The 144,179-nt window shown below is 41.7% G+C and overlaps 4 protein-coding genes across 10 annotated transcripts in view; 1 reads left to right on the top strand and 3 right to left on the bottom strand.

Moving 5' to 3' along the window:
• Positions 1 to 11,676, bottom strand: part of pdcd6 (programmed cell death 6) — a 23,817-nt gene extending 12,141 nt beyond the window's left edge. For both annotated transcript variants that reach the window (XM_077624381.1, XM_077624382.1), the window contains exon 1: positions 11,423 to 11,676. In XM_077624381.1, the coding sequence (XP_077480507.1) occupies positions 11,423 to 11,646 (224 nt within the window). In that variant the 5' untranslated portion in view covers positions 11,647 to 11,676. The remainder of the gene's footprint in view (positions 1 to 11,422) is intronic.
• A 20,846-nt stretch (positions 11,677 to 32,522) lies between these two features.
• Positions 32,523 to 113,821, bottom strand: ipo4 (importin 4). Of its 2 annotated transcripts, XM_077624185.1 has the most exons (31): positions 113,457 to 113,821; positions 113,201 to 113,287; positions 112,942 to 113,028; positions 105,137 to 105,216; positions 105,010 to 105,051; positions 100,657 to 100,786; positions 100,392 to 100,571; positions 99,283 to 99,348; positions 99,084 to 99,185; positions 98,904 to 98,987; positions 98,659 to 98,814; positions 98,521 to 98,574; positions 94,349 to 94,458; positions 94,160 to 94,268; positions 93,915 to 94,044; positions 82,611 to 82,724; positions 75,690 to 75,803; positions 75,485 to 75,608; positions 75,280 to 75,391; positions 75,057 to 75,202; positions 74,909 to 74,986; positions 69,655 to 69,712; positions 69,470 to 69,575; positions 67,410 to 67,603; positions 67,276 to 67,320; positions 55,440 to 55,565; positions 44,406 to 44,632; positions 44,192 to 44,324; positions 44,011 to 44,115; positions 33,355 to 33,424; positions 32,523 to 33,271 (listed from the first exon to the last, which is right to left on the bottom strand). In XM_077624185.1, exons 2-31 carry the CDS (start codon positions 113,264 to 113,266, stop codon positions 33,141 to 33,143), a joined length of 3,279 nt encoding a protein of 1,092 aa, XP_077480311.1. In that variant the 5' UTR covers positions 113,267 to 113,287; positions 113,457 to 113,821; the 3' UTR covers positions 32,523 to 33,140. The 2 variants fall into 2 exon arrangements, with proteins under 2 accessions (XP_077480311.1, XP_077480312.1); XM_077624186.1 differs by lacking the exons at positions 105,010 to 105,051; positions 105,137 to 105,216; positions 112,942 to 113,028; positions 113,201 to 113,287; positions 113,457 to 113,821 and having other exon boundaries at positions 100,643 to 100,790.
• Positions 113,822 to 120,983: 7,162 nt separating this feature from the next.
• nanog (nanog homeobox) lies at positions 120,984 to 125,531 on the top strand. Of its 2 annotated transcripts, none has more exons than XM_077624934.1 (4): positions 120,984 to 121,566; positions 122,549 to 122,925; positions 123,013 to 123,138; positions 124,944 to 125,531. In XM_077624934.1, the coding sequence occupies exons 1-4, from the start codon at positions 121,158 to 121,160 to the stop codon at positions 125,304 to 125,306; spliced, it is 1,275 nt and encodes a 424-aa protein (XP_077481060.1). In that variant the 5' UTR covers positions 120,984 to 121,157; the 3' UTR covers positions 125,307 to 125,531. The 2 variants fall into 2 exon arrangements, with proteins under 2 accessions (XP_077481060.1, XP_077481061.1); XM_077624935.1 differs by lacking the exon at positions 124,944 to 125,531 and adding an exon at positions 123,220 to 124,295 and having other exon boundaries at positions 120,985 to 121,566.
• Positions 125,532 to 128,588: 3,057 nt separating this feature from the next.
• Positions 128,589 to 144,179, bottom strand: part of fen1 (flap structure-specific endonuclease 1) — a 39,850-nt gene continuing 24,259 nt past the window's right edge. For 3 of the 4 annotated variants that reach the window (XM_077624153.1, XM_077624151.1, XM_077624152.1), the window contains 2 exons: positions 134,747 to 134,861; positions 128,761 to 131,368 (listed from right to left, as the gene is read on the bottom strand). In XM_077624153.1, coding sequence (XP_077480279.1) covers positions 131,225 to 131,368; positions 134,747 to 134,861 — 259 coding nt within the window. In that variant the 3' untranslated portion in view covers positions 128,761 to 131,224. The other variant, XM_077624154.1, reaches the window with a different exon arrangement.

Below are 144,179 nucleotides of genomic sequence, written 5' to 3'. Positions count from 1 at the left end.
GTGGCCGGGGTCCGAACCACTCGGCTGCCTGGTCGCCCACAAATCAAATAAACCCCCCAAATTATTCCAAAATCACATTTTTCACACCGACCTAATGTCACTAAAAGTTGATGTCTGCGGAACCTAAACAATGTCTGGTTTGAGTGATGTAAAAATAAATAATGAAACATTTATAATCTCAAAATGTTATTACTTTTTCTCCCAATATTACTTACATCTCCTAATATTACGCAGAAAAACAATTTTGTCCTCACATGGACTTTACGTCGCCAAAAGTTGATGCCCTTGAAACAAAACAACTTCCGGTTCATGTAATTTAAAAACAAGAAAATGACTGAAATCTGGGAAATTACGACTTTTTTTTTACGAAATTACGAAAATCCCCCAAAATGTAAATGCAGTTCCTGTACCCATTATTTTATTTTCAAATTGTGGCGGTAATATTGTGGCCTGCTTTACTTCAACTTGGAGCCTCCCACAATAACAACAACTCTTTTTTGACCGCCATTTGTCGTCACGTAATTCATCATTTAGAATTATTGGTGCGAATGAAATGAATAAGCGGGCCTTGTTATTGGTCAAAAAACAGAAGATGAGAAAGTTGCGTGCAGTTGACTGATATTGCAAGGCAATATGGTCGGTCGTAACTCAACTACTAGCATTGCTACGCTAATGACGCAGAAGGAAGCATTAAAAGTGACGACTCCTTGGCATGGCCTCTCTGTACTGAATGACGAAATGGATTGTTAGTCCGTTGGAGTTCTATTTAATGCTATCTTGTTTTGAATTCATAATTTGAAGTGTTCAATGTTGTATTAATGTTTCCTTCCTCCTTACTGTACTGTACTACTGCATGAATAGAACATCTTTTTGCATGCTTAATCTTCATTTTAATACATTAATAAATAATTTTCTTACCATGTTCTTTCATTTTTGTCTATTTCTCACATCTTGCAGACAAAAGTGGGACACTGATATGGTTTTAAAGGGTGTAGTTGGTAGGTTTTTTTTTAGGAATGTCAGAGGAATTACAGAATTTACATAAAAAGCACTGCTCTGGCTTATGAAAAATCCAAGTTGCAAAAACAGTTTTGGAACCAATGAATTTTGTAAATCGAGGTACGACCGTAGTTCGATTTTAATCTTGTAATATTAAGATTAAGTTTGATTTATTTATTAAAGGGACAGTACAAATTCATGAACATATATTAGATGTTTCCATTTATTTATTATAATTTATGACTTCTTGTATTTGTATATGTATATAATGTAAATGCATATGTATATGTATTTTTTTTTATTTTTTATTTTAGCATGTTTCAACGTGAAAATCAGATTTTTGTTTCTGTTAACATTAGGATATAAACCTGTTGCAAGATATATATATATATATATATATATATATATATATATAATCAGTGGTGGGCCGTGCATTTCACACTTAGGCCTTCAGTAGTCCTGTGTGTGAATCAATCCAACCCTCAAGTATTTTATGGCTATAAAACTTTTAATGAAGCTACAGCTGCGACACATATAAAAAAAATCAATAATAACCTAAAAAATTTAAATATTATTTAGGAAAATAGACATTTTACTCACCAAAAATTATTTTTATTTATACACAAAATGCATCCTCCTTTCTTTTCTCAAGAAGATTTCAATTACAGATTACACGTGCCTTTCACGTCCATCAAGAAGTTCTTTTCTATCGCCATCAAAGCTAATGCTGACAGTCGAGGATGTCCTGTTGTATTTCTGGCATAAGTTTTGATTCTGTTTTGGGCTGAAAATGTCCGTTGGACAGAAGCAGTGGACACGGGGATGGTCACTGTCAAACCCACTACTGTGTACAGCCGCCCCATGCTCTCACTCAGATTTTTCTGCTGAAGGAAGTCAAGGAGATCAGTGGGAGATTTTCCTGTAAAATCATCCGTGGCATACATTACAATCAGTTCTGTTCTTAGCCGACCGATGCAGATGGAAAAGTGTACAGTGGCTCTGCATTAAGATGGAGAAGGCTGCATGTGGGAAAGTTTTCTGGTATTCCCAAAACTTCTGCGGGTCGAGGAGGGAGAGAAACATCAGTCTTCCGTGTTCTTGAAATCTTGTCCGCTTCTGGCAAGTAATATTGTCCAGAATCCTGTCTTGGAGTTGGTGGTGGTGCACGCGAGAATCTTGCGCTTGACCTCTTCGTGCGTTTGGAGCACCCGCACTGCATTCAGTGGCCTCGTAGATTTCCTCATATCAGCTCCTCTAGCGCTCAACTGTGTCACAAAACTCCTTTACTCTTCCAGGACAAAACTGTACATCCAGTTTGTTGTTCTGTAGCATTGAAAAAAGCATGTCTGAATGCTCAAAAATGCCATTAAATGTGTGAAGCAAAAAAACAAAATTCAAAATCATCCATGTGCTTTAAATCCACCAGCACACCGCACAGAATCATTCACCATTACAGAGACAAACAGTTCTTTTATTTCCCTTCTCATCTCTTCCTCCATCACTTCAGCAATAGCAGTGATCAGGTTGTTTTGTATTTTGCCCGACGTGCCACTAAACACTTCATTAGTGGACAGGTGGTAATGTAAATCCGTGTTTCTCTCAGCAATGAGAGAAAGAAGTTCCACATAATTTCCTTTGTTTGGGGATGCAGCGCTTTCATCGTGTCCCCGAAATAAAAGTTTACAGTCTATCAAACTTTTTAAGATTTCCCTATTTTTCTTTACCTTTTCGTTGTGGCGCTCCGTTTCCCTGCGCCCTTGCTCGCTGAACTGTAACTTCACACGGGTTTCCCAAAAAAGTTTTGGAGAGCACCGTTGCTTGTAAGTGTCCGGCAGTGTGTTGGTGTCTCGTTGCTGCTTTGGCTAAACAAGTCAAATTTGCAAATCCAGTGTTGCTCCAAACACCATGTCGATCGGTGGCAAATAACAAGCACTCCCAGCAATAAAATTTGCAGTGTTCCTTGGAGCCCGTGAGCCAGGAGTAGCGCTCGTAGTTAGCGAACTGAAAGTGGCGGACCCATCCTTTTCCCAGCTGTAACAGGCTTGCTAGTTTCGGAGTTGACCGCCCTTTCTTAATGATGTCCATTTTTTTCTGGAAAAGTCCATCTGGAAAATGGCTTTGTGAGCAAATCGCCAACCAAATCCATTAGTTTTCCTCCGTCGGCCATTGCGGGTTGCGTTTCCAATCTCTGGCTGGCTCACTGGCTTTGGTCCGCCTACTCTATCACTAGCCAATCATATATGGTGAAAGCGATTACGTTTCCCTACGCCTGCGAGAAGGCAATGACTTATCCCTACGGCTGCGAGAAGGCCTTGGTGTCACCAAATCGAATTCTGATAGGTTAAAGCAACAGTCTTATCGACGCTTGTTTAATGCAGCAGAGCCTGCATAACTGATTGTGAAGGCCTTGAGGCAGATTTCTGACCCTGGCAGCAAATAATTGCTGAAATGTGATTGGTTAAATGCTTCAATATGAAAGAAAACATCTGGAAGCAGTGCAACCAGGGGGAAAGCAATGAAAGGAAGCTAACAGACAATTTGGAATTATTTAAGTATTGATGGACAAAATATAATATATGATTCAGATATTTCTTAGGCCAACAGAGAAGGCCTTGAAGGCCCTGACGGCACACCACTGTTATATATACACATGCACGCGCACGCACACATACACATACACATACCGTATTTTCACGACTATAAGGCGCACATTAAAGTCTTAAATTTTCTCTAAAATAGACAGGGCGCCTTATAATCAATCCAGTGCGCTTTATATATGGACCAATACTAAAATTGTTATCATGATAAAATAAAATAAATCAGTCGATAGGACAACTACGGCAAGCAGCCCGTGACTCTACTATTTTCCCGTAGATAAAGTACTGCGCAGTGACTGCTGGGATATAGAGTTCTTAATACGCCCAGTTCTTCAATACACCCAGTATGACGGCGAGCACACTAATTTGGTGCTCGCCGTTATTTCGGCTGTATTTACAAAATAAATGTTGGCGTCAACAGAGCATTCAAAGCTAGACTGCGAACTATATTATATATATATATATATATATATATATATATAATAATATATATATATATATATAATAATATATATATATATATATATATATATATATATATATAATATATATATATATATATATATATATATATATATATATATATATATATATGTATATGTATATGTATATGTATATGTATATGTATATATGTATATTATATATTGCTGAATGTCGAACACCAATAGCGCTGAAAACTACGCCAAGCAGCCCCAGACTCTATTTCCGGTGCGCAGTGACTGATGGGATATAGAGTTCTTAATGCACCCAGTATGACGGCGAGCACACTAATTTGGTGCTCGCCGTCATTCCAGCTGTATTTGCAAAATAAATGTTGGCGTCAACACTGCGAACTGTGTATATATATATATTATATATTAACTCGGAGCTTGCCGTCATTCCCAGAGGCTTGAGAACTACAACCGCTGGACATCGGCATCAACCGGGCTTTCAAAGCAAAGTTGCGAGCAGCATGGGAGCAGTGGAGAGGGGACCCGGCGTTTTGGAAGACTCCTTTGGGCAATTGTTTAATTCAGACACAGAAAATGAGGACTTTGATGGTTTTGTGGGTAATGATGACGTGAGTACATTTTAAAATGGCTAAATAAAGTACAACCAAACTCAGTTTTGCTTCCGTTGCCTTTTTAAAAACGTGTTTTTAGCGTGCGGGTTTAGCGTGCATTTGGTGCATGTAGCACCAAATTACTGTGTTCGCCGTTGTAGTATATTGATACTATTAGTGCAAAGTTATCACAGCCGTCAACCTGGGTGTATTGACAAAAGGACTATATATCCCAGCAGTCACTGCGCACCGGAAATAGTCTGGGGTCGCTTCCATAGCCAGCGCTATTACGGTTTGAAATTCATCCATAAATAATATATATATGCCATGCCGGGCTGCGTCTAAAAGAACGGTGTGTCCTTTGTGTGTGTAAAATACAGAAATAGCACTCGTTATTGACACTGCGGCTAAAAATACGATGCGCCGAATAGTCGTGAAAATACGATACATATACATATACCGTATTTTCACGCCTATAAGGCGCGCATAAAAGTCAAAAAAAGTCAAATTTTTTCTCCAAAATACACAGGGCGCCTTATAATGCAGAGCACCCTTTGTGAGCGCCGTGCGCCGCCAAGCGGCGCCGAGCGGGAGCGCTCGTGGGGGCGCCGAGCGGCTGGCGATAGCGCTGGCTACTGGAAGCAGCTTATTTCCGGGTTCCGGTGCACAGTGACTGCTGGGAAATATAGTTCTTCCTCACTACACCCACATGCTAAAAACATGTTTCAAAAGGCAACGGAAGCAAAACTGAGTTCGGTTGTACTTTATTTAGACATTTTACAATTTACCCAAGTCATCACCTTCAAATCCCTCAAACTCCTCATCTTCTGTGTCAGAATTAAACAATTACCCAAACGAGCCTTCCAAATAGCCCCCCCCCCCCTCTCTTCGTTATCAGAGTCACCGTAATTTCCATGTGGCTCCTTAGAAATTATGCCGGCTTTGGCAAAAGCTCGAACAACCGTGCAAGCAGACACGTTCGCCCAGGCGGCAACGATCCATTGACAAATCGTAGCGTAAGAAGCCCGGCGCTGCCTGCCACTTTTCGTGAAGCTGTGTTCGCCAGCGATCATCCACTGCTCCCACGCCGCTCGTAACTTTGATTTGAAAGCCCGGTTGATGCCGATGTCCAGCGGCTGTAATTCTTTGGTAAAGCCTCCGGGAATGACAGCAAGCTCTGAGTATACGTCACGTAACCAGTCTCGGGGGCGCTCGTGACGTATATGACGGCTCGCTGTCTGTTTTGATTTGCGACTCCATGCCCGGCTGGCGAACACAGCTTCAAAGCCTGCATAATTTCTAAGGAGCCACATGGAAATTACGGTGACTCTGAAAATGAAGAGAGGGGGGGACCCGGCTATTTGGAAGGCTCGTTCGGGCAATTGTTTAATTCTGACACAGAAGATGAGGAGTTTGAGGGATTTGAAGGTGATGATGACTTGAGTAAATTGTAAAATGTCCAAATAAAGCACTACCGAACTCAGTTTTGCTTCCGTTGCCTTTTTAAAGCGTGTTTTTAGCATGTGGGTGTAGCGAGGAAGAACTATATTTCCCAGCAGTCACTGTGCACCGGAACCCGGAAATAAGCTGCTTCCGGTAGCCAGCGCTATTGCGTTTCAATCTTAATCCATATGAAATATATATGCGTCTAATGAAATGGTGCGTGCTTTGTGTGTCTAAAATACAGAAATAGCACTCGTTACTGACACTGCGGCGTAAGAAACGATGCGCCAAATAGGCGTGAAAATACGGTACATGTACATATACACACATATATATATATAGATAGATATATACACACCATAGTTATTCGAGTATAACGCACACCCATAATTTGTGACTAAAAATTGGTAGAATTTTTTATGGGATATATAAATATGTATATATATAGATATGCATATATAAATATACACGTGTTTTGTGTAACACGCTTGCTTCAATTATATTATTTAATTATTATCTATTTTATTTAAGTCTACAATTTCTTTTCCTGTGTCTGTGTTTTCACCTTCTTGCTCCTGCAACAAAGTGAATTTCCTGAGTACAGGATGAATCAAGTTTAATCTAATCTATTCTTATATCGCAACAAGTTTACATCCTAATGTTAAGAGAAAAAAATCTGATTTTCACATTGCAACATGCTAAAATAAATTAAAAATAAAAATAGAAATGAGTGGAAATGTTAATTTTTACTCTCCAAGTCAATTTTATATCCTGTGCCCTAAAAAAATTTAGACAGTGGCCCTGACTCGACGGCTTTTCAAACATCCACTTTGCTGTGCGATTAAATGGAGATGTTAATTTTTGCGATCATTTATTTAATTTAAAATGCAAATAGGTGTATATGCTGTACTATAGAGATACGATTTATCTCCTGCCCAGAAAACTGAGACAACTGAGTCATATCATCAGCTGACATAATTGACACGTTACTTGCCTCAAAGTTATGAAAGAATGCCTGTCCAAAATGTGACTCAGTTGTCCCTTAGCAACATGAAATGTAGCACTTAGTCAACAAACATTTTGATTTGCAGCAGTGGAGGTAAGGGAGGAGTTAGGGAAACGTCTATTTAAAAAAATAAAATGAAAAAACAGAAACATTTCACTTGTAGATGTGTCACTTCACTATGTGTGTAAAAACAGTGGATTTCTTTTTAATATGATCTGCTCTACTCATGTGCAAGAAGTTTGGGCGCAACCTCCACCCAACCAAATGAAGCAAACATTGTTCTCCCCGAAAAGGAAAAACAAACTCAGACCAATTTCATAAAGGAGTGCTTTGTGAAGGTGAGACCACTTCTGCGTTGGTGGTTACCAACCTTGACTAAACAGTGAAAGGCGAAGTCAAAGATGTTACTGTCCCATCCAATGCTCACCAAAAGGACGTGATTTCAGGGTCGGCAGAAGCTTACGATTTTTGGCAAGGGAAGTGATTACTTGAGTCGATAAGACTGAATATGACAAAAGTGAGACAGACCATTCACTGACTGTCGATCCTACTGAGAAGAGCAGCCTCACCACGAACTCCACCCAACACACACACACACACACATATACACTAATGAAAACACACATCTCCCCCAAGCCAAGTCAAGCTTAATTAAACCTCTCTTTCGGCAGTACCCTGAAAACTCCGACCCGGGTAAAAATTAGACGTCCCGATTCTTGTGCAATGAGTGAGTTACTCATTACCTAAGTACTCCAAGTCGCGTGCTGATCAGGTTAGTTTGGTTGTTGTTATCGCTACTTTGGCTCTAATGTCTTGTCACTCTTCAGTATTCTACACAAAAAGAGAACAAACACGCGTTTGCCAAGAATCAACGTAGTCCTATCTCTATTTGAAGCTGTCTTCGTCTTGTCCTCTTTCGGGCCTTAGGAAACAAGCGTGATACTAACGACAGCCAGCCAACTACTTCATTGCTCACTTAGCATCAAATCTATGGAAACGCATGTAAAAAGGATTCTTGATTGCAAAAAGATTATAAATATGTTTTTTTTAAGTCCAGTACTTATAGTGACTCATTTGTCTGTGTGTGCGTGGTGGCGGGCCTCTCACCTCAACTACGTTGTATTGACTCTGATGACGTGACTGAAGGAAATTCCAGGGATCCTCCCTCAGCTCGACAGCAGCCATAAACTGTGCCCCAATTGAGGTTCTGCAGACTGTGAAGCCTTTATTTGAAGCCCAATTACGTCACAACACTTAACCATACCCTGTCCCTATTCGTTTGACTTCCATGGCTGTTCCAAATATACTCACCGTATCAGATATTTTTGGCAGATTCAACTGTCTTTGCAAGAAGTAAACTCGACCTGGCATTTCCAATTATATTTGAATGCGATAGCATTGCCAGGTTGGGAGTAAAATTCAATTACTAAATTATTAAAATAGTAATGGGTGACTTTTTTCTGTCAACGTTTTAAATGTAGAAGTGTGTCCAAGGTCTTGGTCATCGCCTATCGTGCGTCGTCGCTTTCACTTTTGGAAAACTGTCTTTGATTCTCACCCTGTCACTCAGAATGCCTTGCGGTGATCCGGTGTAATAAAAAACTGAAATTTGTTTATATACATATGGTAAGAACATAATAATGTTTTTTTAACTCCCTTGGATGGCCTAAAATAGAAAATTATACGACAATCCACCTTGACCACTAAATTTATTATCTGCCTTCTATCCTCAGCCTCTACTAATAAATATATCTTAATTGTTATTATTAGTAACTACTTATTTACCAATGGAGTAGTAGTTGCGAGTGAGCTCTCCTAATTATCATCATCAGGATGTATTTAACACAATAAGGGATAAAAGCATGGTGAGTAATGTTGGAATAATCATTATTATAAATGTGTTTGCAATGCTTACTTAGGAATAGAAAGCCTTATTATAAACATGCTTACTATATTAATCAATATATCTGCTTATTAGGAATAGTAATGCTCATCCTGAATGTGTAACAATATTAAACAATATATATATATATGTGTTGAACGCTGTGCTTTTATGTTAGAGTTATTGGCATTAATAAAAGCCATTTTAATGCATGCCTTGCTAAAGTAAGGACTGGTTCACATCAAGAGGACAGGGAATGGCCATGGGCATGGAGAGGTCTCACAACAATTGCTCTTGGGAACTGCGAACTGTTTTCGGCTTCGGAGGACTCACGACAGGTGCTCTTGGGAACTGAGGACTGTTTACGGCTTCGGAAGATGGTCTCACAACAAGCGCTCTTGGGAACAAAGGACTGTTTCGGGAAGATTCGACAGGACCTACAAATGTTTTGAAAACTGTGCAAAATTGTTGTGAGACTCTATGAATGTTTAGACTTCTGTGGGGCATGGCGTTAAAACCTTATGAATAAATTAGCGAAACGGACTTCGAGTTGTTAGAATAATCTTGACCGGACGAGGGGGAGGATGTATTCTCTTCTTGCAAGAATTAAATGGTGATGTGACTACAGATGCCTTTTTTATTGAAAGCTGAATTTGGAAATACCTAAGGAACATTGGATAAACCTAACAAGTAATCACATACCTTATTTCATCCAATATACTGTACAAGGATGATGCCGCACTATAAAATAAATATTCTGCATGTCATATGTAGACAATAAGGCTGAAACAACTCATCGATAAAATTGATGAAAAATCGATTATGAACTTTGTTGCCAACAAATGTTATTGATTATTCTCATTAATTATTTGGAGGTGTACTCAATGTAGTCAAGCCCATTGTACTCCAATTATTTATTCTAGAACTTGTTTCATAACTTTAAAAAAAATCAATGGAATAACCCATATGAAAACAGGGGACGTCATTAATGCTAATATCAAATAAAAAAAGTGTACATGTCATAACGTCTATGGGGTATACAGCAGTCTTTTAGAGAACTGGCAACTATGTACTCAATAAATTGGGGTCTTGAGATGAAAATAGTGACCCGGCGGATGAGTGGTTAGCGCGTCGCCTCAGTGGGAGACTTGGGTTCAAATCCAGGTGGAGTTTGCATGTTCTCCCCGAGCGTGGGGTTTCTCCGGGTGCTCCGGTTTCCTCCACGTTCCAAAGACATCCATGGTAGGCTAATTAGACAATCTAAATTGCCCCTAGATATGAGTGTGGGTGTGAATGGTTGTTTGTATCCTTGTGCCCTGCGATTGGCTGGCCACCAATTCAGGGTGTCCCACGCCTCTGGCCCAAAGTCAGCTGGGATAGGGTCCAGCACCACCCACGACCCGTGAGAAACAAGGGGTTCAGAAAATTAGATGAGATGAGAATAGATCATAATTAAATAGATCTGAGATGAGATGAGAATAGATCATAATTGAATAGATCCGAGATGAGAATAGATCATAATTGAATAGATCCGAGATGAGAATAGATCATAATTAAATAGATCTGAGATGAGATGAGAATAGATCATAATTAAATAGATCTGCGATGAGATGATAATAGATCATAATTAAATAGATCTGAGATGAGAATAGATCATGATTAAATAAATCTGTAGTACCGCCAACAAGACCATGATGCAGCCGCACAGTGTTCCCAGTTTATGAAGTGCAGTGGCTGTGGGCACAGCTGTTACATTTTAAAATTCCAATGAATTCACCAAGTTTCGAGATGGTGTCGCATAACACATCTACACCCCCCATACACACACACGCACACACACACACACACACACACACGCACACACACACACACACACAAGTAACAATAGATAAGGGTGAGAAATTAAGAGAAATTGTTCTAAACTGGACAGTTTTCTGAGGGGGGTGGGGGACTAACACCACATATAACCCCTTGCATTCCAATGAAACAAAGCAGCACCACTGCGGTATGACATAAAAATCATCTGTACATAATTTGTGGTACAGCAACATCTGCCTGTAACTTGAACGCACCAAGATGTGTAAGGATGTGTTAACCAATATAGATTTACCCTATTTTAAACACTATATTGGCTGTATGTTGAAAACAATTAACGATGTGTATAGGGATAAGACAGTGGAAAAGAGTCGTCATAATATAACCCAATTCGATGACGTTATTAGACTGATGTAAAGTGAAATGACCTTAAGAAGTGACGTGTGTGTCACGCACTATGCAGTGGCCTACTTCAAGGAAACCCCTCGTTTTTATCCGACGGAATCACTTAGGTTGAATTTTGTAGGTCAATATAAAAAAGACAAAGATAATCCAGTAAAAACGAACAAAAAAGATCAAGGAGGAGTAAAGACTGATCAATCGCAATCTGGTCTCTCGCGTAACAAACAGCAGCTCACCTCTGGAAGATATTCCACAGAAAGCTTTGATCCGGAGGGTTGTTTATATGCGGAGGAGCTCTATAAGGACTGTGATAAGCCATTTTGAATATGACTAAACTGGAGAGAATGCGTCCAACTCGCACATATGACAGGCGCACTCCTTTTCCTCGACTCTTGCCTCCCTCCCGACGGTTACTGTGTTGCTTCCTTGTTCGCGCCCACAGGCGTGGCAAATCGTTCATTTCTCATAAATAGAGTAATCTCTCTCTCTCTCTCTCCCTCTATCGCCCCCTGTTTCAGATCGTGGAACACCCCCCTCTACGCCCCTGTCTCCCTCTCTCACTCTCTCCCCCTATCTCTACCCCATCTCTCTCCCCCATATCTCTCTACTTGGCCTTCCTCAGGTTGCCTCCAATCCACCCCTGCGTCCCTCAGGAGGCGTGTTGTTGACAGCCCAACCTCAACTGGGTAAATGGTGTAGTTCCAGCCAATTTCCTGGCACTCGCCTGCCAGCCCAAAGTATTTGGCCTTGTATCGGAGTTTGAACAAAATGCACTCTGATGTGCTTTGGTTCAGACAGGAGGAAAACCCACTTTAATGAGAACTCCGTAACCATTTATACTGCAGGGGTGTCAAACCGGTCCTCAAAGGGCCGCAGTGGGTGCAGGTTTTCATTCCAACTCAACAAGAGGAATCCTTTTGCAAGTGTAATCAGTGAATTAAAGTCAGGTGCTACTTATTTTAGAAGACACCTGATTGGTTAAAATCCCGGCACTGGATCGGTTGGAACAAAGACCAGGACCCACTGCGGCCCTCGGCGGAATCGGTTTGACACCCCTGATTTATAGGCTGAGCAAAACCGGACACAGGCACTCTTTCGACATCGTTTTGGCAAAACCACATCGTCTGAGATCTTTCTTGGCAGGTCAGCCTGAGTTTTGCTTGTATAAACACAGGATGCTTGTTCAAGACTTGCTGGCGCTTACACAACTCGGTTCAAACGGCGGCCGTGCAAATCTTTATATAATGTATAATGGCATATATTAGATCTAATTCCACAATATTCCCTCCTTTTGTAGTTTTTAACTACACACACAATAGTGCAATTCCAATATTCGAACAGAACATACAGTTCAGTTCTTTGGACTTCCGGTTCAAATCGGTCCTGACAAATGTCCAGGAGTCAAGTTCATGGGGCATGAGTCTTGATAGTCGTTATAATGGGCAAGAAGTGATCAGGGCAAAGATCCGTCGTCCTTGTTCAAATGCAGCCATAAGCAATGTTTTATTACCGCCGAGAGGGTTATTATTGGATTGGATAACTTTATTCATCCCGTATTCGGGAAATTTCGTTGTCACAGTAGCAAGGGGGTATTATGCCTCTGTAAGAACGGTATCTGGGGTCCCACGGTCCCTTTTCTGCACTCTGCTCTCACAGTGTCCCTTCGTGAATGGCTCATCCCACAGGAAGTCTTTTCTCGGTTGACTCACCCCACAGAGCTTGCCCCAGGATGGCTCGTCCCGCAGGAAGACTCTTCCAGGAAGGCTTTGAGCACTCTTTCATCTACCTATTCTGCATGACTACCATTATCTTGTAATATCTGCTAGCTGATCCCACTCAGCAACCTTAGTGGTATAGTCACAGGTGCAAATTGTTAGGTGTCAGTCCCGTCATAACTCATCACCTTTCTAAACTATAAATCGCTATCCCCGCCCTCCAAGTCATCTGAATTTGGGAACAGATCAGGCTGTTCGTATACTTGTTGTGCCAGTTCTGCCTCTGTCACTTTGGTAACAGCAACTGTAGTCGTCTGCTTTGCAACAGTTTTCATTAGTAGTTTATTCAGAATGGGTACAACACAACAAAGCAAAAGTCATACAACTGTTATCCTTCACTTCGCGGCTTCACATTTCGTGGCTTCACTACATCATGGATTTTTATTTCTGAAAAAAAAGTTCATAAAAATGTAAAAAAACACGCTGAAACTTGCAAAGAACTAGGAAAATGGAGGAATGATAGGTTTATTACTAATACACTTTAATCAAAACAGGGAGACATCATTAACCTACTCTGGCTACAACTTGCATGGAAAATCACTCCCGACTCGCCTTCGTCCAAGATGATTCTAAAGAAACGGCATCTTCCTCTGGCAATTTAGTCAGCGCATAATCAAAACATTTAAGGTAATCTGATTCAAACAATTGCATAAGCTAACCGAATAACACCATAAGGTCAAAAAACAACTGCCACAACAATCTCATATTAGATCAGAACCAAAAACACCTGCGTAAGAATTTGCACAAGTAAGCATACAAAGTGACTTATAATTTCTTTATAAGGTAAACAGAGCGACCATATTTTTAAACAATAATGCGAGTATTTTCGGAAGTTGATTCGATTATCGCCATCTGCCGGAATCCAAGTCAAAGCAATTTAAGAGTCCCTCGTAGATCTTCATTGCCAACTCAGATGAACAGTCTCGGCCTGGAACATGGTGTCCTGTTCGGTCAATAGTCCTGAAAACAATTAACTGGCCTCGAAAGCAGCTGTGGGGGGAAAGTGTCCTCGAGCTTACTCGGTCCCAACATAAAGTATAGAACAAATTAAATTATAACTTCATTACCTATTAAATGCTTAATGAACATATAGTAACATCCCAGAATAAACCCAACACGGAAGAAAGAAGGTCAAAGTCGCTCAACTATGGAAAAAAATGGCGGGCAGTGGAGAGTGGCTGTCATTTTTATCCGGAAATAAAGCGCTCTGAGTGGTGTGAGGTTGGATTTTTATCAGAAATGCAAGTCCCATGCGACCGGATGCCATGACGCTGATTTGAAAATAAAACTTGATCGGGCAGTGGGCTGACGTCGTTGCACTTATCCGAAAATAGAGCTCCCTGGATGGCTAATTGACGGTTGGATGGCGGGGAGGAGCAAAGTGGAAGTTCAATTTCTCGGCAGCAACACGTTTTTTTGGAAGCGGATGCCTTCACGGACATTTTTATTCAAAGATTAACTGAATGTGCGGATCACTGTCATCATGGGTGTAGTAAAGCCAGCTTTCATCAACAAGTTCGACCGTCCTCATGCTTTAAAAAAACAAGAACAAGGCCTATGTTTTGACAAATTCATTCAGAACAGACAATGGTGTATTTGAGGTCGTTTTGTTACCTGACATGTTTCCATCCCACGCTTAGTCTAACCTTTGTTTTATTCACAATTGTTGCATAATTTCTTTGCCTACTATGTGCACAAATACCGGACCATTGTCAGAACTTATTTCAGCTTGTATACCAAAACGCGGAATTACTTCACTTACCAATTTTTGACAACGGTTTCCGAGCTTTGATCTTTAGACACTGCTGCTTCGACCCAACAACTAAATCGGTCGACCTCACATTGTCCTAAAACTTAATCCACCATTGCCTGTAAGTATGGTGACCAATATCCCTGTTGCTTTATTTTTCTCACGACTTCCCCCCCCCTTGCGCAATGATCTAAATAGGGCACATCTGAAATTAGTATTGTCAGCAACAAGACTGGTGCGACAAGCAACCCTTCATGCAATCTCCACAAACCTTTCTCGTCCTTTGACGCACCTCTCTTCTTACTCAAACTATGTTCACGTAGCCCTGCATTCTGATGAATTAACCCAATATCATTCAGTGTCGCAACTAGTTCTATTGACACCATAGGAGCCAAAACAGTGACCTGGCTTTTCGCCACCAATTTTGCTGCTTCGTCAGCCGCATTATTTCTTCGTACAATCTCATCGTTACCTTTCTTATGTGGTTGACTTAATGGCAAGTCTGTTGACTATCTGCTTGCGGTGATGTATCGGCGAGCCATCGCTCTTCCTGAATCCACGTTGCTTCCACACCGTTGCAAACAAATGACATAACACCAGGCGCATATGCCGAATCTGCATACACATTTGCTACCGTCCCTTTGGCCATCAGACACGCTTCAGTCAATGCCTTCAACTCAGCTAGCTGCGCGGACCATGGCTGATCACAACTCTCTGTCTTTACTGTCGTGAAATTACTTCCCTCCAGCTGATTAACTGCAAACCCAGCATGACTGCCAAGCTAGTCTCTATAACAGGATCCATCCAATAAGTACGTTACCTCTGCATTGTGCGAGTAGATTCCAAATCTGGTCGCAACTTTGTATATTTCATTGCCTCTGATATGCACTCATGGGCCTCGAACTCAAATCGCAGTGTCCGAGGGATTTACCGTCAGACACCTCTTGATATCCGTGTATGACAAAAACGGCAAGTATTGTAAGCATCGCAAATGGGCTGATTGAACAATTCTCAAATTTTATGATGCGTACCGGACACCCCATTGTAATTGATCTAAAAAAGGCATTTGACACCATCAACCACCAGATACTTTCTGACTAAACTGTCTAATTTTAATTTCTCACAAAACACGCTAAATTGGATTGAATCATAATTATTTGTAAGATCACAGTGCGTCAAGATACAAAAGACAAAATCTACTTCGCGGAATAAGTCTTGGGGTACCGTAGGGGTCAGTGCTAGGCCCACTGCTCTTCAGTCTTCACATAAATGATCTGGCAAGCTGTTGTCCTTCAACTGTCACCTGTCAAATGTATGCCGATGATGCCGTCCTATCTGTCCACCCAAAAGAGAAAAAACATGCTGCACAGGAACTCACGGAGGCAATGAAGAGCGTGAATAACTCTCTTGAAAAATCTCAACTACACTTAAACATATCTAAGACTGTCTGTATGTACTTCTCAAAAACAGCGACAAATAACAGCGACGCCATTGTTTTTGTTCAAGGAAAAACAATCAATGTAGTCCGAGAATTTAAATACCTTGGAATCACGCTTGACTCTCAACTAGACTTTAACCCACAGATAAAAAAACATGGTAAATAAAATAAAATTCAATTTGTCAAATTTTAGGTTCATTAGAAACAATCTAACACCTGAAAAAGCAAAATTATATTTTGACACAATGATCGTATCACACATGACTTACTGCCTAACAAGTTGGTCATCCGCCTGCAAAACAACACTAAAAACAATTGAAACCATTTAAAAGCAAGCTTTGAAAGTATTGGACAGAAAGCCAAAAACACACCACCACTGTCATATATTAAAAAAAACACAAACGCCTGAACTGGAACTAAATATGCAGATGCTACATTAGTTTACAAAATCGTCCAATACAAAGCTCCTCCCCCAAAAAATCCAACACATCAACAAGGTCTGGCTCTAGAGGTGACTGTGTAGTTCCCTTCAAAAGGAGTGCTTTCACCCAAAGCACCTTCACTGTCTGTGGCGCACATACTGTTACAGATTATAGTACTGTATAGTGAGCAGTTAGCGACATCTAGTGGGTCATCATTTTAACACGTTCTCAGTTCTACCCATAATGCTACGCGCTGTTGTTTGTATTCAAGTCAATAAAGACTCGATCCGAAACATGGTGTCAGAAGTGGCTGGCTAAAACTAGAAGCAATGACAAACAATGTGATTCCGGCGCCGTAGGGCATGCAGATGTCCGAGGATTTGGCGAAGAACTGGGACGTTTTTCGTGCTGAATTTGAGGACTTTGTGTTAGACACAGGGCTAAGCGAGAAACCTGAGGAGGTGCAAGCTGCTGCCCTGAGATGGCCAATGGGTAACGAGTGCCGCCACGTCTATATGCATAACGTGGTATTGACGCAGGATCAAAGGAAATACCCAACTGCCATCTTAAATGCGTTGGGGGAGTATTTTAAACCTGCAAGAAACGTGATTTATGAGAGATATATGTTTGGTTGCTGCAAACAAGAGACTGATGAGCCAATAAGCAGTTTTTTTAACAAGGCTAAGGGAAAGAGCTACATCGTGCGAGTACCGTGGGTTAAAGGATGAGATGATTCGTGACAGACTCGTGCTTGGGGTTGCAAGTGAGGACACTCGAAGGCGCTTGCTGCGTGAGTGAAACCTCATGTTGCCAGCGGCAGTCGAAATATGTCAGCTTGCTGAGCTGACTGAGAAACGCATTAAATCCATGGAGAGCCCGCAAGTACAAGTGGACAGTGTGAATGCAGCAGAGAGACAGACTGAGAGGTATAGAATGCTGGACAAGAGAAGAGAGCAGTTGGCTTGCAAATACTGCGGAAACAGCCACAAGCGTGGCAGGGAACAATGCCCAGCCTACGGTAAGGCATGTCGGTCATGTGGCGTCGCAAATCATTTTGCCAAGGTATGCCAGGCTAGTAACGCGACCAAGAAAGTAAATGTGCTGGAAGCTGTAGAGCGAGAAGACGGAGATGTGGATAATATGTTCATGGACACAGAATGCATCAGCACAGTGAATTCAAAAGGTAGGAAATGGTTTGTGCACCTGCGATTGAACAAGAAAAGACAAGAATACCAGCTAGACACTGGTGCCACTTGTAACGTCATGAGCAGTAGGACCAAAGTGAAGTTGTCACCGGGTACAGCCCTACACCCAAGCTTAACTAGGCTGAGACTTTACTCAGGTGAAACTATGCTATCACAAGGGAGATTCCACACAGAATGCGTCATTAAAGGAGAAAAGCATGAGCTGGTCTTTGAGGTGATGGAAACGCACCAAGAGCCCCTCCTCTCTGGGGCCACATGTGGGCGCCTGGGCCTATTGACATTCACAATACCCGAGGAGCTGAACAAAGTAGAGGGAGGAGAAGGCATGCCCCTCACTAAAGAGCAGCTGCTATTCAATTATGCTGACGTCTTCAATGACCCTGTCGAGTCAGTCCCAGGTGAAATACACTTGAGCTCGATCCAAATGTACACCCAGTACAGTGCACACCTCGGAATGTTCCTGTAGCATTAAGGGAGAGGGTCAAGGACGAACTAGACAGACACATCAGAGCAGGCAGTGTCGCACCAGTGAGTGAACCTACAGCATGGATAAGTAATATGGTAACAGTCGCAAAACCGGAAAAAATAAGACTGTGTATCGACCCTAAACCCTTAAACCGAGCACTGCCTAGGTCTCACTATCACATGCCAACAATTGAAGATGTACTGTACAAGCTACCCAAGGCTCAAATATTTACATTGGTCGATGCCCGCGACGCTTTCCTACAGTGCAGACTTGATGAGGAAAGCAGTCGCTTGACGACGTTTTGGACGCATGAGGTGGCTCAAGCTGCCATTCGGTGTTTCAGTAGCACCGGATATCTACCAACCCAAACAGCACAAACTTCTAGCAGGCTTAGCTGGCATCGAACCAATAGCAGATGACATCCTGGTTGTTGGGTGTGGCGACACAGAGGCGGACGCTGTTCGGGACCACGACAACAACCTGCGCGCTCTCATGGAGCGGTACAGAGCCGTGAAGTTGAGACTGAGTGAGCGAAAGCTGCAATTCAAACTTCAATCGGTTCACTTCCACGGGCACATACTGTCGTCAGACGGACTGAAGATAGACAAGCTGTGGTGAAGATGCTGACTCCCACAGATGCAAAGGCTGTGCAACGCTTCATTGGGTTTGTGACCTATCTCGCCAAATTCCTCCCAAAGCTCTCTGAGGTGTGTGAACCACTCCGCAGACTCTTGGATAAAGATACGGAATGGCACTGGAATGGCCAAACATGATGACGCAGTAAATGAGATAAAGTGGCTGGTCTCCAACACACCTGTTCTCCGATACTATGACGTCACAAAACCTGTGACCATCCAGAGTGATGCCAGCATGAGTGGGCTTGGATGCTGCTTGCTGCAAGGCGGACAGCCGGTGGCTTTCGCCTCGAGAGCCCTAACACAAACTGAACAAAATTATGCACAAATTGAGAAAGAGTGTCTGAGCATAGTTTTTGCGTGGCAAAGATTTCACCAGGACTAATATGGCCGGGAAATGGTCACAGCAGAAACGGACCACAAACCGCTGATCACCATATTCAAGAAGCCCCTCCTGAGTGCGCCAAAACGTCTCCAAGGAATGTTAATGCAACTGCAGTGCTACAACCTGGATGTGGTGTATAAGCCTGGGCCTGAAATGTATGTTAGTGACACGCTAAGCCGCGCTGCGCTGCCACGCATAGCAACAGACACTCCACTTGTGCGCCATACTGTGTTTTCAGCCCAGGCAGAGTATGCGCAGCTGGACCAAGCACAGCACCTGAATGTCACTACCTTCCGATTCCAGCAGATAGCACAGCATATGGAAACAGATGAGATACTCCAGGATCTGAAGATGGTAATCCTGCACGGGTGGCCTGACTTCAAGGAGGACACACTGCTGGCGGTGCGAGACTACTGGCCATTCCGAGATTAATTGAACGTGCAGAATGGAGTGGTATACAGAGGGCAGTGCATCATTATCCCAAAGGCCCTTATGGCAGAGCTGCTCAAGAGGATACACTCGAGCCATATTGGTGGCGAGGCCTGTTATAGACGGGCCGGGGATACCCTCTTCTGGCCAAGCATGAGAGCTGAAATCAAAGATTTTGTAGCTAACTGTTCTGCATGCAATGAGTACGCAAGGGTTCAGCAAAAGGAATCAATGATGTCACATGAGATACCCATGCGTCCGTGGCAGACAGTGAGCATGGACACATACGCATATGCGGGCAAAGACTTTCTCATTCTTGTAGACCACTACTCGGATTTCTGGGAAATTGACCAGCTGCCTGACCTATCCGCCAACACGCTGATCACGTGCTGCAGAGCCCAATTTGCGCGTCATGGGCAACCGGACAAGGTGATTACTGACAATGGCCTCCAATTCGCCTGTGAACAATTCAGAAAGTTTGTTTCAAGCTGGGGTTTTACCCATGTCACGTCGTCGCCCCGCCATCTGAAGTCAAACGGCAAAGCCGAGGCGGCTGTAAAGATAGTCAAATCACTCTGTAAGCGGGCGAAAGCAGATCGGACAGACGTATGGATGACCATCCTCCACTGGCGCAACACGCCCACAGAGGGGATAGGCAGTAGCCCCGCCCAGCGCTTAATGTCAAGGAGGCTCAAATCCTGTCTACCAGTTGCAGACAGCCTACTGCAACCACATGTGGTGGTCGGAGTGACTGACAAGTTGGTGTGGAAACGGCGGACGGCGAAATTGAGCTACGACAGATCCGCCAAAGACCTCCCAGAACTAAATGTGGGAGATCAAATCAGAATGAAGCCGCTCCCGGGTGACCGCACGGGGAGATGGCCATTGGGCCAATGCATTCAGAAAGTTGCTCCTCGCTCATTCGTGGTTGATGTTCACGGCACTCGCTACAGGCGCAACCGCGTGGATCTATGAGTGGCAGAGCGCTCAGTGGAAATAAAGCGTCTGGAACAGCGAAGTCTGGAACAGCGACATGTGACTGGGACATCAGCCCGGGCAGAGACTGCCCATGGGTCAGGCCATGGGTAATCGCACCGTGCGGAAAGCCCAAGCGCCCCAAGCAGTGTGGCTCCTCGCAGTCCGTCTACACCGCGCCTCTCACGGCCACCGCCTAAAATGAATTGGTGATTGTAGAAGAGCATACATGAAAACATGGGTTCGACTAGGGTGTAGGCTACACGTTGTCCTTAGTAAGCCCAGACCCACACATACATAGACAATGACAACACATACACAAAGAAATTGTACTAGAGACTTTGGTTTATTGTTGGATTGCTGTTGTTTTGTTGTTAAAAAAATAGAAAAAAATTCATTTTGTTAGTACAAGGGTTATGTCAAGAATAAGCATAAGGAAGGAAGATTTTACAGATTATAGTACTGTATAGTGAGCAGTTAGCGACATCTAGTGGGTCATCATCTTAACACGTTCTCAGTTCTACCCATAATGCTACGCGCTCTTGTTTGTATTCAAGTCAATAAAGACTCGATCCGAAACACATACCTGGAACTCAATACCAATTAACAAACATGAACTCCCGTCTCTCAACCTCTTTGCCAATCATCTTAAACCCTGGCTGTTAGACGAACAAAATTGCGATCACAACGTCGTCCAAAACTGTGCTGCGTGTGTGTATGTGTGTCTAGCTAGTATATGTCATCGTCTATCTTCAACCTCAACAAGGGACTAAAGATGGAAATTAGCCCTCGGCTACAATCTTACATACTTACATATATATGTTCATTAATATGTGCTGTCCCTCATTAAATAAATCAAAAAAATAAACAAAAAAATTGTTGACGCCTTCTCGTATGCATAATGAACAGCTGCCAAGCCTTGATACTATGGAGGCCAGCCCTGAATCACATTGTCTAACTTCGTGCTATAGTAAGCTACAGGCTATTCTCTCCAACCACTGCACATCTCTTGCATTAGCACTGCAGACGCATAGATTGTCGGTTTCACATGTACAGGAAGAATGTTTTGCTGTATACAGGTACAGCTAATGCCGAATGTTCGTTAGTAGGGTATGTGGTTTTGGCACCTCTAAAGGCCCTTCCTGAACGATATCATTCACTGCCGTTAAGTCATGCACAAGTTGATATTTTGACTTGTCTGCTTTTTTTACCAGGAATTTTGGGGTGTTACAGTAACTGTTAGTTTCAATCAACACACCTGCTTTCAAAAGCTCTTTGATTGTTGGTCTAATGCCACTTTCTGCCTCCGGTCGCAACGGGTACTGCGAGCGTCTCGGAAGATTCACATTAGGTTTAAGATTTACTCTAACGGGCTTTGCTGATTTAACCAGCCCTACGTCTGTTTCATGTTTTGACTACAATTTTTCTGGAACCAGTGTTAGCATATCTTATTTAAATTCATTTTCACTTTCGCTGATTTGTGACGTCTGCTGCATGTTATGTGGAACAATGATCACTTGGTTTTGAGATATAATTTCCACACAAATTCTTAATCTTTGTCCCATCTGGGGTAACAAAAATTAACGGATTCTCCGTCGCTTTCCAAGTTACTTGTGACAGTTTTCGTCATTGGTCCCAAATCTTTGGACACAAAACCCTCATTCACCACCAAGGTTATGCGTGGCGAGGAGTTGGGTACATTATACCATCGCGCAAGAAATGGATTTGATTCAACATTTATAGCAGCACACTCCTGCCCATTGATGATATATTCAGTGGTCAGGGTGCTCGGACGATTCGCCGAAAGATGTTTGGCCGACGGACAGTTCGCGGAACGGACGTTTCGCCGAAGCGCTCGCCCCGCCCCCGGATCGTGCGTGTACATGTTTTTCAACCTCGGCCCACAAGCCATATATGGCCCGTTACATACAACATTCATTTAGGAATAACAAGGGCATGTACTGCCCCCGCTGGACATATTTCTAAATACAAGTACGTACTACAATGTGCTGCCAATTTTTTATATTTTTTATCTTATCCTTGCTTTTAAAGTAGTAGCCATTTGGAGATCACGTAGAACAGTACGTGACAGAAGAAATAAAGAAAATAAAGTAGTAGTAACAGTAAGTACTACTGTAATAAAATTATAAATCCAGAAATCCTACTCCAGAACATTTACACCAGCATAGAAAACGTTGAGATTAATCTTTGAATTAAGGTTCTCAGCAAATCATTTTGAATATATATTTTCTAAAATAATGGGAAATTATTTAAAATTAAACTAGAAGTAAAAGTGTGTTCCATGGCATTTCCAGGTATTGTTCTCCAAGCCCTCTAGTCTGTCCAAGGCACTTAGAATTTCACATAAGTCTTCTAGTGTTGTTTTTTCTCAGTGTCAGACATCAATCCCCAGCTTTGATAAATTACATTGCGTGTCCAAATGGCTACTACTTTAAACGCAAGGATAAAATAAAAAAAATAAAACAATTGCAGCACATTGTAGTACGTACTTGTATTTAGAAATATGTCCAGCGGGGGGCAGTACATGCCCTTGTTATTCCTAAATAAATGTTATCTGTAACGGGCCGTATATGGCCCGCGGGCCGAGGTTGAAAAACATGTACAGACGCTCCCCTACTTACGAACGAGTTACGTTCCGAGCGATTGTTCATAAGTTGAATTTGTTCGTAAGTTGATTCAGTACTATATTTTGTATTATAATTTATGTTTAAGGCCTATATAAGTATATTGAAGGTTTATATAAGTGCATTTGTATGTTTAAGGCTTGTATAAGTAACCAGCATTGGTTTATACTGAAAAAAAACATTTATTAAAATGGAGAGAATACATACAGTACTGTATACATACATTAGAGAGAGAGAGAGAGAGATTTACTAGAAACTGGCTATCTAATAACGATTGCAGTTTTCTTCTTTTTTTTCATCATTGTTAGAATTATTATGAATATTCTATATGTGTTGTAAGCATTTTTCAATAAGTAGTAATGCTATAAATCAAGTCATGGGAAGATGGACTTTTTTCCTGCACAGTCGACTCTTCAAGGGCGAAGGCGTTACGGACACTTCTACCAAATGTTATGACGAAGACTCCAGCAGATTTGAAAATACTGCTTTGTTTACATTAAACTGCTTTGCTTTGTTTACCTTATAAAGAAATTATTATGCTTACTGGTGCAAATAATAATGCCGTTGTTTTGCTTATTGTGCAAATTCTTACGCAGGTGTTCCGATAAAAACAGATTGTTGTGACAGTGTTTTTATAACCTTCATGATGTTATTCGGTTGAGCTTATACAATTGTTCAAAACAGTTGAATGTTTTGGTTATGTGCCGCTAAATGGACCGAAGAGTATGCCGCTCGTCAGAATGCACTGGGGGCTAAGACGACGTCACATGGCATTTTCCTTGCAAGTGTAACCAGAAATGTTGAGAGATGTTTTTCCTTTTTTAATTAAATATTACTAATAATGATTTAAAAGGTTTGAATAATTATTCTAACATTTTGGTCCTTCGAGTAGCCGGGGTCAACAAACCGATAAGGAATCCAGACGCTGCAGTTCAATATCTGGAGTGACCGTGCACGGCAAAAGAAATCCCTTTCCCAGGCTGGAATATTTCTCGGCAGCGGCTGGATTCTAGTCGGTTGACGACTATCCTTAAAGGAGACATCTATCAACTTGCTGGTGAGTCCGCGTGTGATGGCTGCATATTGTTGACGGGATCCGAATGCGCGAAGGGCATCACACGCGAAGGCCTTATTTTGAGAAGTAAGGCTCGCGTCCTGGGGATTAGCGATTTTAAAACCCTGCGAATACTAGTCACTAGCAGGTGGACACGTTGTGGTCTATAAACGTCGACGGTGGTTGGGTGTGTGTGTAGTTGTTAAAAAAAAAAACTAAAAAGATACACACAAATCCACTCCAAAAATGGGTGGTGCAAACAGTAAAGCGGCTATTGACGACGATCCAAAGATGCGTCTGCCGTGTAAAGATTGGAAATTTGTTGAGAATCAGAGCGCTTTGAGAATTAAACACCTAAACTTATGGATAAATAAATATGGATTTGCTGGCCAGCTTAATATGCATAAGATATTGATACTGCAGGATAAAATACGTGCTAAGCATGGGGGAAACCTTAGCAAAATGGAGCAGGAGGGATATAATGATACCTATTATTGGTTTATGATGGCAAGGGAACGGAGTGATGGATGCGTTAAATCAGTTGATAACGGTGGGACTGGAAACACAGAGGCTGTGTTATTCCACAGAAAAGAGGACATTAGATTTTATCACCTGAATGGGGTGGAAACGCAGCAAATTTGGATGATAGACAGGCCTACGGGCACGCTTGAACAATACGTAAATCAGGCGGTCCAGGCTGAAGAGGTTTTAAAAAAGAAAGGGGAAAGAAAGGGGGGGGCACCCTCTAACGAGGACGGGATTTTTGACCAAAATAAGGGGTGTGAACGTAAACCTTTTAACAGGGATAATGAAAAAAAATATGCGGGGAAGTTCAACAGAAATCGAGGTAACAGAGAGAAAATCTGTTGGATCTGTGGGAAAATAGGTCATATATCCCGCGATTGCCCAAATAACAGGGCCTCTAAAAGTGAAGGCCAATCGGCATGACTAGTCGGGGGGGCCTGCTCAAAACGAGAAATGGATTTGAGCAGAGGGAAGTGGAACTAAATTTAGCGGAGATATTGGCACTTGATACAATTAAACCTGAAATCACACTGTTCGTGAATGGGATGCAATTAAAATTTTTGTGTGATGCTGCTAGGCATACTTGTTAATAGTAACTAAATGTACTGTCAATGTACTGGAATGAAATGGCTTATTGTGGCTTATCCTGGTTTCGTTCCCGTCTGCTAGCGGGAATATTTTGGTTAACAGAAATACAAAACAGCAAATTAAATGTTTAGCGGGGTTGCCAAAACTGCGTTTTGGTCAAACTCTAAACTTGCCGAATAATGCTTTGATTGCGGGGGGAGCGCGCTGTTTTGGTGCGGCTGAATATTAAAATAATTGGCCTTGGGGGTGCTGAAGCAAACTTGAGGGCAGAAATGGGTTTTGCTATGTTATAGTTGTGCTTGCAGCATATTGTGATTATGGGGTCTTGGCAAACTATGATGATATGATGATATAGTTGGATATCGGGAGAGTAATTAATTTAGTTTATTAATTTAGTCTTCTCTAAAAAATAATTGCTCACAGGAGGCACAGGAGGGGAAGCATTGGGCACAAAGAAAAGAGAGCATTTTGGAATTTGTAAACAAAAGATAAGGATGCTGCTTCTGCAGCGAGCGTGAAGGTCAATGTCTTTCGAGGTGATAGAAAATCTGTTTGGCAAAGATTGATTTGGGGAAAGCTTTGGAATTGGGAATAATACTATTATTATTATTTTATTTTCTTTTTTGTGAAGTTCAAAGGGCTCTTAATTGAAGAGAGCTAGTTTTGGAGGATAAAACGATATTATTACTGTTTTTGAATGGTTGGCTGGTTAAAGAAAAATGAATGGATTTTTACAATATTATGGCATATTGGTTACAATTTGTGGGTCCTTTATTAAGCATTGAAAATTGTAATTAGGAAATGCCTAGTAAAAGGTGGATTTCTCTAATTTAATTATTGTAGATTTTTCTTGTGGTAACAGGGAGCTATAAGAAATGGCTCTTATCTTAAGTAAACATAGTATGGGGTGATTTGCAATTTATGTCTTAGGTATTAAGAGTTATTTGGTTGTTAAAGAAATCAGACATGAAATTAACAATGCGGAAATGAGAAATTTCATGGCATTCGTCCAAATTGTTAGGTAAATTGAACCTGGCTGGGGTAGATAAGATAATTGGGTAAGGATAGGCATGGTTTCCCTAGAAGAAGCATGGAGCGTCTTTAAGTGCACAAAAGACGTTCCTTGTTTGACCTGAAGGGGGCGTATGCTTTGGTATAGGTCATATTGATGACTATTGGGACGTTATTACTGTCTATTGCTTTAGGGGCATACACATTAAGAATTTAGCCAAAACTTACTGCATTGCAATTATGGGGTTAATACACCTAAATGTTACGGTGATAACGATTGGCAATAACAAGCTTAGATAAAGGGGAATATCTACAACAAAGTCTGGTAGGGCCTTTCATGGTGTGAAACAAGTGAAATAATGTCTATGTTTTAAAAATAACATCTCCAAATTATAAAATATCAACCTTGGAGAAATGCTTTAAGTAGATGGGTTGACTAGAATGGGCAAAATTCGATAACATTGAAAGGGGGTGTAACTTAATCCAGAACATGGAGATAAAGTTTTTACAAACGGTTAAAATACAAAAAGGGGGTGTGTGTGTGTTTCAATGTGTCACAACTTTTCCGTTATTGCATTATTGGCGAATAGTTAATCACAGCCACTCGCATGGCAGTCTACATGCTGACTGACTGGGGTAAGGGGCGGTGGCAATTGAACAAATTTCTATTTTTAGATATGTGGCATGTGAATCTAATACATTAATTATCTAGTTTCTTCAGGCATCAATCTTGAGGATTGGGGGAGCACTCTAAATTCCTTGATTATGAGTGCGAGCGTGGATGAGTGTCTGTCTTTTGTGTTTCAATTGGCTAGCCACCAAGATATATCAATATTCTAATATCAAGGTGGAATATTTCTGAAATCGCTGATAAGCCTTTCGAGGAGCGGTGGCAGAGTAGGACAGAAACAAAAAAAAAAGAAAAGAATTTCGCCAAATGAAATTTTTGATTTCTGCAATGGGAAATTTTGGGAACCTGGGGGACTAAACAAAAACAAAAGACTTATCTGGGAGGGCTGCCATTTTGAGTCATGGTAAATTTCATGCCTCAAAAAAGGGGGAGGTTATATATTCAAGCTATATGCAGATATATGGCAAAAACACGGGCGATTCCCCCTTATGTCAAGCTACAAAAGCTACATATCCATTTCAAAGGATACACATGGATTTTATAGAATATGTGTGGTACATAACAGTCCTAAAACAGATTGGGGAAACCTTGTTGCAGAAACTGGTCTAGATTGGCAAGCTTGGATGACACACGCGTGCGAAAAAACCCATCAGGCCTTCGATAAAATTAACCCATACGGTGGGGGCATTACAAATCATAATTCAGACTGACAAATTAACTTGTGGATCCTTGTCTGACGTTTTTCCTAAGTCCATGGGCAGGTGGAACCATGTCTATGGAGACGGTGGGAAGGTCGTCAGAGATGGAAACACCCGGATCCGCCATAGTAAAATTAAAATCTGAGATGACCAGAGAATTCATTTTTACAACGGGGAGTTCCCAAACGGGAGGCGGTAAGAAATAATTGGTTATTGTTGATGGAAAATGCAGCTATTATAAATCAAACCTGTATCAAACCTGTATAACATGTATGGGGGGCCGACCTCTTAAGAGTAGTACCCGCGCAAATTACCCCTGATTGTGTAAAGGAGATAATGACAAAAGAAGATGTAAGCCCAAAAATGTATGAAATGGCATAATGTCTACCCAGTTACAACGGCAGCAAAGGACAAGCCTAACTTTTCAACACATGTCGCGTTTAATCATTTTACCTGCTTAGTCCTCACAGGGCACGGTCCGGCACTGGGAGCGATAAATGTGACGTGGTGGGCCCACGTCCTAAATGGACTGCACCCCTGATTCCACGTTCTGACCTATGGTGGTGGTGGGGTCAAAACAAATTATACGACTCCTGCCAAAATGACAGCAGGACTTTGTGCCTTGGTCTCACTGCTATTACCAGTGTCTGTGTTTCCATCTACAGTAGAGGAGATACTATTGGCTGCACAGAAATCCGGTATGATGGCGGGCCCCTCGCGACGGCGTGGCATGGAGAGAGGGTGATCCGACATACATTGATGCGATTGGCATCCACGAGGCGTACCAGATGAGTATAAGTTGGCTAATCAGATCGCAGCAGGTTGGGAGTATATTTTTCTTTTAATTACTCCAAACAAAAATGTTGATTGGATAAATTACCTGCATTACAATGTCCAAAAACTTGGAAATTATACTGAACAGGGATTTGTGGCGATAAAGGAACAACTGGCAGCCACTAGTCTGACGGCGTTCCAGGATCGTGCAGCGGTTGAAATGCTTCTTGAAGGAGCAGGGGGCGTATGCAACGTTTGAAAATGTTGCACTCAACAACACGCCCCCCACTGGGTCCCACACCAGGGCCAACGATGGCCTGCAGACCTAAACCGCAAGATGAAAAAGCATCCTGGAGTAGAATAATGTCCGCTGACAGATTTGTGGCCTCACTAATAATGATTTGGCCTAATTATTAGCCCTTATTGCTACGATTTTGACATTATGTGGGTGTTGTATTATTCCCTGCTTAAGATCTTTGATGAGCCGACTTATAACCACTGCGATTGCCCCTACAAATTCTAAATTGCATGATTTATATCCCCTAATGATGAAACGTGCTGACACTAACAGTGAATTCCAGGAGCATGGTAATCCCGAGGATGGATTGGGCGAAAATGATCTTATTTTCTGCTTTTCAGACCTGCCGAACGAGTAGAGCCTAAGCGGGTCAAATTAAAACAGCCAACGGAGATATCCCTGTCTCTTTTGAATTTGTCATAAAATGAATAACAAACATATAGTAAAAGGAGGGAATGTTAGAATTATTATGAATATTCTATATGTGTTGTAAGCATTTTTCAATAAGTAGTAATGCTATAAATCAAGTCATGGGAAGATGGACTTTTTTCCTGCACAGTCGACTCTTCAAGGGCGAAGGCGTTACGGACACTTCTACCAAATGTTATGATGAAGACTCCAGCAGATTTGAAAATACTGCTTTGTTTACATTAAACTGCTTTGCTTTGTTTACCTTATAAAGAAATTATTATGCTTACTGGTGCAAATAATAATGCCGTTGTTTTGCTTAGTGCAAATTCTTACGCAGGTGTTCCGATAAAAACAGATTGTTGTGACAGTGTTTTTATAACCTTCATGATGTTATTCGGTTGAGCTTATACAATTGTTCAAAACAGTTGAATGTTTTGGTTATGTGCCGCTAAATGGACCGAAGAGTATGCCGCTCGTCAGAATGCACTGGGGGCTAAGACGACGTCACATGGCATTTTCCTTGCAAGTGTAACCAGAAATGTTGAGAGATGTTTTTCCTTTTTTAATTAAATATTACTAATAATGATTTAAAAGGTTTGAATCATTATTCTAACAATCATAAATGATGCGGTAGCACTGTATGGCATCATTCAATTGATTTGCAAATTTTGTGCAACGTTCAATATTTGGGTCCTGCTGCTCGATCTTTGTGTTTATAAATGGTACTGACGGTCGAACGATTCAAGTTGTATTCCCGTGCAACGCTCACCACTTTCTCACGTACATCAAGCTTCTTTATTATTGCCACTCGTTTCAAACTAGAAGCCTTTCGCTTTTCACCAACCATATTGAAAAATGGATGCACGAGATATTTAATGATAAAAATGCAAAAGGTTCTTTGCGCACTGGAGATACGTTCACGCACTTCCGCACTGCAACGAACTGGGCAGAGGAAGGTGGATGCTGGGTGAGCTGAGCTCTCACAGCGCCAGGCGTCGGTATTAGCGGCGGAAAGAAGCACTACTCGGAAAAAGGCGCGCAATACAAAATCGAACTTATGAACATTTTTCGACATAAACGCAATTTGCAGACATGTTCGTATATACCGTTGTTCGTAACTTGAATGTTCGTAAGTAGGGGAGCGTCTGTACACACACGATCCGGGGCCGGGGCGAGCGCTTCGGCGAAACGTCCGTTCCGCGAACTGTCTATCGGCCAAACGTCTTTCGGCAAATTATCAGGTCACGGTGGTCAGTGGCACCAGCATGTCTCTGGTTTGTGTTTCCCATTTTCCTTCAAATGGTTCACTAAAAACCTTCACCCCTTGAGGACCACTTTGCCCGCCACTGCTCTAGGCGGAAGCAAGCACCGGCCTGAGCGGGGTAACGCCCACAGTGTGACAAGGGGAAGTATGGCGTGAGCACGGCCCAAAAACGGTGCTTTCAAGGTGAATGCGACAGCCCGTACAAGCAAGGTATGTATGTATGGGCCACCAGCGGAGTTTGAACAAAAGGCCCTTTTTCAGGCATCTTTTCATAACTTTCCGGGACCATCCCTGTCCGCGTGGCGGGTAGAGCGGATCCAGTGACAAATTCATCGGGCAGAGCGGATCCAGTGGGGAGTCCAGTGCCTTCGACCCTCATATGTATGTATGTTTACTAAGCTGCCAAACGTTTGCCTCCTCCTCCCTCACCTATGCACTCAAAATTCCAACACATCGGAAAATGTCTTTGCCTGTCTTATTAATTTCACTAGCTTAATAAATATTTTTTTGTGTGTTTCACATATTTCATTAAAAAAAAAATCTTTACATATGGAAAAATGCAAGTTACAAAACCACTTCTGGAATGAATTCATTTTGGAAGTAGAGGTCCCACTGCATTATTTTTTCATATTTTTTCCATCATACTTTTAATATAAATTTTGGAAGCAATATCATTTTCAAACATTTTTGTTACCATATTTACTCGCATATAAGCCGCATTTGTCAGACAAAGAAAATTACTGAATCGAGGGTACGGGTTATATGCGCATAAAAAGACGACATGGATGAAACTGCAAGGTGAGAAAGACGAAACGCCATAACACCATAACGCAAGACAATATCATCTTGCATAAAAGGAGAAAAAAACTCACTTGTGCTGGCCTCTGCTCGCTCATGGCGTCGCCAGCCCACCACAGTTGGACACGTGCTCCGACTGGCCAGACACGAGTAGCCTTGATAGATGTGCTCGTTTACCATGTCAGCACATCCCAATAGTTGTTAAGGCTGATCGAAGGTCTTGAGGTCGATCGGTAAAATATCAGCCTTGATATGTGCGGAATGTGTATCCAATGCTATTATTGCACCGAGACTTGATGAACACTATACCGCTATGGACACACTTCCTGTTTGTGGTTACATTAGTTTCTTTTTGAATTTGTCTACATGCAGGCAACACCCTCCCTTTTGGAACACAGAAAGGAAATGATTGTACATTTGTGATTATAGAATTAAAAAAATCTGCTTTGATTTTTTTCATTTTATTTCTTGTTCGAAAAGTGACAACTATTGCAGTAATATGAACCATTAGAAACAATTTGGCCGCCACAACATCTCAAGCTACTGGTACGAAAATTGTAATTTCTGTCATTAAAAAACATCAGGTTCTCATCAAGATACTTATTCCATTTTTCAAACTGAATGATTTGATATTTTGAATGTACGAAGACAGGCATAAACTTCCTTATGATATTGACCCTAATAATGTGCTTTTGATTCATACAGTATCTCAGAAATACCACGAGTGATTTTTCTTAAGATTTTCCCTTCAAAGTAACATTTGTACTCCCTATTAAAACCATGAATATGGAGGTGAAAATTGTGAATCAGGGGGCGGATTATACGTAAGAAATTGTAAATTTCAACAAATTTAAGGGTGCGGCTTATATGCGAGTAAATACGGTAGTTCATTCTACAATTTGGCAACGGTTACTTAATGCATTTAGTATGCACTTGCTATAATCGGTTGAATTAAAAATGACTAGAAACCTATTAAGTTAAAGCCTACAAAAAGAATAGCAAGTTCTAAAAATTTCTCAAATGTATTTTCCTGTGTGTGAAAAGCCCTCCAACTTGTCAAAACATATGCAGAACTTTTTTGGTTGTTCACCTTCAAATCTTCAAGGAATAAGAACACGCAGTCTCATTTTATGTAACCTCAATAAAAAAAAACATCAAAAGCATTTAGAACATGTTGCTTTATGTTATTAAGTGACAGAACAGAAAACATCTTATGCTGAAAACAGGCTAAGTGTAGAAACTAACAACATTCACTCATCTCCAATCTCTTGTTAAAGTTCAAACGGCGAGGTTGACTTATTGATGGGCGCTAAAAAACAGCCACCTGCCTTCATTACAACTAAATACACAAGAAAAGGCCAAAACAAAGTATAAACTCCCTCTGACCCCCAAATTGCATGAATGTACTATTTCTGACAGAAGTAAATTATATGTGGTAAATGGTATGCTTTCCTTGTGAAAAATATTGTGAGACTTAATATAAATTTGTGCTAACAGGCACTCCCTGATGGCACCATTAAATGAAACAGTTAAAGAGCATTAGGGTAGCGCATTCCTCGGACAATTTTATGAGCTTTTGTCATCCTGGTTAATGCTCCAAATTAATTTTATCTCCAATTAATGAAAAAAAATTACGAGGGGCTAAGCTTACACATTTCAAGTCAGAACAAAAAGAATAGTTAACCGTGAAACAATGAGTGTTGACCTTGAGTGTTGATCTTTTGACCAAGTACAAAAATGAACTGCTGAGCCTGACTGTCATCCATGTGGTTCAACATCATGAGGTAGAGATGACAGCGCTCAGCTTGCCCTGCTGTTCCTCAGTAAGTGAAGTCACGGCCACTTGGAATTCTGCCAGGTGCTGCTGAGCGAATTGGTTCAACAATGTGCCCAGTCTTTTCTGCGTTTCTGATCACAAATGGTAATAGAATGCAGTAAGTGTGGGGGGCGAACAACAGCTTTGCTGTAGAAACACTAGCTTTGTTACTCACCTTTATCCACCTTCTTGTTGCCGAGCACGTGACAGGACGATTCGACGATGGGTTTCATTAGCTTCACAATCTGGAAGTAACCAAAGCTTCATTAAAACAGCAGCAGGCTACTGCAGAGTAAAAATCCCTAACATGGTAAATGTTGTCAACGAAATAGAATAATAATGACTAATGTAAACATTCTACATTCTAATTTTCTGAGTAGTGAACCGTATTTTCACACCTATAAAACGCACCATGTGATAGGGCGCAGTCTCATTTGTGGGTATATTTTGGTTTTTGTCAATACATTGGGCGCTTCATCAGAAAAGGCGCTAGCATGACACTAGGCTAGCGTATGTTATGCTATCCACTAGCGTATGTTATGCTTGCTGCTAGCGTAAGTTAGGCTAGCCGCTTTTTTAAAGACAGCACGAGCCAAACTAAGTTTGATAATGCTTTATTGAGGTAAAAGGTACACTCTGATATAAAGAGTTCGGCGTTCAACATGCTAGGCTCCACTGTCAGTCAGAGTTGTGTATTCCGGGAACTTGATTCCAGCTTTGGTGAAAGCTTGAACAACAGTGATGGCCGACACTTGATCCCAATTATCCACAATCCCTTGTAACTCACGACATGCATCACTCCCAAGCCTTTGATTCTCCTCACTGTTATATCGGCATCGACAATTCATTCCAAATCGTCACGTAACTCGTGCGACGCTGCCTGCCCGAACTACTATGTTGGCCACCCGTTAGCAATCCGTTAGCAAAGCTCTTAAATTGTTTTCGATCCATGGCTTCAGTCCATTTTCCAAGCGTTCACACCCGCATTCTGTTGTCATCCACGTCAGGCATTTCCTCTGTACAGCTCTAATATGCTGTTTCTTTCTTTGAGTATTGCGAGTGTTTTTGAGGGTTAAAAGCGTTGCGAGCACACGGAAGTCAGATCCTTTGCCACTCCCCTGGGATGTTTTGAATAGATTTACCGTAATGCTTGGAATGCGGGGGAGGCTATTTTTAGGGTGAAAGTCTGCTGGATTGATCGCAATTAGTAGGGTGCCGGCAAGAAACAAAACCAGTCACTCAAGCGGTCAGGGCCATACAAAAATTGAATTTAGTGCACAAACAAGGCGCACCGACTAATTGGGCGCATCGACCATTTTAGAGAAAACTTTAGACTTTAAGGGCGCCCTATAGGTGTGAAATTACAGTATATGCCTACACTCAGATAAATGTAAATGTAACATATATAAAATAAAGATAAATATGATAAAATACAAGTATTATGGATTTGTACCCCAAATAAATAAAAATGCAACTAGACTTCTCCCCTTGTACCTTCGCCTGGCCCTACCCAACGGACACTCAAAATAAACAGCAAACTCCATGTCCGTGTGCATTTGCCTGCTTCTGGGCCCTCTGCCCACGATCGTAACAGCACGATCCAGCCAAGATTGACCCTGTGGGCTCAAACCAAACCCCCACCAATCAACCAGCGCAGCCAAAGATATCACAGATCTCACAGACACTACGCTCAATGCAGTCATGACTCACGCATTACCACGCACCGCGAGTCCGTAGTCCTGCCGCCTGCCTCATATGACGGCAACCTCGGTGCATGTCGAGCCTTCCTTGTTCAATGCAGCCTGGTATTTGAGCAGCAAAGACTCACATTTAGCACAGACCGAGCCAAGCGTGCCTACCTCAGCGGCTGTCTTCGTGGTGAAGCCCTGTGATAGGCCAGTGCCAAGTGGGAGAGGTTCGAAGGTTTGCTCCTTGTATGCCACCTTTACGAAGTAAATGCGTAAGGTGTTCGACCGCCCAGTACGCGGCAAGGAGGCAGCAAGACGCTTAATGTCTCTCCGCCAGGGCATTCAAAGCGTGGCAGAATAATCGGTCAAGTTTCGCACCCTCACCGCTAAGAGCAGGTTTAATGACAACACCCTCCAGGAAGTATTTCTTGGGGTCCTAGCAGGGTCCCTGAAGGATGAGGCAGAGCTGCGGACGGAGCCAGTTTCCCTCTGCTTATCCGGCAACCACCAGAAGGTGGCGTGTTTCAATGTGTTGGACTGCCCGGAGGCTCCCATAGTCATGGGTCTTCCTTGGCTAAGGGAACACAATCCGGTCATTGACTGGTCAGGTTCCAAGGTGATGGCCTGGAACCCAGCCCACCACACTAAGTGTCTCCAGTCAGCCCTCGTACCTACAAGATCCCCTCCAAGGCAAGACCCCCCGGACCTAGCCTCGGTGCCAGACTGTTATCACGACCTTGCACGGGTTTTTAAGCAAGGACCATGCTAGGGACCTCCCTCCACATCGCTCCTATGATTGTGCCATTGACCTCTTGCCAGGGGCCACTCTCCCCAAGGGGCATCGCTCCAATATCTCCAAGCCTGAGCGGGAGGCCCTTGAGTGATACATCTCTGATGCCCTAGCTGCAGGTCACATCCAGTCATCCTCCTCCCCGGTTGGGGCAGGATTCTTTTTCATCGGCAAGAAGACGGCTCACTACGCCCCCGCGTCGACTACCGGGGCCTTAACACAAGCACCATCAAGAACAGATACCCTTTGCAACTCATTGACTCAGCATTAACCCCACTTCATGGTGCCCGCATTTTTTCCAAGTTAGTCCTCCTACTATCTCGTTTGCATTCGGGAGCGGGATGAATGAAAGACAGCATTCACCACCCACCCCCTGGGCCATTTAAGTGATGCCCTTCGGCCTCTGCAATGCACCAGCGGTGTTCCAGGCCCTTATAAACGATGTCCTTTATGATATGTTGAACCCTTTGTGCTTTTTGCTTTGTTGTTCTGCGGCTTTTGCGACTGTATTGTCTAACTTGTAACTATGCCTTTCCGTTATCTCCATTCTCGCCCTCTTCTTCTTCTTTTTCACCTCAGGCGCCTGAGGATTACCCTCAGCAGCGCTAGAGCTGCCACTGGAACACGGATTAGTTCATCCAGGGAGTTGCCCAGGCCGCGATGGTAGCGTTCAGTAATTAAGGCCGAACAGCGGAGCCATAGGTGTTCAGACGACTCCGTTTCCTCGTCGCGCAGGCGGCAGCGATCAGAGTCGGATTTCCCCACAAGGTGGAGCCAACAGCGGAGCAGGGGGTGGTGTCCACTGCGGAAACGAATCAGGTCTGTGCGGTCTCCTTTCGATAGGGCAAGTTCTTCCTCTGTGACTTTCGTAGTGTAGGTCTGCAAAAGGCGGGGATGGGGGGGGAGCGATCTTCACGTTGGATGATGGCACGTCTTGTGGCTGTGTCCGGGGAGGTATGGGTTTGGTCATCTGACGAGCAAAGTTTAGCTAGGGCATCGGCCAGGTCGTTACCGCATATGTTGCAGTGGCCCGGAATCCACAGTAGCTGTAGTCGCTTAGGAGGAGGGAAAAGGGCGATGTCACCCTGAAGTCTCCGAATGGCGGGGTCTTGCGTGTGGGGGTTTCCCATAGCTTGGACCAGCGATTTGCAGTCACTGAGGATGATTGATGTCTGCCAGTCTGCTGTTTCCCTCAGCCAGGAGAGTGCCTCGGTCAGTGCCACTTTTTCCATAGTGGTAGGAGCTGCTGCGAGTGCCAGTGGCACCATGCCATTGGTGGATGATTGCAGTCTCCTTAATGACGACGAAACCTGCTCCACCGTCCTCAGTGCCTTCTTTGGTGGATCCATCTGTGAAGATCTGTAGGTCCGGTTCACCCATGCTTCTGATGAGCTCTTCGGCCTTATCTCTTTGGATGATGGTCGGCATGTGTTTAGAGACTGCAGTAAAGGCGGTTTGGATTGGGGGGGGGGGGGGGGGGGTAATAGCCAGGGTGGGCAGGGGTGGGAAGAGTATGTGTAAGGCTCCTGTCGCCCCTCTTATTCATCATCTACATTAATGACCTCCTCGACAAGTTCAATGATCCCAACCTGGTCAGCGCCTATGCAGATGATCTGGCTCTTGCTTGTCGGGGTAGGAACAAAGAGGAGGTGGAAAGCAGACTTCAAGCTGAGGTTGAAAAAGTCTGGAGGTGGAGTTCCGAGGCACACCTAAACCTTAACACCACCAAATGTGAGGCGTCATTTTTCAGCCTGGACTCAGCTGAGGCCAAATGGCAACCAAAGATCTTAATAAATGGCGCCACCCTCAAGCATAACCCCACCCCCACTTTCCTTGGCGTATCCTTCGACCGACAACTCACGTTTGCAGAGCAAGCGAAAAAAGTCCGCCAAACCATGTCCAAAAGAACGAATCTCGTCCGCAAACTCAGTGGCACATCTTGGGGTTGGCAACCAAACGACCTTAGAACGGTGTATATTGCCACCCAGAGAAGTCTCGCAGAGTACGCAGCACCGGCATGGGCCCCCTGGCTGGCCCAAACTCACCTCAAATCCCTTGAAACTGCCCAACTGGAAGCAGCCCGCGCCATAACCCACCACCTCAGGTCTACCCCCACCGAAGCAGTCCTACATGAGGCACATCTTACACCCCTCTCATCCCGCCTCAATTTACAAGCACTTCTTAAGGCGGATGCCTGGAACAAGCTGCCTCCTTCTGATCCCCGACACCGCCTCCTCCATGAAAACGTCAAAATGCGGTTACAAAAGCCAGACTGGCGATCTTTGACCCTTCCCCGTCTTACCGCTCTTGAACTCCATACCCCTTGCACATACTCTTCTCGCCCTCTTGCTACTGTGACAATGAAATTTCCCGAATACGGGATAAAGTTATCCAATCCAATCCAATTTGTCTTGGTAGATCTGGAAATTTTAATATTATCACACACTTACGGAGCACAAGCAGCATGTGCACCAGGTGTTGCAACACCTCCTGGAGAACCACCATTACGTGAAGGCCGAGAAGTGTGAGTTCCGCAGACCACTTTTCTCGGGTACGTTGTTGCTGACGGGGAGCTGAGGATGGAAGCTACAAAGGTGGCGGCTGTCGCTCAGTGGCCCCAGGCCTGAGGGAAGGAAGGAGTTACAGCGCTTTTTGGGGTTCACAAACTTCTATAGGCCTTTTATCAGGAACTATAGCCGTATTGCCGCCCCGCTCACAGCACTCACGTCCACAAAGACCCCATTCCATTGGACAGAAGCAGCAGAGGCCGCTTTCGGGGACCTCAAGTCCTGTTTTACCTCTGCTCCCGTTCTCCCTCACCCTAAACTACAATTTATTGTGGAGGTCAATGGTTCGGAAGTAGGGGTCGGTGCTTTACTTTCTCAGTGCAGACCAGTGCACCCCTTCGCCTTTTCCCCATAGGCTGACTCCGGCTGAACGCAATTACGGCATTGGGGACCATGAATTGCTCGCGGTGAGAAGCTAGCCTTGGAGGAATGGCGTCACCATCTTGAAGGTGCAAATCAACCATATTGGATTGGATACCTTTATTCATCCTGTATTCTGGAAATTTCATTGTCACAGTAGCAAGAGGGTGAGAATGCAGATAGTCTGGACCGACCACAAGAACTTGTAATACATCAATTTAGCCCGGAAGCTGAATCCTTGCCAAGTCAGATGGGCCATGTTTTTCTGCAGATTCAATTTTACCTTGCCTTATGTCCCGGGTTCTAGAAACGGCAAACATGATGCTCTATCCCGCATCTTCCAACCCATGGACTCGGAGGAGGGGCCCACGACTATCTCTCCACCCTCATGTTTAGTGGCAACTATGATGACTGACGAGGCTGAGATCCTTAGTGTACAAGGAGCAGAGCCTGACCTCAAAATGTGTAAACAGAAGAATATAAACTTTTGAAATTGAATCTTTATGTTCCGAGTTCGGTGCATTCCATTGTGCTGGAATGGGCTCAAACCTCACGTCTGACTTGCCACCCAGGAGTCACCCGCACACGGCGGCACATGGCGGTGTTGTGCCAACGCTTCTGGTGGCCCACAATGAAGGAGGATTCGCGTTCGTTTGTATCTGCCTGCCACGTGTGTGCCCACACCAAGTCCTGCCTTCAGCCCTTAAGACTTCAGATTTACTTGTTCAGCATGTGTTCTGTCTGCATAGAATTCCCATCGACATTGTCTCAATCCGGGGACCCCTATTCAGCTCCCATGTCTGGTCTGCTTTCTGCTCAGCGCTGGACATCTCTGTGAGCCTTCCCTCTGGATACCACCCACACACAAATGGCCAGTGTCAGCGCACTCACCAACAGCTGCGGAGCTGCCAACCTCCATCGACCCCATTTCAGGAGTACCCTTATCTCATCTCATTTCATGAGTATTTCCGGAGTGAATGCGATTCACGCAAAGCCGATATAAAATGTAAAAAAATAAGGGTAGGACAATTTTAATCAAACCGTTATCATATTTATACATTAATTAAAAAATATTGTGGTTTTGCAAAAGTACAGCATAATGAAAATAAGTTTATCTTTGTGTTTGGGTCCTTCTAGGTGTTTTACAGTCAGTAATTCCTACATGTGTCATGCTGAAGTCGCACTTGCATGTTGTGCCATGTGCGAATGTCGGTCCTTTCGGAGACGTTTGCCCACAAGAAGAATCATTCGTGAGAACTTGTAACTCAGATGATTCACAATGCACTCGTTACCAAAGTCTTCCGGTTTACAGTGCAGTTGAATGAAGATGGCGGAAGGCGTAGCGATGGTGTGAATTTTGAGGCTTTTAAATAGGCAATTTGGTATTTGGTTTTCAGAAATGGTTGCTTCAAAAAAATTAAGTGAAATTTTTGGGGGATTTCCGGAGTGGCTTCCGCTTGTGAGTTTCTGCGTGAATTTTCATTTTTATGAACTTCTTTATTTCCAGAAAAACATCTGCGATGTAGTGAGTACCATTAATTAAGTACCTACAATAACTTTAGTCAATTTAAGCAATTACATGGATTTTAATTCAATGCTTTTAAAGGCTTTTTAAGGACACGGCGAATGGACAGGAAACGGGGTGGTGAGATAGATAAGGGAGGTTCATCATGAAAGCAGAAGGAAGCGTACCAACTTGCTTCAAACATTTTTTCTGTATGAACACTCGTATTGCAAAATACCACTCCAGACCCACACAGACAATGACATCCATCTAAGGGTCCAGAGAGAGCTCATGTCAAAGAGCAAGTGTCCAGTATTTCAAGCTGCTGAGGAGGATGTGGGGTGACAGCATGGCAACAGCATCCATTCAACAACATACCTGTCAACCTCTGCCAATAACTGCCCTTATAAATGATTATGATTCCCCTTACCAACCCCCAAAAAACCTTACAAACACTGTACGACTCGTACGGTGTTTGTAAGGTTTTTTTGGGGTTTGTAAGGGGAATCATAATCATTTATAAGGGCAGTTATCGGCAGAGGTTGACAGGTATGCAACAATCTATTCTGCCGTGATGGGATGCTGGCAGGATTCACTAGTGCCTACTGGAGCTGGACAGAGACTTGGAATGGAGGTATAAGAAATGCTCTGATCTCAGTGCAGGTGGACATTTATATTCACATGCATGTGGATGTGAATACGTATGGGTTTGTCGATTTATATGTTGTCAAAGACTGACAGCTATTGGGCATTTTAAGCCTGCGGGACTCAAGAGGCAGCTGATGGGTATCGACTACCCGGCTCTGGTGGTCTCTGAGGCAGTAACCTGGGCATAGAGAAGTTCAGTGATACCATGAACAAGGACTGCCCATGAACAATGACTTCTGAACAGCTTCAAATACATTTTGGGCCACCATCCTGTGTCTTAGGATGGGAGGGCAGTGCACCCCCAACAAGGTGTAGTGTGTGGATGGGATGCTATTGACCCCGACTTGGGATGTTATGTGTCAGTGGCCCGAATACTCAACTTCAGGTAAATGCTTTGCCCTGCGCAGGCAGAGAGTGGTGACTCTGAGGCGGATTCTCCTATCTCTGTGGTTGTCGTCACTGAAGTGGTTTAAAAAGCTCCTTGGTGGCAGGGGCCCATGGGTGGATGAGATCTGCCCAGCATTTCTAAAGGCTCTGGATGCTGTGGGGTTGTCTTGATTGACACCTCTGCAACATGCTGCGCTGATTGGGGACTGAGTCTCTGGATTAGTGGTGGTCCGCCTTTTTAAAACCAGAGGGTGTGATGCAATTGTATGGGGATAAAAGTCCTCATCCTCCATGAGAAAGTCTATTCAGGGGTCCAACGGTGTCCCCCTGTGAGTCTTATGGGGTACTGGAACCCCTGCTAAGGGGGTCCGGTCAATGAATGACTGGTGTGATCCACGTACCCTGCAGTGGGTCGGATCTGTTTCGTCACGGGTGCGATAGGCTTTTGTTGTTGATAATCATTGGAAGTTGGTCTCCAAAGATGCTTGTTATGGATTCTGTTTATATCTTTTGCGAACAGAATAGCTAGATGCAACATATGAGTTGAGCGGGCCAAGTTTGGTGGCCTCAGTATTGCACCTCTGCTTTTTGCAGATGTAGTTCTGTTGGATTTATCAGGGTGTGATCTTCAACTCTCACTGCAGTGTTTTCAACCAAGTGTGAAGCAGTCGGAATAAGAATCAGTACCTCCAAATCCAAGACTGTCCTCAGTTGAAAAAAGGTGGCATGCCATGGATGTCAGAGATGACATCCATAGCCAACGAGTCTTGTTCACAAATGAGGGAAGAATGGAGCGAAAGAGTTAGGTTAAGAAGTTAAGTCATCTGGGAGGGACTCTGAGTGGAGCCACTGGTCCTCCACATCAAAATGAAGTGGCTAAGGCATTTGACAGAATGCTTTCTGGATGCCTCCCTGGTGAGGTGTTCTGGGCATTCCCCACTAGTAGGGGGTCTAGGGGAACACCAAGAGGACACCTTTGAGACTGGTTGGCCCAAAAACACCTTGGGATTCCCTGAAGAGCTGAATGAAGTGGCTTGGGAGAGGGAAGTATGGGCTTCCCTGGAGCACAACGACAAATTTGTCTTGTAAGTGTCAATGTTACTCAACAAAAGACAATACAGTTGCATGTTTACTTTCAGACTTCAAGCTCATTAGGAGATTTGAGTGATGTCATGTGCTGTGCTGAAAATCAAGAATGCAAACATTTTCATATTTTATTCACAAACAAAAAGCTGACGTTTTGATGGTCTAGGCTTCATGTGTTTTGGTAGAGCTTGATTCAACACCGTATTTTCTGGTCTTGGAATGTACTTCCAACATCAGAAGTCAAATTATTTACTCTCAAAAGTCTGCCCGTGGATTGTTGTGGCCGATGCCTTGAGGTGTGCATCATATTCGCTAGTCTTGGTCTTGACTTAATCTCAGTGGTTTCTGTTCTCGGTCAACTCTTAAAACCAGTCTTGAACACAACGTAAGCTGAGGCTGTTGTCAAATGCAACATATAAGAATGTTTGTGAGAAAACGCAAATTCAGTTTGTGAAACCATATTAAATGAGAAGGATAAATACCGTAATGGCAATAAAAAAGGACGGGTCTCATCAGAAAGAGCGTTCTTTGATGAGTCTGTCCAAGAATTTAGTGAATACAGGAAGAATGGTGGTTAATCTTCCCTCGATTATTGCGACTGCACTTATCACGAATTCACTTCTTCACAATTTTTCTGCTATTATAAAAAAAAAAAATTGACGTTCATAAAAATGTGAAGATGCACACAAACTCGCAAGCGGAAGCCACTCCCATCTTCTGCTTGCTCCTAGAACTCAGCACTGAAGATTTTTTTGTATTTTTATTTTTAAAGTTCATAAAAATATAAAAATCCACTCTAAAACTCGTAAGGAAGGGGAACCCACTCTTGCTACTAGGACTCAGCACTGAAGAAAAAAAAGGTAGTTATAATAGGGGTGACCCCATCAGCAAGATTGCGGCGCGCACGGGTGCAACGGCTCTTTGCTCTCCAGTTTGGTGCTTTGTTTCCTCAGTCTCATTGGTATTTACGAACATCTGCGAGGCAAACGTTTTCTAGTCGCCAGGATTTAATTACTCTCGGTAGGAGATGCGATATATCCATCACAACAGATTATCAACTATCCCTGAGGACATCGAGACCACCGGGATCTCCATGGATAGTTAGCCCACCCAGCGTATGACGGAGGCGGCGAAGGGAAAGAAAGCAAAAGTGGGGATGCCGGACGGGCCTAGTTGCTAAGCTAAGGAAACAAATCGCACAGAGCACCGCTTCCGAGTATCTTCTTGACCAACGCCAGATCCATCACCCACAAAATGGACGATTTGGAACTTCAGCTTGCTACCAACAGCTTTGTCAGGAACTGCAACATTATTCTCATCATGGAAACGTGGCTACACCCGCAAATCTCCGATGCCGCGGTCTCGTTAGCGAGCCACACGCTACACTGGCAGTACCGCACCACAGACTCCGGAAAGAGCAGGGGGGTCTTTGTGTGAGCATTCACAACGACTGGTGCTGCAACAGTAGGATGATTAGCATGCATTTAGGTTGGAAGGGACTAGAGATTGCAATAAAAAGGGTTAAAGATGTTAGTGAATACCCCTTGCTGGCTGTCTGAGCTAAAAAAAAACAAGTATTTTTGTGGAATCTCTGCAATCATGTGAGATGTTTAAAGCTAACTCCAAATCTAAATGTAATTTAAAGACTTATTTCATTTGACAAAACAGTGTTCCCAACACATTTACATGTTTGTAACACATACGATGGTAATTTGGGCTTCTGGCAGGTTCTGTACACAACACATTTAGAATAGTTTGCTGCATCCATCGAGTATACATTTTAAAAGGGAATGCATGCTACCAGAGCAGGACACTTCACGTAGAGCATGGCAAAGCAGCTGAACACAGTCTTGTTTTCCTCCATGTCCTCTTTGAGAGGAAGACGAGCAACCAGAACTGGGACAACCTGTCAGAGAACAAAGTGATTTTGTTTTTACTTCATTTCAAAAACTGTGCCTTACCACACTCAAGACGAACATCACCTGGTCCAACGGGACAGCATCCATGTTGCCCATGATCATACGGCAGAGGGCCGCGCACAAGTTGTCAATCACTCGAAGGTCAGCCTCTTTAGCCAGCAGGTTGGAAAAGACAGTCAACAAGGTAGGATACTCTCTGTGGAAGACTTTGGTAAAGAAGAAACTTGGGAGGTTTAAGAATGAACTCACTACAATCCATTTAAGTGAAAAAGGATACGAGGCTACAAGAGGCCCGGCAGCCTGGGCAAGAAATCCCAGTCCAACCACGCTGTTGTTGCGGACCTCTGAATCATCATCTTTCACTCCGCTATACATAACTGGGAGAAGACGATTAGACAGCTGACTTGCCAGTTCTCTTCCTCCAGAAGTAGTGATCAGGGCCTCCAGAATTTCTCCAATTATTCCCAGAGAGAATGACTTTTCTGCCACAGTGCATGAAGGTTTCTTGGGGAGTAGAATAATAATATATAGACATATACATATGTGGTACCTCTACTTATGAATGCTTCATTTTACAAAATTTTAAAGTTACAAAATACTTTGATATGTAAAATATTGTTCCAAAATAAAATAATTTGTACAAGCTCCCTAACGTCAAAAGAGCTATAGCATACAGTAATACCTTGACATACGAGTGCCCGACATACGAGCAATTTGAGCTAGAGTAAAATTTAGAGCAAGTATTTACCTTGATACGAGAGAAATTTTGATATACGCGCATACAGCCTACGCTTAGGAGAACATGATTTCGTCGCAACTCCCAGTGTAAATGTTTCTACGAGCACTGGGCGGAGCGTTGCATTTTTTCAGTGCATGGCGGAGCTTGCTCGCTAATACGAGAGGAGTATACTACTTCCCGTTGGCAAATGGTCGTGTGTTATCCTATTTGTGTGCATCATTTTTGGAATATTTTGAAGGGAAGACAAATTTGAGATACGAGTAAATCGACATACGAGCTCAGTACCAGAAACTCGTATCTCAATGTACCACTGTATTAAAATAACAAGGAAATGCTCCAAATCCTGCCACTTTCTACAGCCATCATGCAAACCGTATTCAATACGCTTTCAAAACGCTGAACAGCTATCTTCAGAAAACTTTACAGCCAGGGTGCGGACCCATCAGCCACAGCGCCTGCGAATGCACCATTAGGAGCATCACATGGCCACATGGCGCCATTGTAAGTGACGAGAGTGAGTGAGTGCCTTACAAAAGTATTCAGCCTCCTTGAACTTTTCAAACTTTCACCACATTTCAGTCTTAAACATAAAAATATAGAATTAAACTTTTTGTCAAGAATCAACAAGTGGGACACAAACATGAAGTGCAACGAAATGCATTGGATATTTTTAACTTTTTTTAACAAATAAAAAATTGAAAAGTGGGGCATGCAATATTTGCAAATATTTCATTACCAAATTGGCCCAGATATAAGACGATGTTTTTGCATTGAAATAAGATAGAAAAAGTGTTGATTGTCTGAAATTCGGGTCTAGACATTGTACCCATTCACAACACTACATGGCGCCAGATGTCTTTAAAGCGAATGCTGAACACAGACGGTTAATGCAGTTGTTGCAATTTTGTTGTTTTATAAGATTTGATTCATTTACATTTCAAAAACCGGCTGAATGGACGCAACAATGGTCGTGCGAGCATGACACATTCGCTAGTGTGCATGTTAGCATTTTTTGTTTTTTAAAGGCAACAGGAGCGAAACTGAGTTTGATTGTGTTTTATTGACGTAATTTGTTTTGGCGGAAATATAACTCAAAGCATTCAAACATGTACACATCCGTCAGAGTCCTCATATTCTGCATCCGACCTAAAGATTAGTGGGCGAGTTCCGTGACCGGACGTTTCGTCGAAAGACGTTTGCTCCCCGGACATTTGGTCGACCGGACGTTTCGTAGAACGGACGGGTCGTCGACCGGACGTTTGGTCGCTGGGTTCGCTCCCTCTTATAAGAGGGAGAGAGAGAGAGTTTACTGTTGAAAGCGAGCAACCAGGTAGTCTCTCGCTCTCAAAATTATAACCATGAGAGAGAGAGTGAGTTTGTAATTGCATTGACAATGTAAGAGCATCATTGGCGTGTGTGTGTACATCCTATTCAGCGCCGGATTCGCACGCTCGCCCTGCCCCCGGATTCGCTCATATTGGCGTGTGTGTAGTTTTTCAAACTACGGCCCGCGGGCCATATACGGCCCGTTAGGCTTTTTAATCCGGCCCGCCGACGTCTAAATTATAGTAAAAATCAATGACCTCATTCATTTCCCTTTGCCCTGCAATACCGCTCATCACTCTCAATTTAAAGACAGCTTTCTTTCGTTGAATAATAATATATTCTTAATGTTGAAAGTAAATTTGAAAATAAATTTTCACCTTCAATTGTGTCTTTTTTCTTATATTTCAATCCCCAGGTTTGATAAATTACATTGCGTGTCCAAATGCTGTCAAATTTTAGTATCCATTCTGGGCCGCAAGTCAAAAAGTTTGCCCACCCCTGGTATAGACAAACTTGCCTCTATTATACGATTATTGTCCCAAATTGAACACTATCAATAAGCTGCCATTGACGGCGGTGGACGTCCGGCTGCCATTGACGGCGGTGGACGTCCGGCTGCCATTGACGGCGATGGACGTCCGGCTGCCATCTATTTTTTGACTTGCGGGCCAGAATGGATGGCAGCCGGATGTCCATCGCCGTCAATGGCAGCCGGCTACAAGTGCAATCAGTGGATTGCAGTCAGGTGCTTCTTGGTTTCTGCAGAATTCTCATTGGTCAAACTGTCTATACTGGAACAAAAACCTGCACCCACAGTGGCCCTCGAGGACCAGTTTGCCCATCTCTGCTCTAGAGACCATTTAAAATCGGCAGATTTCTGAAATTTGAAATTCTACTCAAGGGTTATCAAAAGACATGTACGATGAATACAATTCCAGCTTTTATTTACCGTATTTACTCGCATATAAGCCGCCTGCACGTATAAGCCGCACCCTTAAAATTGTCGAATGTTACAATTTCTCGCGTATAAGCTGCCCCCTTGATTCACAATTTTCACCTCCATATTTATAGAGAGTACAAATGTGTTACTTTGAAGGGAAAATCTTAAGACAAATCAGCACACGTGGTATTTCGAGGTACTGTATGAATCAAATGCACATTACTTGGGGGTCAATATCATAAGTTAATATGCCTGTCTTTGTAAATGCAAAATATATAATTATTCAATTTGAAAAAAGACAAAAGTCTAGCTTGATGAGAACCCCATGCTTTTTAATGACATACATTACAATTTTCGTACCAGAAGTTTAAGATGTTGTGGCGGCCAAATTGCTTCTGTCGAAATATCTCGATTTTTTTCCGATGGTTCATATTACTGCAATAGTTGTCACTTTCGAACAAGAAAAAAAAAAGAAAAATGAAATCAAAGCGGAATTATTATTTTTAATAATAATGTAATAAATTATTATTACATTTTATTTCATAATCACAAATGTACAATCATTTCCTTTCTTTGTTCCGAAAGGGAGGGTGTTGTCTGTTTAACTATGGTAATATGGGGGCACCTGGGGTGAGCAATAGCAGGCACAAGTAAGTCTACTCGCGTCTGGCCAGTCAGAGCACGTTGAACTATGGTAAGATGCAACGCCCTGAGTGAGTATTGACTGGCACAAGTGAGGTTTATCACGTATTATGCCAGATACGGTTTATTTTTTCCTTGAATTATATTCATAGACGACAAAATACATTTTGTTTAGCGTTTTATCTCTTTATCTTTTCTCTATTTTGAAATAAATGACCGTATCGGCCGCATGACGTCATCGCATCGTCAACTTGCAGTTTCGTGCACGTCATTTTTTTATGCGCAAATAAACCTTGATTCGTCATTTTTTTGTCCGACAAAAGCGGCTTATATGCAAGTAAAATCGGTAGGTTCAAATTAAATGTCAAAATGTACAGACTTGTTTAAAAGTAGCGTGGTCAGAAATAAATATAGGAATTAACAATAAATACAGCAGCCCAACAGCTGAGTGGTTAGCGCGCCGGACTCAGTGGGGGACCTGGGTTCAAATCCAGGTCGGTCCACCTGTGTGGAGTTTTCATGTTCTCCTGCGTGGGTTTTTTCCGGGTACTCCGGTTTCCTCCCACATTCCAAAGACATGTATGGTAGGCTGATTGGACACTCAAAATTACCCTTAGGTATGAGTGTGAGCGTGAATGTTTGTTTGTCTCCTTATGCCCTGCGATTGGCTGGCCACTAATTCAGGGTGTCCCACGCCTCTGGCCCGAAGTCAGCTGGGATAGCCTCCAGCACACCCCGCGACCCTAGTGACGATAAAGCGGTTCAGAAAATGAGATGAGATTTGTTAGGGTTATTAGTCTTACATTATATATTATACAAAAAAATTGGGGACCCCTTCCGTGAAGATATTACATCAATTGGCCCTTGGGGTTGCTGAAGCAAACTTGTGTCTGCAAAAATGACTTTTGCTATGGGATAAAGTTGTGCTTGCAGCATATTTTGAGATTATGGGGTCTCGGCCAAAAATTGTGATATGGTTGGATACCGGATGAGGAATTAATTTAGTGTATTATGGGCTAATGGTAGTCTTCTCTAAAATGCAATATTCACAGCTAAAAAGCGACATTTCAAACATGATACCTCGCTGGGGAGGCATTTGTAAAAAGAGCAAAACAAGGAATTTGTGACAGATAAGGTGTGTGTGTGTGTGAGAGAGAGGAGAAATCCTGCTTTTGCAGCGAGTCTTAAGCTCAGTTAGCGGCTAAGAGCATGCTTCCGTTAAAAATTTCAGAATAAGAGCAAAACATGGTCTGCAGGAAATGCAGGGTTCTGCGGGTACTTTCGCATTTTTCGAATTTTAAACAAAAATGTCTTTCAAGGTAAAAGATTGGTTTGTTTGTCTTTGAAATTGGGAATAGAGCAAGATAGCCATTTTTGACCAATTTGTTGATTTCGAAGTGCTCTTAATTAAAGAAAACTAGCTTTTGGAGGATAAAAGATTATTAATACTGTTTTTGAATGGTTGGTTTGTTCAAAATACTTTAACATAAGAGATTAGCTGGTTAGAGAAAAAGGGATGAGAAAATTTACAATATTGTGACATACTGGTGACAATTTGTGGGTCCTTTATTAAACACTGAAATTTGTCATTAGGAAATGTCGAGTAGAAGGATATTTTCTCTAATTTACTTATTATAAGTTTTAATTGTGGTAACAGTGAGCTACAGAAAATGGCTCTTATCTTAAGTAAACATCGTCTCCTTGGTGGGGGTGAGACGAGTCAATTGCAGTAAGGAACTCAGCCAGTGATTAGCTATCCTTGGGTGGGTTAGCATTATGGGGGTGATTTGCGAATTAGATCTTAAGTATTAAGAATTATTTGGTTGTTAATGATATAAAACATGAAAATAACAATGCAGAAATGGCATTCATCCAAATAATTAGGTAAATTGTACCTGGCTGGTTTAGATAAAATAATTGATTGAGGATAGGCATAATTTCCCTAGGACTGAAGAGGCATGGAGTGTTTTCAGTGCACGGAAGACATTTCCTGTTTTGTCCTGAGCGGGTGAAATATGCTTTGGCGTGGGTCATATTGATGACGATTAGAATATTACGGTGTATAAGCATCGAACAATTGATAACAACCAAATGACGTTGCTTTCTATTGCTTTAAAGGCATACAAATTAAGAGAACCTTCGCTTAAAACTTAGACTTGGCATTGCAATTATGGGGTTAATGCAGCTAAATGTTACAGAGATAACGATTGGCAAGGACAATCTTAGATAAGTGGGAAATGGAAAATTCTCCAAGTTCCAAAATCTTTCATGAAACAAGTGCTGGAATTATGGTCAAAAATAGCACTTCCAAATTATGAAACATCAACCTTTGAGTAATGCTTTAAGTAGCCGGGTTGTCTAAGAATAAATGGAATGGGCAAAACTCGAACGGAATACGATATCTATTGACTGCTACTAAAAAAAACTTAGAGGCAAAACTATTGCCACCTCAATTCTATGTACAAACAGCTAAAAGGAGGTTAATTTTTTTTTCCAAAACAAATTTCTATTTGTACATGTGTGGCGCGCATATCTAATACGTTAATTACCTATTTCCTTCGGGAATGATTATTGCTGATAGGACAGCAAAATGGGGTGAGCTGCCAAGAAGCCCCACTGGGGATGGCGGTTTCATTCTGTGATGAAAATTTGTGGGCCACTGATGTATGGGTAAACGACCCAAATAGAAAGACTAGTGATTAGCGCATCAACCTTACGGTTCTAAGATCTACTAATGAAAGCCGGGTGGATCCCGACCGTCCAGAGTGTGGAGTATTCATGGTGTCCTTGAGAATTTGTGGGTTTTCTCTGGGTACTCTATTTTTCTCCCACAAACCAAAATTATGGATGCTAGACTGGTTGAACTCTCTGAATTCCCCTGATTACGTGAATGTTTGTCTGTCTTCTTGTGTTTTGATTGGCTGGCTACCAAGTTACAATCAATCGATCAGATATCAAGGTGGAAAAGGATTTGGAAAGTTGAAATCGATTTCTGAAATCGCCAATAAGCCCTTTTTCAGGGATGACAGCGACAAATTATGGGAGAAAACAAAAAAACAAAAAAAAAACATTTGTACATTAGCGTACTTGTGTGAGCTGCCATTTTGAGTCATGGGAAGTCCTATGTCTCGACAGGGGGGATGGTGGCCTTGGTACGGTGCCACTACACAACTTATGGGGTAAAGTTGGTTACAGAGCAAGCTAAACCTGTGCTCGGCATATCAGTGCACGATTTGAAATTCCAAAGAACCATTGATTTGTACTGATAATGGCACCCAAATTGTGTTAACAAAATAATTGGCTGGATTGACAAAAGGTTCCATATCTCGTTATGAAATCACTGCGCCTACATAACAAGTTCAACCGGACAACAACATATGAACATACTACTTGGTAGACCATACAAACTGCCATTATTCACTGCACGATTGGAAATGGATGATAAGGCTAATCTGGCTGACTGCATAAAAAGAAAATCTTTAGGGAAACGCATTGAATTGGGGTTAGCAGAAGGACACTGTGCTTCTCAACAGAAAACGGACTGGACCAATGGTGGTGCCAGGAGCCTGGGTCCTCAACCTACAGTATAAAGAAGAAGCACTAGCACGACCCAAATTGGGAACGTCCGTACCAAGTGTTGCTGACCAACCAGCAGACATGAAAATAGCCGAGGGGGATGTGGATCCACATCTATTTTTCTTTGGGTTACGCCAAATAAAAATATGAATAGGGTGAACAACATCCATTACAATGTCCAAAAAAAGAAATTGGAAATTATGATGATCAGGGATTTGGAGCAATGAAGGAACAGCTGGCAGCCACCAGTCTCATGGCTTTCCAGGACCGCAAAGCGGTTGATTTGCTTCTGACGGTTGATATGCTCTTGGTGGAGCAGGGGAGGGGGCGTGTGCAATGTTTGGAAATGTTGCACTCAACGACACGTCACCCAATGGGTCCCTAACCAGAGCCGTTGAAGGCCTGCAGACCCTGAACCGGAAACGAAGAGGCACTCTGGAGTGGAACTGTCCGCCTGGGCAGACTGGTGGGAAAAGACCTTCGGCAAGTGTAAAAAAAAAATGGCCTTCACCGTGGTGATATCAATGGCTGTTTTGACAATGTGTGGGTGTTGTCTTATCCCCTGCTTACGCTCTTTGCTAAACCGACTTATGGTTAGTGCAATTGCTCTAACAAATTCCAAATTGCAAGAATTGTATCTACTTATTAGACAGCCTACTGGTGATAACAATGATGTCCAGGATTAAGCTAATTATGAAAACGAGTTGCACGAGAATGATTTTGTTCTTCCTTTTTCAGACCAGACATGCAAGTAAGGTGAATTCGGGTAAAGATCGAGACAACGGACTTCCCCCAAGTGTACAGTGGTACCTCGACATACGATCGTAATCCGTTCTGAGACTGAGATCGTATGACGAGGTTCTCGTAACTCGAGCGGACGTTTCCCATTGAAATGAATGGAAAAAAAATTAATTCGTTCCAGCCCTCTGAAAAAACACCAAAAACAGGATATTGGATTGGAAAAAATGTTTTATTTCTTCTAATTCCCCATCTATTAACAAAGTAACACGTAACTAGTGGTTTAATAGAAATAAAGTGTTTAATCTAACTAAAATTGGGCGGATTTCGCCGAGGGGAGAGGGGCACAAAAGGGGCGGGGGGCTTCAGGTTTTTTTTTTCCACACAACGCACTCGTAAACGGAACAAACACTCCACCCTCACGTTCGCTATCGATGGGCTGTTTGCTGTTGTACTTTTCCCTTCAAAATATTCCGAAAATGATGCACACAAATGTCCTCACAATTGGATAACGCACGACCACTTGCCAACGAGCAACAGTCTTTTATCAGCGATCGCTCCGCTGCTCATGGGAGCTTCGGGGGCGCTGGCTAGCGGCTCCCTTTTAGCGTGTAGCATCTGTGTTCGCATCCCCTCGAACGGTGCCTATGATAGAGTTGCTACCGTGGATGCTATTGCGGGGAGTTGCGAGCCAGTGCCCCCGCTGTTCTTATGAGCAGCCAACGAGCAGCAGTCTTTTATCAGCGATCGCTCCGCTGCTCATGGGAGCTTTGGGGGCGCTGGCTAGCGGCTCCCTTTTAGCGTGTAGCATCTGTGTTCGCATCCCCTCGAACGGTGCCTATGATAGAGTTGCTACCGTGGATGCTATTGCGGGGAGTTGCGAGCCAGTGCCCCTGATGTTCTTATGAGCAGCCAACGAGCAGCAGTCTTTTATCAGCGATCGCTCCGCTGCTCATGGGAGCTTCGGGGGCGCTGGCTAGCAGCTCCCTTTTAGCGTGTAGCATCTGTGTTCGCATCCCCTCGAACGGCGCCTATGAAGAGTTGCTACCATGGATGCTATTGCGGGGAGTTGCGAGCCAGTGCCCCTGATGTTCTTATGAGCAGCGAACGAGAAGTAATATAATACTCCTCGTATTAGATAAAAATAACAGGAAATGCAGCAGCTGAGCTTACCCACGTAATGATTGTGGGTAGTTTTATTCTGAGAAAGAGTGCCATTGCCTCTCGGCGTTGTGTGCACGAGTATACAGACACTCCCCTACTTACGAACGAGTTAGGTTCCGAGCGATTGTTCATAAGTTGAATTTGTTTGTAAGTTGATTCAGTGCTATATTTTGTATTATATATTTATGTTTAAGGCCTATATAAGTATATTGAAGGTTTATATAAATGCATTTGTATGTTTAAGGCTTGTATAAGTAACACGCATTGGTTTGTACTGAAAAAAAACATTTAATAAAATGGAGAGAATATGTACAGTACTGTATAGAGAAAGAGAGAGAGATTTATGTATTAGAAACTGGCCGAAAGAAGCGATCTAATGACGATTGCACAGTTTTCTTCTTTTTTTCAACATAAATGATGCGGTAGCACTGTATGGGATCATTCAATTGATTTGCAAACTTTGTGCAACGTTCAATATTTGGGTCCTGCTGCTCGATCTTTCTGTTTATAAATGGTACTGACGGTCGAACGATTCAAGTTGTATGCCCGTGAAACGCTCACCACTCTCACGCGCATCAAGCTTCGTTATTATTGCCACTCGTTTCAAATGAAATGGCTTGCCTCTTCCTTGCAACTCCCTCAATAGAAGCCTTTCGCTTTTTACCAACCATATTCAATAATGGATGCACGAGATGTTTAATGATACAAATGAAAAAGGTTCTTTGCTCACTGGAGATACGTTCACGCACTTCCGCATTGCAACGAAGAAGGTAGATGCTGGGTGAGCTGAGCCCTCACAGCGCCAGGCGTATTAGCGGCGGAAAGAAGCACTACTCGGAAAAAATACAAAATTGGACTTACGAACATTTTTTGACTTAAACGCAATTTGCAGACATGTTCGTATGTACCGTTGTTCGTAAGTTGAATGTTCGTAAGTAGGGGACCGTCTGTACTTCATTACCCAGAAAGCCCTCTTTTCCCCGCGCATGCGCGTTGTGCGTTTCCTGGTCTGAATAACTCATTCGGTGCTCGTAAATATTGTTATACACGAAAGATATGCAAAAAAGACAGTGCCATGAACACCTGGCTTGGTCGCATCACGAATTTTTGATCGCATGACGGGCGAATTATTCGATCGAAATTTCCGTCGTAAGACGAGAATTTTGTATGACGAGCGGTCATGTGACGAGGTACCACTGTATTTGTCATAAAAAATGATTACGGAATTACGCGCAAATATATAATAACGGGGGAATGTTAAGGTTATTAGTCTTACATTATATATATTTGCTCGCAATGAAGAACGCTTTGCTTTACTTAGCTTATTAGTCTTACATTATTATACATTTGGTCGTGATGAAGAACGCTTTGCTTTACTTAGCTTATTAACATTAGAAAAGTCATTTTAGTATATCTGCTTGCAACGGATGTAAATACTTTGCTCCTTAGTTAGACCAAACAACAGGTAGATCGAATCATCTTAGACTGCTGGAATGCGGAGAAGAACCTTCGGCTCAACATGACCTTCATTTGTTTTGAGAGCTAAAACTTCTATTAACTTCTCACTCCTATTTTCCCACCCATCCTTTGAGAGCTGAGACGTCGATTGTAACTAGGGTCCTTGAAGCTAATAAACAGGGAAAATATGCGTGTAATGCCAGAATGGACCTGGACGAAGGAGAGTCGGTTCGATTCTCTCTTGCAAGAAAACCCAGAGGATTGTCCTGTCTCTTATTTGTGCGTGCATTTGGGAATGCCTATTGGTGAACCTAACAAGATGAGCCAATAAATACACTGCAGTAGAACAGGTTGTGCTCAAAAACATTGAATAAAAATGATAACTCAGATCAAACTTTGTAACCTAATAAGAAAAGAATTGAAATCGACAATCCTCTCGAATCCTTTTATATACATACACTAACATAACACGAATCCTTTTTATACTGGTTATATAACATACGATAGCACAACATACACTAACATAACATACGCTAGCACAACATACACTAGCGTAACATACGCTAACATAGTGTCATGCTAGTGCCTTTTGGGCAAAAGAACCTTATTTATTGGCAAAAAACTGAACCTATAACAGCAACTAAGACGGCGCTCTTTCGGGCAGTTCGTCCTATAGGTGTGAAAATATGGTACATTTTGCCTTTTTTGGTCAGCAAGTGTAAACTCACAGATTTGTTGAGGATGAGAGGCAGTAGTTCATTGAGGAAAGGCGCACATTTCTCCGCAGGAACAGAAGCGGCAAGGAGGGGAATCCCTTCACCCGCGTACTCTTGGAGGATGGCATCATACTCTGCCTGTATGTAACAAAACAACACTTAAAGGGACTGTTCAGTCCAAATTAAAATCAATGTGTGATTGGCCAAAAGTACGACTATTTGTCAAAACGCCTGCTAAGTTCGAACAGATAAAATATTGAGTATATGTAGTAAGGTTTTAAAAAAAGGAGAAAATAAGGGTGGCCCTGTCCGGTCTCAGACACTGTAGGCATGTCATTTAACTTTGCTCAAACCACACCCATCCTGTGCCAGTTGTCAATCACACTACCGCAATGTGATACTGTGTAGATTTTATTTTATTTACCACAAGCAGAAGAGCCTAGCGTTGGGTAAGGCTTGGGAATAGTGCTCGTGTGGGGTCAAAGCAGGTGCGTAAGACACCACTCAATACTGTTCAAATTTCCCAACGTGCACATAGATAGCGTGGGCTCAAAGCAGGTGCGTAAGACGCAATCAATACTGTTCAAATTTTCCAATGTGCGCATAGCGTGGCCTCGTGCGGTTTTCGTGTGGAGTATGTTTTAATGGGAAGTGCACTTCCTATTCACTGCACACTAACCTTAGTACCTCTGCGCACCCCGTGTTGTAAGGCTGGAGGTTAGGGTGAATTAGGGATGTTGGTTTTTGAAGTCGAGATCCAACCGAGGTGGTTGTTGCTCGTGTTTTTTTTCTTTGTATGCATGGTGTGCCAATGAATAGTTTGAACGTGGGGTCAAAGACTCCGCTAAGTTTCGCCCCAATTCGTCCTTCTGCTTCACTGCACGCTGACAGTGTTTTCGGGAAATACCGGTTTGAAGTGTTATTGATTGTCAAATTGTCGCTGTCAAAAAGGTTTTTTTTTTTCAAGTGTAGTTGTCGGAAAAATGTAGATACAAAACCTATTTTATGACATCCACAGACATTCAAAGCGTAACTGTAAATATTCAGATAAATTGGCTTAGCCATTTTAAAGTCCAAAGGGAACGAATAGACACGCAGATACGCGCACACGCCCACACACACACACAAAGATGCATTTTATGTTTGCTTTTGGGGACTGAACAGTGAAATTAAACATTGAGCGGCTTCGCCCAAAAGTCCATGGAGGTCAAATTGGAAGTTTAGTCATAGTTGAAACAGGTTTGTTTTTATTTTATTTTATCGATTTTCTTTGCTGTTAATAGACCCATGTTCTTGAAACTCTGGATTAACACTTGTGACGGGAACTCACAAACGTGTCGAATTTGTTGTGAATCTGACAATATTTTGAAAACCCTTTTTTTTTATTATCGATAATTATTGGGGTACTTTGACACAAAACCTAGCCTATGACACTCAAATGCTTAAAGTATAACTGAATTTTCATGAAAATCGGTTCAGCCGTTTCAGAGTCCATAAGGATCGAACAGACACACACACAGACAGATACACACATACACACAGACAAAGACGCATTTATATCAGAGTTTAGATTTTTCCCATGTTAACACAGCTGTGTATTTTTCAACTGTGCGAGCTAGAAACCAATTCTGAATCAGAAGACCCTCATGCACAAAACAATCAACATTGTTCCTCTTAGTCTACAGTGGATTGGTATTTACCGTATTTACTCGCATATAAGCCGCTTTTGTCGGACAAAAAAAATTATGGCTGAAACGAGGGTACGGCTTATATGCGCAACAAAAACACAACATGCAAAAAAACTGCTAATTGACCGCACTGACACGATGACGTCACGACAAAATGGCGCCGTTGCGTCGCCGCATGACATCACGACGCAAGCGAATTCGGCTGATACTTTCATTTATTACAAAATAGAGAAAGGATAAACAGATCAAACGCTTAACAAAATTTATTTTGACGTCTATGAATGAAATTCATACGTACGTAAAAACTGCGGCGCTGTGACACGATGACGCCACGACAAGATGGTGCCGATGTGTGTGCCGTGACGTAATGACGCGAGCGAATGCCGATAAGGTCATCGAGGGTACAGCTTATGTGCACATAAAAACAGACATGCACAAACCTGCAACTTGGCGCCGCCATTACGATGTGACGTCATGACGCAGTGACGAAAGAGGTAAGACAATGCGGTCGATAGGGTCATTGATTTCTAAGTAGAAAACGCTAAACAGATAAAATGCTAAACAAAATTTAGACGTCTATGAATGAAATTCAAGAAAAAAAATGTACGTATCTTGCATAAAATGTGAAAAAAATCACGTTCCCGTCACTGCTAGCTCGGGGCACAACCATCTTAGGTAGGTCCCGGGCAGCCATCTTACCTAGGGCGCTCGCGTCTAAACCTTGTTAAACTTGGGTGATGGTTGCCCCACTCGCCCAGCTGTTCAATTCGGACACTGAAGACGAAGAATTTGAGGGAATCATAGATGAAGAATGAACTGATAAAGTGAGCTTTACGTGTTTCTTTTGTGTTTACAGTTGAACAAGGTTGGTCATACAGTGAATAAGGATGTCAACTCCTGAATGTTATAGTGCCTCATTGTGTTCGTGAAAGCACGCATGTGTTACTATTACGAGTGTTACTATATTGTGATTGCACTAACATTAATGTACCGTAACATCATCAGAATGTTTTTTACGTGTTTACTGAATGGAGGAAAAGGGAATGTCAACAAAACAGTCAGATAAGTCAGTCAAACTTTATTAAAAGTTTGACTGACCTATCTGACCGTTTTGTTGACATTCCCTTTAGCGCAGCACCGTCTAATGGATGCATATTAACGTACCGTATTCTCACGACTATAAGGCGCACTTAAGTCTTAATTTTTCTCCAAAATAGACAGGGCGCCTTATAATCCAGTGCGCTTTATATATGGACCAATACTAAAATTGTTATCACGATAAAATAAAATAAATCAGTCGATAGGGTACACCATCCTCTACAGCTCTCACAACTACGGCAAGCAGCCCCCGACTCTACTATTTTTCCCCTAGAAAAAGTACTGCGCAGTGACTTCTGTGATATATAGTTCTTTTGTCAATACACCCAGTATGACGGCGAGCATACTAATTTGGTGCTCGCCGTCATTCCGACTGGATTAACAAAAGAAATCCTGCCGCTAGATGTTGGCGTCAACAGAGCATTCAAAGATAGACTGCGAACTATATTTATATATATATATATGTATGTGTATATATATATATATATATATATATATATATATATATATATATATATATATATATATATATATATATATATATATATATATATGACTCATTTGGACAATTGTTCAATTCGGACACAGAAAGAGGACTTTGATGTATTTGTGGGTGATGACGACGCGAGTACATTGTAAAATGGCTAAATAAAGTACAACCGAACTCAGTTTTGCTTCCATTGCCTTTTTAAAAATGTGTTTTTTGCGTGTATGTTTAAGCTGGTTTATGTTTTGCCATGCCTGGCTGCGTCTATAAAAACGGTGCGTCCTTTGTGTGTGTAAAATACAGAAATAGCACTCGTTACTGACACTGCGGCTTAAAATATGATGTGCCATATAGTCGTGAAAATACGGTAACTCCAGCCTCTACTGTAGCGCCTTATAATGCGGTACTCGGCTGTTTGGTCCCCAGAATTTTGGTCGCCGGACGTTTGGTCGCCCGGAAGGTTAATGATAATTACCATTTAAAATTGTTGCTCAAATTCCCTAAATTCAAACTGCGAATTATTATTTAGTCATACTTAATGCCCTATTAATTATTAGGCTAAAGAAAAGCTCCAAATTTCCCGTACTTTTATTGTGTTTTGTTGGAGAACTTGTTAAGACCCTGACTGACGTCCCTTCCTAAGGGGACAACTCATGTACATACAAACTCTCATACACTCATGTCCGCTCAGTGAAACTGCTCAGGGCCAGTGTTGGCTTTTATTGATGCGTAGACCGTGTTGTTTTACCTTGTTTTGTCGCCGGACTTTTGGTCACCGGACGTTTGGTCGCCGGTTGTTTGGGTCAGGGCGACCAAACGTCCAGGACCAAACGTCCGGTGACCAAAATTCCGGCGACCAAACGTCTGGTCACGTTATAATGCGGTGCGCCTTATATTTGGAAAAAGTTTTAAAATATGTCATTCATTGAAGGTGCGCCTTATAATGTGGTGTGGAAAATACTCAATACTAAGGTGACTTCCTTATAATATTGACCCTAATAATGCACTTTTGATTCATACAGTATCTCAGAAATACCACTTGCAATGATTTTTCTTAAGATTTTCCCTTCAAAGTAACACATTTGTACTCCCTATTAAAACCAGGAATATGGAGGTTAAAATTGGGAATCAGGGGGGTGGCGTATACGCGATAAGTTGTAAAATTCAAAAATTTTAAGGCAACTTTCAGGGTGCGGCTTATATGCGAGTACTTTGCGTGTACATACACAATGAATGGTGCTGCAACAGTAAGATCATTAACACTCTGTTCCCCGGATTTAGAGCTCTTGGCAGTACGGTGCAGGCCCTTCTATCTACCTAGAGAGCTAACGATTGTCATTGTAATGGCTGTTTACATCCCACCGGATGCTAACATTAGCACGGCACTTAGCCTCTTGCTAGCGGCTGTAAACAAACAGCAGCTTGACCACCCTGATGGAGTCTTTATTGTCGCTGGTGATTTCAACAAAGCATGTTTAAAGACTGTTCTGCCTAAGTTTATCCAGTACGTGAAGTTTCACAACAGAGGAGATAAAACTCTAGACCATGTTTATTCTAATATCAAACATGCTTATAGAGCCACACCCCTCCCTCACCTTGCTGGATCCGACCATCTCTGCCTGTCCCTCACCCCCTCATACACCCCAAGATAATAAAAACATGGCGTGGGGGCGCCCTTTCTCAGCTGCAGGACTGTTTTTCCCGCACCATTTGGTAACTTTTTGAACACCACAACCTCCAGGACTACACTGTACTTTCTTACATCAAAAACTGTAAATAAACGGATACGGATTTTTCCTAACCAAAAACCCTGGATGACCAGTGAGACACATGCCTTCATCAAATGCCGTAACACCGCCTTCAGGTCAGGGGACAAGGTACAATACAGCGCTGCCAGAGCAGAGCTGAAGAGAGGCATTAAAAAGGCCAAGGCAGAATATACAAGGAAAATTGATGAGCACTTCACAGGAAATAACCCAAACCAGATGTGGCAGGGAATACGACATAATATCAATTACAATGACAATAATGTCTGTTAACGCAGATGCCGCAGTAGCAGAGGAACTGAACCGTTTTTTTTTGCCTGCTTTGAGACTGACAAATCAGACCCAGTCTCAACACATCCACCACCACCCTGCAGCAGTGCACTGGAGCTTCAGGAACATGAAGTGAGACAAGTAGTGCGGACTGTGAACACCAGGAAGGTTGCTGGCCCTGAAGGAGTACCTGGGAAGGCGCTCAAAGACTGTGCTGACCAGCTGACTGGTGTTTTCACAAAGATCTTCAAATGTTCCCTGCAACAATCCATCATCCCATCCTGCCTGAAATCTCCCACCATTATCCCTGTCCCTAAAAAGCCAACCATTGACAGCCTCAATGATTATAGGCCTGTTGCACTTACGCCCGTGATCATGACGTGCTTGGAAAAGTTGGTCGCCCGCCACATCAGGGATACAATCCCTCCCTCAGTTGACCCTCACCAGTTTGCTTATAGAGCAAATAGGTCCACTGAGGACACCATCGCCGTAGCTCTACACACAGCACTGAACCACCTGGAGCACCATGGGACCTATGCGAGGATGCTTTTCATTGACTATAGTTCAGCCTTCAACACTATAATACCAGACATTCTGGCTGACAAACTCTCCCACCTTGGACTATCCTCTTTTATCTGCTACTGAATTAAGAACTTCTTAACCAACCGTCCACAAACTGTTAGACTTGGTCCCCACCTCTCTTCCTCCATTACACTGAGCACTGGCTCCCCTCAAGGCTGTGTACTGAGTCCTCTTCTGTACTCCCTGTACACATACGAATGTACACCGACCCACCAGTCTAACTCCATCATCAAATTTGCCGATGACACCACTGTGGTCGGACTCATCTCAGGGGGGATGAGTCCGTTTACAGAGATGAGGTCAACAAACTGTCTTCGTGGTGTTTGGTGAACAATCTCACACTTAAAACCACAAAAACTAAAGAAATAATATAGGACTTTCGCAAACGCAGCACAAATCTGGCCCCACTCCTCATAAATGGAGTATGCGTAGACAGGGTCCAGTCCTTCAAATTTCTGGGGTTCCACATCACGGACAAGCTCTCCTGGTCTACAAACACCACGGCAGTGGTGAAGAAGGTCCAGAAACGACTCCATTTCCTGAGGGTACTCAGGAGGAACAACTTGGACACTCAGCTTCTGGTAACCTTCTATAGAGCCACTGTGGAGAGCATCCTGGCATACTGCATTACAGTGTGGTACGCTGGAAGTATGGCAGCAGACAGAAAGGCCATGCAGAGTGATAAACACTGCCCAGAAGATCATCGGCTGCTCTCTGCCCTCACTGGATGACATTGCCAGCCCTCGCTACCTCAGCAGAGCCAGGAACATTGTCAGGGACCAATACCACCCTGGTCACAACCTGTTCCAGCTGCTGCCCTTTGGCAGACGCTACAGGTCTCACAAAGCACGGACAAATAGACTTAAGGAGTTTTTTCCCACAGCCATCAGGACTCTGAACTTGCGTTAGCACGACACACAATCCCTTCTGTGCAATAACTTCGGGGTGTGCAATAACAATGTGCAATATCTTAGACTGTGCAATAGCCGGGATGTGACTTTTTATACTTTTATATTACTATTTAAGGATTTTTTTTAACTGGGAAAACGCACTTTGTGGAGTAGCACCACCAATTTCGTTATACGCAGCTGTGTATGATGACAATAAAGACTTTTGATTGATATTTTATGACTTTATTATGGGTGAAGAGGGAAAAAAGTGATCAAATCTGCTGGGTCAAAAATATACATACAGCAGCGCTAATATTTGGTAACATGTCCCTTGGCCATTTTCACTTCAATTAGGTGCTTTTGGTAGCCATCCACAAGCTTCTGGCAAGCTTCTGGTTGAATCTTTGACCACTCTCTACAGAATTGGTGCAGTTCAGTTAAATTGGATGGCTTTCTGACATGGACTTGTTTCTTCAGCATTGTCCACAAGTTCTCAATGGGGTTTAAGTCAGGACTTTGGGAATTCGAAAACCTTCCTGATTTAGCCATTCCATGACCTCTTTTGATGTGTGTTTAGGGTCATTGTCCTGTTGGAACACCCAACTGCGCCCAAGACCCAATCTTCGGGCTGATGACTTTAGGTTATCTTGAAGAATTTGAAGATAATCCTTCTTCATTATCCCATTTACTCTCGGTAAGGAACTAGTTCCATTGGCAGCAAAACAGCCCCACAGCATAATACTACCACCACCGTGCTTGACAGTAGGCATGGTGTACTTGGGGTTAAAGGCCACACCTTTTCTCCTCCAAACATATTGCTGGGCATTGTGGCCAAACAGCTTGATTTTTGTTTCGTCTGACCACAGAACTTTCCTCCAGAAGGTCTTATCCTTCTCCATGTGATCAGCAGCAAACTTCAATCGAGCCCTACGGTGCCGCTTTTGGAGCAAGGGCTTCCTTCTTGCACAGCAGCCTCTCAGTCCCTGGAGATGCAAAACACGCTTGACTGTGGACACGGACACCTGTGTTCCAGCAGCTTCTAATTCTTGGCAGATCTGCTTTTTGGTGATTCTCGGTTGAATCTTCACCCTCCTGACCAATTTTCTCTCTCAGAAGCAGGTGATAGCTTGCATTATCTTCCTGATCGTGGCAGTGACAAAACAGTGCCATGCACTTTATACTTACAATTGTTTGCACTGTTGCTCTTGGGACCTGCAACTGCTTTGAAATGGCTCCAAGTGACTTTCCTGACTTATTCAAGTCAAGGATTCACTTTTTCAGATCCATGATGAGTTCCTTTGACTTTCCCATGTGGGCGTTTGCATCCAATGAGCCCTATTTAAATGGCCTCAGAAGTCACCAGCTGTAGTCACTCAATCACTCACAAGAAGTTAAGAGGCCATGCTATGAAGCTCATTTCACTGGCACAACTTTCTAAGTCACCAAAATTGCTAATTCGTGTTGCTGTATGTATATTTTTGACCCAGCAGATTTGATCACTTTTTCTGTTGACCCATAATAAAGTAATAAAAGAACCAAACTTCATGAAGGCTTTTTGTGAGAAAGAAGTATCTGTTCCAATCACTATCAGAGAAAAATCAGAGTTGTAGAAATAACTGGAAACTCAAAGAGAGCCATGACATTTCGTTCTTCACAAGTGTATGTAAACTTTTGACTACAACTGTATATATATATTTTTTTCCCAAGATGGCGCCATCACGCGGCAGCCAGTGGCAGTAGCTCTGTCCACTCTTATTTGTTTTTTGTGTCTTACAGCCTTTCTATCTTTTTTCAAATTACATTTTAATATTTCTTAATACATTCCTTTTTACTTTACTTTGCACTTTATACTTTTTAGTTCCATGTTTTACAACTTTCTTTGTTCTGTTAGCCTGGTTTCTTTCTTTCTGCTTCCTCTTTTTTGGAACCATTCAGCCATGCCTACACTGTCATACACATGGGACTAGCTGTGAACAATACGCAGCAGAAGGAGCAACACCTCAATGCCGCTAAAAATTCGGAGCTGGACAAAAGTGCCGGGAGAAGAAGCGACGCTTCAGACCAACCATTCCATTATGGGATAAGATGGAAGAGCTGTCGGCGCTTACCAGGCCGGAAACGGAGTCGAGGGGTTCTACTCTGCTACTGTTGATTCTTCAGCTCCAGACTACTGAGGAACTGTGCAGATAAGCTTGGAAGTGACTCTGCATATTTTCAACCTCGGTCAGTCTGCAGAAGTTCCCCATCTTGCGGAAGACTTCCTGTGTGTGGTTCCAGTTTTATCCAACTCTACAATGTCTTTTTCTTGAGTCTGTATCCGTTTTTGCTACTGCAACCAAAATGGCGCCGCTCAAGTGGCAGCCGGTAGCGGTAGCTCTGTCCACTCTTGCTCATTTTGTGTTTTTGCTGCTTTTCTGTCCTAATGATTTGATTTAATGATTCTTAATGATCCCATATACTTTGCTTTGCACTTTTTGCTTTGTTGTTCTGCGGCCTTTGCGTCTGTATTGTCTAACTTGTAACTATGCCTTTCCTGTATCTGCATTCTTACCCTCTTGGTACTGTGACAAATGAAATTTCCCGAATACGGGATGAATAAAGTTATCCAATCCAATGTATATATATATATATATATATATATATATATATATATATATATATATATATATATATATATATAGAGAGAGAGAGAGAGAGAGAGAGAGAGAGAGAGATATGTATATAGATATATATGTGTGTGTATATATGTGTATATGTGTGTGTGTATATGTGTATGTGTATATGTATATATACCGTATTTTCACGACTATAAGGTGCACATAAAAGTCTAAAATTTTCTCCAAAATAGACAGGGCGCCTTATAATCCAGTGCGCTTTATATATGGACCAATACTAAAATTGTTATCACGATAAAATCAAATAAATCAGTCGATAGGACAACTACGGCAAGCAGCCCCCGACTCTACTATTTCCCGTAGATAAAGTACTGCGCAGTGACTGCTGGGATATCAAGTTCTTAATACACCCAGTTCTTCAATACACCCAGTATGACGTCGCGCGAGCACACTAATTTGGTGCTCGCCGTCATTTCGGCTATATTTACAAAAGAAATGCTGCCGCTAGATGTCGGTGTCAACAGAGCATTCAAAGCTAGACTGAGATATATATATACACACACAGACACACACAACTATACGCCAAGCAGCCCCAGACTCTACTATTTCCCGTAGATAAAGTGCTGCGCAGTGACTGCTGGGATATCGAGTTCTTAATACACCCAGTTCTTCAATACACCCAGTATGACGTCGCGCGAGCACACCAATTTGGTGCTCGTCGTCATTTCGGCTATATTTACAAAAGAAATCCTGCCGCTAGATGTTGGCGTCAACAGAGCATTCAAAGCTAGACTGTGAAATATATATATAGATATAGATATATATAGATCTATATATATATATTATATATATATATATAATATATATATATAGATCTATATATATATATATATATATATATATATATATATATATATATATATATATATATATATATATATATATATATATATATATATATATATATATATATATACACAAACAACTATACGCCAAGCAGCCCCAGACTCTACTATTTCCCGTAGATAAAGTGCTGCGCAGTGACTGCTGGGATATCGAGTTCTTAATACACCCAGTTCTTCAATACACCCAGTTCTTCAATACACACAGTATGATCATTTCGGCTGTATTTACAAAAGAAATCCTGCCGCTAGATGTTGGGATGTTGGCGTCAACGGAGCATTCAAAGGTAGACTGCAAACTACATGTATATTAAAGTTATTAACTCGGAGCTTGCAGTCATTCCCGGAGGCTTGAGAACTACAATTGCTGGACCCGGCATTTTGGAAGACTCATTTGGGCAATTGTTTAATTCGGACACAGAAAATGAGGACTTTGATGGATTTGTGGGTGATGACGTGAGTAAGTTGTAAAATGTCTAAATAAAGTACAACCGAACTTAGTTTTGCTTCCGTTGCCTTTTTAAAAACGTGTTTTTAGCGTGTGGGTGTAGCGTGTAAGAACTATATTTCCCAGCAGTCACTGCGCACCGGAACCCGGAAATAGGCTGCTTCCGGTAGCCAGCGCTATTGCGTTTCGATGTTAATCCATATATAATATATATGCGTCAAAAAAAACGGTGCGTGCTTTGTGTTTTTAAAATACAGAAATAGCACTCGTTACTGACACTGCGACTAAAAATACGATGCGCCGAATAGTCGTGAAAATACGGTATATATATATATATATATATATATATATATATATATATATATATATACACTCCTGAAATGGGGTCGACGTAGGTTGGCAGGTCTGATTAACCCCAAGAACAGAAAACGAGCACGCGGCGTTGTAGATACAAGGTCGAAAAACAACGAATGCTAATAGGTGCAGCAATGTTGACAAATTGGCCGGAATCCATCCAACTGGGTGGGTTATAATTACGGTGTGATTGGGTTGGAGACTGCCATTTTGGTGTGGCAACCCTGATGTGCAGCGTGGCATTGGCTATTGATCCACATATAAGGGCACTCACTGGATTATATGGCTCACTGTCATCTTCTGAGAAATTTGAAGGCTTTTTGGGGCGCCTTACAGTGCGGACAATACTGTAATAAAATGCGGTAATTGAAAATAAAAATCTTGGAGGTTTTCCCTGTGGCTTCAAATAGATTGCATTCTTAAGTGTCGCCCACATTGTCTATAGCTAAAACTGGCCCTCCATGTAAGTACAATTTGATAAGCATCTAGCATTTTATATTGAGAGATTTGAAAAACAAAAAGAACATTGTCATTTGCAGGGCTATAAAAGTGTAATGCCTGTGTAATATGTCACCAAGCCAAACATCTAACCAGTCAAATTCAAATGCATTTCTACGTCACATCAGGAATACAGTTATTGAGCAACTACCTTGAGAACTGTTATCTGATCAGGCATATTCTGATGAGGCTAAAAACTTAACCTGAACATTTCCAAACGAAATATAACAGCAGTAGTACTTGTGCCAACCTGTTGGTCATCATCGTCACCATCATCACAGTCCTGACATTCAGTCTGCAAGAAAAATAAAGTATTGCAGTGCAACAACTTAAGCGACAACACCATTTGACAATTTTATCAGTCAGTCATTGTCTCTCTTTTACCTTTTTCTTTAAAACATCACGGATGGTGTTACTGATCTCCTTCAGGCGAGTGGGAACCTTGAAAACATCCTCCTTGCAGGACTTAATGACAGTGTTCATAGTTTCCAGGATCCCCATCACAACCTGGCGTTCTGGCTCAATGCGCACCGTCTCCAGAAAGCTGGGAAGTACCACATCCAGCATCTTCAGTAAGGCTACCAAGGGGAGAAAGAAGATAACACTTTTAGCCAAGGAAAGGCAAATACCTTAGTTTAACCCATATTTCAGAACAAGGTAGTAATTCAATGTTCTTTACATTAAAAGCAACAAGACAAAAAGCAAAAACAGTCAATGAATCTAAAGTAGAAACAAGAGCACAAATGATCAAAAATACTTTATACATATAAAAAAAATGTTAAAAAAAACATTTCTAACATTTACCAATCTTATGAATCAATAAAATGATAGTTTGTTACATGGCCAGTTTTTTTACTGTTTCACATCTTTGAACTTGTGGCACCTTTCAGTTGTTGATGCTTTCTTTTTCAGCACTCAAAAATATACAGAAGGTATACTTGAGTGTTATTCAAAATGATAAGTATTTCCACTTGAAAAGAGACAACTCATTTACGTTTCTCCGTCTTGCTTCAGAAATTTCTTTTGTCCCCTGGGGATTGGGCTGAACGCTCCAGATTAACATTGTTGGTTTGGAACAAAGACTTTACATGTTTACTGTTGTGTACTTTAATGGGCTTTTCGTGAGAGAATTATATTTTAAACAAGATCTAACGTGGTGAGGAAGAGTGGTTAGCGAATCGGCCTCATAATTCTGGGGTCGAGGTTCCTCACTGTGTGGAGTTTGTATGTTCTCCCTCGGCTTGCGTGGGTTTTCTGCAGGTATGAGTGTGAATGGTTGTCGTCTCCTTGTGGCCTGCGATCGGCTGGCCACTGATTCCGTGTTCCCCCCGCCTGATGCCTATAGTTGGCTGGGATAGGCAACAGCACCCCCTAAACCAGGGGTAGGGAACCTATGGCTCGGGAGCCACATGTGGCTCTTTTGATGGGTGCATCTGGCTCTTTGCTAACCTGTGAGCTAAAATATGGAAATTGCTGGTGACAGAACTGAGATATTACATCTTGAACTGCTTTAATCTTCATTTTTTTTGTAGTAGACTCTTCTGGAATACATCCTCTCATCAACAGTATAAGAATCTTTTAAAAAATATTCATTTTTTTCCACTTTAAAAGTGGTGAAATTACAAAAAAATGAAAAGGCACTTGTTTACATGTATGTATTTTGACTTTTAAATTTGTAGTATGGCTCACAAGGAATAACATTGGAAAATATGAATTGTTTGTGGCTCTCTTCGTCAAAAAGGTTCCCGACCCATGCCCTAAACCCTGGTGAGGATAGCAGTTCGGAAAATGAAAGAATTTAACTTGTTTATTTTTGGCCTGAATCACACATTTAGTCATTAAACCTGGAGAATTCATGATTCCTCAAATTTGTTACATTGAAAGCTCTCAATAAGCGTACGATGTTGAACCATTTAGTATAAATACATTTAGTATAAATAAATTATGATATTTTCTTTGGAAGTTTGATCCCAAAACATGAAATCCTATTTATGGTCTCAAGAGACATCTCTCTTGTTGCAGCCATGATTCTTGGAAATCCAATTAGTCGAGCAGCCCTCCAAGGTGTGATAACCGCACTGCTTAACTTCTGACTAACGAACAGAGCTAATCTAAGGCATGTGCCCAATTAAGGAAAAGAAACTGAACGGGTTGTGTCCTTATTTTCTACTCAAAATGGAGTGGTTCCAATATTTTTTTCCTCAGCATTGAATGACTCCATATTTATTCCCCTGCACTTATATAAAAGTAAAATTTACTGACCGTCGAATTCTTTTTCTTCATTTCTATTAGTGTTCCTGAATACCGAGATGTTGGACTTTGGAATGACATTAGAATTGTATTTTGTTTGTGATATGAGATTTTTTTTCCTACAGAATAAAATGTCTGAGCGAGTTTTCACCCAAGACTGGTGATTCCACACTTTTTGCTAGGGGTAGAAATACCTTGGTGATTAAAGTCAGTGGGATTTTCAGTCCAAACTCTATGCTGTGCACGACAGAATTGACCCATAGCTTCGAAAGCGGCCCGTCGAACATCCTCATGGGGATACTGGATAAGGAGAAAGCAAAAAGAATAATTAACAAAAGGTGAGGGCCCCTATGAAAGTAAAACAAGGAGAAGAACTTACATCTCTCATCTTGAAGACCTGCTTAAAGCTAGAATCCAAAAAGGGCTGGAAGACAGCACTGTTGTAAAAAAGAAAAAAAGGACAGAATGGAAAAAAAACACTTGCCCACTTCAATGGAAAACATATGTACAGTCGTATGAAAAAAGTTTGGCCACCCCTGATCATTTTCAAGATTTTCCTTTATAAATCATTGGTTGTTAGAATCAGCAATTTCATTTACTGTATTTACTCGCATATAAGCAGCACCCTAAAAATGGCCTTAAATTTGTTGAATTTTACAATTTATCACGTATAAGCCGCCCCCTGATTCCCATTTTTTACCTCCATGTTCATGGTTATAATAGAGAGTATAAATGTGTTACTTTGAAGGGAAAACCTTGAGAAAAATTATCACACGTGGTATTTCTGAGATACTGTATGAATAAATGCATATTATTCTGGTCAATATTTTAAGTTAGAAATACAGTGGGGCAAATAAGTATTTAGTCAACCACCAATTGTGCAAGTTATCCTACTTGAAAAGATTAGAGAGGCCTTTAATTGTCAACATGGGTAAACCTCAACCAAAGACTGAATGTGGAGAAAAAAAATGAAAATCAAATTGTTTTATTTGTAAAGAATGTATTTGCAAATCATGGTGGAAAATAGGTATTTGGTCAATACCAAAAGTTCATCTCAATACTTATGCACCCTTTGTTGGCAATAACGAAGGCCAAACGTTTTCTGTAACTTTTCACAAGCTTTCACACACTGTTGCTGGTATTTTGGCTGATTCCTCCATGCACGGGCTTTCAACTCCCTCCACAGATTTTCTATGGGGTTAAGATCTGGAGACTGGCTGGGCCACTCCAGGACCTTGAAATGCTTCTTACGAAGCCACTCCTTTGTTGCTCTGGCTGTGTTTGGGATCATTGTCATGCTGAAAGACCCAGCCACATCTCATCTTCAATGTCCTTGCTGATGGAAGGAGATTTTCACTCAATCTCTCGATACATGGCCCCATTCATTCTTTCCTTTACACAGATCAGTCATCCTGGTCCCTTTGCAGAAAAACAGAACCAAAGCATGATGTTTCCACACCCATGCTTCAGTGGGTACGGTGTTCTTCGGATGCAATTCAGTATTCTTTCTCCTCCAAACACGAGAACCTGTGTTTCTACCAAAAAGTTCTATTGTTTCATCTGACCAGAACATTCTCCCAGTCCTTTTCTGGATCATTCAAATGTTCTCTAGCGAACCGCAGATGGGCCTGGGTGTGTACTGGCTTCAGCAGGGGGACACGTCTGGCAGTGTACGATTTGAGTCCTTGGCGGCGCATTGTGTAACTGATAGCCTTTGTTACTGTGGTCCCAGCTCTCTGTAGGTCATTCACTAGGTCCCCCCGTGCGGTTCTGGGATTTTTGCTCACTGTTATTGTTATCATTTTGACGCCACGGGGTGAGATCTTGCATGGAGCTACATTCCATTTTCTAATAATTGCTCCCACAGTTGATTTCTTTACATCGAGCGTTTTACCTATTGCAGATTCAGTCTTCCCAGCCTGGGGCAGGTCTACAATTTTGTCTCTGGTGTCCTTCGACAGCTCTTTGGTCTTGGCCATAATGGAGTTTGAGAGACTGAGGTTGTGGACAGGTGTTTTTATACCGATAATGAGTTAAAACAGATTCTATTAATACAGGTAACGAGTGGAGACCTCGTTAGAAGTTAGACCTCTTTGACAGCCAGAAATCTTGCTAATTTGGAAATAAATTCTTTAAAAATCAAACAATGTGATTTTCAGTTTTTTGTCCACATTCGGTCTCTCGTGGTTGAGGTTTACCCATGTTGACAATTACATGCCTCTAATATTTTCAACTCGGAGAACTTGCACAACTGGTGGTTGACTAAATACTTATTTGCCCCACTGTAAGTCTCTTGATGAGAACCTGATGCTTTCTAATTACAGAAATTACAATTTTCTTAACAGAAGTTTAAGATGTTGTGGAAGCCATATTGCTTCTAATGTCAAAATATCAAAATTCTTTCGGTGGTTCATATTACTCCAATAGTTGTCACTTTCGAACAAGGCTACTTGCGTATGGTGAAAACAAATGAAGACGACCGCGCCCCGACCTCGCTAATATGGCCGTGCGAGTAAATATGTTAAATATATATACTTTAGCAGACAAACAGTAATTTTTGAGAAGTGAAATGAAGTTTATGAGATTTACAGAAAGTGTGCAATAATTCCCTAAAACAATAGGCACGTGCATAAATTTGGGCACGGCTACAGAAAAATCACATCAATATTTAGTAAATCCTCCTTTTGCAGAAACACCAGCCACTAAATGCTTCCTAGAGCTGCCAATGAAGCTCTGGATTCTGGTTGAAGGTATTAATGACCATTCTTCTTTACAAAACACCTCCAGTTCAGTCAGGTTTGATGGTTTCCGAGCATGTACAGCCCGCCCTAAAGAACACCACATCTTTTCAATAATATTCAGTTATGGGGACTGAGATGGCCATTCCAGAACACTGTACTTGTTCCTCTCCATGAATGCCTCAGTAGAATTTCAGCAGTGTTTAGGGTCGTTGTCTTGTTGAAGAATCCAGCCCCTGTGCAACTTCAACTTTGCACCGGGGCTGGATTCTTCAACAAGACAACGACCCTAAACACTGCTGAAATTCTACAAAGGCACTGATTCTGGAACATTGTTCGAAAGTATCTGCTGATACTGATCGGAATCCATGCGACCTTAAACTTTAACAAGATTGCCAGTACCTGCACTGGCCACCCAGCCCCACAGCATGATGGAACCACCACGTTTTATTGTGGGTAGCAGGTGTTTGTCTGAGAATGATGTGTTTTTCTGCGATGCACACCATCCCATGTTAAGCAAGAAAAAAAAGTTTCATCAGTCCACAGCACCTTATTCCAAACTAAAGTTGACTTCCAAATGTGCTCAAGCAACTCTGTTTGTGGCATGGTCGCAGAAAAGGCTTCTGCCACATTACTTTCCCATACAGCATCTCCTTGTGCAAAGTGCGCAGAATTTTTGTTTTCAGGTCATTTGACAGCCCATGTTGCCAAGTTGTTTTCAGAGAAGACACAAAGAGTACAACAACTTGCAACTGGCCACCTTAAATACCTTTTGTCATGATTGGGTTCACCTGTGTATGTAGGTCAATGAGCTTACCAAACAAATTTTGTGTTCCATAATTAGTGCTAAAGGTATTCAAATCAATAAAACAACAAGGGTGCCTAAATTTATGCACCTGACTACTTTTGTTTAAGAAATTATTGCCGTCTCTGAAAATCCTTTAAACTTCATTTCACTTCTCAAATATCACTATGTCTTCTATATTAGTGTTTTCCAACCTTTTTTGAGGGACGGGACGCTTTTAGCATTGAAGAAATCTCAAGGGACACCACCATCTGAAGATCTTTTAATTTAATACTATGTTGTCTATATTAACAAGTCATTCGCATCAAGGTTTTGTCAGCAACAATCACATAAACCTCCAAAATTATTACAAAAATCACATTTTTCACACTGACCTAAGTTCACCAAAAGTTGAAGTCTGCGGACCCTGAACAACTTTCGGTTCGAGTGATGCAAAAATAAATGTTTTTAATCGCATACTTTTATGACTTTTCTCCAAATATTACTTGAATCTCCTAATATTACGAAAAAAAAATGTTGTGCTCAGACTTTACGTCGGCAAAGGTTGATGCCCTAGATACCAAACAACTTCCGGTTCATGTTAGAGAAAAATAAGCGATAAAATGACCGTTTCACAATTTGAATCTCGTAATAGTATCATCTTTAAACTTCTTTTTTTTTCGAGATGGCGCCGTCAGGCACCAGCAGCTCTGTCCACTCATTTGTTTTTTGTGTTTTACGGCCTTTCCATTATCTTTATTACATTTTTATATTTCTTAATACATTCCTTTGTACTTTATACTTTTTACTTTAATGTTTTCACATTTGTCTTTGTTCTATTAGCTTAGTTTCTTTCTGCTAGTTCTTTTGTGGAGCCATTCAGCCATGCCTCCGGTGTCATACACATGGGATCAGCTGTGAACAATACGCAGCAGAAAGAACAACACCTTGATGCCGCTGGAAATCCGGAGCTGGACAAAAGTGCCGGGAGAAGAAGTGATGCTTCAGACCAATCATTCCATCTATTATTATGAGGAAATTGAGATCCCTCCCCAATAAGATGGAAGAGATGTCAGCGCTTACCAGGCCAGAAAGGGAGTATTGGGAGTGTTGTACTCTGTTACTGTTGATTCTTCAGCTCCAGACTACTGAGGGAGTGTGCGGATAAGATTGGAAGAGTAATTCTGCATATTTTCAACCTCAGTCTCAGTCTGCAGAAGGTCCCCACCTTGTGGAATACTTCCTGTGTGTGGTTCCAGTTTTATCTAGCTCTACAATGTATTTTTCTTGTGTCTGTGTCTGTTCTTGCTCCTGCAAACAAGATGGCGCCGCTCAAGTGCCAGCCGGTAGCGGTAGCTCCGTCCGCTCTTGGTCGTTTTGAAAATGAGATTCATTTGTGTTCTATTATCGTTCTCAAGCTTATGCATAAATGTTGCTGCTACATTTTCAGTAAACATATGAACTCTCCTGAAAATCGTCATCGGATGACCTCGGAATTGATGGTCTACTTTTACTTCCCGATGAAGTATTTTTCTAATATGTGCGCTTCCATGGCTTGACTCAGGAGGAAGAGAAAACCCTTCTCATTTGCATAACAACAATATAAATGCTGGGCAGCCCAGGGCTCAGGGGGGGGGGGTCAGAATATACAATGGGCCATTACCTGACTATTGTTCATGTTTCCTTTGTACTTAACTCAACGTTCTATTTATTGTTTTATTACTGTTTTATTGTTGTATTATTTTAAAGCATTAAAAAGAAAACTCAACTTTGGCTATTTCAGCCTCTATTTTTTTCTCTACAACATTTAAGTAGGCCTACGGTATTTATTGTGTGCATGCTTCAAGCACAAGCAATGTTGCCTACTGTAGTTCAAAATGTACAGCTACATTTTATTTGTTTGTAATGCTATTGAAGTTTTTGAGGTAATTTTTTGCTGTATTTTTATTGTTCAACTATAATTATAAAGACATTTGGCAATTATAATAGGAGCATGCCAATTATTTGTAGGGAATAGAAATTCCCTCTTACTCATTCGGTACTGGTCATTAATACTTATTTAGAGAATATTTTAAGAATTTTCCACAGAAAGTTCTCAACATTTTAAATACCCAGTGTTGTAGGCAATCTCCCCCAGTGCTTCGCATGCATCCTCCTTCTCTTCAATGTAGGCATTCTCCACACTGAACCTAATACAGGGGGACCAGAAATGAAACAAACATTCCTTTATTAAATACAATTTAGGTATTATGTTTGTACCCAGCAACATCGTGGACATCCGACTCAGGCTGGTCATCCAGAGATTCATCAGAATCATTGGCCCCTTTTTCTTCATCATCATCATCGTCAACATCATCATCATCATCGTCCAGCAAGACAAATCCCATGTCCTCCTTGATGTGTTCCTGTGAAAAGATAAATATCAACTACTCTTTTCATACCATCAGTAGCGTAGCATAGATGACATTTAAACGCTTCATACTGTGATGCCTTCATTGGATTTGAGGGCGTGTAGCATGATTCTAGTTATGGAAGTTAGGTGCGGAGTCAGGCATTCGGGGTTGACCGTGGAAACGGATGAGTACAGGCTGTACCTTAGGGAGACATGATATGCGTTACCATCAAGGGTCATTTGCTGTGATCCATATACAGTGAAACCCCAACCAAACCAACCAAAAACAACATACGTGCAGCGTCTCAGGTCAGGGTCATCTATGGAGTCAGTGAGTTTGAGGCCCAATTGAACACACTCTGCAGCAAGTGGACTAAATACCTCTTTGCCAATGGTTCGAGCAAGCACAGAGAGTGTGTCTATAACAGAAAGATCCTAAGCTAACAAGATTTGTAAACATTTGGGGAAACCCCCTAGTTATAGCTTTTGAGTCTGCTTACCCAAAGACTGATTTTGCAGTGACCTCATTTCCTCACTGGTGGTAGTCAGAAAGCCTCTCAGGCTTTCAATGATTGGAGGAAAGTATGGAACCAGCGATTCTTTGGCAGCACTGGCTGATGAATGGAGACATGATATATCAAATGTTCAGCTCCACAATGGGATAGCAACACATTAGAGGCCCACTACCAAACACAAGAATATAAATGATGAATAGATACCCATCTATTGAAATTGTACAATAAAAATAACTCAAAAGTTTGCTTCTGAATATGTGAAACCGATGGCATAATGACTCAATGCAAAACAGTCTTCCTACTCATCTTGGAGTCAGTTGGAATACAAAATTGAGAGTAGGTCAGAGGACTTCTCTAATAAATAAAGTAATGAAAGAAATTTGAACTGCAAAAGCAAATTTCTTCATAAACAATTAGTACTGCAAAAGGGAACAGTAAAGAGACCTGGAAAAATATTTTTTTTAAACTAGCAGGAAATACTTCAAAGCACACAATTCATGATCCAAGGGACACACTGTATTTACTCGCGTATGAGCCGCACCCTTAAAATTGCCTTAAAATTGTTGAATTTTACAATTTCTCGTATAAGCAACCCTCTGCTTCACAATTTTTACCTCCATATTCATGTGAGTACAAATGCGTTACTTTGAAGGGGAAATCATTGCAGGTGGTATTTCTGACATACTGTATGAATCAAAAGCACATTATTAGGGTCAATATAATAAGGAAGTTAATATGCCTGTCTTTGTGAATGCAAAATATCAAATTATTCAATTTGAAATAAGAAATAAGTCTATCTTGATGAGAACCTGATGCTTTTGAATGAATTACAATTTTCTTAACAGAAGTTTAAGATGTTGTGGCGGCCAAATTGCTTCTAATGTCAAAATAGTATATTACTGCAATAGTTGTCACTTCAAAACAAGCAATAAAAAATAAAATCGAAGCAGAATTTTGTTTTATTTCATCACAAATTTACAATTTCCTCAAGCAAGTTTTTAACTGCGGTGGACTGGCAATGCCATGAGCGAGCGGTGGCAAGCATAAGTGAGTTTTTTCACCTTTTATGCAAGATGTTTTTTTTATTTTATTTTATTCATAGACATCAAAATAAATTTTGTTTATAGTTTTGTGTTTATGCAGCCAATACGGTCATTTATTTCAAAATAGAGAAAAGAAACAGATAAAACACTAAAGAATATTTATTTTTAAACATCAGGTTCTCATCAAGATAGACAGGCATATTAACTTCCTTATGAATTTTATTATTATTATTTTTGCCGAGTAAACGCAGCTTATGGAGAAGCACCACCAATTTCGTCACACGCAGTTTCTGGGTGTGATGACAAGTAGGCTTTTTTGTGTTGTTGATAATGACGACAGAGCCTAAGTCCGATTATTATTATTATATTGACCCTAAAAATTTGATTTTGATTCATACAGTATCTCAGAAATACCACATGCGATGATTTTCCTTAAGATTTTCCCTTTAAAGTAACACATTTTTACTCCCTATTAAAACCATGAATATGGAGGTGAAAAATGGGGATAACGGTGCAGCTTAAATGCAAGAAATTGTAACATTCAACGATTTTAAGGAAATTTTAAGGGGGCGGCTAATATGAGAGTAAATACGGCACCTGGAACTCTATACCAAATAACATACGCAAGCTGCCGTCTCTGAATCTCTTCGCCAATCACCTTAGAGCCTGGCAAATAAACGAACAAAATTGCAAACAACGTCTAAAACTGATACGTGTGCGTGTGTAATATGAGTCATTGTTCATCTTCAACTTACACAAAGGACTAAAGATGGAAATTAGCCCTCGGCTACAATCTTGCATATTTACATATACATGTTCATAAAAATTAATATAAATATGTTCATTAATATGTGTTGTCCCATATTAGATAAACTCAAGTGTTTTGTGTGGAGCACCTGGAAACTACCAATCAACCACCCGGTGCGTTAAAGTAAAAACAATGATTCATACATCAACTCTGCTTTCAGCTTTAACAAATAAAAGATTGAGTTTACACACTTAGAGAAGGTGAAGTAATTATTAGGATCCGACATCCGTTTCTGGCCACCATAAAAAAAATTCAACTCTCTATGATGCACGGTTTGGACTAACATAGCGAGAGAATCTAAACACACCCACATCCATCCAAAAACCACGCTTTATAAGGATTATAGATTACCGTAATTACTCGAATATAACACGCATATTTTTGCTATATAATTAATTCCAGTAGTTGGGGGTGCGTGTTATAATCAATAACTAAAATAAATTACAAATTTTCGATCGAAAAAAGCATTGTCAAACTCACTTTGACGCACGGACATTGTGCAATTTCCAACTTTGAATTCAAAATACACGCATATTAAAGATCGTCAAGCCTCACAAACATCACAATCCTGCATTAATAAGCTGGAAAGTAGAATACTACATTGTAGTGTAGTACGTACTTGTATTTAGAAATATGTCCAGCGGGGGGCAGTACATTCCCTTGTTACATGTGATAGTCTTTTCCATTGTGCATATCTTCAAATCATTTATTTATTCAATTTGTATGTTCCTTTTCTTGTTTGAGAATGACAATAGATATTTGAATTAAAACATGGTATTGTCAATTGAAATGTAGTCAATGTTCAAGGAAGTCTAAAAGGTATTGCAACATAACATGTCTACATGATATGTTTGTCCACTCTGTGTATCATCTATTGCCCTAAAATTCAAACGCATAACTCCACGACACTCGACACGCTCGTACCTGAAGATTTCTCTATCCGGTTTTGAACAAAACAATCGTGAAACGAAGAAAAAAAGGTAAGATTTCTGATTTTCGTCAGCGGGAAATTTTAGGTGCGCACTATATTCGAGTACTGCGTTTTTCCAGATTTTTTTGGCCCAAAATTACCTGCGTGTTATTTTCGAGTGCGCGTTATATTTGAGTAATTACGGTACATGCAATAGGTCATTATTTGCTGTGTTGACCCTTTTTCAAGACCTCAGCAATTCTTTGGCATGCTGTTGATCAACTTCTGAAACAAATCCTGACTGATGGCCATCCATTCTTGCATACCGTATTCTCCCGCATATAAGCCGCACTCTTAAAATTGCCTTAAAATCGTTGAATTTTAAAATTTCTAGCGTATAAGACACCGCCTGATTCACAATTTTCTCCTCCATATTTGTGGTTTTAATAGGGAGTATAATGTATTACTTTGAAGGGAAAAATCTTAAGAAAAATCATCGCACATGATATTTCTGAGATACTGTATGAATCCAGAGGATCGTCTGGTGGATTGCACATTATTTGGGTCAATACTATAAGGAAGTTAATATGGCTGTCTTTGAAAAAAGAAGTAAGTCTATATTGACGAGAATCTGATGCCTTTTAATGACAGAAATTGTCTTATCAGAAGTTTAAGACATTGTGGTGGCCATATTGCTTCTAATGTCGAAATGTTGATTATTTCCATGGTTCATGTTACGGCAATAGTTGTCACTTTCGAAGAACAAATTCAAAAAAAAATGTTTTATTTTATAATCACAAATGTACAATTTTGCAGCTAAACCTTCAAAATCCTTTTTCTGTGTTCCGCAAGGGTGTTGCCTGCACGTAGACAAATAAAAAAAACAATTGACATCCAGGAAGTGTCCGTAGCGGTCTACTTTTTATCAAGTCTGTGGGTGCAATAATAGCATGAGAAACACATTACACAGGTATCAAGGCTGAAATTTTAACGATATACTGCAAGACCTTCAATCAGCTTTAACAACTATTGGGATGTGCTGACATGGTAAACGCTACGAACTCATCTATCAAGGCTACTCGCGTCTGGCCAGTCAGAGAGCGTTTAACTACAGTAAGATGGCCGTGGCCGGATGATTCGCCTAAAGACGTTTCGTCGACGGACGTTTGACAGACGGACAGGTCGCCGAATGGACGTTCCATCGAACGGTCATTCGGCCGAACGGCCGCTCAGCCAAACGGAGGTTCGGCCAGACGGAGGTTTCGCCTAAACGGGATTTGCGCGCTCGCCTCGCCCCCGGATCGTGTGTGTACAAGTTTTTCAACCTCGGCCCGTGGGCCATATATGGCCCTTTAGGATTTTTAATCCGGCCCGCCGCCGGCGTTGTCCAAATTATAGTAAAAATCAATGATTCATTTCCCTTTGCCGCTCATCACTCAATTTATTAGTCTACCGTCAATGGCAGCCCGGGAATAAGCACTCTTGGGCGGGCATGTCAGCCCGGGAATAAGCACTCTTGGGCGGGCATGTCAGCCCGGGAATAAGCACTCTTGGGCGGGCAGATGTAGCAGAACCGAGCCGTGAAATGACAGCAATTAGGTTAAATCCATCCTAAAACAGCATTTAATGATCAAATACAAATACTGGAGCTGGAACACATTTTGAGCCGTTTGGCGAATGGTCGTATATATACATTTTTTTGCCTTATCGCGACATTTTACCGAGGAATTCACTTCCCTGGGCTCAGTTCTAATGTCCAAAGAGCTCCAGTATTTGTATTTGATCATTAAATGCTGTTTTAGGATGGATTTAACCTAACGGCTGTTCGGCCGAGTGACCGTTCGGTGGAACGTCCATTCGGCGACCTGTCCATCTGTCAAACGTCCGTCGGCGAAACATCTTTAGGCGGATCATCCGAGTACGTAAGATGGCGACGCTCAGGAGTGTCAGGCACAAGTGAGTTTTTTCACGTTTTATGCAAGATTTGGTTCATCAGTTTTTCCTTGAATTTCATTCATAGACGTCAAATACATTTTGTTTAGAATTTTATCTGTTTATCTTCTCTGTATTTTAAAGTAAATGACCGTATCGGTCGCATTGTCTTGCGTTATGGCGTTACGTCTTTGTCACCTTGCAGTTTCCTGCATGTTAAGTCTAAATTATGCGCATATAAGACGTACCCTGGATTCAGTACACTTTTTTTGCGACAAATACGGCTTATGTGCGAGAAAATATGGAACTCAATGCTTGGAGTTCGACAGAATTTGTGGGTTTTTGATTGTCCACCAGACTCTTGAGGATTAACCACAAGATCCCAATGGGATTAAGATCTGGAGTTTCCTGGCCAACGGCCCACAATCTTAAAGTTTTGTTTCCTAAGCCATTGTATTATGACCTTTGCTTTATGGCAAGGTGCTCCATCATGATGGAAAAAGCATTCTTCATTACAGAACTGTCCCAGGAAGGTTGGGAGAAGTTGCTCTTGGAGGACGTTCTGGTAACATTTTTTGTTCATCGCTGTTTTTAGGCAAGATTGTGAGAGAGCCCACTCCCTTGACCGAAAAGCTGAATGGTCTCAGGATGCTTCACTGTTGGTATGAGACAAGACCGATGGTAGCGCTCACCTCGTCTTCTCCGAAGAAGCCTTCTTCCAGAACAATCGGAAAGGGGATTCATCAGAAAAAATGACTTTACTCCAGTCCTCTGCAGTCCAGGCCTTGTAACTCAGTCTGTCCCTGATGTTTTTGCTGGAGAGAAGTGGCTTCTTTGCTGCCCGCCTTGACACCAGGCCTTCCTCTAAAAGTCTTCGGCTTAACGGAGCGTGCAAATGCACTCACACCTGCCTGCTGCCATTTCTGAGCAAGCTGAAACAACTTCAGGAGACGGTCCTTCCGCCTGCTGGACTTTCTTGGGCGCCCTGGAGTCTGTTTGGCATCAATTGAACCTCTCTCCCAACCTTCCAGGGGAAATTTAGTGATGAAGAATTCTTTTTCCAGCATGATGGAGCACATTGCCGTAAAGCAAAGGTCATAACAAAATGGCTTAGGGAACAAAGCATTAAGATTTTGTGCCCTTGGCCAGGGAACTCCCAAGATCTTAATCCCATGGAGAACTTGTGTTGAACAATCAGAACTTGTGTTGAACAATCAAAAACTCAAATTCTCACAAACTCCAAGCATTGATTTTGCAAGAATGGACAAACATCAGTCAGAATTTGATCGACACCATGCCAGGGAGAATTGAAGAGGTCTTGAAAAAGAAGGGTCAACACTGCAAATATCGACCTATTGAATGTAATACTCAATAAAAGCTTTTGATACTTGTGAAATGCTTCTAATTGTATGTCATTATACGATAGAAACATCTGGCAAACACCTCTAAACCCTTAAGGAACAGACGGTGAAAATGTAATATTTGTGTCACTCTTAAAATGTTTGGCCATGACTGTAACAATAGGAATGCATTTTGCCAAAAATATATCAGTTTGAGCCCCGACAATGGCATCCACAATTTAATTGAATGCCTTTGTCATTCAACAAGTATAATGAAATTTAAAGCTTCACCCTGAAGTGCATAGTCAATAAATAACGAATTAGTCAACATAATAAGTAGTAAACATCTCTCATCTCATTTCATTTTCTGAACCGCTTTACCTTCATTAGGGTCGCGGGAGGTGCTGGAGCCTATCCTAGCTGACTCCGGGCCAGAGGCGGGGGACAGCCTGAATCGGTGGGCAGCCGATCGCAGGGCACAAGGAGACAGACAACCATGCACTCACACCCAAACTAGGGGCAATTTAGAGTGTCAAATCAGCCTACCATGCATGTTTTTGGAATGCAAGAGGAAACCAGAGTAATGGAGAAATGCAAACTCCACACAGGTGTACGTGACCTGGATTTGAACTCAGGACCCCAGAGCTGTGACGCCAAGGGGCTAAACACTTGTGCCACCACACTAAGTAGTAAACATAAATCGTCAAAATAGCTAAGTACTCATTTTAAATGGAATTTAATGCTTTTATTGTCATTATACAAGTATACAGAAATTGAACCTGCAACTCAGGCAGCGCCCTCTAAGTTGGTGAGCCCTATAGGCGTGAAAATAAGGACATTTGTTTTGAAGGGTACAATTAAAACAGGGCTTACCAATGGCGCCAATGGCAGACACAGTGAGTTCTTTTATTTTCAGGCTATCGGTGTTGTTGAGGGCAGATAACATGGTGTCCATCAGTGTAGGGAGGTAGGGCTCAATATCTGATCCTGTATTACATAAAAATTACATGTATTAACAATGCTTAAAATAGCTTGATATTCAAGGTTTCTCGCAGGTATCAGCAAATCTCAATTAATGCATTTTCAACTTTCAAGTAATTTCATGCCCTTGTCCAAATGCAGATTTCTTCACACACACGAACAGTAAAACGGCATATTTTTAATTTTTGAAAATGAACATGTAATTTTATATGCAATCATGTTTTTCAGATAATAAGAAACCAGAGAAAATTTGGTCTGGACGTTTAAACTTTTGACAGATCAGCTTGTACATCTGCCCAGCGTATCATAAAACAACATGTACAGATAATTCAAATTTACGAAAATTCCCAAACCATTGAACTATATTTTTATATATATTCAGTAAGTGTCAAGGGCATCTGGCATAAAGCTTGTGCCAAAGTCTATCATGCAGATCAACCGTTTCGCCATGGCAACCACTGAAGGGATAAGACGTAAGTCAGTACAATAATATATCTGTTATTCATGTCAACCAGACAAGACTTCAAGTAAGCACAACCATCTAAGTTGATTACATACCCACAGGAGACTCCCTTCTTTGTAATATCGTGAGAAAACGACATGCAAGAATTAACACATGTTCACACAACCTGATTCCGAGCGTTTTAGATTCAAGTATTTACTAGGACTTCTCACCAGTCGGCATGTACAGTGGGGAAAAGAAGTAATTAGTCAACCACCAATTGTGCAAGTTCTCCTACTTGAAAAGATTAGACAAGCCTGTAATTGTCAACATAGGTAAACCTCAACCATGAGAGAGTGTGGGGGAAAAAACTGAAAATCACATTGTTTGATTTTGAAAAAAAATATTTCCAAATTAGAGTGGAAAATAAGTATTTGGTCACCTACAAACAAGCAAGATTTCTGGCTGTCAAAGAGGTCTAACTTCTTCTAACGAGGTCTCCACTCGTTACCCGTATTATAAGCATCTGTTTTAACCCATTTTCGGTATAAAAGACACATGTCCACAACCTCAGTCTCTCACACTCCAAACTCCATGATGGCCAAGACCAAAGAGCTGTCGAAGGACACCAGAGACAAAATTATAGACCTGAACCAGGCTGGGAAGTCTGAATCTAGGTAAAAAGCTCGATGTAAAGAAATCAACTGTGGGAGCAATTATTAGAAAATGGAAGACATATTAGAACAGTGATGATTTCCCTCGATCTGGGGTTCCATTCAAGATCTCACCCCGTGGCGTCAAAATGATACCAAGAACAGTGAGCAAAAATCACAGAACCACACGAGGTGACCTAGTGAATGACCTACAGAGAGCTGGCACCACAGTAACAAAGGCTACTATCTGTAACACAATGCGCCGCCAGGGACTCAAATCCTGCACTGCCAGACGTGTCCCCCTACTGAAGCCAGTACACATCCAGGCCCGTCTGCGGTTCGCTAGAGCATTTGGATGATCCAGAAGAGGACTGGGAGAATATGTTATGTCAGATGAAACCAAAAGGACTCTGAACTTGCATTAGCACGACACACAATCCCCTCTGTGCAATAACTTCGGGGTGTGCAATAACAATGTGCAATAGCTTATTGTGCAATATTTTAGAATTTACCTTGCCAGTGACGTGACTTTTTATATTTTTATATTACTTATGTTTTTACTGGGAATACGCACTTTGTGGAGTAGCACCACCAATTTCGTTATACGCAGCTGTGTATGATGACAATAAAGGCTTTTTGATTTGGTTTGATTTGAAAATTGAACTTTTTGGTAGAAACACAGGTTCTCGTGTTTGGAAGAGAAAGAATACTGCATTGCATCCAAAGAACACCGTACCCAATGTGAAGCATGGTGGTGGAAACATCACGCTTTGGGGCTGTTTTTCTGCAAAGGGACCAGGACGACTGATCTGTGTAAAGGAAAGAATGAATGGGGCCATGTATCAAGAGATTTTGAGTGAAAATCTCCTTCCATCAGCAAGGACATTGAAGATGAAACGTCGCTGTGTCCTTCAACATGACAATGATCCCAAAAACACAGCCAGGGCAACAAAGGAGTGGCTTCGTAAGAAGCATTTCAAGGTCCTGGAGTGGCCTAGCCAGTCTCCAGATCTCAACCCCATAGAAAATCTGTGGAGGGAGTTGAAAGTCCGTGTTGCCCAACGAGAGCCCCAAAACATCACCGCTCTAGAGGAGATCTGCATGGAGGAATGGGCCAAAATACCAGCAACAGTGTGTTAAAAAGGCTTGTGAAGTTACAGAAAACCTTTGGCCTCCGTTATTGATAACAAAGGGTACATAAAGTATTGAGATGAACCTTTGGTATTGAGCAAATACTTATTTTCCACCATAATTTGAAAATACATTCTTAAAAATCAAACAATGAGCTTTTCAGTTTTTTTTCCACTTTCTGTCTCTCATGGTTGAGGTTTACCCATGTTGACAATTACAGGGCTCTCTAATCTTTTCAAGTAGGATAACTTGCACAATTGGTGGTTGACTAAATACTGTATGTACATCTAGGGCAGGGGTCTCGAACTCAATTTACCTGGGGGCCGCTAGAGGCCGAGTCTGGGTGAGACTGGGCCGCATCAGGATTTCCACAAGAAAAGCACTGATAAAACTTTCCAACGTTATCAAATATCTTTATTTTTTAACAAAAAATAATGAATTAAATAAATTAACTTAAAAGATGAATAAAAAATAAATCAATCAGTAATATAAAACCAAATAATACTAATGAGCATACAGTAGATATACACTGGCTGGCTAAGTAGAGAAAATGAATTATTTTTATTCCGTTTCAAATGTCTGTATTAACAGCTCTTTAACCTTTAACTTTCTGAACTTGAATGGAACATTGAACATGAAATATTCTGAACACGGCTTCTTTTGCCTACTCCTTGCTGCTAGAGACCTGGCAGCGCTTCTTCTCACATAGTCACATTTGGCTTGAGGGAGGAAGCAGTGGAGACCCTCAGTAGAGCTTGAAGATGCTCATCAGTAAGTCTGGACCTGTACTTGGACTTATTGAAGTTCAAGGTGGAGAAGAGCTTCTCACACAAGTATGTGCTCGCAAAAAGGCACATGGTCCGCTTGAACCTTCGGGAAAGTTCAGGGAAGCTGGGGGTCAACTCTCTCAAAAATTGCCCAAGCTTGTCTGCTTCTCCACTCACCTCCCTGAACTTGGCTTTGAGTGCAGAGTTGCACTGCAGGTCAATGAGCTCCATTTGAAGCTCAGTATGGGCATCTTGCACATCAAAGGAGAAGGGGTCCGCAAAAATTTGAAATGTGGCTTTGTGTGTCTTGAAGTCTGCAAATCTGTGATCAAATTCCTCCTGTAGCTTCGAAATGGCCTCAACATACTTCTCACCACTGAATGGTGTGCCTGCATCCACGAGAGCCTTGCATGCTGGGAAATGGCAAAGGTTTGTCTGAGAGAGCTGGGCTTTCCATAACACAAGTTTAGTGCAGAATGCTCTCACGTTGTCATAGGCAGCACTGACAAGTTGCCCCTGGCCTTGTAGCTTCTTGTTCAGTACATTAAGCTCATGTGTGATATCAACAAGAAAAGCCAAGTCCATGAGCCATTTGGGATCACTTAGCACAGGATCAATCAACTCAAACGGCGTAGCTAGCTTTGACTGCTGCATTACTGTCTTTGGTAGCCTTCTTGAAGAGATCCTGTTGCCTCAGAAGACGTGTTTTAAGACTGGCAACCTGGTTGGCTCTCTCATCTCCCTGGTATTTTTCGTACTCCTCAGCATGTCTCATAGTACAATTACGTTTCAAATTGTATTCCTTGTGCACCGCAACTTTTTCAGTGTAAATGAGACACGTCGGGGTGCCCCTGTGTTCAACAAAGAAATATTGCACTCCCCACTTTTCTTGAAACTGTCTGTGCTCATCACCGACCTTTCTCTTCACGGCAGGCTTTGAAAGAGACATCTCTGGGGCTCTGTAATATGTTTTTCCACTTGGAATGAGTCTCGGGTTGATCTTTCACATTCAGTCGCGCGGGTTTGTGGCGCATGTGCACTTTCGCTCTCCGTTTCAATCGCGGAGATGGCTTCAGACACTGACACAGGCTGGATCACGGATCATAGCGCCTCATTCAGTTCTATGCTGAGAGCAGCGGAGGAGTGTGCGCGCCGAGCGGAGTGATCGGCCTCACGGCTTCTCCTCCGCCCAGCTGATTGGAGGAATGAATGAGTGAGTGAGCGAGGCACTGGACAGCCCGGCCGATGTCCCGCCCTCCAGAGCCGTATACCTCACCGTGATTGGTTCATTCAGCTCCGAACCAAAGTTCCCTCTAATTTTTTGTTGGTCTGAGCAGAAAGACAACCTCCCTGAGCGCACTGAGTACCAGTGTGAGCGACATCATCGGTACTCGGATGATTCGCCTAAAGACGTTTCGCCGACGGACGTTTGACAGACGGGCAGGTCGCCGAATGGACGTTCCACCGAACGTTCATTCGGCCGAACGGAGGTTTCGCCGAAACGGGATTCGAACGCTCGCCCCGCCGGATCGTGTGTGTACAAGTTTTTCAACCTCGGCCCGCGGGCCATATACGGCCCGTTAGGATTTTTAATCCGGCCCACCGCCGGTGTTGTCCAAATTATAGTAAAAATCAATGTTCGTCTACCATCAATGGCAGTCCGGGAATAAGCACTCTTGGGAAGGCAGATGTAGCAGAACCGAGCCGTAAAATGACAGCAATCGGGTCAAATCCATCCTAAAACAGCATTTAATGATTAAATACAAATACTGGATGATATCGCGATGGAGGCAAAAAAACGTCTATAGACGTCCATTCGCCAAACGGCTCAAAATGCTCTCAAATTCGGTCAAATCCAGCTGAAAACAGCGTTTAATGATTAAATACAAATACTAGTATTTGTATTTAATCATTAAACTAACAAATACTAGTACGACCTGTCCGTCTGTCAAACGTCCGTCGGCGAAACGTCTTTAGGCGAATCATCCGGTCACGACATCATCATTGCTCGCTATCGGCACACCAGTATCACACCTGCCACAAGCAGGTGCATGTCAATGTTCCCTCTAATTTTTCATGTAAAACATGAGTGGACAGAGCTACTGCCACTGGCTGCCACTTAAACGGCGCCATCATGGGGAAAGGGGTAAAAAAATAAAAAAAAATTAAAAAAAAAAAAAAATAAAATTTCATATTAAGACGGGGGCCGCAAATTATCGTCCCGCGGGCCGCAGTTGGCCCGCGGGCCGCAAGTTTGAGACCCCTGATCTAGGGGTTGTGAACCTTTTTGATGGAAAGGGCCATAAACAATTCATATTTTTTAAATGTTAATCCTTGAGAGCCATGCTCCGAATTTAAGTCAACATAGTACATGAAAATGTGCACCTATTTTAGTCACTTCACCACTTCTAAAGTACAAAAAGTCTCTGAAGTCTTTTGACAACATTGTTACGTTGTTGCTAATCAATGAGTTTCAATGAGAATATCCATGCAGAAGAGTGTAATGAAAAAAATGATTAGAAGGCGCTGGAGGTCGTGTCAATGCCATAAGACCAACATAGCGCTCCTATTCCTGCGCTGTCTCACCAGCAGTTTCCATAGTTTACCTCACAGGTTCGCGGAGAGCCATATGCACCCATCAAAAGAGCCATATGTGGCCCTACCCCTGATAGTCAATATACAAGGAATGCAGAATTATTAGGCAAGTTGTATTTTTTAGGATTAATTTTATTATTGAACATCCATGTTCTAAATTCACCCAAAAGACTCAAAAATATCAAAGCCGAATATATTTGGGGAGTTGGAGAGGAGCTCTTTTAGTTTGAGGTATTTTAGATGGATATCTGTGTGCAGGTGACTATTTATGTGCACAATTACTAAGTACTTAACAAAAACAAATATACGGTCGTACCTCTACTTACGAAATTAATTGATTCCAGAACTTTTTTCGTAAGTTGAAAAATTCGTAAGTAGACCAGTACTTTATATGTAAATTCTCTAATTCGTTCTACGGTCCTCACAAAATTACCAACTAAACCCTAAAAATTGACCAAAGTGCCCCAATTTTGTAGGAAAGGTGTGTTGAAACGCATGTGCACGAGTGTCAGGAAGCTAACGTTAGGCAACAGAGAATGAGAGCACACGAAAACATCTAATCTCATTTTCTGAATCCGCTTTATTACTCATCAAATGCCGTAACACCGCCTTCAGGTCAGGGGACAAGTTACAATACAGTGCTGCCAGAGCAGACCTGAAGAGAGGCATTAAAAAGGCCAAGGCAGCATAAGCAAGGAAATTTGAGGAGCACTTCACAGAAAATAACCCAAAGAAGATGTGGCAGGGAATACGACACATTACCAATTACAATGACAATAATGTGTCTGTTAACGCAGATGCCTCACTAGCAGAGGAACTGAACCGTTTCTTCGCCCGCTTTGAGACTGACAAGTCGGATTCAGTCTCAACACATCCACCACCCTGCAGCAGTACACTGAAACTTCAGGAACATGAAGTGAGACAGGTACTGCGGACTGTGAACACCAGGGAGGCTGCTGGCCCTGAAGGAGTACCTGGGAAGGTGATCAAAGCCTGTGCTGACAGGCTGACTGGGGTTTTCACAAAGATTTTCCATTGTTCACTGCAACAATCCATCCTCCCATCCTGCCTGAAATCTTCCACCATTATCCCTGTCCCTAAAAAGCCAACCATTGACAGCCTGAATGATTATAGGCCTGTTGCACTTACGCCTGTGATCATGAAGTGCTTGGAAAAGTTGCTTGCCCGCCACATCAGGGATACAATCCCTCCCTCAGTTGACCCTCACCAGTTTGCATATAGAGCAAATACGTCCACTGAGGACGCCATCACCGTAGCTCTACACACAGCACTGAACCACCTGGAGCACCATGGGACCTATGTGAGGATGCTTTTCATTGACTATAGCTCAGCCTTCAACACTATAATACCGGACATTCTGGCTGACAAACTCTCCCACCTTGGACTATCCTCTTCCATCTGCTGTTGGATTAAGAAATTCTTAACCAACCGTCCACAAACTGTTAGACTTGGTCCCCACCTCTCTTCCCCCATTACACGGAGCACTGGCTCCCCTCAAGGCTGTGTACTGAGTCTTCTTCTGTACTCCCTGTACACATACGACTGTACACCGACCCACCAGTCTAATTCCATCATCAAATTTCCCGATGACAACAGTGGTCGGACTCATCTCAGGGGGGATGAGTCTGCCTACAGAGATGAGGTCAACAAACTGTCTTTGTGGTGTTTGGTGAACAATCTCACACTAAACACCACGAAAACTAAAGAAATAATCCTGGACTTTCGCAAACGCAGCACAGATATGACCCCACTCCTTATAAATGGAGTATGCGTAGACAGGGTCCAGTCCTTCAAATTCCTCCCTGGTCTACCAACACCACGGCAGTGGTGAAGAAGGCCCAGAATGACTCCATTTCCTGATGGTACTCAGGAGGAACAACTTGGACACTAAGCTTCTGGTAACCTTCTATAGAGCCACTGTGGAGAGCATCCTGGCATACTGCATTACAGTGTGGTACGCTGGAAGCACGGCAGCAGACAGAAAAGCCATGCAGAGAGTGATCAACACCGCCCAGAAGATCATCGGCTGCTCTCTGCCCTCACTGGATGACATTGCCAGCCTTCGCTACCTCAGCAGAACCGGGAACATGGTTAGGGACCCAGACCACCCTAGTCACAACCTGTTCCAGCTGCTGCCCTCTGGGAGACGCCACAGGTCTCACAAAGCACAGACAAATAGACTTAGGGAGTTTTTTTCCCACCGCAATCAGGACTCTGAACTTGCGTTAGCACGACACACAATCCCTTCTGTGCATGGGAATAGAGCAGCCGCGAGGGAATTTTAGATCAACGAATCCATGGTTAGCAAATGGAGGAAGCAGGAGAACTAGCTTCGCCAAGTCAAGAAGAAGAAGCCGAGTTGATTTGCGACTCCAAGCGTGCCCATATCACATCAGCGGTGAAAAACCAAGTCATGAAAATGAACTCTGAGCTTGCCGTCATCCCCAGAGGCTTAACTGAAGAACTCCAACTGCTGGACATCGGCAACAACCGGGCGTTCAGAGCAAAGTTGTGAGCGGCATGGGAACAAAGGATGATAGGTGGCGAACACAGCTTTACGAAGGGTGGCAGGCAGCGCCGGGTTAGTTACGCCACTATTTGCGAATGGATTGTGGCCGCTTAGACCAGGGGTAGGGAACCTGTGGCTCGGGAGCCACATATGGCTCTTTTGATGGGTGCATATGGCTCTCCGCTAACCTGTGGGGTAAAATATGGAAACTATGGAATTATTGTTTTCATTATACTCTTCTGCATGGATATTCTCATTGATACTCATTGATTGGCAACAACGTAACAATGTTGTCAAAATAATTCGGAGACTTTTTGTACTTTAAAAGTGGTGAAGTGTCTAAAAGAAGCACACATTTTTATGTATGTTGACTTTTAAATTTGGAGCATGGCTATCAAGGATTAAAATTTAAAAATATGAATTGTTTATGGCTCTTTCCATCAAAAAGGTTCCCGACCCCTGGCTTAGACGAACGTGTCTGCTTGCACTGTTGTTCGAGCTTTTACCAAAGCCGACACAGCTTTACGAAAAGTAGGAAGCAGCGCCGGGCTAGTTACGCCACTACAGTGGTACCTCGTCATACGACCGCTCGTCATACAATATTCTCGTCTTACGACGGAAATTTCGATCGAATAATTTGCCCGTCATGCGATCAAAATTTCGTGATGCGACCAAGCCAGGTGGCCATGGCACTGTCTTTTTTGCATATCTTTCGTGTATAACAATATTTACGAGCACCGAATGAGTTATTCAGACCAGGAAACGCACAAGGCGCATGCGCGGGAAAAAGAGGGCTTTCTGGGTAATGAAGTATACTCGTGCACACAACGCCGACAGGCAATGGCACTCTTTCTCAGAATAAAACTTTACCCACAATCAATACGTGGGTAAACTCAGTTGTTGCATTTCCTGTTATTTTTATCTAATACGAGGAGTATTATATTACTTCTCGTTCGCTGCTCATAAGAACATCAGGGCACTGGCTCGCAACTCCCCGCAATAGCAACCACGGTAGCAACTCTATCATAGGCGCCGTTCGAGGGGATGCGACCACAGATGCTACAAGCTAAAAGGAGCCGCTAGCCAGCGCCCCCGAAGCTCCAATGAGCAGCGGAGCGATCGCTGATAAAAGACTGCTGCTCGTTGGCAAGTGGTCGTGCGTTATCCGATTGTGAGGACATTTGTGTGCATCATTTTCGGAATATTTTGAAGGGAATAGTACAACAGCAAACAGCCCATTGATAGCGAACGTGAGGGTGGAGTGTTTGTTCCGTTTACGAGTGCGTTGTGTGGAAAAAAAAACCTGAAGCCCCCCGCCTCTTTTGTGCGCCTTTCCCTCTCCCCTCGGCGAAATCCGCCCAATTTTAGTTAGATTAAACACATTTTATTTCTATTAAACCACTAGTTATGTGTTACTTTGTTAATAGATGGGGAATTAGAGAAAATAATACATTTTTTCCAAACCAATGTCCTGTTTTTGGTGTTTTTTCAGAGGGCTGGAACGAATTAATTTGTTTTCCATTCATTTCAATGGGAAACGTCCGCTTGAGTTATGAGAACCTCATCATACGATCTCAGTCTCGGAACGGATTACGATCATATGTCGAGGTACCACTGTATTTGCAAATGGATTGTGGCCGCTTGGACTAACATGTCTGCTTGGACTGTTGTTCGAGCTTTTGTCGAGCCACATGGCAATGTGAGTGACTGACAACGAAGAGAGGGAACCCGGGGTTTTTGATGAATCATTTGGACAATTGTTCAATTCGGACACAGAAAATTAGGACTTTGATGGATTTGTGGGTGATGATTGATCAAAAAACGTGAGTAAATTGTAAAATGGCTAAATAAAGTACAACCGAACTCAGTTTGGCTTTCGTTGCCTTTTTAAAAACGTGTTTTTAGCGCGTGTCTGTATGTTTAAGCTGGTGTATGTTTTGCCATGCCTGGCTGCGTGTTTTGGTGCGGTGCGTCTCGTGTGTGTGTCAAATACAGAAATAGCACTCGTTACTGACACTGCGCCTTTAAATGCGGTGCGCCATATAGTCATGAAAATACGGTATCATGAAAACACTTTCAAATTTGAAACTACAAACTTCCGTGAATAGGTAAATAAATTACATTCCACATTCAATGTTACCTTACTTTATAAGAGAATACAAAATTTGATGATTTTAAAGTATTTTTGTGGTTCTGTTGTGCAATAAAGATAAGACAACTCCCTCCTTACACTATGAAAAGTAAAGAATGATAAAACCTGCAGAAATTTCAACAGGCGTTTTATTTTTATAAATTTGCCTTCCAACTAAAAGTTAAGCAATATGAAATAAATAATCAACTTAGGAAATCATCACCATGGGCAAGAAGAGTATTTACAGCCTCACAAAAGGAAGTGTAAATTTAACTCCAATATGGGCATTTTAAAAAAGTTGGATGAACTTAACCCATTTTAACCCAAGTTAACAAGTTTTAGATTTTTTAAACGTCAGAACATTTGCATGAAATGGGGGAACTCCTTTATCAAGTTTAGATAAGAATTTCTGGCTGTCTTCAAATGAGGACAGTGGGTAAGGAAGATTTCAATAAGGTGGCTGTTTCTGCAGGAAGAAGGGGAGATTAAGAGGAATTAAAAAAAAAAAATAAATAAAGGAAACAACAGGGAGACTTCACTTGGATCTTTTAGTGGGGCGGCTTGTTGTTGCCCTGCATCTAATAATCGCTCATTTTGGCTTTTATAGTTCTTTTTGCTTTAATGCTCCGTTTTAGCTGCTCTATTGCTAACTATGCTAAAAACAGCTTTTCCTTATTCCTCTTCTACTGAATGTTGAGCTGGAACTACCGTTCACGTCGCATCAGCACCCCCATTCTCTGTAGTGTTCGGGTGGTGTAATTGCAGTTTAAACTTATCAAATATCATCGAAGGTTTTTATTATGATTGTAGACAAAAATTATTTGACGATGACTATCGTTATCGTTTTATCGCCCAAGTCTACCCTCAAGTATGAAATTAGAGCAAGCCTGGATGAATTTGATCTGGTAAATTTTAGCTCTCGCATGTGCACCTACTTAAAAACTTACCTAAGTTCTCCATGAAATTCTCCAGCGCATAAAAGGCCTTTGTGACATGGCCAACTTTTGCATGGTTCAAAGATGAAAGGTACCCGAGAAGTAATGGCATCAATTCTTCACAATGTTTACTGACTTCAGGCTAAGGAAAGAAACAATACACATGCAAATTAGAATGTTTCAACACAGGCAGATAGTAGATGCCCCTTTGTGAAACAAACTTACACATGAAACAGCATGATTAAAAAACAGCTTACCTGTAAATGTTCAGAGAATTGTCCCAGTGCAAATAGTGCAGTAATGCGGACCACCTGATCACTATCCGAAAGGCTTTGGCAAACCGTTCGCAGCACCGATGATAGCATCCTGCAATAGCATTGGTTCAGAGGTTATCTTTTGTCCATGATCGCTGACTAAACTATGTAATATTAAACATCTGAGATTACTTGGAGCATATATGATCTGCGCATCCTTCAGCCAGCACAGCAAGACACATGAGCCCCCCCTTCCTTTGATATGGGTCATTACTGGCCAGGCAGGCCTGAGTCAGCGGCATCTGTGATGCCCCAAAAATAATAATCACAAATTTCATGGAAAATTTTAGGACGTGAATGATTTAGGTACAACATAGTATTTTTTTGGTCAATTGAGCTTAATATATGGTAATGATAGTACACAACTTAATACTAATCGTTTTTCTTTAAAGCATCAACTTTGATGAACGTAAAATTAAATAACAAAAATATTGTCTTGCCATGAAATTAAGTTAATTATAGAATATTGTATTCAAAATTAAATCATCAAGACTCACACAGATCCCAAAGTATCAAAATTCTTTAAAAAAAAAAAAGGGAACTTTGCCGCCAGGTTTTTTAATAAACAATGATGTCATAGGAGTGAAGGAGTGAGCAGAAGGCCCGGAAAAGGAGTGTATGTAGATTAGAACTGGGCGATATGAGAAAAATTGTTATCACGATAAAAAAATACATATATTAGTCGGTATCGATAATTATGATGATAACTATTACGTCTTTTTTGTTTTGAATTTGAAACTTCAAACTTCTGTGAATAAGTAAATGACTTTCCTCCTCATTCAAATATGAAAGTAACAATGTTACCTTACTTTATAAGAAAAGAGAATATGAAATATGATTTTAAAAGGTATTTTTGTTGTTCTCTTGTGCAATAAAGAGAAGACAACTCCCTCCTCACACTATGAAGTAAAGAATAAAACCTGCAGAAATTTAGACAGGGGGGGGGGGGGGGGGGGGGGTGAAAAAAGACCATGCTCTCAAAATAACACAAAACAAAAAGGATTAATGACAGACAGACATTTACTTCTCTAATAAAGTGATAAAAGATACTGTTAAATAACTGACACCTAACATCCCTCAAATACAATATCACCCACCAAAACCACTGAACAGCAATGAAACCATTCTTAATCTGCACATAGTTTTGCAGTCAAGTTGAGAAAGCGGTGTCTGGTCTCAAAAACTCCAAAGTAAAAGATGCGTATAATAACACCACAAAGAATCTCACGTAGCTCCATTAAACATGATTGTAAACAAATCCACAAACGAGTCTCTTCCCTGAACCCTGGGAAGTGCTCAGTCATAACACCGGTCCATAAATCAGGGAAACAAAATAAACAACTACAGAACTATAAGCCATCTCAAAAGTCTTCGAAAAGATAGTAGCAGAGCAAATTGTGGATCACATTAACAGCAGTCCATACAGACTGAACAGGCTGCAATTTGGCTTTAGAAAACATCATTCTACTTAGACGGCAGCTTGCTTCTTTCTAGAAAACATAAAAACAAATCTAGATGAAGCATTGGTGCGGTCTTCATTAATCTCAAAAAGGCATTTGACACCATCAACCGCCAGATACAACTGACTAAACTGTCTAATTTTAATTTCTCACCAAGCCGATAAATTGGTTTGAATCATACTTATCTTTAAGATCACAGTGCGTCATGATACAAAATACAAAATCTACTTCACGGAATAAGTCTTGGGGTACCACAGGGGTCAGTGCTTGGTCCACTGCTCTTAGGTCTTTACATAAATGATCTGCGGTAAGGGATGCCGTCAGGCTGAAATTGGGCCCTTTTGGCCCATGGGACTCCGGCGGCAGCTGACGGGTACCGGGTGACCAAGCGGTACGCAGCTCTGGTCGTCTCCGAGGCAAAAACCCGGGCATGGGAGGAGTTTGGTGAGGCCAAGGAGAACAACTTCCGGGTGGCTTCAAGGAAATTTTGGTCCACCATCCGATATCTCAGGAGGGGGAACAGTGCACCATCAACACAGTGTATAGAGGGGATGGCGGCGGTGCCGACCTCGACTCGGGATGTTGTGAATCGGTGGGCCAAATACTTTGGACACCTCAACTCCACAGACACACCTTCCCATGAAGAAGAAGAAACTCTAGGGTGGACTCTCATCTTTTGGGGTTGAAGTCACCAAAGTGGTTAAAAAGCTCCTCTGGATTGGCAGACCGGGTGGTGGTTCCCCTTTAAAAAAAGGGGGACCGGAGGTGTGTTCCAATTCCAGTTGTACCTTGAGATACGAGCTTAATGCGTTCCGGGACGGAGCTCGTATGTCGATTTACTCGTATCTGAAATCAACGTTTGCAATAGAAATGAACCAAATACAATTTACAAGCTGTCCGCCTAGGTGCCTGAACAAAAAGGATATAACCTGCCTTTTAATGAAAACAACGGAAAACATAGGAAATTTATAACAATCAAAGTGGAATTTTGTTTTATTTAAAAATCAAGGCTACTCGCGTTTGGCCAGTCAGAGCACGTCTAACTAGTCGTCACCTGCCTAATGTATGCCGATAATGCCGTTCTATATGTCCACGAGAAAGACAAAAAACATGCTGAACAGGAACTCACATGCAATGACGAGCATGAATAACTGGTTTGAAATATTCCCACTACACTTAAACATATCTAAGAAAACAAACAATGATCATATCAGTGATGGGTGACATTGTCGGGGTTGCCAAGTTTACAAAAACTAGAGCACTAAAAAACAGTCTTCTCTGCTATCTGTGAAGAAATTTGGAATGAACATCATGCTCTGCCATTTTACAGTGAAGCAAAATGGCTGTCACGAGGATATGTCTTGTTTAGAGTTTTTTAAGATTGTAGGGCAGATAAAAATGTTTTGGGAACAGAAGCATAACTATGATATCGCTGAAAAAAATTAGACAAGTTTCTGGGTGACATTTGGGAAGCTAAAAGAGCCAAATCTACAGCTTCAAGGAATAGATAAACACCTCCTCAGGTCACAGACATGATCAATTTTTCCATTCAAAAGCTAGAGATTTGGGGCAGGCGACTTGATGAAGAAAATACTGATTCATTAGAGATAAATGCATGAATTTGGACTGCACCAGTAACATAAATACAGACGCTCCCCTACTTACGAACATACGACTTACGAGCAACGGTACATACGAACATGTCTGCAAATTGCGTTTATATCGAAAAATGTTCGTCAGTTCGATTTTGGATTGCATGCCTTTTTCCGAGTAGTACTTCTACTCCAATTGCAATTACATTACAGCGCCTTCTCTGTTTTATTGCTAATTATTTATTTCATAACAAGTATACCTTAGTTTACTATCCACACATCGTTTTAGTATACATTTTTATAAACATGTATTTATTTTTATTTTTTTTAAAGTCAGCGAGAGACCACAAATCGTTTAGTATACTTTTTTTCCGCGAGGGAGAAGCCCGGCCCGACCCGAACCCAAAGTAATGATTAACATTTTAGGCCTGAGCCGACCCGAATTTCGGGTCTGGGCTCGGGCTAAAGAGCTTACCCCTAGACACAAATTATGGGTGCGTGTTATACACGGGTGCGCGTAATACTCGAATAAATATGGTAATCACCCCGGAAGAATCTTACACAAGCTTTGTCAACGCAGAGAATAAGATGTCAATTATGAATCCTTGATGTGTTTTCAACATATTAAATTGCAAATAGCGATTTAGATTATGAAAAACATTATTCATTTGGGTTACAAAAGTACTATGTGGGTGGCTATGGGGTCTTGCAGATGAGGGAAGGAAAAATGGAATGGGAGATCGATAGGAGGATTGGTGAGACGACGCAGTGACATTTTGTATAGGTCTATCCTAGTGAAAAAACGATTGTGCTCGTCTGCCTTGTATGCAAATGTGGTGCATTAGGGTAGCGATGTAATTGTATTGCAAATTTACATTTTGTTGTGTTGCGGTTATGACCTATTCTTGGCCGACTTACATTTTTTGGGACAAATACATTAAAATTGAATTTCACTGATGAGTTTGAAAGGAGTGGGTTCATTTGGTTTTTATGACTGAGGTGATGGAACACACCAGTAGTGTACACTTGTGTTTCTTAATATTATTTCTTCAACTGTGGAGTCACAATTATGGTGCTGTTTTAAGAGGGATAGTTATTATTGAAGTCAGAATGAATTGGGAGATCACTGAAGGCATCGATATAAAATGCATAGCCAGCTACTGAGGTTTGGGTTATATTGTCACGAAAGCAAAAAAAATAAAAATTGTTCAAGATAATAACATCTTTAATTCACAGTAGAAGAAACACTTACCAAATGATGAAAGAGTTTCTCAGGGGGCATATGAAGCGCCATGGTGTCAATGACCTATACATATACAATGCATTACTTTTTACTTGAATTAACAAATTCCCCAACACTTTAAATAATGACACAGTGATTATTATAGACCTGAGCAGCACAATGTTTAGGATTATCGTTGTCTGCACCATCTCCATCGTCGTCTTCATCATCCTCTGGATCCTGCTCACCAGGCAGAGGTGTTGCAGTCAAAACAGGAAAGATTGCCTGCAGAATTGGGAGTAGGAGCTTCTTCTTCAGCACAGTCTACAGGATTACAGAGGGCAATACACATTGGAAGAAAATGGTCTGGCTTTTTCAATTGTATCCTCTTGCTAAGTTAGGTGTGGCCGCACCTTGCTCTTCAACTTAATGAGAAAGGCAATGCAAGAGAGCGCTTTGACACGCAGCGAGCCAGACAGTGTGGTGTCACTGCCTACCTAGCCGCAATAACACGCACAACACATTTCTGTCAGAAAATATTAAAAGAAAGTCGACAATTGGCTCTAACCTAAGAGAACATAGAGCTTGCCTACCTCCAAGAAGAAGTGTACCATGTTTTCAATGTGAGGCAAAATGATGGACACCTCGCTATCCATTAGCTCATTGAAGACCTCCATTGATTCACTGGCTCGGCTCTGAGTGAACAAATAATGTTAAATAAAGTTAACTTTATTAAAAAAAAGTTAAACAGTTAAATGTACCACATTTTGCATAATACCACATTTTACTTACTTCATCAGCTTTGATCAAATGTTTCAGAGCGACAATAAGACTCGGTATGATGGACTGCATCTGCTTCTAAAAAGCAGTAAAACAAATTCATGAAGGCTTGAAAAAAGATAGCGCAGAGTTACAATGACATTCTACGGTTCATTGTAACCGCAAAAACAATTCCAGACAAAACATTGAATTTCAGTAAACAAGCTAATTTAGGTTTGCTCCCATATTGCCAGTATTCACATTGGCAAATCAGTTGAAACTTGGGAGTGAAAAATTGTCAGGAACAAAAAAATTCAACAAACAATATTACTCATTTGCAAATGTATCACTCAGACATGTTCTAGAGCAGGGGTGAACAATTATTCCACAAAGGGCTGTGGTGGATCCTGGTGTTTTGGTCCACTTATGGAATCAATTTCCTAAGTAAAGGTACTACTGTATTTTACTAATACTGTTTATTTTCATCTATATACTTATTGTGACTTATTAGGTCGTGCGGTGTGGCAACATTCCGCAAGTATCAGGGGTCACATATGGGGCCAGTGATAGTGAAATCGGACAGGAAATTAGATGCATTAAACTGGATATTGTTCAATTAAATTTAAAAAAAACTAAATCATACACTTGTTATACCTTACTGCTGACTTCCTCCTAAAAATCAAACTTGCAGCTGATTCATTCGTTTTTTCTTATTTTAAAGACAACAAGAAAAATGTTTTGTGTATAATTTTGCTCCCTCTGAAGCAAAGTACTTTACCTTGACTACCAGTAATTCAAATTTGTCGTCTGTAGAGAACATTTGTAAACCTAAATATCTCCCACCCAGTGCATCCAATCCCATTAAAATGTTTTGCACTCTATAGAGGACATTCGGTGCTTTCCAATGATACCAAATTTCTTTTGCAGTATTCCAACTATTTCACATAGATTGGGGAATTTCAAAAAAAATGTGATTGGACATGTTTTTCTTGGTAGTCAGGAGGTTAAGGCTTACAATGGGAGTAAGCACACAATAACTGACTGACTACTGTTACCATAGTACGTTGTGATTCACACAGAATGCGTTGAAATCTGTGGTTCCTAAATTCCAGATTCCTGTGGGGAACTAAAATTGGTCTCACCATGTGTTCTGTGCCAACATATGCAGTCATAGCCGTAAGGGTGAGGATGCAATAGTACAAGGCTGTTGGGTTGTTGTGGTCCTGTAGCGCGGTGACAAAGAGCTGGAGAAGCTGGGAGTAATGAGGCTGAAAAGGCTCTGGGTTGGACTCAATCACTTTGTTTAGAAGCAACATCCCAACCTGCAAGAAAGAAGCAGGTACATACCTTTCTTGTGAGAACAGTTGTTGATCATTTTGGAATGTGATGTGACCTTCAGTGCTGAACCTGTCTATCGTGTGAATTGACACTCTTGGTGGCTTGATTGAGAAGCTGCAGCAGGGCAGGCCAGCTATTGGGAGTTTCATATTTGACTATCATGGCACACAACTGCGCGAGTGAGTGCTGCACTTGGTGTCTGAAATTCAAAGATGAATAAATCAGAATTCATTCAAGTTATATGCTTTAAACTGCCACAGGCACTGATGGACCAAAGTTGTATTTTAACCCGCTGGTGGGAGAACTGAGTCCCGAAAGCAAACAATAAGGGCCTCGCCTTGGCACATCACGGTGTTCGCGACTCTACCTTGAGCTACAGTGGGGCAAAAAAGTATTTAGTCAACTACCAATTGTGCATGTTCTCCTACTTGAAAAGATTGGAGATGCCTGTAATTGTCAACATGGGTAAACCTCAACCATGACACAGAAGGTGGGAAAAAATACAGAAAATCACACTGTTTGATTTTTAAAGAATAGATTTCCAAATTAAAGTGGAAAATAAGTATTTGGTCACCTACAAACAGGCAAGATTTCTGGCTGTCAAAGAGGTCGAACTACTTCTAACGAGGTCTCCACTCGTTACCTGTATTAATAGTATGATTTAACTTATCGGTATAAAAGCCACCTGTCCAGAACCTCAGTCTCTCATACTCCAAACTCCACGATGGCCAAGACCAAAGAGCTGTCGAAGGACACCAGAGACAAAATTGTAGACCTGCACCAGGCTGAGAAGACTGAATCTGCAATAGGTAAAACACTTGGTGTGAAGAAATCAACTGTGGGAGCAATTATTAGAAAATGGAAGACATATTAGAACACTGATGATCTCCCTCGATCTGGGGTCACATTCAAGATCTCACCCCATGGTGTCAAAATGATAACAAGAACAGTGAGCAAAAATCACAGAACCACACGGGGTGACCTAGTGAATGACCTACAGAGAGCTGGCACCAAAGTAACAAAGGCTACTATCAGTAACACAATGCGACTCAAATCCTGCACTGCCCGACGTGTCCCCCTACTGAAGCCAGTACACATTCAGGCCAGTCTGCAGTTCGCTAGAGAGCATTTGGATGATCAAGAAGAGGACTGGGAGAAAGTGTTATGGTCGGATGAAACCAAAATATAACTTTTTGGTAGAACCACAGGTTTTCGTGTTTGGAGGAGAAAGAATACTGAATTGCATCCGAAGAACAACATACCTACTGTGAAGCATGGGGGTGGAAACATCATGCTTTAGGGCTGATTTTCTGCCAAGGGACCAGGACGTAAGAAGCATTTCAACGTCCTGGAGTGGCCTAGCCAGTCTCCAGATCTCAACCCCATAGAAAATCTGTGGAGGGAGTTGAAAGTCTGTGTTGCTCAACGACAGCCCCAAAACATCACTGCTCTGGAGGAGATCTGCATGGAGGAATCCGCCAAAATACCAGCAACAATGTGTGAAAAGCTTGTGAAGAGTTACAGAAAACGTTTGGCCTCCGTTATTGCCAACAAAGGGTACATAAAGCATTGAGATGAACTTTTGGTATTGACCAAATACTTATTTTTCACCATGATTTGCAGATAAATTCTTTAAAAGTCAAACAGTGCTTTTCAGTTTTTTTCCCACATTCTGTCTCTCATTGTTGAGATTTACCCATGTTGACAATTACAAGCCTCTCTAATATTTTCAAGTAGGATAACTTGCACAATTGGTGGTTGACTACATACTTATTTGCCCCACTCTATATACCAGAGAGTAAAGTATTTAATCTCAGCTCACACTAAAAGGCATTATCATATGTATTCTAACATGGAAACAATATCAAAAAGAAAATGCAGAAGATTTTAAATAGTAAATTTTAATTCATTTGTTCATTGAGGCAAAAAAGTACTTGATTCTATAGTAAGCATTAGGAATTCTAGCTTTCACAGACCATTTAGAGAATGCCAATCAATGTTCCCTCTAATTGTTCATGTCTGGGCATACACACAACCTCCCTGAGCACACTGAGGACCACTGTGAGCAACATCAGAGGTGCTCGCTACGGTCCCACACCTGTCATCACCAGGTGCATTTCTAAATTTTATTATTAATATCTATACATATCAATTTGCATAAATCTGACTTAAATTTTACTTTATTTTTCACGTCTGTCCTTCTCACTTCTTATTTTCATTCAAACGAAAATTCTGCGGAATGTGTCGCTTTTCGCTGCATATTTTGCACAGGACCTTTTTCACTCAAAAAACAAAATGTCCCCCAGTTTCACTGCTTGTTCTTCTATTTGCACATGGTTTGACAGCCATGCCAACTTGAAAGATGCAGTTCTTTTCTTTTTTTTTTTATTCTGGTTTGGGGAGTTGACGTATCACATTCACTTTAACAGAGTTACTTTAGCCTCATGCGCAAGTACTGTCAATGCCGTGATTGGCTACATTGCGTAATTGCATCGTATCCAATGATTGGCTGGACACCGGTCACTTAATGAATTACATAGTAAAATGATGTAGAAAAAGGTTATTTCAAATTCATTTAGTGCGTTCACTGCGCTTCATAGGTTTTCTTATGCGCCGAGTCTGCGACCAGTGCGCAATTGCGCAGTTGGGCTGCAAAGAAGGAACGTTGCTCCAATCAAATACAATTCAAGACACTTGTTTACAGAATCGAACACTTTCATCAATTAATCAAAAACGTTTTACTCTTTGTATTACAGGAATACCTCGACATACGAGGGCCCCGACAAACGAGCAATTTGAGATGCGGGTAAAATTTCGAGCAAATATTTATCTTGAGATACGAGACAAATTTTGATATACGAGCATACAGCGGACGCGAGGCTGCTCATAAGAACATCATGGGCACTGTCTTTCCCGTCGCAACTCCCTCGTCTAATGTCTCTACGAGCATTGGGCAGAGCGTTGCATTTTTTTCAGTGTTTTATTTCTCCGTTAGTGAGTGCAGAATGGCGGAGGAGCTTGCTCGATAATATGAGGGAAGGATATACTACTTGTTGGCAAGTGGTCGTGCGTTATCCTATTGTGCATCATTTTCGGAATATTTTGAAGGGAAGACAAAAGCAGACAACTCTCGATAGGTTACATTTAGCTGCAGCTGAAAGTCAGGATGGAGGCAAGGCAAATAGAGCCAAGAAAAGTAGAAGAAAGGTATGAAAATGTAAAACAAAATTAGAATTAAGTTTAGTGTAAGGTTAGATTACATTTATTTTTGAGTGTGTCTGTAACGTAATCCAAGTTCATTTAAATTTGTTTATGTTATGCTACGAGCGCATTCCCGCGCAAAAAGTCTCTCTCCCCTCCGTGAAATCCGTCTAATTTTAGTACTATTAAACATTATAACCACTCGTTATTACTCTGTTAATAGATGGCGAATTAGAACAAATAAATGTTTTTCCAATCCAATATCCTGTTTTTGGTGTTTTTTCGGAGGGTTCTACCGAATTAGTTTGCTTTTAGTTCATTAGATGGAAAACCTTCATTTGAGATACGAGTAAATCGACATACAAGCGCAGTCCCGGAAGGCATTAAGCTTGTATCTCGAGGTACCACGGTAGTAGTATAATAAGAAAAAGGAGAAATGAAACTAAGTCTTAGGGTAAATTTAAGTTTTAAGTAATATTTTGTATACCGCATTTCCACGACAATAGGCGCACCCTCAATGAATGACACATTTTTTTCCATATATAAGGCGCACCGCATTGTAAGGCGCACCGCTCCGCATTACGATGTTCTACCACACCGCATTATACGGGTTTACAGTAGAGGCTGGGGTTATGTTATGCATCCACTAGATGGTGCTGCGCTAAAGGGAATGTCAACATAACAGTCAGATAGGTCAGCCAAACTTTATTAATACCTAGATTACACATCAGCTCTCTGACAACTCCATTCACTCCCAACATGAATAAACAAGTTTTTTTTATTTTCTCCGGGGTTAAAGTATTAGTATTTTCGTGACACAGCAATAGCATAATAACTCATGTTGAACAGGTGGGCGAATGCGGCATCCAACATGCACGTGCTCGCCGTCATACTGGGTGTATTGACAAAAGAACTACATCTCCCAGCATGAACCGCGTACGGGGGAAAATGAAGTCGCAGGCTGCTTACCGTAGTTGCGAGACCTGTAGAGGATGGTGTACCCTATCGACTGATTTATTTAATTTTATCGTGATAACAATTTTAATATTGGTCCATATATAAGGCGCACTGGATTATAAGAAAATTTCAGACTTTTAAGTGCGCCTTATAGTCGTGAAAATACGGTAATTTAATGTTTGTGTTATTTTCTTTCAAAGTAAACACAGATGTAGCATTATGACGGTGTATTCCACTTATGGCCCAAAATTATGGAAAGCTTACTCTGCTTCCTGCATGAATGCCCTCAACACCACTGCCTTAAGTCTGTGTGAACAAAGAATAAAGAAATTTTTAACCAACTGTTATTCTTATGTGAAGGATAATGTCCTGAGAAGGCATTAATGATGACCTTTCTCGATCTGCAAAGTTTATCTTCCTCCACTGTTTCTTCACTCTCAGGCGTAGCATCACGGCAGCCGACTGACGGATCTATTAGACAAAAAAGGAATGTCTGCTGTCGCTTGGAAATATTATTTGAAAAATTAACATGTTTTCATTGTTACGCTGATGGTACTCAACTATACACGCTACTAAAAACTAACAAATTTTATTTTTATACAGAAATTACAGTACATCTGAAACAAATAATTTATTCAAGAGTCTTGAAACAAATTTGGATATGGAAAAACATTGCAATAAAATTATGCAAACTAATTTAAAAACTTGAGTCGCAAAGATCTGTCATGTCAGAACATTGCTCCTCGCAAATATTGTTTTCTTCGCTGTGCCCAGTGTCACTGTCCTCACTCTGATCCTATGGCTTCTCACATAGCACGTCATCTTCACTGCCGTCCAGGGCATTTGATATGCAACAATTGTTTTAAACCCGTGAATGATGGTCTTTGAGGAAACTGCATCCCATGCGTGGAGGATCCAGTCACAGAACAAATGTACCAGAGCCACCTGCCGTATTTAATCGCATATAAGCCTCTTCTGTCGAACAAAAAAAATGACTGAATCGAGGGTACGACTTTTATGCGTATAAAAAACCACGACATAATAAAAACTACAAATTGACGGCGCCTTAACACGATGACGTCACGACAAAAATGGTTGCTAAGTCGGCGCGTGACGTCACGGTGTAAGCGAATCTGGCCAATACTTTCATTTATTTCAAAATAGAGAAGATAAACAGATAAAACCCTAAACTAAATTTATTTTAACGTATATAAATGAAATTCAAGAAAAAAAACGTACAGATCTTGCATATAACGTGAAAATCTCACGTTCCCGTCACTGCTCGCTCGGGAGTATTACCCTAGTTAAATGTTCTCTGACTGGCCAGACGTGAGTAGCCTTGATTATGAAATAAAACTTTCCAGTCGGTGTGAGCGCGTGATCACCAGGAAGGAGCCACTGTGTATTTCTTACACAATGGTTGTTGACCACAACATCCAACACCTGCAGCTGACTTGTCGTTCACCTGGAATTATCAAGTCGCCGGTTATCGCCTTGACCTGATTTTTTTAACTGGATCAGACCAGTGAGTCCCCTAAGCCGTCTGCCCCACACAACCTGGAGCCAGTCCACTACAAGCTCGGTTTCCATCCAGCCCTTTTCCTGGGCATGTACAATAATACCAGCTGCCATTGCCTCCTTAGGTACTGTCATACATTTTAAAAGTACATAGGGAGGGAGTTTGGTTCCGTCTGTGAGGCAGGCTAACATGACGGTAACGTGCCTCTTCTCATTTCTAGTGGATTTTAAAATAACAGATTTCTCACCTTTCTTGTGCAGTGACAGGTGTTAGCATCTCAAATACACTGGTTGTCTGATCAGCAATTCCAATCTGATCCAGTGGGTTGCTTTTTCTTCAAGTTGAACACAGCGCTGAAAATACAACAGCTTCTCTGCAAAAGGCAGGCATTGGACTAGACTTGTTCTGCGTCGCACCGTTAATCCGTTACCGTTGCGCCGCATCATTCTCTTACACCAGCCGAGGCTTGCATTGAAGTCAGCGGTGGGTATGTTTAGCTCTTTGGCTATTTCCACCGCTTTGAGCTGAATGACAGCTCTGGAAGTGGCCACTCTGAGGACCACGGAAAGCTTTTCTCTGACTGAGAGCATTTTTTAGCTCTCCATCACTATGTGATGCCATATTTCAGAGCTGGTTTGCAATTGTTTGAAGACCGCTTCATTTATCACCATCATCTTGAAGTTTGCATCAACTTCTCCTTAGCTGCCGGTTCACCTGGCCGATCTTTGACCCATTTCTCTCCAGATTGTCGCTACGTTTCTCCATTTATCTCTTCTCTTCTTTTTCTCTTTTCTTTCTTATCGCTATTTTGTAATTTTCTCCTTCGTGACGGGGAGTTAAGTTCAGCATTCGCGTTAGAAATAAAAATTTACATTTACAAAGACAGGCATATTAACTTCCTTATGATATTGACCCTAATAATGTGCTTTTTATTCAGTATCTCAGAAATACCACATGTGATGATTTTTCTTAAGATTTTCCCTTCAAAGTAACACATTTGTACTCCCTATTAAAACCATGAACATGGAAGTGAAAATTGGGATTCAGGGGGCGGCTTATACGCGAAAAATTGTAACATTCAACAATTTTAAGGGTGCAGCTTATACGCACAGGTGGCTTATATGCAATAAATGCGGTATATTCCGCGAAGGTCAAGCCAGGTACCAGTTCAGCAGCACCCCCCATGAAAGTATAGGCGCAGGCAGCAAGCATCAGTACCACCAGAGTTCGGCAGCGTGGTTAGGAGTGAACAGACCTACAAGAGGTCACACCCCATGATACCCTACTTCATTCGCCGCGACCCATGTGAGTTTGCATGCCTAAAGATCACACTGGGAAACCTACCTACAGATGGGGACCGAACTCTTCAAGTACCAGATCCTGGTCGACCACCTTAAGTTTGAAGAAGCAAAGTTGATAGCAGACTCCTATCTCAACTCACCTAACCCCTACAGTGACACCATGTTAGCATGCAAAACGAGAAATTTGGTTAACCTCACAAAATAGCCTTAAAATAGCTGACTTGCGCCGTGGCAACAATGCAGCTTTCGAGCGGTTGGCCCTCAAAGTACAACTACTGGTCGGCCTCCTGATGAGGGCACTGACGGCGAAGCGGAACTTCGCTGTGGGTCACACGTGGCCAGACTGCTCGGCAAGCTTCCTCCAGAACAATGAGGAGACTTCTGGTGAAGTACCCTCCAATGGCCAGGTACATTTCCCACCCTTGAAATTGCTAATTGGCTGAAATATGAATGCTGGTGTCAAGTCCCTGACCGACCACTCAGAGGACCTAAGGAGAGGCAATTAGTCAAGTCTGACAGTCGCCAAGGTCACCGATCTGTTATCGTTCTTCACAGTTCTAAGAACACTGAAGGCCACAACATAAAAACGGAGGTCTCCGAGAGAAATAGGGGAAGGAAGCATTATTGCCCTTTCTGTGAGAACCTGGATCACTTCCTCACTTAATGCTCAGAAGTAACCAAGCCAAGCAAAGAATGGCTCATAGAGTGGATGAAGGCAAATAAGAGATGCTGGCGCTGTGCAAAGCCCCACCAAGCGGCACAGTGCGACCTGACGAAACCTTGCGCCCTGTTCCAAGGACGGCACTTACAGGTCCTTCACGAGGTCAAACCTACAATATCCCTGAGGACATCTAGAGACCACTGGGATCTCCATGGGTAGCCAGCCCACCCAGCGTAGGACGAAGGCGTCGAAGGGAAAAAAAGCAAAAGCGGGGATGCCGGGCGGGCCTAGCTGCTAAGCTAAGGAAACAACTGCACAGAGCACCACTTCCGAGTATCTTCTTGACCAACGCCAGATCCATCACCCACAAATTGGACGATTTGAGACTGAAAAATCGGATTCAGTCTCAACACATCCACCACCTTGCAGCAGTACACTGAAGCTTCAGGAACATGAAGTGAGACAGGTTCTGCGGACTGTGAACACGAGGAAGGCTGCTGGCCCTGACGGAGTACCTGGGAAGGTGCTCAAAGCATGTGCTGACCAGCTGACTGGGGTTTTCTCAAAGATTTTCAATTGTTCCCTGCAACAATCCATCATCCCCTCCTGCCTGAAATCTGCCACCATTATCCCTGTCCCTAAAAAGCAAACCATTGACAGCCTGAATGATTACAGGCCTGTTGCACTTACGCTTGTGATCATGAAGTGCTTGGAAAAGTTGCTTGCCCGCCACGTCAGGGATACAATCCCTCCCTCAGTTGACCCTCACCAGTTTGCTTATAGAGCAAACAGGTACACTGAGGACGCCATCGCCGTAGCTCTACACACAGCACTGAGCCACCTGGAGCACCATGGGAACTATGTGAGGATGCTTTTCATTGACTATAGCTCAGCCTTCAACACTATAATACCGGACATTCTGGGTGACAAACTCTCCCACCTTGGACTATCCTCTTCCATCTGCGGCTGGATTAAGAATTTCTTAACCAACCGTCCATAAACTGTTAGACTTGATCCCCACCTCTCTTCCCCCATTATACTGAGCACTGGCTCCCCTCAAGGTTGTGTACTGAGTCCTCTTCTATACTCCCTGTACATATATGAGACATGCGTAGAGTCCTTCAAATTCCTGGGGGCCCACGTCACGGACAAGCTCTCCTGGTCTACCAACAACAAGGCAGTGGTGAAGAAGGCCCAGAAGCGACTCCATTTCCAACTTGGACACTAAGGTTCTGGTAACCTTCTAGAGAGCCACTGTGAAGAGCATCCTGGCATACTGCATAACAGTGTGGTACGCTGGAAGCACGGCAGCAGACAGAAAAGCCATACAGAGAGTGATCAACACCGCCCAGAAGATCATCGGCTGCTCTCTGCCCTCACTGGATGACATTGCCAGCCCTCGCTACCTCAGCAGAGCCGGGAACATTGTTAGGGACCCATCCCACCCAGGTCACAACCTGTTCCAGCTGCTGCCCTCTGGCAGATGCTACAGGTCTCACAAAACACAGACACATACTTAGGGACAGTTCTTTTCCCAGAGCCATCAGGGCTCTGAACTTGCATTAGCATGACTTACACAATCCCTTCTGTGCAATAACTTCGGGGTGTGCAATAACAATGTGCAATATTTTAGAATTTACCTTGTGACTTTTTATATTTTCATATTACTTATTTATGTTTGGGAGAACGCACTTTGTGGAGTAGCACCACCAATTTCGTTATACAAAGCTGTGTATAATGACAATAAAGGCTTTTGATTGATATGGCTCTGCTCCATGCCTCGAAATAAACTGTTCTACCGAGTCTGCGGAGTACAGAACGACGGCTGGTTAAAGACCCAGGCACGCTCAAGCTTACCATGCTGAAATTCAATAGTTAGTGGACTCAGGCTTAGTCTCCAAGCTAAGCCCTGATCAAGTTAACCAAGAGGGAGAAAACTGTTGCATCCCATCACAAGGCAAGACCGTTTCCTGCTCCGATTTCTCTGGTGTGACGTGATCAAAGACGGGCGTTCAAAGGTGTTTAAGTGCGTGACTGGACGATTGGCCGACCGGACGTTTGGCCGACCGGACGATTGGCCGACCGGACGTTTGGCCGACCGGACGATTGGCCGACCGGACGTTTGGCCGACCGGACGATTGGCCGACCGGACGTTTGGCCGACCGGACGATTGGCCGACCGGACGTTTGGCCGACCGGACGTTTGGCCGACCGGACGTTTGGCCGACCGGACGTTTGGCCGACCGGACGTTTGGCCGACCGGACGTTTGGCCGACCGGACGTTTGGCCGACCGGACGTTTGGCCGACCGGACGTTTGGCCGACCGGACGTTTGGCCGACCGGACGTTTGGCCGACCGGACGTTTGGCCGACCGGACGTTTGGCCGACCGGACGTTTGGCCGACCGGACGTTTGGCCGACCGGACGTTTGGCCGACCGGACGTTTGGCCGACCGGACGTTTGGCCGACCGGACGTTTGGCCGACCGGACGTTTGGCCGACCGGACGTTTGGCCGACCGGACGTTTGGCCGACCGGACGTTTCACCGCCGCGGGATTTGCGCGCTCGCCCCGCCCCCAGATCCTGTGTGTACATGTTTTTCAACCTCGGCCCACGGGCCATATACGGCCCGTTAGGATTTTTAATCCGGCCCGCCGCCGGCGTTGTCCAAATTATAGTGAAAATCAATGACCTCATTCATTTCCCTTACCGCTCATCACTCTCAATTTATTAGTCTACCGGGAATAAGCACTCTTGGGCGGGCAGATGTAGCAGAACCGAGCCGTAGGATGAGTTACCAGTTTTCCCCATGAAAAGACAGCAATGGGGTCAAATCCAGCCTAAAACAGCATTTAATGATTAAATACAAATACTGGGGATTTTTACACATCAGAACCGAGTCCAGGGGAGTGATTTCCCCGCTAAAATGCAGCAATGAAGGGAAATACGTCCATTCGCCAAACGGCCCAAAATGCACTAAAATGGGGCCAAATCCAGCCGAAAAGACCATTTAATGATTAAATACAAATACTGGGTATTTTTACACATCAGAACCGAGCCCAGGGGAGTGATTTCCCCGCTAAAATGAAGCGATGAAGGGAAATACGTCCACATACGTGCATTCGCCAAACGGCCCAAAATGCAGTAAAATGGGGACAAATCCAGCCGAAAAGAGCGTTTAATGATTAAATACAAATACTGGGGATTTTTAGACATCAGAACCAAGCCCAGGGGAGTGATTTCCCCGGTAAAAGTGCACTTTAGAGCCGGTACCTGACCCAATTGCAATGAATAAATTTGTCCACCAGATGGAAGAGTTCTGCCGATTCAAAACAGCGGTATTTTCGTTACAAATAATGGTAGTATTAGAACCGGACGATGTTCTTTCTGGTTGGTAATTTTACCGGGGAATTGTCCCATGTGTAGGTAGATGTATTACTGACTAATTTGTGTAGAAATATTGGTCCAGGAAGGTTCTGAGGTTTTGTTTACCCAGAAATAGTGTCATCAACATGGGTACTTTATTTACAAGGAGTGGTAGTATTGCAACCGGGCCCTGTCGGTTCTGGTTGGGGTTTTACCCAATTACTGGGTAAATAATTACTGGTCCTATCCTTGGCACCACCTGCAGCCCATGTTGCGACACCTTCCCCTTACAACGTCACCACGTTTTTACACATAGCCAGCCACAAGATAAGGTTAAGTTCTCTATCAAGAAGTGCTTCTACATGGACAAGCTGCTACAGAGCCTGCCTACCCTAGTAGAAACTAAGGCACTGTTAAAAGAGTCCTACTAGCTGTAGGCGGGTTCAATCTACGCCAATGGGCAAGTACAGTAATCTCTCGAATATTGCAGCTTTACCACATCGCATTTTTTTTCTGGGGGATTTTTTTTTGTTAATTTTTTTTTAAGTTCATAAAAATGTGAAAATCCACGCTGAAACTCGCAAGCGGAAACCACTCCCCTGTCCTCCGCTTGCTACTAGAACTCAGCAGTGAAGGTTTTTTTAAGTTCATAAAAATGTGAAAATACACTGAAATTTGCAAGCGGAAGCCACTCCCCTGTCCTCCACTTGCTACTAGGACTCAGCACTGAAGTAAACAAAAATGTTTTTTTTTAAGGTGTTTGAGTGGCAAGATCTATCCTTGGCACCACCTGCAGCCCATGTTGCGACACCTTCGCCCTACAACCTCACGTTTTTACACATAGCCAGCTACAAGATAAGGTTGAATTCACTATCAAAAAGTGCTTCTACGTGGACAACCTGCTACAGAGCCTGCCTAACCTAGTAGAAACTAAGGCACTGGTAAAAGAACTCCGAGGCCTACTAGCTGTGGGCGGGTTCAATCTACTCTTTTGGCGTGGCTGCAATCAGATTCCTGTTGCTTCCAGGTATGTGTCGGCACCGTAGTGGCTGCAATCCAGGAACTCTCCCTCCTCTACCACACCTGAATCAAATGATCAACTCATCAGCAAGCTGTCCAGAAGCTTCATACCGATCCCGGGGATTTGATTCAGGTGTGTTGGTGGAGGGAGACATGGAAAACAGACTGGATAGGGGCTCTCGAGGACCGGACTTGGCCACCCCTGGCATAAAGCATATTGAGCAAGCACCTTGTATAGTCCAAGAAAAACCCTCTCCAACACTTAACATGATGCCTTTTTTTCAATGTACAGTGCATACAACTAAACCCTTAGCAAATATGGAATCACATACCTGAGGATTTTGGGAGGCGCTCATGACAGAACAAAGGGCCGCGATGATGGCCGGGTCTTTGAAAAGCTGCTTCAACTGGATTGTGGCCTTAGAGGGAAGTACACAACTCAACACATATATGGCACTTATACTAAGGTGACAGAAAATGTTAACATCCCTCTAAATAACTAAATAAATCTAATATGCAACTGAAATCTACCTGCTATATCAGAGTTGCTAATTCGTTAAATTTTGTACAAAAAATGTCAATAGAATTCACCTGCTGGATAACAGCATTATCAGGCTCTGTCATTCGCAGTAGGATCTGTTCAAGTTCTTCTGTCATTGTGAGATATTAGATTGTAGTCTAAAAGGGAGAAAACAACTTAACACATTGCAATGTGTACACAAGTGAAAACAATGTAACCAAGTTACTAAAGCCTTGTTGAATCCTTTTAATAAATATCTGTCATCAAAGCCTTATGTCACATAGTAGCTAATTTGTGCTTACAACGTCAATGACTTTAATGTCTTACCTGCTGAACAGCAGACTCTGTCACTCGCAGGTAGATTTTCTCAAGTTCTTCTGTGTAGAGGCGTCAGCGTACTATAATAGTTAAAATTATAATATTCAGCGTTGTTCTCTTGCTTGTTGCTATAAGACCGAAGGGTACCGCATAAAGTGACGCCTATCAAAGGAAAGTACAAATACTAAGGTCACTTGTATAATGCGTGGTCTAAAACTCAGATTGTTTGTATGTTATAAGTAAAATTGAATTACAGCTAGTTCGTCTAATATGGAGACTGAGTAAGACCGTTGCTAATTTCACCGGCTTTCACTCGAGCTAGTCCTTGCCAACACGTGAATGACGTTAAAGGGGCCAGGCGTTTTTACGTTCTTTTTAGATTGATGAAAGCTAACAGCGCCCCTAAAGTAGAGGAAGACTACGCACAGAAAATATTCCATAATGGACTGATAGACGGACGGGAAGATTTTTTTTTTTTTGCTGGTGTGGTGGCAGTGGCGGTCCGTGCATTTTCTCGTAGCGCCTTCAACGAATCAATCCAACCCTCAAAAACGATTTTATGGCTATAAAACCTCTACTGCAGCTCCAGCTACGACACTTAAAAATAATCAATAAATCAATGCACAAAAATGGGGTAAAATCCACTTCCTAGCAGCATTTAATGATTAAATACAAATACTGGAGCCTTTCAGACATTACAACCGGGCCAGGGGGGTGATTTTCCCAGGAAAACGTTGCCCGAAAATGGGGTAAAATCCAGCCGAAAACAGCATTTATTGATTAAATACAAATACTGGAGCTTTTAAGACATCAGAACCGGGCCCAGAGTATAATTTCCCTGGGAAAAAGACAGCGATGAATGTTGATACGTCCATATAGTATGTCCATACGCGAAACAGCAAAAATTGCACTAAAATGGGGTAAAATCCACTTCTGAGCAGCATTTAGTGATTAAATACAAACACTGGAGCTTTTTAGATATCAGAACCGGGCCCACAATTGAAATATTTAGGAATACAGCCATATTTTACTCACCAAAAATCATTTTTAACTGTACACAATATCCATCCTCTTTTCTTTCTTCCTTCTTTTCTATCGCCATCGAAGTTAATGCTGAAAGTCGAGCCTGTCCTGTCGTATTTCTGGCATAGTCCGTCTTGAAAATGGCTTTAAATCAACACAACAATATATTTGCTTATGCAGCTCGCTCCAGATAGTTTGGTAGCTCTGGCTAATCACTCATCTCAACTCATTTGAGTGCTTCAAAACCTCTGCAACACCCAAACTGCCGATGCGCCCATCACTTCTGCCAATACAAGTGAGACAGATTTTTTCAGTTTTGTGGCCGAGCCTAATTCATAGTACAAGCAGGGTGGCCCAAAAGACAATTGTTGCGCTATTTAAAAAAATATCTTTTGAAAAATGGTTATTTAACATATAGAAGATTGAGTTTACACACTTAAAAAATAAAATAAAAATCAGCTCTACGTTGCACGGTTTGGACAAACGTAGCGAAATAATCTTAACACACAAACACTCACGCACCCATATTAGCTCCTATTTTGTTGAGTAGCTCCCAAGCCATTTCTTTTAGTTTTTCAACAACCCACTCCATTTATTAATTATTAATTTCTTACTATTATTAGCACCTAATATCTTCAATAGCTCCTAAGCAATTTGACGTATTGGCAACAAATTTACAGAAAAGATAGGTAATTACCTTCTATTTCACGAACACCTTTTAGTTTTTCAATAACACATTCTATTTATTAATTATTAATTTATTACTATTATTAGCACCTAATATCTTCAATAGCTCCCAAGCCATTTAACAGATTGACACCAAATTTAGATAATATAGGTCATCACGTTATGTTTAAGGAACACTTTTTAGTTTTTCAATAATACATTCCTTTTATTAATTATTAATTTATTACTGTTATTAGCACATAATATCTTCATTAGCTCCCAAGCAATTTGATGTATTGGCACCAAGTTTACAGAAAAGATAGGTAATTACCTTCTGTTTAATAAACACCTTTTAGTTTTTCAATAACACATTCCATTTATTAATTATTATTTATTTCTATTATTAGCAACTAATATCTTCAATAGCTGAAGAGAGCAGCAAGCTAACATATTTCAGGTCAGGCATACTCATCGATAATACTTGCAAATGCTCAAAGCTCGAGTTTACACACTTAGAGAAGGTAAAGAAATCCTCTATTAGAATTCGACAGCCGTTTCTGGCCACCATAAAAAAAATTAAACCCTGTACGATGCACGGTTTGGATCCGACAGCTGTTTCTGGCCAGCATAATGTCAACTCTCTACGATGCATGGTTTGGACAAAAGTCGTGTGAGAATGTTAACATAAAATACCCACCCATCCATAAATCACGCTTTATCTATTCCTGCTCCCCAAAACACTTTTTTTCCTGTCATGACGGAAAGACTCGGCGAGACACGATGGTGCTGGACGCGCTGACCCAAGACACTCCTTTACAAACATCATTTTAGGAAGAATTTCCGCCAGCAAGTTTCCAGGTGCACACACACATACACATACATCCGTACATCACGCTTTATAAGGATTGGACCAGGGAGCACCTAGAAACTCGCTGGTAGACCAATCAGCCAGATGTGTTTAGGACACATCATGTAAAATCAAAGATTCATACATCAACTCTGCTTTCAGCTGTAACAAATAAAAGTTGAGTTTACACAGTTAGAGAAGGTGAAGAAATTTACTCACTCGTCTATTAGGATACGACAGCCGTTTCTGGCCACTATAAAAAAAATTCAATTCTTTACGTAGCACGGTTTGGACAAATGTAGCGAGAAAATCTTAACATACATACACTCACACACCCATAAATCATGCTTTATAAGGATTATATATATATATATATATATATATATATATATATATATATATATATATATATATATACATATATATATATATATATTCAAATCCAGGTTGGTCCACCTGTGTGGAGTTTGCATGTTCTACCTGGGCCTGCGTGGGTTTTCTCCGGGTACTCCGGTTTCCTCCCACATTCCAAAGACATGCATGGTAGGCTGATTGGACACTCTAAATTGTCCCTACGTATGAGTGTGAGCGTGAATGGTTTGTCTCCTTGTGCCCTGCCATTGGCTGGACACCAATTGAGGGTGCCCCCCGCCTCAGGCCCGAAGTCAGCTGGAATAGGCTCCAGCACCCCCCGCGACCTTAGTGAGAATAAAGCGGTTCAGAAAATGAGATGAGATATATAAAGAATTTGAAGTATTTTCTCCATTCAGTAGGTGCAAGGGACAAAATTGAAAGCAGGACGGCTGTTGCACCATTGTAATGTATCTGCTTAAAATCAACCATGCAGAAGGAGAGATGCGACACTCTGATCTCATCTCGAATGGTCACGTGGTTTTACGGAGGCCCTAATAGTTCTAAACACAAGCAGACCTTTAATGTATTTTTAAAAGACTTACAGCGGCAAGTGTGATGGATGGATAAAATCACATGTAAGTACTAGCTGGATTAGCATTGCATTATAAATATATTATAAAAAAATTAGTTTTACATTTGGAGTGGTAAGGTGACAGCTCAAAACTCTGTAAGTTGTTACGGGGAAGGAAACTTTGGACCCACGTTTTAGAGGGAAGGTTTTATGTTCGTTTTAGCATAACGGTGGTAAATTGACTTTTTCATTGTAATGATAGGTTCGCTCCAATGATTTACTTACCCATGGCCTAGGAATGATTAAAAAGGAGAGTAGCAGCAATCCATTCAACAACCCACTTCTGATAAAGCAGGATTTGACTGACCATAAGCAATTTTAGGACTAACTCTTAATTTACATAATATATACAAAATACATTAAATAATAAAAAGTGAATTACCCTTTAATAAATAAAAATCATTTTTACTGAACAATTGTTGAAACAAGAACCCATCCCAGCTGACTTCGGGCACCTTGTGATGGGCACCCTGAATTGGTGGCCATTACAAGGCACACTGTTAACGTTTACAGGTTTTTAATGACAGAAGAGTCATGAATGTAATCTTATTGCTATTTTGCATAAATCCAAAATACCAAAGTACCTGTGTTTAAAGTAGAGCAAATGTCACATTCATCACATTTTGAATTACAGTACTGGACTTTATCAAGGATATTACCAGACATGTTGGTTAAAAAAATCATTTACTTTTGTCAAAGAGAAAATTTAATTCATACTGCTACATGACAATTAGGCTTTTTGTCGAGTCAATTATGATGACAAAGCCTATGTCCGATTATTATTATTATTATATAGGCCACCCGATGGTACAGTGGTTCTTCCGCCTAACTTTGGTGCGGGCAGTCTGGGTTTGATTCCCATTCGTGGCACCGTGAGGGTTGTCTTTCTCACTCTGTGCCCTATGACTGACTGGCGACCAATCTAAGGTGTAGTCTGCCTTTCGTCCGAAGACAGTTGGGTTAGGCTCCAGCAACCTCTGCAAACCCTTTCGAGGATGGGCGATAAGGAAGATGAATGAATGAATATTTTTATAGTATTCCACAGAGAAAACCAGATCACCAGCATACAGGCATCTAGCCCACAGTATACGTTGAACATCTGGAAACTAAATTGCTTCTTGACATTTTTTAACCTATTTTACATTCATGAAATGTTTTCCAAGTCGCTCAAAGAAGGAAATCACTCTTAAACCTTCCCCCTAACATAGATTACTGCGCCAAAGACAATCTTTGATAGGAATAAAAAAATAAGCTTCTTGCTGACTTTGATTGAAAGAGAGGGAAAACAAACAAACAAAAAATGGCTGTGTGCAAGATTTTAAATAAAAATGTGGTGGTCTTTAATTGAATCTAATTGAATGCTTTTATTGTCATTATCAAGCTTTCACCACATAGTGCACAAATAACAACAGACAGACAAATGGGACCAATGCACACATTTCCAGTTTAAAATGTTCAATTATAGTGAAAAAAAACCTCTGAAAACACATCTTAAAATTTCAAATGTCACTCCAGAGTTTTCTATGCCCATTCCAATGCTAATGCTCACGCATACATACAAACACACCCTGTCTAGTCACAGATCAGAAATGCTAATGTGGGACATCAGGTTCACTGTTATCACATCACATCAACACTAACTGAATCATTACCAAGTCAAAAGAAGCAAGGGGGGAAGATACAAACAGCAACTTTGATGAAGACGACCCGACTAATCCACTTCGTCTTTTTGAAAAGAACTGAAAATGAGGGAAGGGGTAATTTGTGTCAACATGTCCTACCCAGGGGGGTGGGGCAGATACGAGAAAGGATTTTTAAATGGGAACATTTCAGGCCTCCAAGGTTGTCATTAAACAAATTATACTTGGATTTACAGCTGGGTGATATGACAAAAATTGTTATCACGATAAGAAAAAAAAATCAGTCAATATTGTTAATTATCACAATACCTATCACATCTTTTTTGTATCAAATTTGAAACTTCAAACTTCTGTGAATAAGTACATAAATTACCTTCCTCCTTATTCAAATATGAAAGTAACTGTTACCTGACTTCATAAAAAAGAGATATGAAATATGATTTTAAAAAGTATTTTTGTTGTTCTGTTGTGCAATAAAGATAAGATAACGCCCTCCTTACACTATGAAAAGTAAAGAATAAAACCGACAGAAACCCACACGAAGCTGGGGAGAACATGCCTTAATAGCCTTTTCTTTCACATTTTAGTTTTAAGAACCGGTAGTAATAATTCATTTTCTGAACCGCTTTTTTTTTACTGGGAAAACGCACTTTGTGGAGTAGCACCACCAATTTCGTTATACGCGGCTGTGTATGATGACAATAAAGGCTTTTGATTTGATTGATTTGATTATACTCACAAGGGTTCCTAGGGGTGCTGGAGCCTATCCCAGCTAACTACGAGCACCAGGCGGGAGAAACCCTCAATCAGTGGCCACCCAATCGCAGGTCACAAGGAGATGGGCTACCATTGACGCTCACACTCATACTGAGAGTGAATTTAGAGTGTTCAACCAGCCTACCACACATGTTTTGGGGATGTGGGAGGAAACTGTAGTAACTGGAGAAAACCAACACAAGCCCGGGGAGAACATGCAAAACTCCACACAGTGAGGACAGTATGGAAGCCTCGACCCCAGAACTGTGAGGCCAATGCGCTAACCACTCGCCCACCTGAACTGAATTAGGCCTCATCAATTGTTGCCGGACCACAGGTTGTAAAATTCTTCACAATCAGATTGATTGTTTTCTACATTGAATAGTCATGTAAGCTTGGTTAAATGACTGTCAGTTAACCTGTCTGTAGTCCTTTCAAATGATTTGATAACAATCTATCCCTATCCATCTCCTAATGCGACTCACTACTAACTCATAATGTCGCGACCATACAATGAGTCCAAAGCCCTACTCACTAACCTAAATCTTACAAATTCAAAAGATTTTGTCTTTAGCTATTTGGAACGACTTGGCATTCAAAAAGTCTGTTTGCCATTAAACAGATTTATGCAAAGCAAAAGAAGAGACAGGCGCCCCGGCAGATTAAGTCGTTAGAGCGTTGGCCTCACAGCTCTGAGCTCCTGGGTTCAAATCCAGCTAGGTCCACCTGTGTGGAGTTTACATGTTCTCCATGGGCCTGTGTGGGTTTTCTCCAGGTACACGGGTTTCCCACATTCCAAAAACATGCATGGTAGGCTGATTGGACACTCTAAATTGCCCCTAGGTATGAGTGCGAGCGTGAATGGTTCTCCGTCTCCTCGTGCCCTGCGATCGCCTGGCCACCGATTCAGGGTGTCCCCTGCCTCTGGCCCGAAGTCAGCTGGGATAGGCTCCAGCACCCCACGCAACCCTAGTGAGGATAAAGCGGTTAAAAATGAATGAATGAATGAAAAGAATAGATACTTATTTAAGAAAAAATCATAATAAGGGACGTTGTATACACATGGCATATAAAAAATAAGTATAGCACAACATTATGTTTGAGATATAGGGTTGGTATTTTAGCACATTTTGCTGATTGCTAGGATGTTGTTGCTTTGATTAGTTGTTTCATATTATGATTTCTGTTTCAATATGAGCCCTGAGATTGATTGCTGACCAGTTTACATTTTTTTTCTCACACTTTCCTTTAGTCTCATAGAAGAGGCTCAAATTGGACAGGGTAGAAGTAGAGCACTTTGTTGGTTAAGTAGTTACATAATAAATGAGAGATTCTGTAGGCACTTTGATGGTATCAATACAATGCTGGCATTGTATTAATTTATTCATTTGTATTCTACTAACAAAACCTCAAGAGCAGTCCGTAGTAGTTGATTGGGTCATTTTTATAAACTACAGAAAATTATATAAAGAGAGGAAAGTGATTTAAATCGTTCGAACAATACTAAATTTGAATACTAACGCACGTACACGTTGATCGCTCATCAATAGTTCAGAGCCTGCGATTGGCTCAAATCTACAGATCCACCGCCCACACCTGCCCAATGTTACTCCTTAAAAAGAGTGCACTATGAAGTGGCGCGGTTTACAAAGATTATTTTGCAGTGGCAGAGTCCGTTGTTGTGGTTTGCTCATTTTTTTCAATTGATTTGATAGCTTTACTGTTCACATGTGAAACATTACGTTTTAACTTTATTTCGTTGAACCAATTTTCGGTATATGTAACATTTTAAAATGGCAGAATGGAAGACGCAGATAAACTACGACTACAATCCGTCCTACCATGCTTTCGCCTACGGCCTTGTTTATCAATCCGGGCACGAACAGAACTGCCACGTGGCCGGCTGGGGCGAAGCGGCAGCCCCCGAGTTTAATAATTGCGCCCCCGGAATGTCGCAGGTCTACTACGCCGCTACAGCCGCAAGGACACGCCAAGCGTCTCCGCCTCGTAGTCCGGAGCAGCAGCACGTCGCCAACGGGCATTGCCATTATCAGGGCTCTGGTCTTGTCTACCTCGGGGAGAGTCAAACTGGCCACCTGAATCTCGCTGGAACGCCCCGAGCCGCCTACAATACGCCCGCTGAGGCGAGCAGGAGGATCGGCAGCGACTCCACAAGTGACTCTGAAGCTCACGTTTCTCCTGGTATGTTTAGCCCTGACACATTTATTTATTTTAAAATTATAGACTCAAACAATTTTTAAAATGAGGGTATTCACGAGTCTTGTCCAGAAGTACTAACTTTTTTTGGGTCACCATTTACTTCATTGCTTGCCATTGATTAGGTAAGGCTTTCGATTCAGTGAATTGTGAGGGCTGGCAGCCAACGCTAATTTCAGTAATATTGACGTCACATTTTGTCTATAAATGATCGATACCAACCTTTCCCAGTTTAAATGGCTTGGACTTATAGCGCCGTCAATGGCAGCCAATGAGAAATGCTGATCACAGAAATTGCTAGTTTGATAGAACTTGAACATAAAATGGGTTGGAAATGCTGAAATTACATTTTTAACGTATACATTTTCTGAACTGCTTAAGGATCATTGGGGTGCTGGAGCCTATCCCAGCTGACTTTGGGCTGGAGGCGGGGGACACCCTGAATCGGTGGCCAGCCAATCGCAGGGTACAAAGAGACTGACAACCATTCACATGTACATAGGGGCAATTTACAGTGTCCAATCAGCCTACCATGCATGTTTTTGGAATGTGGGAGGAAATCTGAGTACCAGGAGAAAACCCACGCAGGCCCGGGAGAACATCCAACTACCACACGGGTGGAGGCAGTAATCATATCACTGATTTTTCACAATTTTCAGCAATTATGAAAAGAGATGGATATGAAACTCTTGATTTTGTCAGTCTTTGCAAGTGTTTTCAGTTTCAAATGAAATTGTATCAAATTTTAAGATAATCACGTGAGAGCTACTTTTATTACATGCGACTTCTTTTGTCACTGATTTAACAAAACAAACGGCAAAAATAATAATATTGGTATTTTTGTGTTGTAAAAATGCCACTCACTTGTTTTGAATGTTTACGTAATGTAGACACATTGGATGCATTGAGGCCAAAGGTGGTTTCTCATGATTGATGTTTTTACAAACCAAGTCTATTTTTCCTTCAGATTCTTGGAGTTTTAGTAGCAGTCGAGAAAATGGTCTTCCACAAATAGACCCCTCTTCATGGGTGAAGAACAAACAAAGCAATGATGCAAGCAGCAGCAGCCCAGAAGCTGTAGACCAGGTTTCTAGCTCACTAATGGGGGAGCTGTCCTCGTATACTGACACAAATAGCCAGAACGCAGATACATTGTCTTTCCAAGTGCCCCTACCAGCTGTAAAAAAACCTAGCAGTAATGAGGGGACCCTTAAAGGAAAGGTGCGCGTTTCCTTTTCTCAAACCCAGATGAACACTCTTATTCAGCGTTTCAGTTTGCAGAGATACCTCACCCCAGCTGAGATGAAAAACTTGTCCGAACTCACAGGGCTGACTTACAAACAGGTTAGTTTTGCATAAGTGTTTCCTTGAAGACTGGGTGCTGTTAGAATCTTAAGTTCCCTTTGGTAATTATATTCTTCTTTCTGGTAGGTAAAAACTTGGTTTCAAAATCGACGAATGAAACTGAGGACACGCCAGAAAGACAACAACTGGGTATCGGAGCGCTACACCAAGAGCCGCAGTCAAGCCAGCTCTATTAGCGGAAATGTCCCACCTGTAAGCAAATCGTATTTCTTGCCTTTTAATGTTTTGACCATTTTGGGTTACGGATGACCAGACTGCGTTTCCTATTTGCAGATATTTCAGTAAGTCTGTTATGGCCTTAACTAGACCTGGGCGATAAAACAAAAACGAACATTTTTGTCAACATTTATTTGCAACATCAAAGCTAGTTCCAGACCAACGTTCAGCAGACGAAGATGGTAAGGAACAAGCAACTATTTTTGCATGGTTAGCAATAGAGCAGCTAACACAGAGCATGAAAGCAAAAGCAATATAACCCAGCCAAAATTAGCAATTATGAGATTCAGGGCAACACCGAGCTGACACACGAAAAGATCCAAGTGAAGCCTCCCTGCTGTTTTTTTTAAAATGACTTCAATACCTGTGCTCAAACGGCAGCCTTCTTGAAAATTTCCTTCTCCCATTCTCCCTGGATTTCTTCTCGTATTTGATAAATGAGTTTCCCCATTTCATGCAAATGTTATGAAAACGTTGGAAAAATCTCAAACTTGTGTTAACAAAGCTTGCTTTTTAATTCTTTTTCTTTGTTTTTCATATTTTATTGTTGGGAAAAAAAACAAGCAAGCAGCAGTTATCGATATATTTGGAAGTTTCGCGTGGACTGTGTTCCGCAAATTCTAGACAGGAGGACCCCTGCTCGGATACACCTGCTTCCATTCAGTCTATTCAGTGCAATCAAATTTTATTTAGATTTGGGGCTAAGACAGTGGGGAGAAGAAGCCCAGTCATTAAATCACTTTAATGACGAGTACGTGAGTAGGAGTCCTCCTGTCTAGAATTTGTGAAACGCAGTCAGTGCGAGACTTAAGTATCTCTAACTGCTGCTAGCTCTTTTTTTCCCCCTTAACTTTTTCGCTGGTGGCCAGGCTCAGGGGGAAACAATCATTTAAAACGAATAAGCAGCAGTTATTGAGATACTTGGAAGTCTCGTGCAAACTGAGTTCCGCAAATTCTACACTGGAGGACACTTGTATGCTTCCTCGAGTCTGGTGTCTCAGTTTGGTGCCGTCTGGGCTCAGTGTTTTCAACAATACCCTGGTCATTTGACGAGTCAAAATGTAACTACCCTGAATGCATTTAAAATCCATCAACTTGTATGCACGGACAAACTAAATCTGTTTAATAAAAATATTTCAAAAAAACACACCCAGAATAGCAATTATTTAGAAAAACAAATTTCAAGAATAAATAATTCAATAAACAACCCCAAAAATAAATTAATTTGAAAAACAGTCGGGGCTTTTTTATTTTTACGGTGAATGCAATGCGCTTCAATAAAGTGCAACCACAATTATCTTTTTTTAAATGGCTACATGTAAGGTAAATTTCTTTCGTTTGTTTTTGTGAGGCTGAAAGTAGTCTGCTTGCCAATGGTGGTGTCTTCAGTTAATTATTTTATTTCATATCACACAGTAACTTTTGGTTTTAAGGAAAGTTCATTTATTTATTCATTACTTTCCATAGCGTAATGAATGGAGTTGTCTTACCTTTATTGCACAGCAGAACAACAAACATTTCAAAGTCATATTTTAATCTCTTCTTTTAAAGCAAGCTAACATAGTGACTTTAATAATTGAATGAGGAAAGTATTTTATTTAAGTATTCCCAATAGTTTGACATTTAAAAGAAAAAAGATGTTATAGTTATCGTGGTAATTATGGGTATGGACTTTTTTTTTGTGATATCAATTTTTGTCATATCGCCCAGGCCTAGCCATTAACAGCTTTATGCAACACTCTTGAAAAATGTTAATTTATTGTTATGATTACTCTTTTCAGTATCAAGCAGTGACCCAACAACAAACATTCAAGGAGTGCTACAATCATCCTAAAATGGATGTGGCAATTAAGAAGACAGCATTACATAACCTGGCCTTCTATCTTGCCTCTATGGGCACCACTGCCGGATCAACCCCCTTCCCCACATGGTCTTCTGGCATGTCTCAAACTGGAATGCACACTAGGCCCCTGGCAGGTAGCGTGTCTATGCCCCCAGGAATAAATCATAATGAATATAACTCCGGTATATTCCACTCAACTGGCAACTCTGAGTCAGACACAAACTTTGATGAAAGAGCTGCAGCGTCTGTCATCAATCAAAATTCATCAAATACAGTGATTGCACATGACATGGTTCAGTAGGTTTTTTTTTAACTGCATGCATGTTACTCTTCGAGAGCCCCTGTTTTTCTTAATGTTCATACATGTTAAATATTTAGCCTTCAAGTTATATTTTTTAAACAAAACTGTTTGTTCGTGTGCTCTTTGTAGTTTTTTTTGCCAGCATTCATTCATTACATTGTTTTTTGGAAGTTTGAAGATGAATGACTGCACATTTCTCCCCTAATAAATAAAAAAAAAAACAACCTGGTGTCCATTTTCAATTCTACAATAGCACCATCGTCCATTCATTTAGAATGCAATAACAGTGGTAAACTATTTGTCTATTTCTAAATGGTATTTTATTGAAAACAGTATTTAAATCAAGTTCAAATCAGTTGGTGTCCACTCAATATTGCTCATCAATACAATACAAATCTCTGCTTCCACACTGATGAATAACATTGCTTTCAAATTGTTCTGAACAGAAGCTAGTGCATGTTAACAGTATTCATTCATTTTCTGAGCCTCTTTATCCTCAAAGGTGGCGGGGGGTGGTGGGGCCTATCCCATCTGACTTCGGCCACGAGGTTAGATTAGATAAACCTTCCTTCATCCCATTCATTCATTTTGTTACAGTAGCAAGAAGTTGAAAACAGATGGAAAAAAAATGTAGACCTAAATAAAATAGATAAATAAATATGCGTGTCATATGTATAGTATCTAGAGGCATTTGTAATTATAGGTATGACTACAGTGGTACCTCGATATACGAGGTTAATTCATTCCGGGACTGAGCTCGTATGTCGATATTCTCATAACTCGAACGAACTAAAAACAAATTCATTTGTTCCAACCCTCTGACAAAACACCAAAAACAGGATATTGGATTGGAAAAAATGTTTTATTTCTTCTAATTCGCCATCTAGTATCAAGAAAGTAACACAACTAGTGGTTTAATATTACTAAAATCATTTTAGTAATATTAAACCACTAGTTATGTGTTTCTTAATAGATGGCGAATTTTAGTACTATTAAACACATTTTAGTAAAATGCAGTGGCGGGCAGTCAGGGCCTTCTCTGCTGGCCTAAGAAATATCTGAATCATATTATATTTTGTCCATCAATACTTATTAAATAATTCCAAATTGTCTGTTAGCTTCCTTTCATTGCTTTTCCCCCTGGTTGCACTGCTTCCAAATGTGTGTTTTCATATTGAAGCATTTAACCAACCACATTTAAGCCATTATTTGTTTCCAGGGTGAGAAATCTTCCTCAAGGCCTTAAGAATCAGTTCTGCAGGCTCTGCTGCATTAAACAAGCGTCGATAAGACTGTTGCTTAAACCAATCAGATTTCGAGTTGGCAACACTACAATGCCTTGTCGCAGGCGTAGGGATATGTCATTGCCTTCTCGCAGGCGTAGGGATACATCATCGCTTTCACCAACTATGATTGGCTAGTGATTAGCCAGAGCTACCAAACTGTATCTGGAGCGAGCTGCACAAGCAAATTTATTGTGTTGATTTAAAGCCATTTCCTGTTATGGAAATACGACAGGCCAGGCTCGACTTTCAGCATTAGCTTCGATGGCGATAGAAAAGGAAGAAAGAAAGGAGGATTTTTTTTTTTCAATTCAATTTATTTGGCAAGAAAAAGCACTAGGCTAAGGGCCATGTAACAAGACACAAGAAATGTGCAACAAAACGCGGTGTAGTCACTGGTTCACGGCCAAAAAGTCATCCAGAGCCCGCTTGAACTGGGCGACCGTCGGCTTCTCGACCACACCCCGCGGAAGCCGGTTCCAAGGACCGGCGATGCGCACTGAAAAAGCCGCCTTCCGCCGATTCAACCGGAACCCGCGAGGGTACAGCTTCCACGGATGACCCCTCAGACCACGATCAGGTGCGGGCGTGAAGAAGAGGTCGCGGGGCACGCTGTAGATGCCGTGGAGGATGTTGTAGGCCAGTATTAGGTCCCCTCGCAGACGCCTAGCCTCAAGGGTCGGCAGGTTGAGTCGCTGGCATCTTTCCTCGTAGGACAATAACCTGAGGCCGCGGACCATCCTCGTTGCAAGCCTCTGGACCCGCTCCAGATGCTGGATGTCCTTGGCGAGGTACGGTGATGCGGCTTGGATCCCATACTCAAGAAATAAATGCAATAAAATAAAATAAGTTCACATGAGCAAAAGAGGAAGTGGGAGGGGGGGCGTGCGGGTCTACTGGAAGCAAGAAGGGGGGCGTCAGGTAAGATAGTTTGGGAACCACTGTAATATATGGATGTTCGACGTTCATCGCTGTCTTTTTCCCGGGGAAATGATACTCTGGGCCCGGCGGTTCTGATGTCTAAAAAGCTCCAGTATTTGTATTTAATCAATAAATGCTGTTTTTGGCTGGATTTTACCCCATTTACGGGCAATGTTTGCCGGTACGCCATTGACGTTCATCGCTGTCTTTTCCCGGGAAAATCATCCCCTGGCACGGTTGTAATGTCTGAAAAGCTCCAGTATTTGTATTTAATCATTAAATGCTGCAAGATAGACTTATTTCTTCTTTCAAATTGAATAATTTGATATTTTGCATTTACAAATACAGGTATATTAACTTCCTTGATATTGACCCTAATAATGTGCTTTTGATTCATAGTATCTCAGAAATACCACTTGTGATGATTTTTCTTAAGATTTTCCCTTCAAAGTAACACATTTGTACTCCCTGACTGTGGTTCGCTGGAGCCCCAAAGCCTTGGAAATGCCTTTGTAACCTTTTCCAGACTGATAGACGGCCATCACTTTTTTTCAAAATTCTTTTTTTTTGATAAAAATGTCTGGTATCCTCTTCCAAAAAACTTGTCGTTGCCTGTTCTGGAGCAGACCTCGCTCGCCGCTGAATCACCGGCCGACGTCGCGGCTAGGGGCCGCCGAAGCTCCGGCCGACGCCGCGGGTAGGAGCCACCGAAGCTCTGGCCGACGCCATGGGCATGGTCCGCCGAAGCTCCGGCCGAATGGCCGGAAATTAAACTTCCAACGTAGCGTCCACCGTAATGTTGATAGTAAAGTGATAGAGGCTACCTATGCAATCGATTCCGAATCGATTGCCGCACTGAAGTCCTACAAAACAAATCATTTGTCAGAACTAGTAACTTGGATGATTCACAATACACTCGTGTAACCAAATTCAATCGGTTTACAGTGCAGTTGAATCAAGGTGGCGGAACCGGTAGCGATGGTTGCTTTAAAAAAAATTAAGTGACAATTTTTGGGGATTTCCAGAGTTTGGGGAGGTTGTCAGGAGTACCGGAGCTCACAAAAAATAAATCAATAGATTGTTTTGAACAAGCATTTATTACCGAAGCTTTTGTGTGTAATACATCCTTAAAACACTTGGAAAAAATGAAGTCAAATGTTAAAGTGCTTCATTTCCATTTTTTTAAATTTTCCTGGTGTGGCTGTCTTCAGCTTCTTTTTAGCCGATCCTTTTAGTTCAGGCTCCTATGGAGAATAAAATATGTGCGTAAGACAACACAGAAATCACAGTTGTCAGTGAGTACAAAGAGAGACTACCGTCTATAAAAGGACTCAGAGTCGGTGAGTGGCATTCTTTGAAAAAATTCACCTGCACTAAACATTAAAATTGAGCTAGTACATCGCGATACCACGTTCCAAGATTCTTGTATTGATTTAAATCTGTCTGAAATTATCTTTACAGGTGTGTTTTTGGTGGAAATAAACAATAGGTGGGTGCACTCACCGTTGTGCCTTTAACTGTGCTGACATGAAGTAATTGTGCTGGGGCACACAAGGGCACGGTTTCCCAGCTTTCAAGTCCCATATTAAGTTTTACTGATAATCTCCCTCGATCTGGGGCTCCATGCAAAATCTCACCCCGTGGCGTCAAAATGATTACAAGAACGGCGAGCAAAAATCCCAGAACCACACGGGGGGACCTAGTGAATGACCTACAGAAAACTGGGACCACAGTAACAAAGGCCACTATCAGTAACACAATGCGCCGCCAGGGACTAAAATCCTGCACTGCCAGACGTGTCACCCTCCTGAAGCCAGTACACATCTGCGGTTCGCTAGAGATCATTTGGATGATCCAGAAGAGGACTGGGGGAATGTGTTATGGTCAGATGAAACCAAAATAGAACTTTTTGGTAGAAACACAGATTCTCGTGTTTGGAGGAGAAAGAATACTGAATTGCATCCGAAGAACACCGTACCCACTGTGAAGCATGGGGGTGGAAACATCATGCTTTGGGGCTGTTCTTCTGCAAAAGGAGCAGGACGATTGATCTGTGTAAAGGAAAGAATGAATGGAGCCATGTATCAAGAGATTTTGAGTGAAAACCTCGTTCCATCAGCAAGGACATTGAAGATGAGAGACGTGGCTGGGTCTTTCAGCATGACAATGATCCCAAACACACAGCCAGGGCAGTGGCTTCATAAGAAGCATTTCAAGGTCCTGGAGTGGCCTAGCCAGTCTCCAGATCTCAACCCCATAGAAAATCTGTGGAGGGAGTTGAAACTCCGTGTTTCCCAACGACAGCCCCAAAACATCACCGCTCTAGAGATCTGCATGGAGGAATGGGCCAAAATACCAGCAACAGTGTGAAAACCTTGTGAAGAGTTACAGAAAAGGTTTGGCTTCCATTATTGCCAACAAAGGGTACATAGCAAAGTATTGAGATGAGCTTTTGGTATTGACCAAATACTTATTTTCCACCATGTTTTGCCAATAAATTCCATAAAAATCTAACAGTGATTTTTTTCTTCTTCCACATTCTGTCTGTCTTGGTTGAGGTTTACCCATGTTGACAATTACAGGCCTCTTTAATCTTTTAAGGTGGGGGAACTTACACAATTGGTGGTTGACTAAATACTTATTTGCCCCACTGTCTTGTCTCTCGAACAACACTTCCTCTAATAATAAAAGCATTGTATGTTCTGTGATACGAGTATTGGGAATGCACAAATCTCGATGTTGTGGTACAAGTGAGCTACCATTCAGGCCTAGTAAAGATCATCATTTCGAGAGCATGTGAAGGTATTGTGGAAGATTGAGGCCCCCGTTAGTCTAGATAATTGTGTATGGTGGCAGATAGCATCATGTGTTCATGAGCCAGGGCCTTAAAGATATCAGACATTGCCAAAATGATGACGAAGGAGGGCAGATGTCCTTCACGTTCTTGCTGTACTGTGCTTAGACGTCAGACGCGATTGCGAAGGATGGCGGATGCCTTTCACTGTACTATGCCCAAGCTTTAAAAGACAGAGTTATTCAATAAAGTACGTCTTGCTTCCTTCTGAAACCATACTGTATCGTGCATTTTTTCCACTCCAATAATGGTAGCATTAATTATGTTAGCTAAATGCGGACTTGTTGCCTTTAGGTTCTGTTTTAACCAGTAGAGGGAGAGCACGCTCTTTGTTTGTGCTCTTCAGTTCGCTGTGCTGATGAGATGTTTGGGGAGCGAGCAGTGCGGTTCTAGTTCAGTTTTAACTTGATGTTTGCTCTGGCTGTCTGGAACAACCCACATCTTCCCTGACTGACAGCAGATCTTTTCATAGGTTAAAAAAATATTTTACAACTAATACTGAGATGAGAAACCTTATGACTGACTGGCGACAAACGTAGTGTGTAGTCCAGGGGTGGCCAAAGTTTTTGATTCGCGGGCCACAATGGGTTCTAACATTTGACAAAGGGGCTGGACCGGGAGCAGATGGATGGATCTCTTTGGTAACCCCACCTCATTGGAGAAAAAATACACATCTTGAGATATGCCATACGTGTGCTTTAATTTCATATGAAAATGAAGAAAAGCATTACAACAAAATATCTGACTTTGGAATGGGTCTTAGAACACTGAAAATCAAATGAATAAAATGTGCCTTTTTTAATTACTAACCATTTCTATTTTAAAGCACGGAAATCCTGTTATCCTTCAGGATATCACTATCACTCTCCTCCTGGCTGTCTTTTTTTCCAAAAACAATAGGAGATGCAGATGTACTTGTCCTGCTTCTTCTCTTCAATTTGTGTCCTCGGTGCCAAAAGACAACAACGGCGAGTGCAAGGATGAAACAGTGGCACCAAGTCACTCTGTGGAGTGGAATTATATTTGATCAGCGGGCACTATTTTATTTTAACGTGCGCATCACGGAGACACTTTCAATTTTAATGGAAACAGTGTTGTTGGTCTCCTTTTGTTAGCCAGCGCATCGAAGCCCGGATTTAGTTTTGTTGTGGCGATTCTCAGAATGAATCTGAGGTGTTGTCTGTTAACTTGGATCTGTGGCTGACTTTGTTGATTTTCATGATGCTGAATGTCTGTTCACACACGTAGGTCCAGCCGAACAACACCAGCATCTTCTGCGCTGTCTCAGAGAGTTGAACTAATCTTTTAAGACGGAGTCAGACTGAAGGTCGATCACTTCGATCTGCAACTACGGTGGAGAAGTTTTGGGGTATTGTGACAGAGGACAGGCCACCAAATGAAATGACTTGTCAATTTTGTCGAAATCCGAGCTTCACATTTTCGATGACAGCAGACACCCGGTCAAACTCCTCTCCCCGTGTTTGTCCTTTCAGAGACTCCATTGTCAAAAACTCCTCCGTTATTTCAAAAGTGTCGTTGATACCTCGAATAAAAATGAGGAGCTGAGCAGTGTCTTAAGAATACAATGTGAATGACTGTCTTTTTGTTTAAGATGCTCTTGATATCTTCATCTATTAGTTCCACACGGCGAGTCACTGTCAGCCGTAATGAAGGGATTATCTCAAATTTGTCTTTGGTCTCCGGGCACAAAATACATGCTGTCCCCACCATACTACATTCTTTAAAAAACTCGCCCTCAGACAGTGTTTTGCTGGCCTTTGCTATTTTGAATCAAAGCATAAAACTGACCGCGGTACTTGACTGTTGAATGGCAGTTTGACGGTGGAAAAAAAACTTTGTTGAGCCTTTAAATTAGCTGCCAACTTCTGAGCAGCAGCTTCCCTTTCTTTTGTTGGCAGCTTGCTAGCATAGTTAGCATGCTGGTTAATATAATACTCTTTCTTGGCATATTAGGTAAACAGCAGATGATCGGTGTTCAGTGAAAAAATATTTACTGCATTGAACACTCGACATTTTATGTCCACTTTCCTTTTCTTATGTCCACTCATCTTTAAAGAGGGACTGATGGGTCGAGAAGGGTCAAAGGGTAAAGTACGCTTCACCTCAACAAAGCCAATGTATCTACAGTGCCATCTAGTTGAAAACATTAGAATTGCAGGAAAATAACAAATTAACAAGGTTAATTAATTCAATATCATCAAGTTTGGCGGGCCGGATTAAAAGGTTTAAACAGCATGTGGCCCCCGGGCCGCAGTTTGCCCATGCCTAGTGTAGTCTGTCTTTCGCCCAAAAGTCAGATGGGATAGGGTCCAGGATCGAGCCACTCTGACGAGGATAAGCGATTTTGAAAATGACTAAGAATAGCATTTTCGTTTAGGAATAAAATGTTTACCGTAATTACTCGAATATAACGCGCACTCGAAAATAACACGCAGGTAATTTTGGGCCAAAAAAATCTGGAAAAACGCAGTACTCGAATATAGTGCGCACCTAAAATTTCCCGCTGACGAAAATCAGAAATCTTACCTTTTTTTCTTCGTTTCACGATTGTTTTGTTCAAAACCGGATAGAGAAATCTTCAGGTACGAGCGTTTGAATTTTAGGGCAATAGATGATACACAGAGTGGACAAACATATCATGTAGACATGTTATGTTGCAATACCTTTTAGACTTCCTTGAACATTGACTACATTTCAATTGACAATACCATGTTTTAATTCAAATATCTATTGTCATTCTCAAACAAGAAAAGGAACATACAAATTGAATAAATAAATGATTTGAAGATATGCACAATGGAAAAGACTATCACATGTAACAAGGGAATGTACTGCCCCCCGCTGGACATATTTCTAAATACAAGTACGTACTACACTACAATGTAGTATTCTACTTTCCAGCTTATTAATGCAGGATTGTGATGTTTGTGAGGCTTGACGATGTTTAATATGCGTGTATTTTGAATTCAAAGTTGGAAATTGCACAATGTCCGTGCGTCAAAGTGAGTTTGACAATGCTTTTTTCGATCGAAAATTTGTAATTTATTTTAGTTATTGATTATAACACGCACCCCCAACTATTGGAATTAATTATATAGCAAAAATATGCGTGTTATATTCGAGTAATTACGGTAAATGAAATTTTGTTCACTCAATTTATTAGCTTCTAATTATTCATTAATTTCCAGACCGCTTATACGCACAAGGGTGGCACAGGGTGCTGGAGGATATCGCAGCAAACTATTTCTCTTAATGTTATTACCTCATCATTTTACTATACAGTAATACCTTGACATACGAGTGTCCCAACATACGAGCAATTTGAGATACGAGGAAAATTCCGAGCATTTTTTTGCCTTGAGATACGAGCATACCAGATGGTTCCCGATGCGGACGTCTGAGTGGCCGAGTATGCGAGAGGCAGCTTATGAGAACAGCATCGCTTTGTCTTTCTCACCGCATCTCCCTCGCAGAAAGATATCTACAAGCACCGAGCCGTACCGGTTGCATTTTTTACTGGAGATAGCGTGACCGAGTCAATAATCTGCGAAAGGCCAGCGGAATCTACATGGACTTGAAAGCAAAGCAAGCATCTGAAAAAGACACTAGCGAAACCCTTCAAAGCGAGTGGTGGCTGGTTCGATAATTTTAAAACACGAACACTCGGTTGTGAGCCATGGAGAAGTCAGGAATTTCTGGCTCAAAAGCCGCAGTGGAATACATGAACATCTTTGCCTCGGTTATGGCACAAGAAGGTATAAATTTAGTGAAACGTGAGATTCAAATTTATTTTTAAGTGTGTGTGTGTATAGTAATCTAAGTTCATTTAAGTTAAATTTAAAGTTTATGTTACGAGCGCGTTGCCGTCAAGTCTCTCTCCTGTCCCCCCTCTCCCTCTAACTCTCTCTCTCTCGCCCACGCATTCCACGCTACCGTATGTCTGTACTGAATAATGTCACATTTTAGAATTGAAGATCAGAACGTCTAGTTATTTGTTAATTGTGAGTAGGTGGTGAATTTGGAAAAATAAAAAGGTTTTTCCATTGTAATATCCGGCTTTTTTGGTGTATTTCAGGTGGTGGGAAAGGAGTAATTTGTATTTAGTTCATTTCTATGGGAAAAATTGATTTGAGATACGAGTAAATTGACATATAAGATCGATCCCGGAACGCATCAAGGTCGTATCTCAAGGTATTACTGTAATACATTTCACCGATCGTTTAATTTTTCAAATCTTACTTTTTAAACTTGGATTGGATTTAGTTATTGATTACAAGGATAGTAATTATAAGCACAAATCATAGTCATAATTTGGAATTATAAATTACAAACAATGTCAGTATAAATTTTAACTGAAGTACCTTCCGTTTGGATGATAATGACCCGGTGACTGTGAAGAAGGAGTCCAGTCGTCCCTGTGTGCTTCCTTGGCGACTCTTTACAATCTTCTTACACCCGTTACGGATCCTGTCTTCACTATAGAGCACACAATCAACTTCTCAAGATGAGTGAGTAACAAATCAAGAAAAGTCATTTCAGAAAGTTTGCTTTTGTTTTGCCCATATATTTATTAGAGACAAGCAGAAGAGCCCGGTTGTTGGTACGCGTGTTGGTAGTATGCATCCATCAGGTAACAGGGAACAGTTGGTAAGAGTCTATGATATGTCACTTAGTGGCCAAATCGGTGGTTTGATGAAGGATGTGAACTGTTACTAAGAGCCATATTTGAAGCTCCCTTAAGCGTACCATTTTAATAGGGTTCTACAGTGAAGACGGTTTGCGAATAATGGGTTTTTATTGGCAACATGTAGGGTTGGAATGGAGAAGAACTGTGTCAAAGATGGTTAGAAGTCTGGCGCGATGTTTTGGGGGGGGGGTTATAACTTCTTTGTAAACAATGTTTTTGGCCAGAGTTTTCGGATAGAATATGAAAAGCTCGGATGGAGACCCGACATGTGAGCTGGCTACGTAGAGGTGGACGTGTGCAAAGCAGTTCTCGCAGTGGTTTTAATATTTTATCGATTTTCTTTGCTGTAGAGAGACCCATGATCTTGAAACTTTGGATTAACACTTATGAAGGTAGCTTGCAAACGTGTCAAATTTGGTGTGTATCGGACAATTTTTTCGAAAACCCGACTTTCCATATTTATCGGGGGTGTTTTGACACAAAATCTAGCCTGTCACTCCCAGACACAAAATATAACTGTTTCAATTTTCATGAAAATCGGTTCAGCCGTATCAGAGTCCATAGAGCTCGAACAGATGCACACACAGACAAAAATGCAATTATATAATATACCGTAAAATCTGTATTTCAACGGCATTCCGTTCTATTTTTCAAACTTTCCCCCGTAGTGCCGTTCATTTAGAGGGTGCCGCTCTATTTTTCGACTAGCTGGTCAGAATTTTGAGAAGATGCGGTAAATTTTATGGATGAAAAGAGAAACCGGGTAACATATACTTATTTATTAAACAAAAGGCACAAATACAAGGCGAGTACTGGTAAGTACAGACGCTCCCCTACTTACGAACGCAATTGGTTCCGAGCGATTGTTCATAAGTTGAATTTGTTTGTAAGTTGATTCAGTGCTATATTTTGTATTATAATTTATGTTTAAGGCCGATATAAGTATATTGAAGGTTTATACAAGTGCATTTGTATGTTTAAGGCTTGTATAAGTAACATGCATTGGTTTGTACTGAAAAAAAACCATTTAATAAAATGGAGAGAATATGTACAGTACTGTAGAGAGAGAGATTTATGTATTAGAAACTGGCCAAAAGAAGCGACCTAATGACGATTGCACAGTTTTCTTCTTTTTTTCATCATAAATGATGAGGTAGCACTGTATGGCATCATTCAATTGATTTGCAAACTTTGTGCAACGTTCAATATTTGGGTCCTGCTGCTCCATCTTTATGTTTATAAATGGTACTGAATGTGCAACGCTCACCACTTTCTGACGCGCATCAAGCTTCGTTATTATTGCCACTCGTTTCAAATGAAATGGCTTGCCTCTTCCTTGCAACTCCCTCAATTAAAGCCTTTAGCTTTTTACCAACCATATTCAATATTGGATGCATGAGATATTTAATGATACAAATGAAAAAGGTTCTTTGCACACTGGAGATACATTCACGCACTTCCGCATTGCAACGAAGAAGAAGGTAGATGCTGGGTGAGCTGAGCTCTCACAGCGCCAGGCGTCGGTATTAGCGGCGGAAAGAAGTACTACTCCGAAAAAGGGGCGAAATACAAAATTGGACTTGCGAACATTTTTGGACTTAAACGCAATTTGCAGACATGTTCGTATGTACCGTTGTTCGTAAGTTGAATGTTCGTAAGTAGGGGAGCGTCTGTAATCACAAATTCACTGGTGAAAATCAAGTGACATGTCGCTGTTGTAGCTGTCCTCGTCATTCACATCACCTTCCGCATCAGCGTCGAGTGTCTGAGTGAGTTCACGTTCATCGTCGCCAGCATTTGCCTGCGCTTGCTGGAGAAGTTGCATACCAGTCTGAACCGGGCCGTCTGACCTGAAACAATCGTGACCGGACGATTCGCCGAAAGACGTTTGGCCGACGGACAGTTTGCCGAAACGGGATTCGCGCGCTCGCCCCGCCCCCGGATCGTGTGTGTACATGTTTTTCAACCTCGGCCCGCGGGCCATATATGGCCCGTTACAGATAACATTCATTTAGGAATAACAAGGGCATGTACTGCCCCCCCGCTGGACATATTTCTAAATACAAGTACGTACTACAATGTGCTGCCAATTATTTATATTTTTTTATTTTATCCTTGCGTTTAAAGTAGTAGCCATTTGGACATGCAATGTAATTTATCAAAGCTGGGGATTGATGTCTGACACTGAGAAAAAACAACACTAGAAGATTTATGTGAAATTCTTAGTGCCTTGGACAGACTAGAGGGCTTAGAGAACAATACCTGAAAATGGCATGGAACACACTTTTACTTCTAGTTTAATTTTAAATAATTTCCTATTATTTTAGGAAATATATATATTCAAAATGATTTGCTGAGAACCTTAATTCAAAGATTAATCTCAACGTTTTCTATGCTGGTTTAAGTTTTCTGGAGTAGGATTTCTGGATTTACAATTTCATTACAGTAGTACTTACTGTTACTACTACTTTATTTTCTCTATTTCTTCTGTCACGTACTGTTCTGCGTGATCGCCAAATGGCTACTACTTTAAACGCAAGGATAAAATAAAAAATATACAAAAATTGGCAGCACATTGTAGTACGTACTTGTATTTAGAAATATGTCCAGCGGGGGGCAGTACATGCCCTTGTTATTCCTAAATGAATGTTATCTGTAACGGGCCGTATATGGCCCGCGGGCCGAGGTTGAAAAACATGTACACACACGATCCGGGGGCGGGGCGAGCGCGCGAATCCCGTTTCGGCGAAACGTCCGTTCGGCGAACTGTCCGTCGGCCAAACGTCCGTCGGCCAAACATCTTTCGGCGAATCGTCAGAGTACCAAAACAATGGATCTGGCAATCCTTCGAGCCGTCGAGAGCGTTGGTCAGTCCGCATCCCTTGAATGACTTCATTAGATGCTTCGGCAGATGATCCCAAGCATCGACAATCCATTTCAAATAAACTTCCATTGTTGGTGCTCGCATGTTGCCAAATTTGGTGTATGTAGCTTTTCTCACCGTGCAACATCCAGTTCTCGTAGAACTGTCGGACTTTGGGCTTGAATGGGGCGTTCCAGTAGACCTCGGGGCCTGTATAAATTTGGTCCTGGAATCACGGCCACATCAATATGGAGCTTCTTCCATTGCTTCTTGGTGGCATTGCTAATGTGACAACAGTATGAATCCCAGGCAAAAAGGCGTTTGCCATCTGACCACCTTCTCAGGTTGAGAAAAACCTCCATTTCACCAGCATGCCGCTCTATTTTTCAAACTTTCCCCCGTAGTGACATTCAATTAGAGGTGCCATTCAATTAGAGGGTGCCGTTCTTTTTCAATTCTTCCACCATGGTGCCGTTTTTTTAGAGGTGCCGTTCAAATAGAGGTGCCGCTCAAATAGAGGTTTTACGGTGTATATATAGCGAGATAGATAGATAAAGATAGAGAGATAGAGAGAGAGATAGAGCGATAGAGAGAGATTGGATTGGATTAGATAACTTTATTCATCCCGCATTCGGGAAATTTCATTGTGACAGTAGCAAGAAAAGGCTCAGTTAGACAGTACAGTCGCAAAGGCCGCAGAACAACAAAGCAAAAGCACAAAGTACAGGGAGAGAGAGAGATAGGTAGAGAGATAGTTAGATAGAGAGAGAAAGATAGAGAGCGATAGATATAGATAGAGAGAGAGATAGCAATAGATATAGATCAAGAGCGATATAGATAGAGAGAGCTAGCGATAGATATATATAGAGAGAGATAGATAGCAATAGATATAGATAGAGAGATGGATATAGATAGATATAAATAGAGAGGGATGGATATAGATAGATATAAATAGAGGGATGGATATAGATAGATATAAATAGAGAGAGATGGATATAGATAGATATAAATAGAGGGATGGATATAGATGGATATAGACAGAGATAGATGGATATAGATAGATGGATATAGATAGAGAGATATAGAGATAGAGAGGTAGAGAGATAGAGATAGATAGAGAGGTAGAGAGATAGATTTTGAAATAAAACAAAATTCCACTTTGATTTTTTTCGTAGTATTTCTTGTCCAAAAGTGACAACTATTGGAATACAGTGGTACCTCGAGATACGAACTTAATGCGTTCCGGGACTGAGCTTGTATGTCAATGTTCTCGTAACTCAAACGAACGTTTCCCATAGAAATGAAATAAAAACAAATTAATTTGTTCCAACCCTCTGAAAATACATCAAAAACAGGATATTTAATTGGAAAAACAGTATTTGTTCTAATTTGCCATCTATTAACAAAGTAACAAATGACTAGTGTTTTAATAGTACTAAAATGTGTTTAATAGTACTAAAATTATACGGATTTCGCAGGGGGGAGAGAGAGAGGGAGAGAGGGGGGGGGGGGACTTTTTGCACGGCAACGCGCTCGTAACATAACAAAACAAATTTAAATGAACTTGAATTATGATGCAGACACTCAAAAATAAATTTAATCTAACCTTACACTAAACTTAATTCTAATTTTGTTTTAAATTTTGATACCTTTCTTCTCCCGGCTTAGCTTTATTTGCCCCGCCTCCACCCTGACTGCACGGCAACGCGCTCGCAACATAACAAACAAATTTAAATGAACTTGGATTACGATGCAGACACACTCAAAAATTAGTTTAATCTAACCTTACACTAGATTTAATTGTAATTTTGTTTTAAATTTTGATACCTTTCTTCTCCCAGCCGGTTGGCTTTATTTGCCCCCCCGCCTCCACCCTAACCTTCAGATGCAACCTAGATGTTTGCTTTTGTATTCCCTTCAAAATATTCCCAAAATGATGCACACAAATGTCCTCACAATCGGATAACGCACGACCACTTGCCAACAAGAAGTAGTATATACGCCATTCGCACTGACTAACGGGAAAAAAAACACTGAAAAAATACAACACTCCGCCCAGAACTCGCAGAGACATCACACGAGGGAGTTGCGATCACAGAGACATTATACGAAGGAGTTGTGACCACAGAGACATTACACGAGGGAGTTGCGGGGAGACAGTGCCCATGATGTTCTTATGAGCAGCCTCTCGCGTCCGCTGTCTGCTCGTATATCAAAATTTGTCTCGTATCTCAAGATAAATATTTGCTCAAAATGTTACTCGTATCTCAAATTGCTCGTATGTCGGGGCACTTGTATGTCGAGGTACCACTGTAATATGAACCATCGAAAGAATTGAGATATTTTGACATTAGAAGCAATATGGCTGCCACAACATCTTAAACCTCTAGTAAGAAAATCGTAATTCCTGTAATTAGAAAGCATCAGTTTCTCATCATCATTTGCATTTACAAAGAAAGGCATATTAATTTCCTTATGATATTGACCCTAAATATTTGCTTTTGATTCATACAGTATCTCAGAAATACTACTTGTGATGATTTTTCTAAAGATTTTCCCTTCAAAGTAACATATTTGTACTCCCTATTAAAACCATGAATATGGAGGTGAAAATTGGGAATAAAGGGGGCGGCTTATACGCGAGAAATTGTAAAATCAAAAAAATTCAAGGCAATTTTCAGGGTGTGGCTTATATTCGAGTAAATACGGTAACCGTTTACCAACAGCGAATTAAGGTTTAGAGCGACTTTCACCGTGAACATAGCATACTGGAAGAATTCACGACACTAGACGCGGCCCCATGGTTTGTTATCGGGTCTGGTCGGCAAAAGAGAAGGCGTCGGGAAAGAAAACAGATGCAAGGTTGTCGAGCGGGCCCGTTGTGTAAGCTCAAGAAACAACCACTCAAACCTCCGCTTCCCACATATACCTCTCCAACATCAGATTCATTGTAAACAAAACGAACGTTTTGGAATTAGATCTCGCTGCTAATTGCTAAATTTGCAAATGCTCCATGCTAATAATCACAGAGATGTGGCTACACCCACAAACAATTAATCTGACCAATATTTTTGCAATTGATCAATGAAGTTGAAAGACCAATCTGATGGATAAATTCCCGATTCCCGTATTTTCACACCTACTAGGTGCATATAAAAGTCTAAAATGTTCTCTAAAACCAATCAGTCGGTACACCTAGTGTATGCACTAAATTCTATAGATGTCGCTGTATGACCCTGACCGCTTGACTGTCTGGGTGCATTTCGTGCTGATAGGCTACTACTGTATAGCTGACAGGGGTGCTCACACGTTTTTGCTTCAAGATCTACTTTTACAGTAGCCAACCTCCTGCGCTCTACCTTGTTCAAACCTCCGGGGGGTATCGGCACAGAGTTTGGAGGGAGGGCAGCTCAGGTGTTTCTGATTATCAACAAAGGGCACCGAAATGAAGCTGTTCAACGTCAAAGGAAAGCCTTTGCTAGCAGCTGTGAGAGGTTGTATATATTAGTCGGGACCACACTTAGATCCTGATGAGACCTTAACAATACTTGTTAAATGAGTCAGATATGCATGTTTGAACAAAGTGTGAGTACACGGATAACGTAGAACAGACATAGATAATCGAAAAACCCCGAAGTAGGATCACCCCTATTATTACAACCATACAATTTTTTTTTGACCCTAGACAAAAACAATACAAGACAAATACAATTATCAAGAAGTTTATTTATTAAATATTACAGTTATAAGAATATGAAAAGACTAATGTATTAATATCTAAATATAATGTGTACCGTATTTTCCACACCTATAGGGCGCACTTAAGTCTAAAATTTTCTATAAAATGGTCGATGCGCCAAATCGGTCGGTGCACCTTGTCTGTGCACTAAAATAAAATTTTGTATGGCCCTGACCGCTTGAGTGACTGGTTTTATTTCTTGTCAGCACGCTACTGATTGTGATCAACCCAATGGACGTTCACCCTAAAAATAGCCTCCCCACGCATTCTAAGCATTACGGTAAATCCATTCAAAACATCCCAGGCGGGTGGCAAGGCATTTGACTTCGTGTGCTCGCAGCGATTTTAACCCACAAACAGCACATTAGAGCTAGACAGAGGAAATGCCTGACGTGAATGACAACATAATGCGGGTGTGAACGCTTGGAAAATGGACTAAAGCTATGGATCAAACACAATTTAACAGCGAGGAGAAACAGCTTTGCTAATGGCTTGAGCGCAATGAATGCCGGATGGCCAACATAATTGTTCGGGCAGGCAGCGTCGCACGAGTTACGTGACGATTTGGAATGAATTGTTGATGCCGATATAACAGCGAGGAGAACCAAAGGCTTGGGAGTGATGCATGTCACGTGTTACAATGGATTGTGGATGACTGGGCTCAAGTGTCGGCCAGGACTCATAAGCTCTGAATGACGTGTTGGCCGTGAACCAGTGACAACACCGTGTTTTTTTTGTTGACACACTTCTTTGATCTTCTTTACATGGCCCTTAGCCTTTGTGCTTTTCTTTTCGCCAATAAATTGAATTGAATTGAGGACTGTTGTTCGGGCTTTTGCCAAAGCTGGAATCAAGTTCCTGGAATAGACAACTCTGACTGACAGTGAGATGGAGCATAGCATGTTGAACGCCGAACTCTTTATATCAGATACAGAAGATGAGGAGTTTGACGGTTTTGCAGATGTTTTTCTGCTTTTACTTCTATTAACTTGGGTACCTTTTACCTCAATAAAGCACTATCAAACTTAGTTTGGTTCGTGCTATCTTTAGGAAAAACACGCTAGCGACTAGAATAACATACGCTAGCGCCTTATCCGACGAGGCGCCCTATGTATTGACAAAAAACTAAAAATATACCCGCAACTGAGACCGCAGCCTTTCAGACGGTGCGAAAATACGGTACTGTTGCGGTTATTTGATTACCTCAATAGATTAATCTGTTCAATTCATTTGAAAATAATCTTTTTTCAAATGTTCATTCACTGCCACCCTCCCAGTTAGTTGATCAGACATCCACTAGAAATAAACTTACCGTATTTTCACGACTATAAGGCGCACTAAAAGGTCTTACATTTCCTCCAAAATAGACAGAGCGCCTTATAATGCGGAGCGCCGTGTGTAAGCTCTAAAGCCTGACTGAGCACTTCTTGCCGACACGCTTCTTATATAGAGAGAAGGCGGACGTGGGTGGGGTCAGACGCTAAAGGCACGCCCCTACAAGGTACCCGTATATAGTGTGGGCATGTGTTTATAGCAAAACAATTTCGGTTTGGTTTCTAAGGCCCCCGAAAATGAATATAATACAAATAGACACGCTTACGAAGCTCAGTTCAAACTTCAAGCCATCAATTATGCAGGGGAACATGGGAATAGAGCAGACGCGAGGGAATTTTAGATCAACGAATCCAACTTTGATTCGTGCGTGCCCATCTCGCAGCAGCGGTGAAAAACCAAGTCACGAAAATGAACTCTGAGCTTGCCGTCATTCCCGGAGGCTTAACTAAAGCGCAGGGCTAGTTACGCCACTATTTGCGAATGGATTGTGGCCGCTTGCACTGTTGTTAAAGGCACTAACAACAGATGCTTGAAAACCGCTGGACATCGGCATCAACACAGCTTTACGAAGGGTGGCAGGCAGCGCCGGGCTAGTTACACCACTATTTTCAATGGATTGTGGCCGCTTGGACGAACGTGTCTGCTTGCACTGTTGTTCGAGCTTTTGCCAAAGCCGGCATCATTTCTGTGGAGCCACATGGCAATGACAGTGACTCTGACAACAAAGAGAGGGAACCTGGCGTTTTTGATGAATCATTTGGACAATTGTTCAATTCGGACACAGAAAATGAGGACTTTGATGGATTTGTGGGTGATGATTGAGCAAAAAACGTGAGTACATTGTAAAATGGCTAAATAAAGTACAACCGAACTCAGTTTTGCTTCTGTTGCCTTTTTAAAAACGTGTTTTTAGCGTGTGTCCGTATGTTTAAGCTGGTGTATGTTTTGCCATGCCTGGCTGCGCCTTTAAATGCGGTGCGTCTTGTTTGTGTGTCAAATACAGAAATAGCACTCATTACTGACACTGCACCTTTAAATGCGGTGCGCCATATAGTTGTGAAAATACGGTATTTCATTCAATTCATAGATGAATGAAAATACTTTGTTTTTCAGTTTTTGGTTGCATTCCAGAATGATTTCCTGACTTGTGTCAATAATTGTTACATTGCC

Source organism: Stigmatopora argus, chromosome 17 (assembly GCF_051989625.1).
Source record: "Stigmatopora argus isolate UIUO_Sarg chromosome 17, RoL_Sarg_1.0, whole genome shotgun sequence".
Lineage (NCBI taxonomy): Eukaryota > Metazoa > Chordata > Actinopteri > Syngnathiformes > Syngnathidae > Stigmatopora > Stigmatopora argus.
This window is presented reverse-complemented; position numbering and strand designations above follow the sequence as displayed.

Bases quoted from the DNA above. Each gene is read 5' to 3' on its own strand.
- ipo4 (XM_077624185.1), bottom strand. From the start codon at position 113,266: ATGACAGAAGAACTTGAACAGATCCTACTGCGAATGACAGAGCCTGAT. The intron at 99,186-99,282 runs GTAAGTAAAATG...TTGTTCACTCAG, and splicing joins ATTTGATCAAAGCTGATGAA to AGCCGAGCCAGTGAATCAAT. The intron at 75,804-82,610 runs GTAAGCCCTGTT...TCCATTCATCAG, and splicing joins GTCTGCCATTGGCGCCATTG to CCAGTGCTGCCAAAGAATCG.
- nanog (XM_077624934.1), top strand. From the start codon at position 121,158: ATGGCAGAATGGAAGACGCAGATAAACTACGACTACAATCCGTCCTAC. The intron at 121,567-122,548 runs GTATGTTTAGCC...TTTTTCCTTCAG, and splicing joins TGAAGCTCACGTTTCTCCTG to ATTCTTGGAGTTTTAGTAGC. The intron at 122,926-123,012 runs GTTAGTTTTGCA...TCTTTCTGGTAG, and splicing joins CAGGGCTGACTTACAAACAG to GTAAAAACTTGGTTTCAAAA.